The sequence below is a fragment of the Saccopteryx leptura genome, chromosome X, assembly GCF_036850995.1.
Source record: "Saccopteryx leptura isolate mSacLep1 chromosome X, mSacLep1_pri_phased_curated, whole genome shotgun sequence".
Classification (NCBI taxonomy): Eukaryota; Metazoa; Chordata; class Mammalia; order Chiroptera; family Emballonuridae; genus Saccopteryx; species Saccopteryx leptura.
In genome coordinates, this window is record NC_089516.1 from 74708562 (window position 1) to 74852740 (window position 144179).

The window sequence follows — 144179 nt, forward strand, 5'->3', positions numbered from 1 at the left end:
TTGAGTCTCAATTTCTTCTGTAAAATGAATGTAATAATATCCACCTCTCAAGGCTGTTCTATGGATCACATAAATTGAAGAACAGAAATACTCTGAACAGAGAATAGTTAGGAAACTATAACTATTGAACCTAAAAAAAGACGATGAAGCCACTGGAATATAGAGGGGGAAAACTGCCAAGGGAAAGTCAAGAAGTTAGGACAGGTGACTGACTCTATCCACTCATTTTGCAAGTTCCTTAATTTTGTTCATTTGACATAATTTGGACATTTGAAATTACAGTCTGATGTATATGGTCCCTCTCTGGACATCATCAACTGTTAGCTCATTTTCCTAGAGCTACAAATAACCATTTGTTTTCTCTATTCACCATTTAAACATCTCCGCAACATAGGATCCAAATTCCCTTTCTTCAGCTAGTTAATAAACAAACAATACAAAACAAAACGTAGCTAATTTATTTCTTACACGTATTTTCAATTCTTTTTCAGTTTTCAATTTTTTTCCTTCATTCTTGCATTTGCCAATCAGAAGCAGGATTCCCTATTTTAACAAAAAGCAAAGCTCAAAAAGAAACCCAATCCTGCTGTTTCTGAGTTTAGAGAAACCTGAAACTTTTTAAAACCTTCTGTGGCATTGCTCTGTCCTTTAGCAACTAACTCCTGCTACCAGTTTACATCAGAACAATCAGTACATCATAAACAGCAGTCCTAAAATGCACAAAGTTTTGAGAGCAGGGGCTTTCTTATTAGTTTCTTGATTCAATATACAATTTCCTCTTTCAAGGAATATCTGTCTTCTTATTTGCATACATTTCTGAGCGGGAAGTTATAAGCAGAGCTTTTAGTCTCCGTGGGAAAAAGTCCTTCATTCTAATGCAATGTAATTAAAAGCTCCTTTTTTCCTGTTTCTTTCTTCTGTCCCTCCTTTCGGGGAGGCAATAGTCAAAAAGAAATCTTTCAACAGATCTCGCGGTGCTATTCGAGATTACCTATTAAAAAAAATTAGAAATGATGCAAACAGGCCTTTGCCTTCCGGGATTTGGGGCTAGGACTGCAGAGCTCCGAGCCTAGTGAAAGCAACCAAGGCAGGAGGCGGCGCTCTGGCGAGTTCCCCTTTTACATTCCCCAACCCTTCTCTTCCAACTTCTGTTCAGCCCTTAGCTCAATTCCAGCCTTTGCTGCGCCGCTCTCCAGCCATTTGCAGGACCCAAACAACCGCAGCAGCTGTTGTCAGGATGGTGATCCGCGTGTATATTGCATCTTCCTCTGGCTCAACAGCGGTAAGGAGGGTGGGGAGTCCACCTTTGTTGTTTTCCTTCACACCAGTTTCTGCTGCGCCAGAACCGTTAAATTGCAGAAGTTCTTATGGAAGCTTCTTTTTCGGAAGACGCTCCTCCTCCCCTTTCTTCTTTTTCTTTCCTTTGTTGCATCGATTTCATTTTGGCCATGGAGTTTTGCTTTGTTTGCCTTGTGACGTTAGGGCCACATTTCTTCTTTGAAGGAAAAAGGAAGCTACTGAGTTTTGGTAGATGTGAGATGGTGGAATAGGGAGTTTAAGATTAGGGGAAGGCGTCAGGTAAAAATCACACACTGGTGAGTTTCAAGAGAGGGACATTTGACATATGGGCTCTAGTAACTGAGGTGAGGGTCAGTAATGCCCATCTTAAAGGATGTTAAACATGCTCTAACTGATAGCGACTGAGTGGAGGCCTACTGAGGCACTGGAGTTATTTCCAGAAAGTAATACCCTTATAGTCAGAGTTATTTTGCTAGCATGTAGGAGAGGGTGTTTCACTTCAGCATACAGAATCTGTTGGACCTAGACAGAATGGAAAGGGAAGTTGGGAACAATGATACCAAGTTGGGAGTTTAAAAAAAAAAATAAGGAAAAGGGACCTTTTACTTTCCCCTCATATTATCCCTTATTTTGACTTTTGCTTCTCTTCATAGATTTTACATTTAACAGTTTCTACCTTCTTAAAATACGTTGGGAAATGGAAAGTGAACTAAGGAGTGTGGCTTCTTGTGTAGTGGTAGACTGAAGTTGCTTCTTCTTCAAATAATAGGACATTCTCCCCTCAGTTTACATACATTTAATTTATAATCCCAAATTCTCAGTAGCTGTGGGTAGAAAAAGGATAAACTAGGTTGAAAGCTGATTGTATATCCATTATAAATGAAAGTGTCAGTTTTTCACAATTCAAGAGGAAAGCCAACAGTGGCAAGAGAGGATGTTTGGGTTCAGATGTAGGATGTAAAAACCTCCTCCCTCCTCAGAGCTTTAGAGCAGTAGTTTTTCCATGTTTTTGTTTGTTTATTTGCCCCCTAAGAGGTTTTGTAGTATAACTGAAGGTTGTGTGAAATCACAAGAACTTTGAACTTTAAACTTTGTCTTGTCTGGCCACCATTGTTTAGATAGTTTTGAAATAGAAAACTTTACATTTTTGAGCAAGGTTAGGTTGAAAAAAAATTATATTGTTTTTGAACCTTGCTTTATGAGTGTCTTGCATTATTTTCCATATATATTAATTCTGATATTTTAAAGGTTAGGTTGCTCAGTCTCAAGTCCAATACAATGATAGAAAGTTTTATAGACTGGCTTAATACTCTTAAACTCTTAATTAGATTGAACAAATCAGGATGTTAGTTTCATTTTAGGTGAAAGGAAATTTTAATATTACTATATATTCTTTCCTTTCTCACTCTTCTAGCCCTCTCCCAAAAGCAGATTCAAGAGAAACTTTCAGAGTTTCTGTTCATGTAGGAACCACTGTGTCTCTCTGTGTTAAGCCTTAAGTTTCTTAAAGCCTCAAAAATGATTGTTGTTTCTTATTATGTTCATTTTTAGACTCCATTGTTGAAGACTATGCAAATAAGAAATATCTATGCTACTTGTGTTTTGTTTCAATTTCATTCATTTATGGGTAATTAGAGATTTGTTTGTTGTTGCAGTAATACTTTTGATGAACCTGTTATCAAAGTTTTACCGCTATATTGCCAAAATAATTCCTTGTTTTATTATAACTTTATGGCATTTTAAAATAATATTAAAACAATAAAAAGTGAGTGTACTTCAGGAAGAGATCCTTTATAAATGGGGGTACTATAAATGAGGATACTTCAGTTTATAACACTAAAGGTTTTCCTTCAACATCGATGCCATGTTGTTTTTAAAACATGATTTAGAAATTCTGCAGCAAACATCACGAGAACCCAACAATTACAGAAAGTAAGATACTCCTGTTAAGTAACTTAAGTGTAGTTCACTGAAAAACATTTAAAATACAGTTTTTGGTTTTGTATTGGTAATCTCCGACTGTTTTCTGACTCTTCCTAGTAGTTTTCATAAAAATAACCAATAATAGATATGTTATTATGCAGGGTAGGCTCTATGAGAATTGCAAGACAATATTAACTTATTCTTTCCTTTTCTCAAGATGCCCTTTCCATCATAGCCTGATTAAAAAAAAAGTTTTTAAACTTGTACTCATCTCTGCCCCAATATGGAGGAACAACACTTACGTCTCAAAAGTTTAGGAATGAAAGCAAGTATATTGGGTTTTGTAATGGATTTCTTGATAGTAACGATAATAATGATAGTAGAAACAAGTGTATTAGATACTATCTCCTTTTTTCTTGACAATTTGTAGACTTATGAATCAAGCACTATGATTATCTCTATTTTTAAGATAAGAAAATACAGGCTCAGAAAGGTTAAACAGCTTTCTCATGTTCACAGAACTAGTAAGCCACAGAGCTTGGATTTAATGCAAGTTATATGAATACAAATAACATGTTTTTAAACACTAAACAATATATCCTCCCAGTGGTGTCTGAGGAGATAATTGTGGACATGAGGTGAGAGGTATGGAAAGGAATAAGTCCTGTAAGTGGAACATTTGACTGGATATATACATATAGGGTAATAGAAAAAATAAGTTAGTTTGAAAGGAACATAGTATGTCTACAGATGAATATCAATAAGTGGGGAAAGTGACTATTCATTCCAAGCCAGGGATATTGCAAAGACATGTACATTTCTAAGTGATCTTTTATAGGTAAAAGCATGAAAATTCAGGTATTAATACTGTTTCTTTTTATGGAAACCATTTAGCAGCAATGCAATTCCCAAATTGTCTGTCTATAGGAATTGATTTTTGCCTGTTTAGAACTGTTCATGCATGTCTTGATTGGCTATAACAGCAATATATACTGTGCTTTATTTTTTGAGATTGTTTTACCCTGTAAATTTGCATTCAATGGAAAAGAATAGTAAGCATAGAGCTTTTATAGCTTAATAACTTTTAACAGAAAAAACAATGGCGTTTTTTTTGTTTTTTGTATTTTTCTGAAGCTGGAAACAGGGAGAGACAGTCAGACAGACTCCCGCATGCGCCCGACTGGGATCCACCTGGCACGACCACCAGGGGTGAAGCTCTGCCCACCAGGGGGCGATGCTCTGCCCCTCCTGGGCGTCACTCTGCCTGGGGCAGAGGCTAAGGAGCCATCCCCAGTGCCCGTGCCATCTTTGCTCCAATGGAGCCTTGGCTGCGGGAGGGGAAGAGAGAGACAGAGAGGAAGGAGGGGGGGGTGTGTGGAGAAGCAAATGGGCGCTTCTCCTATGTGCCCTGGCCGGGAATTGAACCCGGGTCCCCTGCACGCCAGGCCGACACTATACCGCTGAGCCAACCGGCCAGGGCCAACAATGGCGTTTTAATAGCTTGGTTTTAATGGGTTTGGGAGTTTTTTTCTTTCCATATTTCTTTTCCTTAGATTTATAATGATCTCCATTTTGTGGTCTTTATGCACTCTAGGTGTGTTTGGGTAGAAAATTTAAAGCTGTAGTAGATAGATGATTTCTGAGAGTTTTATTTATAGAATAACTTTTGTAAAATGATCTCTTTTATGACTGCTAAAGCATATATTTTTGACTTCTAAAGCATATACATTGCTAAAGCATTTAGCAAATGAAGTATACTTTCTTTCCTATAGTAGTATTTAGTGCACATGTTATAAAACAAGTGAGTAAAATGAACATTTGTGATAGCAAATGAATGAACAACTAGATGCAGTATTTTTTTCATTCACATAATATGGCTATAGAGTAATGAGACATAGTTCTTCATCTATATAATTCTCAATTAGTTGCATCTTAGGTGACATAGTATTTTTGCTTATCTGTCTCTGTATTTACAAATTAAACATTGATTTGATGTATACAGTGGTCTTTGTCATAGCCTTTAAGGTTTCATTGAATGCTGTTTAAAGCTATTCATAAACTACTTAGAAGAGCAAAATCAGAAATTGTTCATCAGATGACTGTTTGGACATGCATTTGGATGTCCTGGAAAATGGGCAACTTTTACATGGCAAATGCAAGAGTTCAAGATCAGCACCTTCTGCTTGGTGCCCTCTATTTGGTGACTGATTTCCTAAATTTTACAGCAATGATAAAGCCTTTAGAATACTTTGGCCCAATTTATAGGGCCTTGGGAAACACAGTTATCAATGATGATAATTGTTGGGCATTTAGAAAGATACTTAAATTCAAATGGTTTTAGGAAAGAATGTATTGTGGAACTTAGTAAAAGAATCATAATGTGGTAGGAAAGGAGAATAAAGTAGATTTATCTCTAGCTCAAAGACTAGTTACTCTGTTAAGGAAGAGTTTTTCTCAATAAACCTTAAGTCAGTCCTTGCCTTGGGTTGGCCTGGAAAAAAATAAATGGAAACCCCACACATAAATTCAGGTCACATGTTCTAATTATATGTATTCATCTTTAAATTCTTTTCAAAAATATATATTGTGCAATCAAACATATACCTTTTACAGGAATATTTTCTGATTTAATTGAATTATCAACGGTGAATGTTTTATTTTATTTCTTACTAATAAAATTAAACAGATTGAGAATCTGTTGGTGACTATCAGACAATCTGTTTTCTTTCTTTTTTTTTTTTTTTTTTTTTTTTTTGCATTTTTCTGAAGCTGGAAACAGGGAGAGACAGTCAGACTCCCGCATGCACTCGACCGGGATCCACCTGGCACGCCCACCATGGGGCGATGCTCTGCCCATCCTGGGCGTCGCCATGTTGCGACCAGAGCCACTCTAGCGCCTGGGGCAGAGGCCACAGAGCCATCCCCAGCACCCGGGCCATCTTTGCTCCAATGGAGCCTTGGCTGCGGGAGGGGAAGAGAGAGACAGAGAGGAAGGTGCGGCAGAGGGGTGGAGAAGCAGATGGGCACTTCTCCTGTGTGCCCTGGCCGGGAATCGAACCCGTGTCCTCTGCATGCTAGGCCGACCTATCTGTTTTCTTTCACTTCTGTTTTGCAGTTTACCAGAAGAAATTTTAAACCTGGTACTTAATTACTTCCTCCAATCCATACCAAGATTAAACAAATTGTACATTTAAAGAAAAGGAGCAACTCATTTATGATGACAGGTTTTAGCAATATGAGAAGCAAAACTGACTTCATACATTTGGCCAGTAGGGAAGAATTCAAAACAAAGGTATTATTTTCTAGCCCAGTCCCTTACATTTTGGCTTCATTAGTTGGTCTGAAGTGTTATAGATTGCCAGACATCAGGCAAAAATTAAATATAAGTTTGAAAATATCATGACATTTCAAAGGTTGTATATTTAAAGTTATTCAGTGTCAGTGCTGCTAGGGCTTTTTTGTTTTATCACCTTTCCATTAACATGATTAATCAAGATTTAACTCTAATAATAGTAAAGATTAATATTTATTTATTCATCATATGCATCAGGGCATTGTGCCCTGTGCTTTACATACATTATCTCAATTACTTTTATCTTTATATTAACACTGTGAGGAAAGTGTTACTATTAGATTCTTGTCATGTTACTGGAGAGGGTATGTCTAAGACCCAAAAACATTAGGTACATTGCTTAATATCAAAGAGTTACAAATGGCAGAATTGGGATTAGAACTCAGATTGTTCTGATTCCAGAATTCACTCCTAAACACTGTTTTGTTTACACATCCCCTTTGTGTATGGGTATCAAACAGAGATTACATTAATAGTACATAAAAATCTTATCAAGTGATTAGGAATCTATAATTGTCATTTAAGATGATATGATTTTTGCAAAGAAAGAAAAAGACTGATGTTGATTAACCAAGCAACTGTGTCTGTATTCATAATCTGCCTGAGAATTAGGTGAGATTAGGGAAGGTAGGAAGTTTAGAAGCAACATTTCCATGTACAATTTATATATATATATATATGAGATTTTTAACTACTAATGGATATTCATTAATTAGTGAAATGAATGTAGCTGTGTAACTAATTTAAAATTCATTGCAAAATTGCTTTTCTGAGGAACTTGTAAAATTATAAAAATAATACTTCTCAATAAATTGGTCTATAATAATACCAAGAATAATTCCAGTATATATATATATGTGTGTGTGTGTGTGTGTGTGTGTGTGAATTGCTTAACCAAAGGCTCATTTTTCAATAGACTTTGTTTCACATATTGAATTTTTATATCTTTGAGTCTCTTCCAGAAAATTATCTTTTTTGAGGCTATAGACCAACTTATTGTAATTTATGGCTTTTCGTTTTTTTATGATTCTTTGAGTTCGGTCCCTTTGGCTTAGTTCTTTCTGGAAGTAAGACACTATCAAAAAGTTAGAGTGAGGGCAAACATTTTTGCTTAGGGAATTTCCAACAGTGAGTCAAGACAAAGAGAACTTCACCTTTTAAACTCCAGAGAATATTAATCTCAGTTAACAGTGCCAACATAAAATAAAAATTTTTTTGACCTCACCCAATGGTTGCGCAGTGGTTAGTGCAATGGAATGGGACACAGAGGACACAGTTTCGAAACCACAAGGTCATTGGCTTGCGTGTGGGCTCACCAGATTGAGCATGGGGTCTTAGGCTTGAGTGTGGGATCATAGACATGACTCTATGGTCACTGACTTGAGCCCAAGGTCACTGGCTTGAGCAAGGGGTCACTTGTTCTCCTGTAGCCCCCTGGTCAAGGCACATATGAGAAAGCAATCAGTGAACAACTAATGTGCTGCAATGAAGAATTGATGCTTCTCATGTCTTTCCCTTCCTGTCTGTCTGTTCTTATCTGTCCTCTCTGTCTCTCTTTCTCTTTGTCTCTGTCACAAAAAAACAAAGTTTTTAAATCTATTTCACCACTTGCTTTATCAAAGTGCAGTGTATTTTTCAATGTTAAAATTGTAACAGTAAATATATATTTAATAGTAGCAGTATGATATCAGAAATGATTCATTCCAGTGTGATACTATAAACTTAACTTAGAAAGAAGATGAGCATAAGTAATGACTTAATATGTTAAAAGTATGATATATCTATGGTCTCACTTTAATTTCTCATGCCAAGTAATTTGTCAGCTTTAGTTGTTAATAATAAGAGCTATTGCTCATTAAGCAGTTAAAAATATGCCAGAGATTGTGGTAGGAACTTTATATATATTATATCATTTCGTGTGGGAACTCAATGAATTCAGTACTCTTATTTTGCCAACTTTTAAGAAGAGAATACAAGTTCAAAGAACTACTAATGTCAGAAAGCTAGCAAAGCACCCCCAGTTTATCTGTTTCTGAAGACCATGATCCTAACCCCTATGTTATTTTTAACTACTAATTGATATTCATTAATTACTCAATTGAATGTAGCTGTGTAACTAATTTAAAATTCATTGAAAAATTGCTTTTCTGATGAACTTGTAAAATTATAAAATAATACTTCTCATTAATTTGTCTATAATAGTACCAAGAATAATTCCAGTGGCTTGTTACATCATGTAAAAAATTTATACAGAGTGAAATAAGTAAATCAGAAAAAAAACTAAGAACTGCATGATTCCATACATAGGTGGGACATAAAAATGAGACTAAGAGGCATGGACAAGAGTGTGGTGGTTGGGAGGGGAGGGAGAGGAGAGGGATGGAGGGGGGGAAGGGAGAGGCACAAAGAAAACTAGATAGAAAGTGACAGAGGACAATTTGACTTTGGGTGATGGGTATGCAACATAATTAAATGACAAGATAACCTGAATATGTTTTATTTGAACATATGTACCTTGATTTATTAATGTTACCCCATTAAAATTAATAAAAATTTATATAAAAAGGAATTTATAGCTCCTCAGAGCAGAAAATCAAAGTCATAATAGCTCAGTATATGTATGCTATACTGTATTAGTTATAATGCAGAACATGTACCTTTATTCCAATATAAGAAAATCACTTTGTATAAGGCAGTTTAAAAGTAGATAGACAAATTGTTTTTGGAAGGGCTCTTAAGCTTTTAGCTAGAGCACGTAGTAGCTTTAGGGTGATGTATACATTATCAGCTGCTGTTGCCTGTGTGATTTGAGTAGGTCACTAAACCTTTCTTTTCTGCTCATCACCCTTACAAACAGAATGTAAATGATATAAATGAAAATTTTAATAAAAGAAAGTTTCTACAAGTGTTTTTTGGAACTTTATTACTGAAAATTTTGGAATCTGATATTACACTTTCAGAAACTAAAACTAATTGGTCTTATGCATGAAATAATACTTGGAAATCAAAAGAAACCATGGTTGGGGTAAAAGTTTTTCAATGAATTCCTACTTTAAAAAAATCTTAAATAAAGATTTTAGTGAATTTTACTCAAATACTCTGAACATTGTTGAGAGGACAATTAGGGGTAGTGGTAGTGATATAGAGAGTTAGCCAGCTAACAAGACAACACCTTGTGAATTTTAATGGGAGTAAGTATGAAATGTGACAAGTTCCAAAATGAAGCCAATTTTATACCAGATTTTGAATTTATCTGATTTTTTAAAGTGAGAGAGAGAGAGAGACAGGAAAAGGCAGACAGGAAGGGAGAGATATAAGAAGCATCAACTGGTAGTTGTGGCACCTTAGTTTTAATTGATTGCTTTCTCATGTGCTTTGACTAGGGAGCTCCAACTGAGCCAGTGACCCTTTGCCCAAGCCAGCGATTTTGGGCTTCAAGCCAGCAACCTTTGGGCTCAAACCAGTGACCTTGGGATCATGTCAATGATCTCGTGCTCAAGCAGGCAACCTTACACTCAAGCTGGTGAGCATGCACTCACCCTATGGGCTCACACTCAAGCTGGTGACCTTGGGGTTTTGAACCAAGGACCTCAGTGTCCAAGGTCAATACACTCTATCCACTGTGCTACCACCAGTCAGGCTGCATAGCAATTTTTATTTCATATGATTGAAGATGAGCACTTACTCTATGCAATATTATATGTTAAAAAAAAGACAAAAGGTGTATATAACAGTATTAAATTTTAATTAAAATTTTTCTTCTGAACATTTTCTAAAGCTTTAGGGATTGTTTCTATCACAGTAAATTGTAAGTCACATACATAAAAAGAAGAGATTTTGAGGTCAGGTCAATATTTCTACCATTAATGTCCTAGCTTTTAACTTCTCATATAAATGCGTGTTGAAATTTAAGATACTTTGTAGCGATCTACTTTGGAATAGTACTGTTTCAAAATTCAACTAAGATATCAACAACAACTTATCTATCTTCTCCAACAGACCATGAACTTCTTACTGCTCAGAATACCCTTATACATAGTAAGTTTCTAAATAAATATTTGTCATGCATAAATGGATGACTTATTTAAATTCAAGTTGAAGCAAGTCATCCAAATAGAGATGTTCAGTTGCTAATGGGAAATATGTGGCTAGAACTTGGGAAAAATGGTAGCTGAAGAGTCGATTTGAGAGTCACTCACAAAGAGTTACCTAAAAACATAAAGTATGAGCTCACTTTGGAGGGAGGAATTATAGAGTGAGATGAGAAGAGGGATGTGAATAAGGACAGGGCCCTGGTGAATGTTTACATTTGAGATGATCTGAAAGAAGTAGGTGGGTAAGGAAAGAAGAGGATTCACTGAGACATCAGAGTGGCATTCTTTAATGGAAATGGGTAGGGGAATGTTTTCAAGGAAGGTGAACAATGTTGCTGATGCTATATAGAAATCATAAAAACTGACTTAAAAATGTCATTGAATTCAAAATAAGGAAATTACTAGCAATCTTGGAAATAGGAGTTTCAGTGAAATAATGAGGATAGCAACCTGATAGGAAGGTGTTAAGAAATGCAGTGTATAGTGAGCGACAGATGAGTATATAGACTAATATACTGCTCACAAAAATTAAGGGATATTTCAAAATGAATATGAAGTGATAAAAAAGCATTTACTTTTTTTAATTAAACAAGAATATCAAAAGCAAACGACAAGTCAAAGAAAGTTGTGTGATTATGCAAATGAGATGCAAAACCAACTTTTATTTCACTGGTGAAAATTCACTGTACAAAAGGCTGAAAATACTGGAGTATCTGCATGTTCCCTGATACCCTAATTTTTATAAGCAGTCTATTTGAGTAGCTTGGTAATAGCAAAGAAGAAGGAACATAGTTGAAAAGAAAATGAAATTATTATAGAGCTATTAAAAAACAACGCTGTCTGTTTATCTATTCATTTTAGAGAGGAGAGGGAGGGAGAGAGAGAGAGAGAGAGAGAGGAGAGACAGAGAGAGAGAAGGGGGGATGAGCTGGAAGCATCAACTCCCATATGTGCCTTGACCAGGCAAGCCCAGGGTTTCGAACCGGCAACCTCAGCATTTCCAGGTCGACGCTTTATCCACTGTGCCACCACAGGTCAGGCTGTCTGTTTATTTTGATATCAGTTTCTCTTGCTGAGCAAAAACTTTTTATTCTGATGTAATCCCATTCATTAATTTTTGCTTTCACTTCTCTTGCCTGTGGAGTCAAATTCATAAAATGCTCTTTAAAGCCCAGGTCCATGAGTTTGGTACCTATGTCTTCTTCTATGTACTTTATTGTTTCAGGTCTTATGTTTAGATCTTTGATCCATTTTGAGTTAATTTTAGTACAGGGGGACAAACTGTAGTCCAGCTTCATTCTTTTGCATGTGGCTGTCCAGTTTTCCCAGCACCATTTGTTGAAGAGGCTTTCTTTTCTCCATTGTGTGTTGTTGGCCCCTTTATCAAAAATTATTTGACTATATATATGTGGTTTTATTTCTGGGCTTTCTATTCTGTTCCATTGGTCTGAGTGTCTATTTTTCTGCCAATACCATGTTGTTTTGATTGTCGTGGCCCTATAATAGAGTTTGAAGTCAGGTATTGTAATGCCCCCAGCTTCATTCCTTTTCTTTAGGATTGCTTTGGCTATTCGGGGCTTTTTATAGTTCCATATAAATCTGATTATTTTTTGCTCCATTTCTTTAAAAAATGTCATTGGAATTTTGATGGGAATTGCATTAAATTTGTATATAGCTTTGGGTAATATGACCATCTTGATTATATTTGATGGGTATGCAACATAATTGAACGATAAGATAACCTGGACATGTTATCTTTAAATATATGTATCTTGATTTACTGATGTCACCCCATTAAAAATAAATACAATAATAAAAAAAAAAACAACGCAACTAAGTGAACTAGAATTATGCCTTGAAAAATCTGGTCAGTTTTCCCAGCATATATTTATCAGAACATTGTTCATTTTTTTTTAATTTCACTGTAGAATTAACTTTAAATCAATGACTAGTGGCTTCAATATTCTAAAACCAATATTTTGCAAATTATGACACAAAGAGAAGATGAATATTTGTGATTAGAAAACAATGAAACCAAATGGCCATCTTTATGATTTATATCTGAAAATGGCCAATGGATATCTTATCAAGACAAATACAAATTACTTAAGACAACATTGTCTTCAGAGCACAAGAGCCTTTTCTAATTTCAGTTAGAAATAAAATCCTATAAAGTATGTGTTGACCAATGTAGAAACATGTCTTTATCTTTAACAGTAAATTTAAATTTTCCATATAAGAGAATATGCCAGAAAGTTAAATTTCTTTTAGAAATTATAAAGAACAGCTGGACAATTTTATTTCTTACTTGTCAAATTTCAGTCAAGACCAGTTTGATGTTTTAGAAAATAGTGTTCTAACTTGCTATGAGATGGATTATTTTAGTCATAAAAAAGTACAACCAATATATATTTTTTAATTTAAACTTTTACATTCAGTCCCCTGCCCCTAACCTTTTTTTTATATTTTATTTATTTTTCTGAAGTGGGGTGGCAGAGAGACGGACTCCAGCATGTGCCTAACTGGGATCCACCCGGCTTGCCCACTAGGAGGTGATACTCTGCCCATCCAGGGCATTGCTCTGTTGCAACCAGAGACATTCCAGCACCTGAGGCGGAGGCCATGGAGCTATCCTCAGCGCCTGGGCCAACTTTGATCCAATGGAACCTTGGCTGTGGGAGGGGAAGAGAGAGATAGAGAGAAAGGAGGGTGGAAAGGGTGGAGAAGCAGATGGGCACTTCACCTGTGTCCCCTGGCTGGAATCAAACCTGGAACTTCCACATGCCGGGCTGATGCTCTACCATTGAGCCAACAGGCCAGGGCCACCTCTCCCCTAACCTTAATCCAGTTTCCAAGAGGATAGAACGAGTATAGGATTGGCAGTTCAATAGGCAGATAGCCTACTTAAGATTTCTGGGCTGACTTGGGATTTGTTGAATACAATTCAGGAAAAAGAAAAATACAGTGAAAGAGAAATGAAACAAATTAGAATTTTGGATTCTATATAAATTAAATTATTAAATTCTAGGCCCTGGCCAGGTAGCTCAGTTGGGTCAAGTGCTGTACTGATACACTCAAGTTGTGGGTTCGGTCTGTGGTCAGGGCACATACAAGAAACAACCAATGAATGCATATATAGGTGGAACAAGTCTATGTCTCTTTCTGTTTCTCTCAAATTAATCAATAAACTTTTAAATTAAATTATTAACTACTAGATCAGAGGGTGCTGTATTTCTAATTGAACAAGCATAATAGTATATATACACACATATACCATATAAACACTTGGCAGAAATGCTAAAAAATAGAGCCTTGCATGGGGTGGACAATTTGAATAAATTATGTAGACAAGCATTTCCAATTCTGAATCTATGGGCTGTGCTGGGTACTCTCTCTTTCTTTTAAACTTCAAATTTATTCATTCAGAAAATATTTTTTGCCATTCACTGGCCTAGAGGCTGGACTGAGGTCCTCAAAACCAAAAAAAGGGCCAGGATTAAATTATCAGCTACTTCACTGGTCCAGAATAAGGAAGGAAATTTGGGGATGTATGTTTGGGGGACTCAGCTATAATGTTGGCTAAAAAGGAAGCATATATGATGGGCTGAAAGGCAGAAGTACTTAGCGACTACTTGCATGCAAATTGATGATCAGTCTCACAGGAATCAATCTCCTGCCCCCCCCCCAACAAATTTTCCAAAGTACTTTGTCTACCCCTTTCAGTCATGCTGACAATGATTTCCTCCTTGAGTAACTAATCTGGAAACAGCAATATTTTATTACTTCAGTTCAACTTTTACTCAGTTTTCCTGCCATTTTCCTAAAGAAAGTTGTGGGAAGTAGATCGTAAACACAATTTGCTCTTTCTTCTTATATTTGAACATTTTGCACAATCATAATTATTATACAGTTCTGATTAGAGCCAAATGTAACAGTGATGACACCAAGTTAAAGATTTGTGGTTTCATTGCCTAACTATTTCTACTAGTTATCTTTGGATTCTGGGAAAAAAAAAAGCATGCTGAACCGCCTTTTTCATTGTCTGAAAAAATGCCTTTAAGACTTCTCTGTAATTCCTTTACCTTTGGGATCAACCTTGCTTGATGTTTTGTGTAAACTATGCTTTATAGAACCCTTAAGTGTCTTTATTAACTCCTTTATTTATAACATCCCAGCAATCTTATATATTTTTCTCCCTTCCTGCCCTCCTTAGCTTTTCTCATATCATCCAAGGATCTGTGCGTTCCCAATGGCATGGTTTCACTGCTTGGTTCAGAGTTCTCCATATCAGTGTGCTTTATTTATTTTAGGTTTAGTTCATGCCACAGTTAAACTTAATGACGATCTCTTGAGCTAGACTTTCCTGTGTGGCGGCTATTAGGTGTTTGCCTTTGGTCAAGCATATGGCAAAGAGGCTGAGTTCTGAAGTAATCTGTATTTCTCTTTCTGTTACACCATTAATTAGATAAAGATAAGTTTAGCTCTTCCTTTCCCCTTTCAATAGATGTCTAACTCTTCCCACCACGACACCACAAACATTTTAGATCTGTCAACAGTTGTTGCTTCATTACCAAGAATTTATAAACATCAAAATCTAGTTGGGTTCTGTTGTTCTGATGTATAATTTTTCTCTTACTTCCAAATTGTTATTCTTTTTTTTTTTTCCAAATTGTTATTCTTAAAATAGCATGATGGCTTTCAAATTTTCATATTGGTGCTTTATTAAACTAAAACAACTATGTTTAGATTGAGAGGGCATGGAAAAATTAATCTTTATTGTGATTAATGTCACTTGTTATTAAGAAACCTAGAGTATAATGCAGGAAGTCCCTCATCTATTGAAAAACAAAAACAAAAACAAAACAACTTTTGGTCATTTTCATTTCAGTCAGCATCAAACATACTGAAAATAAAATATCAGAAGCTTCTGGCTAGAAGGGATCACAGGAGGTCATTCAGTCCGTCCACCTAAGCACTGCCTGTGAACTGTCCCAGAAAGATTGTTATCAATTTTCTTTTAGTAAACTCTCCAAAGAAGGAAATAGACAACCTCCCTTGGTAATATGCTGCAGTACTACTTTCGATTACTTGTTGTCCTAGACTCTGGAACTAAGGTTGTGGAAATCTGGGTGACTAATGGAGGATCGTTTCTTACTTCTTTTTGTGTAGTGTAGAGGAATGTTGGATTTTTGAAACCATGGAAGCAAAGGAAGTAAGGCATGATATAATATGTAGAAATATATCAGTTATCAATTTAATATATATCTGCTAACTATCTGCTGATAAAATGTTCAACTCTGGACAAGGTCTTTGTCCTGAAAGAGCTTACAACCTGCCTTGATTTGGAAAGCTTGAAATAGGTCTGGTGATTTTTTTCTCTTTTGCTCCTTTTCTTTTTTAGGAAGCATGGTGGGTATTATTCATATTTATATATCGTACACACTGAGATCAAGCCATAAAGGAATATTCTCATATATGAGTTGTTTTGTGAGACTTGTGATTTATTGAATTTAATCTCAAAATCAGCATTTTTAACATTTTCAAATCAATAAATCCCTGAAGCCTAAGTATTTGGCAGTGTTTATTTATGATACATGATGATGTTTTAATGAAGCAAATCCTATAGTATTGCTGATATAAGACCTAATGTAATGCATTTAAAAGTTTCAATTTCCAGAAAAGTATTTTGTTGTGAAATTATGAATTGTACTGCTTGCTGTCGTGGAAAAAACACAGCTGGTTTAGAACTCTGAATGGAAGGCTGTGACTTTTAAATATTGTGTAATAGTAATTTGTTTGGACTCTTTTCCTTCATTAGTATACTAGTTAACCAGGGGGTCCTGGATTGGGGAACAAAGGTCTTAAGGTAATATGTTAATCTCTATGTTATTTCCCCTCTGTAAAATAGAAGAAATGACCTTATCTCTACTTCCAAAGAATCTTACTTAGATTTTTAAAAATGTGATTGAGAGCAGGTACTTTGGGTTACATTGAAAAAAAAAAAATTTTTTTTTCTCTCTCTTTTTTTTTTTTTTTTTTTCATTTTTCTGAAGCTGGAAATAGGGAGAGACAATCTGACAGACTCTCGCATGCGCCCGACCGGGATCCACCCGGCACGCCCACCAGGGGCGAGCTCTGCCCACCAGGGGGCGATGCTCTGCCCATCCTGGGCGTCGCCATGTTGCGACCAGAGCCACTCTAGCACCTGAGGCAGAGGCCACAGAGCCATCCCCAGCGCCCGGGCCATCTTTGCTCCAATGGAGCCTTGGCTGCGGGAGGGGAAGAGAGAGACAGAGAGGAAGGAGAGGGGGAGAGGTGGAGAAGCAGATGGGCGCTCCTCCTGTGTGGCCTGGCCGGGAATCGAACCCGGGTCCTCCGCACGCTAGGCCGACGCTCTACCGCTGAGCCAACCGGCCAGGGCCAAAAATTTTTTTTTTATCCGGAGTCCAAAATAACTTGTTGAAACTGTTAATGCAAAATGGCCTCTCTATTTTTTTTAAATAAAATAGGATTTTCTGTTTGTTTTTAGAAGTCCAAAATTTGTTTTCAAGAGAACTTCAGCTTCTTGTTTTGTTCGAAACCCTAGTATTGTCTCAGAATAGTATCCTACTTATTATTCTTTTTTTCATTGAAAATAATTCTTCTCTTAAGGAGAAATATTGTGGGCTCTTATGTTTGTGTTCTCTCTCTCTCTCTTTTTCTTCCTCCCTCTCTCTCCCCCTTCTTTTCTGTTTTTTTTTTTCTTTCTATGTCTTTGAAAGATTGCACTGTGATTTGCAGTTAGTTGAGTGTGATGTTTAATAACAAAGTTGTATCCTGAAGGAGACATATTTTATGAAAGAAGAAAAGTATTAAATATTATATAGGGCCTGCAACTCTGGAAAATAGGCTAATAATGCTACTTGTGACATTCACATTTCTAAATTAAAGTTGTCACATATAAAGAATTTTGTGTATTTATTACCGTGTTCTGGAAAGAGAATCAAATACTATTGAAAATGATCGCATTCTTTTCCTTGATAATCTTTCTCTTCTTAGATGATTTCCTCCCAACTTTCAATTTCTTTGGAATCTATTAATAACTCTTATACTTATTTGTATATTTAAAAATATACTCTTTTTGAGTATTTTTCAACTTTTTAGGGCAAATTTGTAGTTATCTTTAGACTCATGACCATCCTAAATTATAAATAAATTTTATAAAACCCTACTGTATATACCCCAGATATGACTATTTATAAGTATAATTTATAAAGCTGGAAGATAGTTTGAGGCACAGAGTATGTTTTAACCCCAAATCACATAGTTGGAAGAAGACTGAGACTAAATCAAGAATAACTATTAAGAGGTATCATTTCAGATCACAATTAATCTGTGAGATTAAGATGGTTTGTATGTACTAACTACATTTTGTATGTCAAGTTTATTTTGAGCAACCTGTATGATTTAACAACTGCATTTTCCTTAAACTCCATTTTTTGATAGTGCAATGAAAGGACTGCTGATCATTCTGTTTGTCAATTTTATCAACAGTCTTTTTTTTTTCCTTCTTTTTCCTCAACTTTGAGTTGGAATCATGGATTTAAAAAATAATTAGGGAAACTATATGGAGGGTGTTAATGTATATAGTTTCTGCTTGGATATAGCTGATTTAAAGCTGACTCAACTTCCATCTTTTAAAAGAAGATAATAGATCATATGACCTGATGAATGATGTGCAAAACTAAGTAATTCTGGTTTTCTCATAAGCCTGTACAAGTAGAGACTGTATTCCATTCAACATCCAGGACTATTTTTTAAGACTTTCAAGCCTGATGTAAATTGTGCCACCCCTAACACCAATTCTATTAATTTTATTTAATTAAGAGGAAGGACACACTATAATTCTAGTTGGACTATTTAACCAAATTATGGTTCAATATAAAGCAGGGGTCGGGAACCTTTTTGGCTGAGAGAGCCATGAACACCACATATTTTAAAATGTAATTCCCTGAGAGCCATACAATGACCCGTGTATGATAGGCATTATACAATGAAAATTTGGTGTTGTTCCAGAGGACAGCTGTGATTGGCTCTAGCCACACACAACCATGAGCATGAGCAGTAGGGAATGAATGGATTGTAATACATGAGAATGTTTTATATTCTTAATGTTATTATTATTTTTTTAAAAAAATTATTTATTTATTTATTCATTTTAGAGAGGAGAGGGAGAGACAGAGAGAGAGAGAGAGAGAGAGAGAGAGAGAGAGAAGAGGGGAGGAGCTGGAAGCATCAACTCTCATATGTGCCTTGACCAGGCAAGCCCAGGGTTTCGAGCTGGCGACCTCAGCATTTCCAGGTTGACGCTTTATCCACTGCACCACCACAGGTCAGGATATTATTATTTTTATTAAAGATTTGTCTGCAAGCCAGATGCAGCCATCAAAAGAGCCACATCTGGCTCGTGAGCCATAGGTTCCGACCCCTGATATAAAGTATACAAAAATAAAGTCAAAGCCTCAGAAAGAGGAATGTTGTACCTTAATCTAAGTGTGGCCAATAAATTATTTTTTTCTTCTGAAAAAAATGAAGTTTGTTTTTAAATTAGGCCTTTGTCATATTTTTATACATTTACATTTAGCTCAAGGTTCTTTTAAATATTCTTTGGTGAAACCTATGGATTTGTAAAAATTGGCTGAACTTTTGCTCCTATGAAAGTTTTTTTTATTATTTTTGTGTGTTTTTTTAAAATAAAGAATGGGTTATGTTGATAATGTTAAAATTGATACTAGGGATGACTTAGGAATCTCAGACTCCAGTTGCTAATATACATATCTCTGAGTAATATAGGCTAAACCCCAGTTGAATTAAATTGATACTTTATATTTCATTGGAAGAAAAATCAACAATTCTTATGTCTTTGAATGGTCTCTTTCTGCAATCTATTCCACCCAGAATCCCTATATTAAGTTTCCTAAATATACCTTAATCTCCATAAAACACCTTCAACTGAAGTGTCTTTTTTTAATTAAGTGAGGGGAGGAGGAGCAGAGAGACAAACACCCACATGTGCCCCAACCGGGATTCACCCAGAAAGCCCCCTATGGGGTGATCCTCTGCCTATCTGAGGACATTGTTCCTTTGCTTGACAACCAAGCTATTTTTAGCACCTGAGGAGAGGTTACCTAGCCATCCTTAGCTCTTGGGGCCAACTTGCTGGAAAAAAATTATGGCTGCAGGAGGAGAAGAGAGAGAGTGTGAGAGGGGAGGGGGAAGGTAGAAAAGCAGATGGTCACTTCTCCTGTGTGCCCTGTCAAGGAATTGAACGAGGACATCTGCATATACTGATGCTCTACCACTGAGAAAACTGGCCAGATCCCTAAGTGTCTTTTTATATAAAATCTAGAGAAACCTTATGTATATATTTTATTGTATAGTGAATTGAAAATTTCTATTTATATCTGTCTTCCCTACTAGACTGTGAACTCCTTGGGGTCAGGGACTTTGTATTGTTCATCTCCATTGTGTTCTCAAACTGTGTGGCACAGTGCCCAACCCCTAAAAAGTATGTAATTAATACATTTTGGAATTAGTGCATGCATGAATGCATGCATACATTAATAAAGCTCTTGATTTATCTCAAAGAATAATACCTATGAACTTAAGGATTTATTGTGCTAATTCTCTATTTTTTTCTATAACACATTAGTATAAACACACACAATTAGATATACATTTTCACTCATGTACAATATCATCTGTATGCCATCAGTGAGAAGCCCTGCACTAGAGGCACTCCTTGGTTCAGACATCTGGGATTACTACTAGCATGTGCCAGGTATATTTCAACCTCTATGCCTTTGTTCACAGCGTTTTCACCGCATGAGTTATTCTTCTCCTCCCATTCTACAGGCTTTGGTCTTACCCATTCTTTAACCCTCCTTTCTAATGAAGTCTTTTTTTTGGCTCCATAAATTAAGGAAGTTATCTCTCTACATCTAACCTCTTTTAGCATTTATTATCTATATGTTTTTTGAAGGCTGCTACTCATATTGTCAGTTGTCTTTTGTGACTATATTCCAATCACTTCATCAAACTCTCTAAAGATAGGTACTATATCACAGGTGTCTTCAATCTCTAGCTCATAAAAGATGTTCAGTAAATGCTTGTTGATAAATTTCTTTACTTTTCTCAACAATATTGTCTTAATAAAATAAGCAACATTATAGTAAGATTTTATGTTGAAGGAATTATATCTACTGGCAAAGTATAATTTTAGATCCATAGAATCTTCTAAGTGAACTGGAACTATAGCCCAATTTACCCAACATTTTATTCAATGCAAACATCTTTTTTAAATAACATTTTAAATTTGACATTCATTCTTCATTAATACGTGTAGTAATATTTCAAATAGATTATTTCATTGTAAGACAGCTGGTTAACTTTTACTGCTATTAATTATCACTCACTACTATTACTATTAAGTAAGTAAATACAACTTTTATTAATTCTAAAAATAGGTTGTTTCATTGTTAGACAACTTTAGATAGTAAAAATAATTTTCAATTAAGTCAAAATGTGGTTCATTCTAACCTCTATCCAGTGGTCTGGATTTTTGTATTTGTAAATGCTCTCTTTGATATCAGATAACTTCACCTGAGATAAGAACTTGGTCTTGTTCCATGCAGTTTCCTGAAAAAACTTTTTTGATATCTGTCTCCAGACTGAGCATTCCTAATTCTTTCAGACATTGTATATGATATATAAATTTGATACTTTTTACCATCCTGGCTGCCACCTTCTAATTTGAACCTCACTAATTATTTTTGAAGTGATTAATCTTGAAATCTTTAGTGATGGTCTTCAATGCAGTTTTGGAGGTGTGTGTGTGTGTATATATATATACACACACACACACATACATACATACATATATATGAGAAATTTAATAAAATTTTAATAAAAGCATATTCATATAAATGGTATGTTCAGATTATCCTTGTGTATATGGCACCTGGAATAAATATTGTGATAGAGATAAGAGCTGTGCTTCTGTTTTATAATTAAATGGAAAAGTGATTTTCAAATTTCCTGTTTTCTGTAAGGACAAACTGAGGAGGGTAGGTTGTGTGATCATTGGACAACTCTGGCTACATGCACTGGGTGAATTCATTGGGTGAATTTACACAGGTCACTTGTATACAATTGCAGTGAATTAATTATTGATGTTAGTGCCTATTGTGGTAGGCAGAATAATGGCCTACCGAAGATGCCCACATCTTAATCTCTGGAACCTGTAACTGTGTTACCTTATATGGCAAAAAGGACTTTGAAGTTGTGATTAAATTAAAGATCTTGATTTAGGAGCATATTTTAGATGATCCTGGAAGGACTTATGTCATCAAAAGTTTCCTTATAAATGAAAGATAGAGACAAGACAGTCAATGCCAGATTGATGCCATATCAAAATAATTTGAACAGATATTTCAGTGTTGAAAGTGGAAGAAAGTTCTAGGAGCCAAGAAATGTGGGCAGCTTCTAGAACCTGGAAAAAACAGCAAAACAGATTCTCCCCAAGAACCTCCAGAAAAGAATGTATCCCTGCCAATACCTTGATTTTAACCCAATGAGACATCTTGGATTTCTGAAACTCCAGAAACATAAGATAATAAATTTGTGAAATTTAAGCCACTTCATTTGTGGTAATTTGTAATTTGTTATAGAAATTAATGAATTTTTCTTGGCATAATACAGATAATTGACAATGAAGAGGTTCTAGAATGTTGTCAGTAATGCAGAGGCAGAATTAGATTTTTATATGGAACAATTGAGCACTTTTCCAAGGAGCTGCTCATTTTGCAAATGTCTAAATGGGACTATGATCAAAACTCTGGAATATCTAATCTGTCACTACAGGGATTATGCCTGCCTGCTTTTCTGAGAGAGACACATCACTCTAGGCACAGTCAGTAAAACACTTTCTGACTATATAATATAGGTATAAAAACAGTTTAGCAGAAGGAATCAAAAGCAGGTGCATTTTAAAGTCTAATCTCAAAGTTCTTCTGTCTCAAGAAAGATATTAAGCAAGTCTTTCTGCTTTTCTATGCCTAAAATCTTTGTGAATAAACAAATGTGTCAGATCTCCCATAATAAAGCCTGTAACATATTGTGAATATTTGTGTAATTAGTTCTTCTCAAAGCTTCATGAAGATGATAAGCAATGGTATCTTTAACTTCTATGGAGGTTGTTAAGCATCAGTGAATGACAGAAAACTGAAGTATAATGATATTAAATGACTAGCCCTGAAATTTTTTGAGAAGTAGTAGTAGAGTGAAAATTAAAATTTTGTTGGTTTCAATGAGTAATATTTTTAGATTTTACTGAATTTTACTATAATAAGGATATTTATTCTAGAGGATGATTTATGTCATTTATGCTAATAAATTTGAATCTAAAAGTATTTTTTTCATGTTGTCAAAACTTACTTCAAAGATAAAACTGAGTTTCAGAATGATGAAGGAACTTGACCAAGGTTACAGAATTAACTAGTGATATAACTGGGAGAAATATGCAATTTTACATAAATTGTTGATGTTAAAACTAATCTTTGTAATTGAAGTGGAGTCTCCAGAATTAATTTATCTACAGAAGTATAGATATTTTAGGGCAGGTGTGATGGGCTGAGATAGGAATAAGGGATTATCTGGTTTATCTAGATTTTTTTTCATTTGCAGTGCTAGAACTCACTAAGTAATTGCCAGTCATCCTGATCACTTAAAGGTATATGGGACTGGTTTTACTCTATATCTTGGTCTACTGATTGCTCTCTTAAAGCTAGAATTTAATGCAAACATTACTATGAAATTGTTTTGTTCTGTTGCAAATTGACTCTAATACTTCTTTATCTATATTTTCATTAGTATTGTATATTTTTCAGAAAACACTTCTATATGAAATCACGACATTGATAATCTGTTTTAACAATATGTGTGTATGTGTATGTGAGAGAGAATGAGTTATTTCCTTTGCAAGAATCCCAGAGTCAGACAGAAATCTAACAACCCACGGGAGCCTTATAACTGTGGGCAAGTCATCCTTGGTTTATTGGATGAAGCATGAATGTGCTTAGATTTGGTTTTGTTCCTGAGGTAGGCTGAATGATAAACCCCAAAGATATCTAGGTCCTAATCCTTAGAATCTCTGAATGTTACCTTATATGGCCAAATGGATTTTGCTGGTATGATTAAGTTTAGCATCTTGAGATGGGAAGATTATCTTGGATTATTGAGGTGAGCTCTAAATGTAAGTACAAGGGTCTTTATAAGAGAGCAGCAGAGGAAGATTTGTTTACAGAAAGGGACATAGGCAACATGATGATGGAAATAGGTTGGAGTTTTGCAAAGAAGAGGTCATGAGCCAAAAAATGCAGGTGGGCCTTAGAAACTAGAAGAAGAGGAAAGGAGAATGCCCCTAAGAGCCCTCATATGGAACCGGCACTGACACCATCTTGATTTCAACCCCATGAGACTAATTTCAAACTCATACCTCCAGAACTGTAAGTGAATAAATCGGTTGCTTTAAGCCTCTAAATTTGTGGTAATTCATTATTGTGACAGTGAGAAACTGAGAATTCCTGGCTCTGACATTGATAAGTAATGCATGCTCGGACAATTCACTTAACTCTGTCACTTCTTTTGTTTTTCATAAGTAAAGTAGAACTTAACATTGCCTATACTACAGATCTCTCAAGGCTTTCATGTGTAAATTTGTAAAGTACCTGAAATAAAAGTTTTGGGCTTTTCACAGTGATAATCATCGTGAAAAATGGAAGGCCAAAGACCAAGTGTTGAACAATTGATTGTTAGACCCCACATCAGTTAGAAATAGGAGCAAATTGTTCAGTTAGTTCATGGATTTAAAATTGCCACATTTTATTTTGATCTGAAGTAGATTGCCAGAGCCATTGCTAAAGGAATCAATTAGTTTCTCATTTAAGAGTTCCATTTTATCTTTCTACTTAAAGACAAATAAAATGTTCCCTTCTGTACATTTCCCACCAACATATACACTCACTTTTTTTGGGTCTATTTCCGAACAGAGATCCTGTTTCATTGCTTGCAAAACCCTTGGGGATCAAGTCTATGTGAAGAATGCACAAAAATTTTTGAAAAAACTATTAGATGGGACTTTTGATAGATTCCTACCCTGAAAGAAAGCAGTTACCTTATGTTTTTAAAATTTAATTTAGAAAAGACTTGTTTTTGTTTGCTGTCTTGATAAGTATCTAAAGGCACAATGATTTCATATGTTTTGAAACTTTAAGTAATGACAGTTACTTGCAAATACACTTTTAATCATGGAATTAATTTTTTTAAGTTTGCTTAAACTGTACTTGCTTTAACTAGTCTAAGGCGAGAGTGGGATGAGAGCTATGAATGATAAAATAATGCCCGGAACATTAACTCACATCATAACATATTTCACTCATTTCTTGGATTTATGCACCCTCTAGCAATTTACAGAATTTATTACAAAATAAACTGTGATCATGCGGCTTCCTGTTCTCTCATATATTTCACAAAGTAGGCAATTTTAGATGCCAAGGCTCTAGAAAAGACAATTACAGTGATTTCACATGAATATGTATAGACATTTTCTAATGGTAGATAATATTAAAGTGTTTATTATAAAAACAGTCCACTTTAACCTATAGTATATGTTAATCCATTTTACTTTGTTTATGTATTTTGGGTATATAATACTAAACTTTTTTCCAACAAAATGACATTAAGTGTGACACATGAGGTACAACTTGTGTGTTACATATAGGCCTTAGAGGTTTTAAGATGAGCTACTACTGAAGTTTGAGAGCCCTTAATGCTTTGTATGGAATGGTGGCCAATGATTTAATCAATCATACCTTCAATTTGAAACTTTCATAAAAACCACCAAATGACTGAGATTAGGGAGCTTCTAAGTTGATGAATATATTCACGTTTCAGGATGGTGGCGCACCCTAACTCTACAGAGACAGAGGCTCCTGAACTTGGAATCTTTCCAAACCACACCTTATGAATATGCTATTTATCTGGCTGCTCATTTGTATCTTTTATAATAAACTGTAATAGTAAATAGAGCACATTTCTGAGTTACATAGGTTGTTCTAGTAAATTATTAATCCTGAAAGGGGGGTTGTGGGAACCCTTGATTTTATACTTGGCCAGGCAGAATGTGGGTCACCTGGGAACTCGACTTGTGGCTGCCACTGGAATTGAGGGCAGTCTTGTGATTCCCCTAATTTGAGAAATCTGACCTAGCAGCAGGTAGGGTTGGAATTGCATTAATGGAAACCCAGTTGGTTTCAGTTAATTGGTTGTTGGTATAGAAATATGACATAGATGTCAGAAAAACTACGCAACCATGCTGGTCAATTTGTTTTGTGATTAAAAAGTGAATATTTTCATTGCCCTGGCCGGTTGGCTCAGTGGTAGAGCGTCGGCCTGGAGTGCAGAAGTCCCGGGTTCGATTCCCGGCCAGGGCACACAGGAGAAGCGCCCATCTGCTTCTCCACCCCTCCCCCTCTCCTTCCTCTCTGTCTCTCTCTTCCCCTCCCGCAGCTGAGGCTCCACTGGAGCAAAGATGGCTCGGGCGCTGGGGATGGCTCCTTGGCCTCTGCCCCAGGCGCTAGAGTGGCTCTGGTCGCAACAGAGTGATGCCCCGGAGGGGCAGAGCATCGCCCCCTGGTGGGCAGAGCTTCGCCCCTGGTGGGCGTGCCTGGTGGATCCCGGTCGGGCGCATGTGGGAGTCTGTCTGACTGTCTCTCCCCGTTTCCGGCTTCAGAAAAATACAGGAAAAAAAAGTGAATATTTTCATGTAAATTCCAAGAGTCATCTTTGGTTCTGGTTTTGTAAACTTTATTAGCTTCCATAGGTTATAGCCTTAATATCTTTAGGAGAATCATTGAGAGTCTTATAGTATGAAACTGAGTCAGCTAAAATTTAATGCTAAGCTGTTAGAAATCCCAAATGTAAAAGTGGCAACTTTAGATACAAGACTGCAGTAGCAATATTCTCTGGGAACTAGAAAATAAAATCACAATAGATAATGTACATGGTATTTAGCATAATACCTGGCATATAATAGATGTGAAATATATATGTACACATATTGTATATATGTTTATTTTTTCAAATGATTAAAGAAAACAATTTAAAGGATACAAACAAATATTTCATAAAGCATAGAGTCTCCATTTAGAGAAATGCAGAATGGGCATGGCAGGCAGGAAACTTTTGTAGGATAAAGAATAAAGAACAAGGAAGGAAAAACAATAGATAACTATCTAATTGGTTGGAGCAACATCATCAACCTTCTTTGGGTGAGAAGATGCAGAGTTGGCTTGGCATTTAGGGATTGGCCGACTAGATATACATGTGTTCATGGATATTTCAGGGACATGAAAATTATCTGAGTTTTCATTTGCTGATATGGCATCCTGATCAGGAGCTGCTCCTTCTTGGGCCAAGAGTTATTTCAAATACACACACACACCTCTTTATATTTCTAAGCCTCAGTAAAAGCAAGGATAATAATACCTACCTTATGTCACTTGGCTGCTATAAAGCTTAAATGCAACAACATGCTTAGCACAGTGCTTAAAATAAGAACTATTCAATATTATTTGTTATTATTGGTTTTGTTATTACAGGTATACACCTGAATAAATGATTGTCCCTAAGTCTTTTGTTAGATAGAGTAGCAGGTGTCCCCAAACTACGGGGCCTGTGGGCCGCAATGTGGCCCCCTGAGGCCATTTATCCAGCCCCCACTGCACTTCTGGAAGGGGCACCTCTTTCATTGGTGGTCAGTGAGAGGAGCACTGTATTTGGCAGCCCTCCAATGGTCTGAGGGACAGTGAACTGTCCCCCTGTGTAAAAAGTTTTGGGACCCCTGGAGTAGAGTATACAAGCCATTTAACTCCCTCTGAAACTCAGTTAACAAAATAAGGGTAATAAAAATTCATGTGTATTATAGAATCAGTGTGATGACTAAATAAGATGAAGCTCTCACTGTTGTACTTGGCACAAAGTAAGTATTCAATAAATAGTAGTGATAATGATAATGATTATGTCACCTTCCTTCTGGAAAATAAATATAGGTCAGCTGTCAGACCTTTACAGTTTAATTAATATTCTCCCAGAACTGTTTTTGTTTCTATTCTTAAATTCAGACTTTCAACATGCATGCCCATCTCTCTCCCTCCCTCCAACCCTCCCTCTCTCTTTCTCTCCACCATCTCCCCCATTTTTGCTCAGGATTTTGTATTCCAAGACAGCTATTTCTTCATGAAAGCACTCATTGCATGGATTGGCTTACTCTTTCAGGGTCCAGATGAATATTTCGATGAACACTTTTCATATTATGAAATAGAGATAGTTTTTTCCCCTTCTTTAGATATGAAAGGTCAAATCCTCAAATTGTTTATGAACTAAGGTCTGACCCCGCACTTATTTGACTCACTTCACTGACCTCACTATAATCTTGGCCCTGTCAGATCATGTCTTTGTTTAAAAATTGATATTTTTAGTCATCCTATATATTTGTATTAATTTTTATTTTAAAATTTTCTTTAAAATATTATTTATTTCAGTTGAGTTGAGTGCTTCACTTCCTATATCCTAGTCCAGTTTAAATACTAAGAGAACACCATAGAACTATAGATCCACTTGTGATAGTGAAATATAACTTTTCAGAGTACAAATATGGAAATCTACCATAAAAATAGTTAAATCTTTACTCTCTTTTGATTAATAAATACCAGAAAACTACCATTAATTTGGTAATTCTTTGAACTGAAATTGTATTTTAATTTATACAACAGTTTCTATACATTTTGGAAAATAATATGTTTTAGTGCAAGACTTATTCTTTCAGGATTTAGAAAAAACTCTGTGTATGCAGAGCTTTGTAGGCCTTTAATAATAGCTTTTCTTCCCTCCTCACTCCCTCTTCTCACAGATCTGAAAACACTTCTATTTTCCTTATTCTGTCTTTAGTTACTTTTGATGCATTTACAAAGTATATTTTTGAACAGTTCAGTACAGCTTTCCTTTTTCAGATTTTAATATCTCTAATGATCCTGTTCTTCCAATATTGTTCTGATTATTTAGCATCCAAATACAACCAGTACATGTGATTTTTTATTACACTGTTTTAAAATTTATAATTATGTCACAGCAAAATGTTTTTTTTTCCATTGAGTTTTTTTCTAGTAAAATGGAAATGCTGTCTTCTTTTGTGACAAGACACATGATATTTATAAATATTCCAATAGAAGTTATGGAAATTTCAAAGTTCTTAGATGAGATTTAACTGGAATTATTCATATTTTTCCCAATTAAGTCTTCATTCAAAATCATTAAGCATCTCTGGATCTTTGAAGAATTCAAATACTTGATTATGACTATAAGCTTGATAATAAAGTTTCACCAGGCATGTTTGAATATCATGAAAGATTATAATTCTGGGCTTTGGACTATGTCCTTTTCCCCATCCTTTTCTATTTTGGTGGCAGTGTTTTTGATCCATGCCAGTAGTTATTGCAGACATTTATGAGTTGTCAAATAATCATGAAACATCTGGGCTTTCACAGGCTGTAGTGTTGTGCAGTTAAAACTGAAGACTTTGGATTCAGGCTTCATGGGTTCAAATTCCATATAGTGCTTTAAACCAGTGGTCCCCAACCTTTTTTGGGCCATGGACCGATTTAATGTCAGAAAATATCTTTACGGACTGGCCTTTAGGGTGGGATGGATAAATGTATCACGTGATCGAGACAAGTATCAAGAGTGAGTCTTAGACGATGTAACAGAGGGAATCTGGTCATTTTTTAAAAATAAAACATCATTCAGACTTAAATATAAATAAAATTGAAATAATGTAAGTTATTTATTCTTTCTCGGTGGACCGGTACCAAATGGCCCACGGACCGGTACTAGTCCACAGCCCGGGGGTTGGTGGGGACCACTGTTTTAAACCACCATATACTAGTGGTTTTTTTGAGTAGATAATTTAACTTTCCTTCTCAGATACTCTATTAATTTATCTGTCAAATAAAGATAATGAGATCAACCTTACTGATTTCTTTTAAAGTTTAATATAAAATGTGATATGCTTTTCACTGTGACGCATAAGGGACACTCAATAAAATGTAATGTAGGGAGGATGATGGTGATGATGATAATGATGTTTAATTTTTGCAAAGAAAACTATATATTATGAGCTTAAGGATTTGGGATCTGTTATGCCCCACAGGGACCACTAACTACCAAGCTGTCTCAGAAAAGTAGTTGCCCTTATCTTTTGGGAAGTTTAATGGAGTCTCTAATTTTAAGAACCCAGAGTTTAACAAGATGGATAAAGAAAAAACAGGTTGTAAAATGTATCTTTTTAATGCTTGGGCTTGCTAGGTAGTTAGGTTTTTTTAAAAGGCTAACATGTGAGACTCAGAGACATGAACAAGAATGTGATGGCAACAGGGGTGGGGGGTGGGGGGAGGGAGGATGGGGCAAAGAAGGATAGAGGGGTTGGGGGAGGGGAGGGGCACAAGAAAACCAGATAGAAGGTGACAGAAGACAATTTAACTTTGGGGAAGGGGTACACAGCACAATCAAATGTCAAAATAATCTAGAGATGTTTTCTTTCAACATATGTACCCTGATTTATCAATGTCACTGCATTAAATTTAATAAATAAATTTAAAAAAGGCTAACATGAAAATAGGGAGAGTGAGAGAAATAGTGTTTCTAGCAAACAGTGAGTAGTAGTACTTCGCTGTTTCTCACATATGATTTACAGGATTCCCACCTGCAACTAGAAGAGGTTTTTAGATGCAGACTCCTGTGCCCATTTATTTTTCTCTTTAATTATATTTCATTCAAGTCACAGTAAGGTTTGAAAATCCATTAGTTTGGTGAAATCATGTAGATATAGGTTCAAATCCTTATTTAGCCACTTATTAACTGTATCCACGACTTAGATCCTTTTCATATGTCATTCCCAAAGCTACTCTTAGCTCCCTAGTCCATTCTTTTCTCTTGTTATTATACAATCTACACCAACAGCACAAACTCAATTAGGTAGTTGTATAACCAACCATCTTTCTCCCTGAGATGATTGAGGTATTATCAGTTGACTAAATCTTAATGAACTTGTACAATTTTCTAGCTGACAACTATTTTCTGTTTACTTCTAATGTCAATCATTGGTTTTGACATAGCTGCCTGTTCTCCTTCTTAATTTCTATGGAGTTTGAGTTATTACATTGACAAATTAGATACCAAGTGTTGTTTACTTTTTTATTAGTTTACATGCCTTACAACAAACTCAAGGGCAAATACTGGAATCTAAAACTACAGTTTGTGAAGCCTGGATACTTTATGATCACTCAATACTTTCTTACACCCCCATGTGATAATGCTCAATATCTTGTTCAATAAAAAACAGCATTACCCTGGCTGGTTGGCTCAGTGGTAGAGCATTGGCCCAGAAGCATGTGGATGTCCTAGGTTTGATTCCTAGTCGGGGCACACAGGAGAAGCATCCATCTGCTTCTCCATTGCTCCCCCTTTCACTTCTCTCTTTCTATCTCTCTCTCTTCCCCTTCTGCAGGCTTGGCTGGATTTGAGCAAGTTGGCCCCAGGCACTGAGGATGGCTCCATGGCTTCTGCCTCAGGCACTAGGAAGAGCTCCATTGCTGAGCAACGGAGCAACACCCCAGATGGGCAGAGCACTACCACCTAGTGGGCTTGCTGGGTGGATCCCAGTAGGAGCACATATGGGATTCTGTCTCTGCCTCCCTTCCCCTCAGCGAATAAAAAATAAATAAAAAGAGATAGCAGAAGTGCTGGGTATGGGCAAGATGGACTGAGAGGCTGCATGTAAAATGGAACTAAAAAATTAGCAATATTTTCATTATCAGAGATAAAAGGAAAGAGCTTTCCTGAGAGAGGCAACAGAAAGAGTAAAGACTGGTGAATGACAGAATGTTGTATGTTCTAGAAATAGTTTATTTTTCACAGTATGGTATGAGAACCATCTGCTTCAGAAATCTCATGAAATTATTGTGCATATTTCATTCATGGATATTGTAAATCTGTTGAATTAGGATCTTTTAGAATGTGATTCAAGACATTGCATTTTGAACAACAGGTACAGCATCCAAAAGTATGAAGTAGTTATATATAACTAAGGTTATGGAGCTCAACCACTATCTTTCTTAAAGGTCTGAAAACTACGTAGTTTTGAAATGCATACTTCCTTTCTGAGAGTGGCAGTGTTTGCATTAGTCTCAGTCCACGGAATGAATTGAGATATAATACATAGGAATCTAGAAGATAAAGAAAAAAAATTATCTGAAGTAAATGGTTTGTTGTGTGTGTGAGACAAAGAGAGGGAGGGAGAGGGAGAGAGAGAAGAGGAGAGGGGAGAGAGAAAGAAAATAGGATAATAGTGCAAAGAAGCCCTGATATGATTTGAAGTACCAGAGAATACGCAGTAAGAAAGTATATATATGCAGCCTGGATATTTGGGACCATGGTTATTAGATAGACTCAAATGAAGAGTATGGTAGTGAGAGAAAAGTTAAGTGATTTTATTGAATTAAATACTTATTTTATTATATTTACAAAGTTCTTTCACATATATTCTCGTATATCCATATCAATACTCATAATAACCTACAAGCACAAGTACTCATGCCCCTCTTTTGGACATTAAGAAGCTGGGGCCCAGAATAATTGTGACTTCTTATGATCACATATCTAGTGAGTAGAACAGTTTTTTTTTTCTGTATTTTTCTGAAGCCGGAAACAGGGAGAGACAGTCAGACAGACTCCCGCATGCGCCCGACCGGGATCCACCCGGCACGCCCACCAGGGGGCGACACTCTGCCGACCAGGGGGCGATGCTCTGCCCCTCCGGGCGTCGCTCTGTAGCGACCAGAGCTACTCTAGCGCCTGGGGCAGAGGCCGAGGAGCCATCCCCAGTGCCCAGGCCATCTTTGCTCCAGTGGAGCCTCGGCTGCGGGAGGGCTGCGGGAGGTGAAGAGAGAGACAGAGAGGAAAGAGAGGGGAAGGGGTGAAGAAGCAGATGGGCGCTTCTCCTGTGTGCCCTGGCCGGGAATCGAACCCGGGACTTCTGCACACCAGGCAGACGCTCTACCACTGAGCCAATCGGCCAGGGCCAAGAACAATTTTTAAATTAAATTTATTGAGGTAATATTGGTTTAATAACATTATAAATTTTAGGTGTACATTATAATTTAATATCTTTATACGCTATTATGTTCTTACCATTCAAATTCTACTTTCCTTCTGTAACCATATATTTGTCCCATTTTACCCAACTTGCCCTCTCCGTATGACCCTTCTCTGATAACTACCATTCTGTCGTCTGTATCCCTGAGTTTGTTTTTTTGTCTCTTTTGTTAGTTCATTTCTTACTTTTTTTAGTTTTATATTCCACATATGAGTGAAATCATATGGTTTTTGTCCTTTTCCATCTTATTTCACTTAGCCTAACACCATTAAGACCCATTCATGTTTTTGCAGGTGGCAATATTTTCCATGTCTTGATTATTGTTAAAAATGACGAAGCAAGCATAGGAGTACATATATCTTTTGAATAAGTGCTTTCATATTTTTACGGTAAATACACAGAAGAGGAATTGCTAGATCATACGAAATTTCAATAGTTAATTTTTTTCTATTCTTATTATTTTGAGAAACCTCCATACAGTTTTCAATACTGGTTGCACCAGTTTACAATCGCAACATTGTGTGAGGGCTCCCTCTTTCTCCACATTCTCTCTAACACTTGTTATTGGTTGCCTTTTTTTTTTTTTTTTTTTGGTATTTTTCTGAAGCTGGAAACGGGGAGAGACAGTCAGACAGACTCCCGCATGCGCCTGACTGGGATCCACCCGGCACGCTCACCAGGGGCGACGCTCTGCCCACCAGGGGGTGATGCTCTGCCCCTCCGGGGCATCGCTCTGTTGCGACCAGAGCCACTCCAGCACCTGGGGCAGAGGCCAAGGAGTCATTCCCAGCCCCCGGGGCATCTTTGCTCCAATGGAGCCTCGCTGTGGGAGGGGAAGGGAGAGACAGAGAGGAAGGGGGAGTGGAGAAGCAAATGGGCGCTTCTCCTATGTGCCCTGGTCGGGAATCGAACCCGGGTACCCCGCACGCCAGGCCGACACTCTACCGCTGAGCCAACCGGCCAGGGCCTATTGGTTGCCTTTTTGATAATAGTTATTCTAACATGTGTGAGGTAATATCTCATTGTGGTTTTGATTTGCATTTCTTTAATATTCCTGTTGGCCATTTGTATGTTTTCCTTGGGAAAATATCTATTTAGATCCTCAGCTCATTTTTTTTTAAAAATATTGAATTTATTGGGGTGACATTGGTTAATAAAATAATACAGGTTTCAAGGTTCACAATTCCACAGTACACCAACTGTATATTGACCATTTGCCCATATTTAAGTAAATTGTTTTCCTGTTGTTTTTGAGTTGTAGGAGTTCTTTATATATTTTGAATATTACCCCCTTATTGAAACTATAATTTGCAAATAGCTTCTGCTATTTGGTTCACTATTTTTTAAAAAAAATACTTTCAGTGGTTTCTTTTGCTTTGTATAAGCTTGTCAATTTGATGTAGTCCCATTTGTTTATTTTTGCTTTCCTTCTCCTTGTTTTTGGAGTTATATCCACAAAATACATTACTAAGATCAAGGTCCAGAAGCTTAGTGCTTACGTTTTTTTTTTTCTTATGTATTTTATTGTTTCAAGTCTTATTTTGAAGTCTATAATGCATTTTGAGTTAATTTTGGGGTATGGTGTAAGATAGTGGTCTAATTTCATTCTTTTGCATAAGGCTGTCCAGTTTTCCAAACACCATTCATTGAAGAAACTTTTCTTTCTGCATTGTATAATTTTGGCTTCTTTGTCATAAATCAGTTGCCCATAAATATATGGCTGTATTTCTGGGATCTCAATTCCGTTTCACTTGTCTATGTGTTTTTCTGCCTATGCCATACTATTTGTTTGTTTGTTTGTTTATTTGTCTTTTCTGACAGAGACAGAGAGAGACAGAGAGAAGGACAGATAAAGACAGACAGGCAGAAAGGGAGAGAGATAAGAAGCATCGATTCTTTGTTGTGGCTCCATAGTATCCTTAGTTGTTCATTGATTGCTTTCTCATATATGCCTTGACTAGGGTGCTACAGCAGAGCAGGTGACCCCTTGCTCAAGCCAGCGACCTTGAGCTCAAGCTGGTGAGCCTTACTCAAACCAGATGAGCCTGTGCTCAAGCTAATGACCTTGGGGTTTTGAACCTGGGTCCTCTGCATCTCAGTTTGATGCTCTATCCACTGTGCCACCACCTGGTCAGGCTGCCATATTGTTTTGATTACTATAGCCTTGTAGTATAATTTCAATTTGGGTTTGTGATACCTCTGGCTTTTTTTTTTTTTTTTTTTTTTGGACTGCTTGGGTATTTGAGGTCTTTTGTAGTTTCATACAAATTTGAAGATTTTATGATTCAAATATTTTATTTTATTAATGTGGCATATCATGTTCATTGATTTGCTTATTTTGAACTGTCTTTTCATTCCTGGAATGAATCCTACTTGATTGTGGTGTGAGATCTTTTAATCTGCTGTATTCGATTTGCTACTATGTTCTTGAGGATTTTTACATCTATGTTCATCAGAAATATTGGCTTGTAATTATTTTGTGATACCCCTTTTCTGTTTTTCATATAAAGGTAACACTGGCTTCATAAAATGAGTTAAGAAGTGTTCCCTTCTCTTCATTTTTTGGGAAAAATTTGAGAAGGATAAATATTAAATCTTCTTTGAATGTTTGGTAGACTTCACCAGTGAAGCCATTTGGTCCTGGATCTGTTTTTATTGGAATATTTTTTAATTACTTTTTCAATTTCCTTACTAGTGATTGGTTTGTACAGGTTTTTAAATTCTCTATGATTTGATCTTGGAGGTTGTCTGCCTCCAAGAATTCATCTATTTCCTATAGATTGTCTAGCTTGGTGGAACATAGCCTTTCATAGAATTCTTGTATAATTCTTTGTACCTTTATGGTATTTGTTGTAACTTCTCTTTCATTTCTGATTTTATTTATTTGAGTCTTCTCTCTTTTTTCCTTACTGAGTCTAGGGAAAGATTTGCCCGTTTTTTTTTTTTTTTTGTTTTTTTTTAATCTGGCTCTTTGTTTAATTAACTGTTTCTATTGACTAAAATATTTGTTAAGGTCCTAGCCAGTTGGCTCAGCGGTAGAACATTGCCCAGCATGTGGACATCCTGGGTTCAATTCCCAGTCAGGGCACATAGGAGTAGTGACCATCTGCTTCTTTACCTCTTCCCTTCCCATAGTCATGGTTCAAATGAGCAAGTTGGACCCAGGCACTGAGGATGGCTCTGTGGCCTCACTTCAGGTGCTAAAAGAACTTGGTTGCCAGGCAACTGAGCAGCAGTGCCAGATGGGCAAAATATCAGCCTCAGACGGGAGTTTCCAGGTGGATTCCAGTTGGGGCACATGCAGGAGTCTGTCTGTCTGCCTCCCTGCCTCTTACTTGATTAAAAAAAATTATTAAAACTCTCTTCTCTTTCTTCTTCCATCTAGATATCTGTCTTTGAACTCACTAATTATATCACCCATCTGGTCTGCTGTATTTTCAGTGCTTTCTAATGCATTCTTCATCTCACTTATTAAGTGTTTCAGGTACAAAACTTTTCTGTGTGTGTCTTTTTTTTAGAGTTTTCAATATCTTTGGTACAGTACTCTTTGTTCATTAGTTATATTTCTGAGCTCATTGAACTGTCCTTCTAAATTTTCTTGTATCTCATTGAGTTTATTCATGACTGCTGTCTAATATTCTCACCTAATTTTAAAATGTTAATCAACAGAGGCACATTTCCATAAACACTTAAACTGAAACTCATCTTTCATGAACATTGAGATACACTGTCTATATACAGCACACAACTTCATGCTTGTTGTCTTATTGTGTATTTTTCATCTTTCAATTTTTTACCTTCTCAAACTAGACAGGCAGATGGTAAAAAACCACTTGAATATATGAAGTCATCTTTGAACTTCAACCAATTTTGAATAGATCTTCTAGTAGCTCCTGTGTCAAGCATTTGGTTAACAACTTTAAGAAAGATTTTTTCCTGTTCACAAACATAAAACAGTTTAGGACTTGGAGAGAGGAAGATAAAACCCTGGGTAGAGTCAGAGATGCTAACAAAGCATTTTTACTTATTTTTTTCCTTTGTCTGTCTATTTTCTGGCTTGGTTCTTGATCCCAAAAGTTGATATACTGTACTTTCTTTGAATTCCTTTCCTTCTTATTTAGAATTTGATTAAAACAAGTTTTAGTTGAATGATGAAAAATCCGATAGTAACATTTTATAGTTCTTACAATGTCAATAAAATAAATCCAGTTAGTATTCTCATGAGAGAAGAACCATCAGAGTGATGCATTGGGGTTTAAATAAGGTCTTCTGAGACATTGGGATCAAGCCAGGGACCTTTGGGCTCAAGCCAGCAACTATGGGGTCATGCCTCATGTTCCATGCTTAAGCTGGCAACCCTGCACTAAAGCTGACGAGCCCATACTCAAGCTGGATGAGCCCATACTCAAGCCAACGACTACGTGGTTAGAACATAGGCCCTCAGCATCCCAGGTCTATGCTGTATCCACTGTGCCACTGCCTGGCCTGATAAGGCTGATCTGTATGTTTTAAAATTATGGACTTGTGATACGTTTCCTTCTTCTTCTTTTTTTTTTTTTTTGTATTTTTCCAAAGTGAGAAGCGGGTGTGGGGGGATGCAGACCGACAGGCTCCCGCATGCCCCTGACTGAGATCCACCCAGCATGCCCACCAGGGGGTGATGCTTGGCCCCTCTAGGGCAGTGGTTCCCAACCCCCCGGCCACGGACCGGTACCGGTCAGTGGGCCATTTGGTACTGGTCCACAGAGAAAGAATAAATAACTTATATTATTTCTGTTTTATTTATATTTAAGTCTGAACTATGTTTTATTTTTTAAAAATGACCAGATTCCCTCTGTTAAATCCATCTAAGACTCACTCTTTTTTTTTTTTTAATAATTTTATTTTTTTAATGGGGCAACATCAATAAATCAGGATACATATATTCAAAGATAACTAGTCCAGGTTATCTTGTTGTTCAATTATGTTGCATACCCATCACCCAAAGTCAGATTGTCCTCTGTCACCTTCTATCTAGTTTTCCTTGTGCCCCTCCCCCTTTCCCTCTCCTTTTGCCCCCTTTCCCCGTAACCACCACACTCTTATCAATGTCTCTTAGTTTCACTTTTATGTCCCACCTACGTATGGAATAATGCAGTTCCTGTTTTTTTCTGATTTACTTATTTCGCTTTGTATCATGTTATCAAGATCCCACCATTTTGCTGTAAATGATCCGATGTCATCATTTCTTATGGATGAGTAGTATTCCATAGTGTATATGTGCCACATCTTCTTTATCCAGTCATCTATTGACGGGCTTTTTGGTTGTTTCCATGTTGGAGAGGCTGTGGAGAAAAAGGAACCCTCATACACTGTTGGTGGGAATGTAAAGTAGTACAACCATTATGGAATAAAGTATGGTGGTTCCTCAAAAAACTGAAAATAGAACTACCTTATGACTCAGCAATCCCTCTACTGGGTATATACCCCAAAAACTCAGAAACATTGATACGTAAAGACACATGCAGCCCCATGTTCATTGCAGCATTGTTCACAGTGGCCAGGACATGGAAAGACTCACTCTTGACACTTGTCTCGGTCACGTGATACATTTATCCGTCCCACCCTAAAGGCTGGTCCGTGAAAATATTTTCTGATATTAAATTGGTCTGTGGCCCAAAAAAGGTTGGGGACCACTGCTCTAGGGTGCTGCTCCACTGCAGTTGGAGCTATTCTAGCTCCTGAGGTGGAGGCCATGGAGCTGTCCTCAGTGCCTGGGCCAGTTTTGCTCCAATGGCTGTGAGAGGGGAAGAGAGAGAGAGAAAGGAGAGGCGAAAGGGTGGAGAAGCAGATGGGTGCTTCTCCTGTGTGCCCTGGCCCGGAATCAAACCCAAGACTTCCACATGCTGAGCCAATGCTCTACCGCTAAGCCAACCAGCCAGGGCCAAGACGTTTCCTTCTTAATCGAAGAGATAATTCCTTTTATAACTCAAGTTTGATGTGTACTTCTTCCTCTTCACTTTTTCTCTCCTTTCTATAAATTATTTACTATGGCTTGTGAAGATATGCATTAATTGGTATACAGTAGCCTAACTTATATAGTCTACCAACTTCAGCTATGCTTTTTTTAAGAACAAATTTTTTATGACCGAGTTCTGGTTATTCATAAGGGGAGCTGCATGTACATTTAAAAATGCAGGATGCTTTGGCTATTCGGGGTTTTTTATAGTTCCATATAAATCTGATGATTTTTTGCTCTATTTCTTTAAAAAATGTCATTGGAATTTTGATGGGAATTGCATTAAATTTGTATATTGCGTTGGGTAATATGGCCATCTTGATTATATTTATTCTTCCTAAACAAGAACAAGGTATATTCTTCCATCTCATTATATCTTTTTCGATTTCCCTTAACAATGGTTTATAGTTTTCATTATATAAGTCCTTTACATTCTTTGTTATGTTTATTCCTAAGTATTTTATTTTTTTTTTGTTGCAATCATGAAGGGGATTATTCTTTTGAGTTCGTTCTCAAATGTTTCATTGTTGGCATATAGAAAGGCTATTGACTTCTGTATGTTAATTTTGTATCCTGCGACCTTACTGTATTGGCTTATTGTTTCTAGTAGTCTTTTTGTGGATTATTTAAAAAAAATAATTGAAATCATATATTACAAAAAAAATGCAGGATGTTTTTAAACCTTAATGTAAGCTTTTTTCCCCTCACTAAATGGTATCCACAAACACATGTGGCATTTTTTTATTTGTTCTAGTAGTTTTATTGGAATCAGGCAGGTATTGAACGTATCTTAATGTGTCCCTTCCCTTGGCTGATGGAAGAGCTAAAGACCTTTATTCTGTGCCCTGTTGCCCCAACTGAATAACCTGAAACCATGGTCATCTCCTTTCCAGACCAGATCATTCCATGCAAATAAGTTCTCAGCCTCAAAGGAAGGTTTGGTGAGGTCCCCACTCTGTGCTAGGCTAGATGACAGTATTACTTCAATATACCAGACATCTTGATAGGAAAAGGCAAAATAATTGCAACTGTGCTTTCAATGGAAAATTTTAACATTGCAAATAAATTACATCTGTGTTTGCATAAATAGTAATTTCAAAAAGTTGTCCAGCTTTCAATTTGGTCAAACTGATTACATAGTGGCGCAGTAAGAAAGACTGGTATTTCCAGACCTTCTCTAATCACACCTTCATCTACATGAACCCCATAGATCAAACTGACCAGATGTTATTATGAGAATTGTACTCTGAAGTGCTCAGCAGTTGTGTGTTTATTTAGGAAATGAGTGTATTCAGTACTGCCTCAAGGAAAATATATTTGATAACATACCATCTGGTAGAGAGTAGAAAAATACAGTTTTAACTTATACCATAAGTGCTAATGTAAATTTCTGATCTTAAAAAAAAAAAAGCCTACTGGATTTAAGTGAATACTACATAATTAAAGAAATTTCCGAAGACTTTATGAAGCAAGGAACACCTAGCTCGCTCCTTATTATCATGAACTAAGTTGGACAATATAATCTATATTATTATTGCTTGCTTTTTAATAGATTTTATGCAATATCATTTTGAATCCATTTTTAATTTTAGTTCTAGACTTTAACAAAAATAAATGCCTGAAAATGTATGGCCAAAATATGTTTAAGACGGAAATAACTACCTAAAGTTTTTTTAACTCTTAAAATAAATTTTATAATTTACTTTTATAGTTTTTCTTCTATTAGTTTAAAACCATTGATCTTTTCATTGTCTTTATTGGTTATCTTCCCCCTTTCAAATCTTAGAATGAAAGATTTCCTAATAATTTAGCCTGACCTGTGGTGGGACAGTGGATACAGCGTGACCTAGAATGCTGAGGTCACTGGTTCTAGTCCCTGGGCTTGCCTGGTCAAGGCACATATAAGAAGCAACTACTTATTACAAGTAGATCCTTCCTGATTCCCCTCTCTCTTTCTCTTTCTCTCTCTCCCCCCCTTCAAACATGATAAATAAAATTTAAAAAAAATTCCTAATAATTTAGAGACATTTTGGAATTATTTCTTTTTTACAGCATGCTTAATTAAACTTTCATTCATATAATGCAGTGGTAATGATCATGAATTCAAACTGTTTACTTTGAATTTCTGTTCCACTATTTTCTAAGTGTGTTTTCTTAGGCAAATTTAATTGCTCTAAGAACTGTTTGCTAATCTATTAACATGAGATAATGCATGTAAAGTGCTTAGGGTAATATTTAGCCTATGACATAAATATTTTAAAAATTGCAACTATCACAAGCATTTTACTATAGTGTGGCAGATTGAATTTAGTGTTCTACTAAATTCTAAACTTTTCTAAAACAAAAATAGTGTCTTTTCCTTTTATGCCTCCTGAAGAGGTAGGCTGTGAAACAAGAACTAATTTACAAGATTTGTGGCAGAGGAGATGTTAAATTTTACTGCTAGGATAGTTCATATACCTTAGACTGAAGCCTGACCAGGTGGTATCTCAGTGGTTAGAGTGCCGGACTGGCATGCGGAGGACCCAGGTTCAAAACCCAGGTCGTGGGCTTGAGCGTGGCCTCATCTGGCTTGAGTATGGTCTCACCAACTTGAGCAAGGGGTCACTGGCTTGAGTGTGAGATCATAGACATGACTCCATAGTCACTGGCTTGAACCCAAAGGTCACTGGCTTGAAGCCCAAGGTTTCTGGCTTGAGCCCATGGTCACTGGCTTGAGTAAGGGGCCACTTGCTCTGCTGTAGCCCCGTGGTCAAAGCACACATGAGAAAGCAATCACTAAACAACTAAGTACCTGCAACGAAGAATTGATGCTTCTCATCTCTCTCCCTTCCTGTCTCTCTGTCCCTATCTGTCCCTCTCTCTGACTCTCTGTCTCTGTCAAAAAAATTAAAATAAAAAAACTTAGACTGAAGAAAATAGATAAAAAGTTGTTTTTTGAAAATTTTAAGTACAGCGTAACACTAAATCTGTTTATTTTTTGACAAATTTTCTTTATTTTTACACCAAGAAAAATGGAACGTTACACATTCTGGAAAGTTGGGAATATTTCGTGATTTTTTTTCTCATTCTCCTACAAAATTAGTCACTGAAATATTTGTGTGTCTCAATTCTAATGTTAAAAATTTGCAGGATTCTATGATAAAGTATTAGTTACAAATATTTATCATGTGGATCTTTTAAGGGAGTCATAAAGTCTATGAAAACTGCATATCTACCAAATGACAAACAAACATTAGATGTTATTGCTTTGGTAGATTCTGCAGAGTTAATTAGTAACATTCACATTTTAGTAAGACCATGATAAGCATGGATTCAATACCTATTTACTGTAAATTACACTTAATTTTGTTATAGTCTGAATGAGTCAGTTTCTCAGAGCAATTAGATATATTTCAATAAATTGCCTATTGTTGTATCTCTAGGTGATGCCTTAGAATAATTCATCTTAATGAAGAGAATATATGTATATTATCGGCTCACCTTGGAATTGGCTTCACTTTTCATTATATGAATCCTCCTAGGATCCTATGCAGGTTTTGGCCACCTTTATACTAAGCAGTGAACACTTTTAAAAATCATAAGGTAAAATTAGTAATTTTTATAATTTTCCTGATAACTTATGCTTTCTTTTAATATTTATTAAAATAAAAACAAAACAAAATAATAAAGCAAATTTGCTACATAGCATTTTAGTAGTAATACCAGACATTAGAGTCCTTCTTTCCCCTACTTTACTTTCAGTAAGGAATTCTGTTATATAGTTGCCTGTCTCTTTTTCAAACTTCATTAGTATTAGTTTTATTTTAATTAATTATTTCCTGAATCAGGATCAAAACCCTTAAGGTAAAAGCATGTTTACAGAGAGTATAAATGCTTTGCAGCTTGTCTAGACTTTAAAATGAGGTAATGCTTTATTTTTTCTCTTTTAGCACACAAGTGATATGTGTTTTTACAGTGAGAAAAGTTAAGATGTAACAGTAATCACAGGAATTGATTTTACAACTAACAACCCACCTTATGAGGGATTTCTGAATAAATGGGTTATTCTTGGAGGTAGAAGAATTCAGTCTGACTTGATGAGTTTTGGAAAAATCCACAATTACTATTTTTAATTGACTTGCTGTACAACTTTACTTGCATAATTTTCTTTTCAACCAGGTGGTAAACTTATAGGCTTTCATCACCTAAAACTACATTTTATGTTCATATTGGCTTCCACTTCAGAAACCTTTAAGATAAGAGCTGAAATCTGAAGACAAGAGCTGAAATCTTATAACAGCCAAATGGACTTTTTTGTTTTAATAATATTTTTATTTTCAATTACAATTGACAAACAATTTTGTATCCTTTTTAATACTGAATGCCAATTGTAATTGAGAACTAAAAAATGTTATATTAGTTTTAGATGTACATCATGATTAGACATATATAAAATTGTAAATTAATCACCCTGACACGTCTAATGTCCATCTGATACCATACGTAATTGTTACAATATTATTGACTATATTCAGAATGGTAGATGTTGGTAGACAATTCTCTAATGGTATTTTTCACTAGTGTGCATCTTGTGAGCAGAGGCATTGACTGCCTTTTCCTGTATTATCTTTACAAGGATGTAAGCAACCTTGAAAGATGAGATAGTGTCCCCCTCTCAAGAAAAGGAAAGATTTGCTTACTGCACAGTAGAAAAGACTTGGGTTCCCTAACCTGGCCCTTGATGTCACCCTGCAGGAATTGAGAATCAAGGAACAGATACAAGAAAATGCTGATACTCTGGCTACTGCTGCTGAGTTGACCTAGAAGCCTCATGTTTTCTGCCACTTTCTTTAAAACTGGCAGATTTACTTGTTAGTTTGCAAGTAAGGTAAAAACATCAGATTTTTTTTTTACCATTCTTGATAGCAGTTTTCATTGCTCAACAAGCTGTTGTTCTTGATGGTCACAATCCAAATAACAACAGTAGCAATTAAATAGCACAGAAACTCACTGATTGCACAGAGAGCCAACAGAACTACATGATCCAAACCTCTTTTTATTTTAGCAACCTTATTTTACTAGTTAGTTATTCTTGGACCATTTGGTCCTTGTCTTATTTAACTAATTAGGGAATATATTACAGTTTCTGAGTTGCCAGTTTAGAACATATTTTATTGGCTTGCATCTGGGAGTACATTAATCGTGCTCTTTGGAATGTTCATCTGGAGCAAATTGTTCAGCTAGAGCTTCTGAGTAGTTATTTTTCCTGTGGAAAATGAATTTGTTTTGGACAGGATACAGAATTTGCTATGTGACCATTCTTCCTTTAAAGGATATTATTAGTTTCCCATGTAATGAAATGTTATCACCTCACCAACTATAGAGGAATAAAATCAGTATTACAGTTACGGTAGTCTGAAAAGGTAGTATTTTGTTTGTTTTTCTGTGTTTTCTGAAGATATGGGCAGCCCTTTAGGAGTAAAGATTATACTATGGACCTGCAATCACTGGTCCTGGTTATAGTTATTTTCCTAGAAGGGCCTAGAGAAGGTGACTAGGGACATGCATTTTTTAAAATTTTCTTCCTTTTTTTTATAGTGTGAAGGTAACTTGGACCAAGAATTATCTACCAACTGAGCCTGTACCATCTTGAAGAAGCGTTCATATAAACAATTTTTAGATTTTTAAACATTTAATAACAGACATTTCTTTGCAGATTCCTTAAAAAGCAAAGAAACAAAAATTGTGATCATAACATGTCTGTGTAAGGCCACTTGAAATCCTTTACTTTAAATAGCTTGTAATTGAAGGCTAGCTTAAAACTGGGTGGTTGTGTTTCTTTTCAATGTATAAAAAGGATAAAAGCATGTTTATCTGTCTCATTAAAGGACATTAATAAAGCATACTATTTAGTTAAAGTTTTCATTGTTTGGAAAGCTAACCCTGTGATCTAAAAATCTGACAATCATTTGAGGCAATTACCTAGTTAGATAAGTTGAACAAATATTTGATATCTCCTGTTATTATGCATTTGATAGAATAGTAATTTTAAGTGTCAATTAACTGAATTTAAGTTGAATTGGGGCATTCTGTAACATTTCAATGAGTTTTATCAACATATAAAAGGACTCTGTTTTTTTCCTGCATTTGATATTTTCCTTCCTGGTGGGTGTTAGGTTGAAATTCACTCTCTACTTGAGTGATGCCTTTAGCAGTATGTTAAACTTCCTTGAACCATTCCTTATGTTTTTTTCCCCATTTTTCTGTTGCCACCATATTGCCACTCTTGAATTAGAAAAAGCCATTGCCTTAAAATATTTTTATGGTACAGAGAGATAATTATGTTCTAGCAAAAAAGATTTTTATCAGGTTGATAATGCCATAAGATGTATGCAAAAAGCTTCCTTTCCCCCCCTTTTTTTTTCTGAAGCTGGAAACGGGGAGAGACAGTCAGACAGACTCCAGCATGCGCCCGACCGGGATCCACCCGGCGCGCCCACCAGGGGCGACGCTCTGCCCACCAGGGGGCGATGCTCTGCCGCGACCAGAGCCACTCTAGCGCCTGGGGCAGAGGCCAAGGAGCCATCTCCAGCACCCGGGCCATCTTTGCTCCAATGGAGCCTCAGCTGCGGGAGGGGAAGAGAGAGACAGAGAGGAAGGAGAGGGGGAGGGGTGGAGAAGCAGATGGGCGCTTCTCCTGTGTGCCCTGGCCGGGAATCGAACCCGGGACTTCTGCACGCCAGGCCGATGCTCTACCACTGAGCCAACCAGCCAGGGCGCTTCCTTTCCCTTTTAAAAAAGTAAATGAACTTGGAAAAGTCATTTTGTTTCCATTCAGACTCATAAGTATTTGCATATCTGAGAATGTGCATGAGTCTTTGTATATGTGGGTATTGAGTGATCTTTTTCATGGAATGATTTTGGGTTTTTTTTTTAATTAATTCAATGACTTTCTTACTCATTCTTTCACAATATTATTGGTCTTCCCCTTTTCACAGAATCAAATGGTAGACTTTCACAGTGAACATTAGCTGAGGGTTTGAGTATGAGGATTATAAGGACTTGACTTTGGAATTTTTTTTATACTGCTGCATTTTTATCTGAGAGTTAGGAGTGGTAATTATTTTGCATTTGGAGCATTTTAATAGATGCCAGGTAAAGTAGTCAATTTAAGAAAAAGAGCAATTTTATAATATGACAGGATGTTTTTAATGGAAATTGATTCTAGGGCTCAAGGAATGTATTGTTTTATAATATTTAACTGCCAGTAAAATTTGTTAGACTCTTACATTAGAACCATCTATTTATGGACTATTATCAGAATAAAATCACTTAGTTTGGTTGATACATTCTTGAGCACAACACTTCTGGAATTTTACTGTGATGCAATAAATAGTTATATTTTTCTAAGTTTTCTCAGAGAAATTTACGTTTGAGAGGTCCCTTAACCATTTGCTGGGTGTGCTGAACAGCCCAATATGCTTCTCAGAGTCCCATGGTGATTGATGCTCCATGGTATAATTCATTGTTTTTATTATTTTCAAGGCAGTGGTTCTCTCTCAATTATGCATAACTACAGTTCCTTATGCATATTAAAAATAGTAGCTACCATACCTTGAGAGCTTACTTATTTATTAATTTGCTACATATTTTTAGAATACATGTTATTATCAGATATGATAATAGGTACTGGATAAAGTGTTGAGAGAGATCTACAACGTTCTTGCCATGAGAAAGTTTATAATTTACAATCTAGTATACTTTGTGGCAAGCAGTGTGAGAAGCACATTACTTCTCTTATCTATTATTTTCTCTGCAATAATTCTATAAGTGGGTATTACTCTCAACTAATGACAAGGAATTTGGACTCAGATTAATCAACTCAGCCACACAGATAATAATTGGAGGATCTGATATTCAAACCTAAGTCAGTTGGGTTCTGTATTAGTTTTCTCTGTTGTGGAACAAATTATTATAAAATTAGTGTTTTAAAACAATACACATTTATTATATCACAGTGTCTGTGGGTCAGGAGTCCTGGCATAACTTACTTGGTCCTCTACAAGATTGCAACCAATGTGTCAACCAGCACGGTTTCTCTTCTAGAGGCTTCATTACAAAAGAATCCACTATTAAGCTATGTGGTTGTTAGAAGAACTTATTTCCTTGGAACTATAGTATTGAGGGCATCTTGCTTCTTTATAGCCAAAAATGGAGGGAGAGGGTTTAATATGATTCAGCTAGAAAGATAAAGCCTTAGCTTCATCAGTACGGCTCTTCTATTATCTTTGCGGTATTCTGTTGAAACAAGCAACAGGCTCTGTCCACACCTGGGGAGGGGGATATATAAAGGAGTGAACACCAGGAGGTGAGATTCATGAGAAACAACATGAGAATGTGTCTACCACAGGTTCCATAGGTTGTGGTCTTTCCATTATGTTATGATGCCTCTACTAAGAGCTCAATATACATGAATTGATTTTTGAAGTATTTTTTAAACTTATATAAAGCAATAATACCACTGGAAAAGTTTGGTAGAGGGATCCCATAATCTCATCATCCCATCACAGTTCACAAGACTTTGAGCAATGTGCTAAGCACTCACTCCTACTGTCTCTAAGCAGTCATAATAGTTGTTTTAAAATTTATGTTTAGTCTTTTAAAAATGCACAGTTCTCTTTACAGAATCATAGTAAATACATGATTCTAAACTCATTTTTACTCATTTTATCATATTATTTTTCATTGTTGCTACATAATCATATAGTGGTCAATTTCAATGTGCTCACTGCATCTTTAAATGACCACACCACTGTTTACTTGATCAAGTCCTAGTTGTTGTATATGCAGGTAATTTTCAATCCTCCACCACTAAAAAAGCAAATTGACAACAACAACAACAACCAAAAACATACTAAAACATCACATAACCTATTCACACACATAAATTTAACCCTTTTTATTATGTACTTAAACAGGGAATCAAAAAGTAGAATTACTTCCATTTTTTTACATGCAGGTTTTCATGGTCTGATTTTTACTTTGACTGAATTAACAGCCTTCAAAATTGTCAAAGGATATGATAATGCTAATTAAAATTTTATCATCATTGGAAATACAGTAACTTACTTGCTCTTAATCATGGGAGTTTGGTAGTATGAAGTAAAAGAAATGATCTTTTCTTTATGGCCATGGTCTAGAATCTCAGGGTGTTGTTCTACCCTGGAGCTCAAGTGGTGACAAAGATCCCCTCAGGGCTTTTTCTTAGTACAAAACAGTGTAACTTATATGGGTATTTTTGTTCATAGCATAGGACATTATCTCTCCTACAATGAAGCTGAAGCTATTAATATGAGGCATTTGGGAATTTTATATTTCCTTCTGTACAAGCACAGATTGGACTAATTTACTTATTAAGATGCAATACCCTGCTGTTCAGTATGTCCACTTTAGTACCACATTTCACAGTAGCCTTTCCTGCAGTGGAAGTAGAAAAAAAGAAAAAGGAAGAGCTAATGATATACATAGCAGACTGGCTCATATTTGTGACACAGGTTACTCTAATAAGAACAGATGAATTGCATATCACTTTCTTGTGATTCAAGAACTGATGGTTAGGAGTGGGTGGTTACAGCCTTTAAAAAAACATCTGTTGTGAGCTAGAGAATTTAGCTACCATATTTGGTTCTCATATGCCTGCCCTGTGACCTTACATCAGCCTCTTGGAGAATTTGTGTGTTTTTGCTTATCCTTACATGGAAACGTTGCCTGGGAAATATGTCTGACCAGAATTAGAAGGCCTGTCGTGTGTTTTAGGAAGTGTGGCTTTAGGATAAAGTTGTGGTTTGTGAAATTAAGTGAGCTTACTGCCAGAATATTTTTCATAGAGAGGTACTGAGTTGGAAAACATCTTTGCTGACTATAAAATCATCAGCATTTTATACCTCTTTATATATCAAGCAACTTTCCTTTCTCCTATTATGATAGAATTCTAAAGAAAATGAAAATCTGTATAGAAACTTATCATATTGAGTTGATAATAATTGTGATTACTGCAGATAGATGGAGGATGGAATGAAATTGTTTATTTAAGTGGAAACTTAATGTGAATATTTTAGGAACATAAGATCTACATATGTTAGACTAGCACTTGTCACAAATAATTAGTTTTGATATTTGATTATAAAAGTGTGATTTGTTTCAAGGAAAACTTTTGCTTTAAGGGTTCTCCCAAAACTGCCAGAGCAACCTAAAGTACCTGTTACCTTATTTCTCTCTTATCCTTCATTTCCTGTAGCCACCTACCGTGACAAGTCACTGACACTTTTATGGAAGCATTTTAAAATGTCCTTACCTTCACATGTTATTTTTCTAAATACATGAAAATTTGAAATGGAGAAGCAACATTTTTTTTTTGTCAAAAAGGGAATGGAACTTTTATGAATCATTGCTTCTTCATTGTAACTTTTCTTACAACCATTTAAAGTTCCAGGAGGCTTTTATTGCTTGTTGGCATATTTTTCTGTTTCATTAACACAGAACTTCAGAGGATGAAAGGATGGAAGGGTTCATCTGGGAATATCTGCCTTCTATATAAAACCTTTAAAATAAACAACAGTTTTTCTTGCTCTTACTTTAGGCCAAGATTTGGAATTAAAGAAGAAAGAGAATTATCAGCCATATTTTCACTCAAGGAGCAATTATTTGACAGTCTAATTAGCATTAGATAAAAGCTTCGTAGTGCATTACTTTGTAGTGTTTAAGAGGCGCTTTTTACTCTGACAAATATTGGGCAAATAAGTGCTTTGGAGAATGTTCCTAATCCACCTGAGGATTTGTTTATTTTTTTAAATTTTTTAATTAATTTTAATGGGGTGACATTGATAAATCAGAGTACATATGTTCAGAGAAAATATCTCTAGGTTATTCTGACATCTGATTATGCTTCATTCCCATCACCCGAAGTCCAGTTGTCTTCCGTCACCTTCTAACTGGTTTTCTTTGTGCCTCTCCCTTTCCCCAACCTCCTCCCTCTCCTCCCCACCCAACTCCATAACCCCCACACTCTTGTCCATGTCTCTGAGTCTCATTCTTATGTCCCACCTATGTATGGAATCATATAGTTCTTAGTTTTTTCTGATTTACTTATTTCACTCAGTATAATGTTATAAAGGTCCATCCATGTTGTTGTAAATGATCCAATGTCATCATTTCTTATGGTTGAGTAGTATTCCATAGTATATATGTACCAAAGTTTTTTAATCCACTCGTCCACTGACGGACACTTGGGCTGTTTCCAGATATTCGCTATTGTGAACAATGCTGCCATAAACATGGGGTTGCATATCTTCTTTCAAACAGTGCTATGGTGTTCTTGGGGTATATTCCTAAAAGTGGGATAGCTGGTTCAAAAGGCAGTTCGATTTTTAATTTCTTGAGGAATCTCCATGCTGTTTTCCACAGTGGCTGCACCAGTCTGCATTCCCACCAGCAGTGCAGGAGGGTTCCCTTTTCTCCACATCCTCGCCAGCATTTATTCTGTGTTGTTTTGTTGATGAGCGCCATTCTGACTGGTGTGAGGTGATATCTCATTGTGGTTTTAATTTGCATTTCTCTAATGATTAGTGATGTTGAGCATTTTTTCATATGCCTGTTGGCCATCTGTATGTCCTCTTTGGAGAAGTGTCTTTTCATTTCTTTTGCCCATTTTTTGATTGGGTTGTTTGTCTTCCTGGTATTGAGTTTTACAAGTTCTTTATAAATTTTGGTTATTAACCTCTTATCAGATGTATTGTCAAATATATTCTCCCATTGTGTAGTTTGTCTTTTTATTCTGTTCTTATTGTCTTTAGCTGTGCAGAAGCTTTTTAGTTTGATATAGTCCCATTTGTTTATCCTGTCTTTTATTTGATTGCCTGTGGAGATAAATTGGCAAATATATTGCTGTGATAGATGTCGGAGAGCTTACTGCCTATGTTTTCTTCTAAGACGTTTCTGCTTTCAAGGCTTACATTTAAGTCTTTTATCCATTTTGAGTTTATTTTTGTGAATGGTGTAAGTTGGTGGTCTAGTTTCATTTTTTTGCAGGTAGCTGTCCAGTTTTCCCAACACCATTTATTAAAGAGGCAGTCTTTACTCCATTGTATGCTCTTACCTCCTTTGTCAAATATCAGTTGTCCATAGAGCTGTGGGTTTATTTCTGGGTTCTCTGCTCTGTTCCTTTCATCTATATGCCTGTTCTTATGCCAGTACCAAGCTGTTTTGAGTACACTGGCCTTGTAGTATAACTTGATATCCGGAAGTGTAATACCTCCCACTTTATTCTTCCTTTTCAAGATTGCTGAGGCTATTCGTGTTCTCTTTTGGTTCCATATAAATTTTTGAAATATGTGTTCTTTATCTTTGAAGTAAGTCATTGGTACTTTAATCGGTATTGCATTGAATTTATAAATTGCTTTGGGTAATATAGACATTTTAATGATGTTTATTCTTCCTAACCATGAGCACAGTATATGCTTCCACTTGTTTGTATCTTCCCTGATTTCTTTTATCAATGTTTTATAATTTTCTGAGTACAAGTCTTTAATCTCACTGGTTAAATTTATTCCTAAGTACTTTATTTTTTTGGTTGCAATGGTAAAAGAGATTGCTTCCTTAATTTCACTTTCTGACAGTTCATTGTTAGTGTATAAAAATGCCTCTGATTTCTGAGTATTAATTTTATATCCTGCCACCTTGCTGAATTCATTTATCAGGTCTAGTATTTTTTTGATTGAGACTTTAGGGTTTTCTATATACAATATCATATCATCTGCAAATAATGATATTTTGACTTCTTCTTTTCCAATTTGTATCCCCTTGATCTCCTTTTCTTGTCTAATTGCTCTGGCTAGGACTTCCAGAACTATGTTGAATAGGAGTGGTGAAAGGGGGCACCCCTGCCTTGTTCCTGATCTTAAGGGGATTTTTTAATTTTTGCCCATTGAGTATGATGTTGGCTGTGGGTTTGTCCTAGATGGCCTTTATCATGTTGAGGTATGTTCCCTGTATTCCCACTTTGCTGAGAGTTTTGATCATGAATGGGTGCTGGATTTTATCAAATGCTTTTTCTGCATCTATTGAAATTATCATGTGGTTTTTCTCTTTCCTTTTGTTTATGTGATAAATCACATTGATTGATTTGCGAATATTGTACCAGCTTTGCCTTCCCAGAATAAATCCCACTTGATCACAGTGTATGATTTTTTTCATATATTGCTGGATCCAGTTTGCTAATACTTTGTTGAGGATTTTTGCATATAAGTTCATCAGGGATATTGGCCTATAATTTTCTTTCTTTGTGTTGTCTTTGCTTGGTTTTTGAATCAGAATACTGCTCGCCTCATAAAAGGAGCTTGGAAGTCTTCCTTCCTCTTGAATTTTTTGAAATAGCTTGAGAAGGATAGGAGTTATTTCTTCTTTGAATGTTTGGTAGAATTCACTTGTGAAGCCATCAGGCCCTGGACTTTTCTTTTTTTGGGAGTTTTTTGATAACTGTTTCAATCTCATTTGTTGTAATCGGTCTGTTTAGGTTTTCTGATTCTTCCAGATTAATTTTTGGAAGATTATATGTTTTAAGGAATTTGTCCATTTCATCTAGGTTGTCTAGTTTTTTGGCGTACAGTTCTTCATAGTATTTTCTTACAATATTTTGTATTTCTGTTGTGTCAGTTGTTATTTCTCCATTCTCATTTCTAATTTTATTTATTTGAGTCCTCTCTCTTTTTTTCTTGGTGAGTCTGGTTAAAGGTTCATCGATCTTGTTTACCTATTCAAAGAACCAGCTCCTGGTTTCATTGATCCTCTGTATTGTTTCTTTAGCCTCTATGTCATTTATTTCTGCTCTGGTCCTTATTATTTCCTTCCTTCTACTAGCTCTGGGCTTTCCTTGCTGTTATTTTTCTTGTTCTTTTAGATGCAGGGTCAAGTTTTTATTTGAGCTTTTTCTAGCTTCTAGAGGTATGCCTGTAATGCTATGAACTTGTCTCTCAGGACTGCTTTTGCTGTGACCCATAATTTTTTTTTCTTTTATTTTTTATATTTTTCTGAAGTTGGAAACAGGGAGGCAATCAGACAGACCTCACATTCGCCTCACCAGGATCCACCTGGCTCACCCACCAGGAAGCGACACTCTGCCCATCTGGGGCATCGCTCTGTTGCAACCAGAGCCATTCTAGCGCCGGAGACAGATGCCACAGAGTGATCCTCAGCGCCTGGGCCAACTCTGCTCCAATGGAGCCTTGGCTGCAGGAGGGGAAGAGAGAGACAAAGAGGAAGGAGAACGGGAGGGGTGGAGACGCAGATGGGCGCTTCTCCTGTGTGCCCTGGCCGGGATTCAAACCTGGGACTCCTGTAAACCAGGACAATGCTCTACCACTGAGCCATCCAGCTAGGGCCATGTCCCATAAATTTTGAGTTGATGTATACTCGTTATCGTTCGTTTCTAGGAATTTTTAAATTTCTTCTTTAATCTCATTTTTAACCCATTTGTTATTTAATAATATGCTATTTAGTTTCCAAGTGTTTGAGTATTTTTCAGTTTTTCTGTTGTGGTTGATTTCTAGTTTCATGCCATTGTAATCAGAGAAAATGCTCGATATTATTTCAATCTTCTTAAATTTGTTGAGACTACTTTTGTGCCCTAACATGTGGTCTATCCTAGAGAATGTACCATGAGCACTTGAAAAGAATGTATATTCTGCTGCTGTAGGGTGAAAGGTTCTGAAGATATCTATTAAATCGAGTTGCTCTAGTATGTCCTTTAAGTCTGTTGTTTCTTTGTTAATTTTCTTTCTTGAGGATCTATCTAGTGATGTTAGTGGGGTATTGAAATCTCCTACTATTATAGTATTGCCGTTGATCTCGCCCTTTAAATCCATCAAAGTCTGCTTTATATATTTAGGTGCTTCTGTACTAGGTGCGTAGATATTTATAATGGTTATATCTTCCTGTTGGATTGCTCCCTTTATCATTATGTAGTGACCTTCTTTATCTCTTACTATAGTCTTTGTTGTAAAGTCCATTTTATCTGATATAAGTATTGCTTCCCCAGCTTTTTTTTCATTTCCATTTGCATGAAATATTTTTTCCATCCTTTTTTCTTCAGTCTATGTGCATCTTTTGTTTTAAGGTGTGTCTCTTGTAGACAGCATATATATGGGTCCTGATTTCTTATCCATACAGCTACCCTATGTATTTTGATCGAATCATTTAATCCATTTACATTTAAGGTTACTATTGATATGTAATTGTTTATTGCCATTTTATTCTTCAAAACTGTATTCCTCTTTTGGTATATTCTTTTTCTCCTTTGATCTGTTTACAACAGGCCCCTTAGCATTTGTTGCAGCCTTGGTTTGGTTGTAAATACCTTGAGTTTTTTTTTTTTTTTTTTTGTCTGGAAAGCTTTTTATTTCTCCTTCAATTTTAAACAATAGCCTTGCTGGTTAAAGTAGTTCTGGTTGTAGGCTGTTGTTCTGCATTACTTTAAATATTTCTTGCCATTTCCTTCTGGCCTCAAGTGTTTCTGTTGAGAAGTCAGAAGTCATCCTTATGGGGCTCTTTTGTAGGTGATAGTCTTTTTTCTCTAGCAGCTTTTCATATTTTCTCTTTATCACTTTGTTTTGGTATTTTAATTATGATATGTCTTGGTGTTGATTTCTTTGGGTTTCTCTTTAATGAAGTTCTCTGTGCTTCTTGAACATGTGAGATGTTTTCCTGCCTTAATTGAGGGAAGTTTTCAGCTATGATATGTTTGAACAAAGTCTCTATCCCTTGTTCTTTCTCTTCTTCTTCAGGAGCCCCTATGATGCGGATGTTATTTCTCTTCATGTTGTCACAGAGCTCTCTTAGAGTTTCCTCATACTTTTTTTTTTGTATTTTTCCAAAGCTGGAAACGGGGAGAGACAGTAAGACAGACTCCCACATGCGCCCGACCGGGATCCACCCGGCATGCCCACCAGGTCTGACGCTCTGCCCACCAGGGGGCGATGCTCTGCCCCTCCGGGGCGTCGCTCTGTCGCAACCAGAGCCACTCTAGCACCTGGGGCAGAGGCCAAGGAGCCATCCCCAGCGCCTGGGCCATCTTTGCTCCAATGGAGCCTTGCTGCGGGAGGGGAAGGGAGAGACAGAGAGGAAGGAGAGGGGGAGGGGTGGAGAAGCAGATGGGCGCTTCTCCTGTGTGCCCTGGTCAGGAATCGAACCCAGGACCCCTGCACGCCAGGCCGACGCTCTACCACTGAGCCAACCGGCCAGGGTTCCTCAGACTTTTTGAGTCTCTTTTCTTTTTTCTGCTCTGCTTCTGTGCCTTCATTTATGTTGTCCTCTAACTTCCTGATTCGATTCTCAGCTTCATCCACCCTGCTTTTAATTTCTTCCATTGTGTTCTTCATTTCTGATATTGTATTTGTCATTTCTGACTGATTCTTTTTTATTATTTCAATGTCCTTTTTTATATTTGCTATCTCTTTATTTAGGTGTTTGTAATGACCATCTATTGTTGTTCTAATATCTTTCTGCATCCTAACAGTTGTTATTTTAAACTCTGCATCTGGCAGTTTGGTTATATCTGACTCATTCAGGTCCTTTTCTGGGGATTTCTCTTGATTCATTTGTGTTGCATTTCTCTGCTTTCTCATTTTTTTCTTTGTAAAAGAAGGTTTTGGCCACTGGAGTCCACTGGGTGTGGCCTCTGTGTTCCGTAGGTGCGGTCTGTCTGAAGTCACCTCCTCTGTTGGTGCTACCTAGAGTGTTCGGGTATGGGCATTGCTGGTGCCTGCTCACTGGGGCTGTTGCTATGGTTTCCACCTCTCCTTCATGGGAGTGGCTGTGATCACATGCTAGGGTGTACAAGTCTCCGTGTCCTTGCCCTTCGCCCTGCCCCTGTGGGTGGCATTATGCTGGCCCTGAGGGCAGGGGTGAGCACCTTTGCTCAGCTGCGGATCTCCACCTGATTCCAGGCTTTTGCCCCACCCTTGCAGGAGGAGCCCACTCGTGGGAAGGCTGCAAGCCTTGGCTCCACAGGCCAGACAGGACTGCATGCCCATGCTTAGTAGCGGGACTCCGCCTGTTCTGGGCTTTTGGCTCCACCCCTGTGGGAGGAGCCAACTCCCAAGTCAGGCCACAAACCTCAGTTCCGCCATCAGGGCAGAGCTCTGCTTCTGTGCCCTTGCTCAAGGGCAGGTCTCCACCCCTTCTGTGGCCCCTGCCCTTCCCCCACAGTCTGGATTGCAGGTGGCCCACAGCTGGGCCTGACCACTTGTGCACGTCCTCTCTTCCCCAGACAGGCAAGACTGAGCTCACACCTCAATTGTGGCCAGCCAGCTTCCACCCTTTCCGACAGGACCGTGCTTCCGTGTCCCGCCACCGCCCACCCTCGGGTGAGCCCTCAGCCGTGTGGGTGGGGACATTGCAGCTCAGACCCTAACACTCACTACTGTAGTCCTGACAGCTCCCTCCTTCTAAGCAACTCTGCTCTGAGTGCCGTGGGACAGCTTGTTTGGCTGGTGTCCTGCTTCCCTTTGCTGATATTGCTGTTTCCAGGGGAAATATTTGCTTCATATTTGGGGAGTGACTCGTCCCAGTGGTTAGGGTGGCTTTCTCTCAAAGTGTTTCTCCCTGTGCCTCCTAGATTACACTCTCTTCCTGCTACTCTGGTCCTCTCCTCTCTTCCCAGTCAGGCAAGACTGAGCTCTGGGTGAGTGGTTGTGAAAGAGGTTTTCTGTGCGGTCCCTTTAAGAAGAATCCTGGGTCTGAAAAATCAGTCTCTTTCTCACAAACAGTATCTTGTTTTGTTTCTAGCTAAATACTGTCCATACGCCTCTTCTAGGCTCTAGGGCTGCAGGCTGGGGCTTTGTTCCTGGGACTTAGGACCTTCCCCTCTCTGCTAAACTCACTTCCTGCCACGTGAATCTCTCCTGGCTGCTGTTCGCTCTGGGGAGCTGGGCAGCCTTCTATGTGTTTCTGCTTTTCCTACCAGTCTCAGTGTGCCTTCTTCAGTGTTCCTTGGTTGAAGAGTCCTCTTAGTTTAGTCCAAAGTTGGTTTTTCCAGATGATGGTTCTTAAAATTAGTTTGTAATCCACTTTAGTTCTGGGAGGTGGAAATTGGTATGTCTGCCTACTCCATCTCCATCTTGTCTCTCCGGATTTGTTTCTTTACCTGTGAATCTGGAATGAAAATAGTAAGAGCTGCTTCATAAAATTATTGTGAGAATTAAATAAACATGTAAAGAGCTTAGCATAATGCCTGGTACATAGGAAGCATTTAATAGATAACTAAGTGGCTTAATTATTATACTTTATATTCTACTTTAGAGTGAGATTACATTTGGTGCAATGCAGAGAGAGATCTAGTACCTATAAGATTCTGTAGTGCATTGTTAGCACACCCTAAGGTGTGATGTGTGTTCCTTTGTTTCCCCTTATGAGCCTAGCCCTAACACATCCACTTCCCTGCAACAGAAAGGGGCCAGCCTTTAAGACAGGGTCCCCCAAACTACAGCCTGTGGGCCACATGCAGCCCCCTGAAGCCATTTATCAGGACCCCGCTGCACTTCCAGAAGGGGCATCTCTTTCATTGGTGGTCATTGAGATGCATCCTGTGCTCCTTGAGTACTATATGTGGCGGTGCTGCAAAGCGCGGTGTCGCTCATGTACAGTACTACTTCCGGTGACATGGGATGCATGCGTCATGGCTCCGGAAGCACATCATATCACTTGTTAAAGGCTAGCAGTGACAAATATGGAACCGGACATTGACTATCTCATGAGCCAAAAGCAGGTCCATAGTTCCCATTGAAATACTGGTCAGTTTGTTGATTTAAATTTACTTGTTCTTTATTTTAATTATTGTATTTATTCTCTTTTTTTACTTTAAAATAAGATATGTGCAGTGTGCATAGGAATTTTTTCATAATTTTTTTTTATAGTCCGGCACTCCAATGGTCTGAAGGACAGTGAACTGGCCCCTGTGTAAAAAGTTTGGGGACCCCTGCTTTAAGAACTGGCTAGATAATACCTTAACTATGTTTAACCACTCATCTCCTGATGAGCACTTGGGCTGCTTCCAAATCTTGAATATATAATGCTGCAATGAATATATTCTTTCAAATTAGTGTTCTTCAGATATATTCCCAGAAGTGGATTTGCTGGGTTTTAAGGCAGTTCCATTCTTAATTTTATGAGGTAACTCTTGACTGTTTTCCACAGTGGCTGCACCAATCTGCATTCCTACTAATAGTGCATGAGGGTCCCCTTTACTTCACACACAAATCAACATTTGTTGTTTGTTGATTTATTGATGATAACCAATCTGACAGCTGTGAGGTAATATCTCATTGTGGTTTTAATTTACATTTCTCTGATGTTATTGATGTTGAGCATCTTTTCATGTTGGCCATTTGTATATGTTCTTTCGAGAAGTGTCTGTTAAGGTCTTTTGCCCATTTCTTAATTTTTTTTGGTGCTGAGTTTTATAAGATCCTTTTAAATTTTAGATATTAAGCAAATCTTACCTTTTGCAACAGCATAGATGTACCTACAGATTACTATGCTAAGTGAAATAAGCCAGGCAGAAAAAGACAAGTTCCATATGACTTCATTTATATTTAGAGTCTAATGAACAAAATAAACTAATGAAGTAAATAAAAGCAGACTCAGCCTGATCAGGAAGTGGTACACTGGAAAGTGCATCAGTCTATGATGTTGAGGACCCAACTTTGAAACCCCGAGGCCACTAGCTTGAGCAAGGGCTCACCAGGTTGTGAATGGGTTTGATATGACCCCATAGTCACTGGCTTGAGCCCAAGGTCACTGGCTTGAGCAAAGGGTCAATAGCTTGGATGGAGCCTCTAGTCAAGGCACATATGAGAAAGCAGTCAATGTACAACTAAGGAGCTGCAACGAAGAACTGATGCTTCTCATCTCTCTCCCTTCTTGTCTGTCCCTGTTTGTCACTCTATTTTTCTCACACACAAAAAAATAGAAACAGACTCATAGATATGGAAAATTGACTGACAGTTGTTAGAGTGGAAGGCAGTTAAGGGATTGGGTGAAAAAGGTGAAGAGATTAAGCAAAGGATTAAACCTCATTGACACAGACAACAGTATGGGGATTAGTAAAAGGAAAGGGGGTAGGACATAGAGAAGAGGGTAAAGGGGGGATAAATGGTGATGAAAGGAGACTTGACTTAGAGTAGTGAATATATAATACAGTATACAAATGATGTATTATAGAATTATACATCTGAAACCTATATAATTTTATTACCCAATGTCACCTTAATAAAGTCAATAGTTTTTTCTTTTTAATCAGTACTGGAAAAAAATAACTACCTAGATCTTACCACTTAAATTATCTGCTAGTATAGAATTTATAATCCTATAATTATAATTTATAAATTCCTTGAGACCATAAATAATACCTCTATTTTATTTTATTTTTATCAGGGTAAGAAAAATGGCCTTGAGGTCCAGTATGAACCTAGCAACTGCATTCTAGATTGAATAGTAGCCCCTAACATTACCTAAACAGGAGTTTTAAGACAAATCCTTTCTTAGCATCAGAGAATCTTACAGTTGAAATTGGGTATTCCAGTCACTTTTTGTTCACGATGATATGGAGCGTAATTAAATTGTGTATATACATACTCATTTGAGTGATAGTGGAAACAATAGCATAGTCTGATGAGTAGAATTTAGAATTAAAATATATAGGAGAACACATTAAAATGTTTGGTCTTGACTGAACAGGTAGTGGTGCAGTGGATAGAGCATTGGACTGGGATGCAAGGGACCCAAGTTAGAAACCCCAAGGTCACCGTCTTGAGCAGGGGCTCATCCGGCTTGAGTGTGGGGTCATAGACATGACCCCATGGTCACTGGCTTGAGCCTGAAGGTCAATAGCTAGAAGCCCTAGGTCGTTGGCTTGAGCCCAAGTTCACTGGTTTGAGCAAGGAATCACTCACTCTGATGTAGCCCCCTCCCCCAGTCAAGGCACATATGAGAAAGTAATCAGTGAACAACTAAGGAGCCACAATGATGGATTGATGCTTCCCATCTCTCTCCTTTCCTGCCTGTCTGTCCCTATCTGTCCCTCTCTTTGTCTCTCTCTCTGTCACAAAAAAGAAAGTGGTATTAGTCTTTATAAGAGATTATCAATCTTATATAAAAATTCCTTAAGAAAAAAAAATTCAGCTCAGTGGAGTGTTTTCCCTGGCAAATTGGCGTCCCAGGTTTGATTCCCAGTTAGGGCACACAGGAGAAGTGACTAACTGCTTTCTCTTCCTTTTCCTTTCCTTCAGGCAGTGGTTTGATCAGTTCGAGTGCAGCCCCTGCACTGAGGATAGCTCGATTGGAGTGCATCAGCCTCAGGCACTAAAAATAGCTTGGTACTGGAGCATCGGCCCAAGATGGGTTTGCTGGGTAGATCTTAGTCTGGGCACATGTGAGAGTTTGCTTCACTATCTCCTCTCCTCTTACCTAAAAAAAAAAAGAATGAAAATTCATACAAAATCCCCACATCATGAAGATGGACCAGGAAATGTAGTGGAAAAAACTTAACCTTTAAATTAGAAACATGTAGATTTGATAGAAACATCTATATTTGAATGCCAACACTGTCACCTACCAGCTTTGTGTCTTTGTGTAAATTACTTAACTTCTTTGAACCTCAGCATCCTAATCAATAATATGGTGGTAATAGAATCTATATTACAGGGTTTTTATAAATATTAAATGAAATAACATATGTAAAACACCTACATTTAGCTACACTTAAGTGGCCTTCTATAAATGATAGTGATAATTGGTATGAGTAATAAGAAGACAATATCTGTTTCTAAGTCTTGTCTGAACACAGTATGACTTGAAATTTCTGTGATTTTGGGAATAATTACTGAATACCTTCTGATACCAGAAAGCATCTATGGTGGATGAACCCAAAGCTTCTCTAAACCCAGAAACTAATGTTTGTGAAACTTTTGAACTTCAATCTTTCTATGCTTTGCTTAATGTAGCTGTTATGTCTCTACCATGGAATGTGCTCTCAGTGAGGTGCTCTGTTAGGCTTTGGAGATTTCTGAGGGCTTTATCTTCTAATCAATTTTGTTCTAGGATTTCCAAGTCGTATTTTAGAAAATAAAGACTTACTTTGCTAGTTGGGGAAAGAAAAGAGTCTGTGTGCAAACAGTAATCATTAACAATATCTTTCGGCACTCAAGTCTTGAGTAAATGGAATGTACACAGGTATATTGAAAATTCCACAGTAATTAGTACTTTAAGAGTGTCAAAAATATTTGATGTTGAAAAAGGTGGCTAAAGTATAATTAAAATCTAATTGAATGAGTTTTCTTCAATTCATTTTCGAGAACATATTAATATAACTTGGTGGACAACATATTTAATGCAGAGGACTTCTTTGAAGACATATTTCTGGATAACAGTTAATCTTTGAGAAGTACAACTCAGTCACACTCAAAAACTGATGTATATTACTTTTAAATAAGCCTTCATAGGTTTGCTGATTATAGCCACCAGAGTTTTCTCAAACTTTCCTGACTTTTATCAAACCTTCATAGAAAGTATTTTCAGATTTCCAGTATAATGCAAGTTTTCAAAAGAGTACTTTGCTTCCTTTAAATGGTTGGGCTTATTTTTTTCCAGCTTTATTGAGGTATAATTGACTTATTGACTTGCTTCTAAAACATTGAGTATGGAAAGGGTAAAAAATGGTTACTTTCTAATGGAGAAACCTGGAAGAGATTATCTTAATCAAGTAATCAAGATTACCACCACTATCAATAAGTCATGTTGATATTGTGTGCCCCCTATTATATTATATATGAAAGGCACATCTTTGCAATATGCTTCCCACAAATCCCTAGTTCCAATCTAATCATTGGAAAAAACATCAAACAAACCTGAATTAAGGGACATTCTACAAAATATCTGGCCAGTTCTTCTCCAAACTGTCAAAATCATGGGAAACAAAAAAGTCTGAAAAACTGTCCCAGACCAGAGGAGGCTAAGGAAACATTACTGAATGTAATATGGTATCTTGAAAGGGATATCTTGAAGGGATCTTGAAACTAAAAAGAGGACCTTAGTGGAAAAACTAGTGGAATTCAAATAGTCTGGACTTCAATTAATAGTGCTGTACCAACATTGGTTTCCACTGTGAGGTAAGATGTTAACAACAGGGAAAAAAGAGTGGCAGCTATCTGGGAATTCTCTGTATTATAGCTACAAATTTTCTGTAAATATAAAGTTATTCAAAAATTGAAGTTTCTTAAAATAAAAAAACCTAAAAATAAAACATTTTGGTGGTAATGAATTTAAAACAGTATATTTATCAATCAGTATTATATAATTTGTGTCCAGCCTGAAGATGAGCACTGTCAAGAAACAAGCAAAGGCATGGCCCATACCTTCAGATGATTTATAAACCAAAGAGATGAGAATTTGACATGTGAAGAGATTAGCAAACATTGGTATTGCAAGTATTTGATTAAGCTCTAAACTTAGTGATACAGATGGCAGGAAGTTAAAGAGTGAAGGCTGGAGTTGCCATCAAAAGGCTTCACAGAGGGATTGAACTTGGATGAATGGTTAGAATTGCATCCAGTAGTGAGGAGACTTGCAATTGAAAGGAACAGAAAAATCCCTGAGGTCTTGAGTAGAATAAACTCAGAGGAAAGTAAAGTCAACCTGATCTGATTTGGGAGAGGGAAGGGAATGAATATCCATGGAAAGGTAGCTAGAGCAGACAGAGCCTTTATGTGGAACTAAAGAAAGCTTTTGAGCCCTGGCAAAGTAGCTCTGTTGGTTAGAGCATCATTCCAATACACCAAGGTTATGGGTTCAATCCTTGGTCAGGGAACATACAAGAATCAACAAATTGTCCTGACCAGGTGGTGGCACAGTGGATAGAGTGTTGGACTGGGACGCAAAGGACCCAAGTTCGAAACCCCGAGGTTGCTGGCTTGAATGTGAGCTTATCTGGTTTGAGCAAGGCTCACCAGCTTGATTCCAAAGTTGCTGGTTTGAGCAGGGGTCACTGGCTTGGCTGGAGTCCCCTGCTCAAGGCACATATGAGAAAGCAATCAATGAACAACTAAGGTGCCACAATGAAGAGTTGATGCTTCTCATCTCTCTCCCTTCCTGTCTGTCTGTCCCTATCTGTCAATAAATTGTGTGTGTGTGTGTGTGTGTGTGTGTGTGTGTGTGTGTGTAACAGAAAGTTAAGCCTTTGGGATGGGATTTAAATTATCCACAGGGATCAAGTGTAACAGCAGTAGGATTGCAGTTTATGTTTTAATTTTGTGGCTTTTAGCCATTAGTTAGATCTATGTCTATCATTTATTAAGCTGTTAATACCTCTCTAGGCATGTACATCTGGTGAGACTATGTAGGGATGAAGTTCACTTGCAAGAAGTAAAAGTACAGGCATGCTCATATTCTGGATTAAAAAGGTTTTTCTTGACTAAGTGTATGTCAGTTCTGAATAACCTCATCTATAGGCTTTGTGTTATATGCAACTTTTTTCTGTCTATACTCTTTTCCAGAGTCAAAAATAACTTTAGTATTTTTGTCTGTTGCTGACTCAGTTGAAGCTTGTTTTTACTTTCATATGAGCAGTGAATTCATTGTATTCTGATCATTTTGTTTCTCAGAAAGGTTGTTGGACTTTTTTAAGTGATAAGTACACTGTTGGTTTAAAAATATTAAAAATGGGAAGGATCTGATGCCTTTGCATTTTCTTATCTGTTTCTTTTTAAATTAAAGCACAGAAACTTCTATCCTCTACACCCGTGATGGCAAACCTTTTTATAAAAACCCTGGGCGTAGTGGAGCAACCAAATGATGCCTCGATTGGCCCACCATGAAAGCTGGAACGCCCACTAGTGGGCGGGAGGGACCAGGTTGACCAGCACTGCAAAAGTAGGCGGTTTTTATAAAAAGGTCCACCATCACGGCAGTCTACACCAACTTTGCCCACTCACAACTATTAAGTGGCTGACCTTAATTTATTTATTTTTTTAAATGGCTTTCTCTGGACAAAGTGAAGACATAAGCTGCATTGTTCTCCATGTAGTTAATAAGAAACCAGAGGTCTCATCCATTTTTTTCTTCTGTATACATGCTACCTATATGCAAGCAAGATTACAAATTGGTGGGCTCAGGAATTTATTGAGGCCAATTTAGACTGATCAAGGGGAAAGAGACCATAATAACTAGGCATTCAAATCCATTAAGTAGAACTATTTGGAAAAGACCATAAGATATTTCAACTTTTATTGTTTTTCTGGTCAACTAATATCATATAGTTTATAAGGAATTCTTTCCTGTATGTTAGCCTCGCCTCATCTCCCCAGCTAGATTGAAAATTCCAGTATGTACTGCATATATTAGAAAAGAACAGGGCTTTGCAGTCAGATTTAGATTTGTAATTTGGTGCAGGCAATCAAAACCTGTCTTCTTGGGCAGGTTCCTTAACTTATGTGAGCCTCAGTTTTTTTGTTGTAAAGTGGGGATAGTCATACCATAACCTTTCAGAAATGTTGTGAAGATTTGAAAGGATATATGTAAATAGCCTCACAAAATATTTGCTACTCAGTAAGTATTCAATAAGAGTCTCTGTGTCTCCCATTATTTTGGGCAGAGCTTAATCCAATAGTAACATATACAGTGAGGCTTTGAAATGACCAGGGAGGCCATTTTTTCTGCTTTTTCATGTGAACTTCTGTTAGAGTTTATATAGGAACAACTATGGACACAATTCTAATGCAGATAAATAAAGTTTACTGTCTTCCTTACCTGTCTCACCAGGTAGTTTCTCCTTCCACTCCAAACATGTATACTGCCTGCCCTTTCTATGAAGACCAAAGTAGTAAATCAGTAATGATAGGGTTTCAGGCATCAGAGGATAGAATTTTAAGGTAGGATGGGACTCCCAGTGCTCCATATTTCACAGCCTTCTGGATCTGAAAGAATGGGAGAGGGATGAATATTTCTTCTGGCTTTAGAAAAAAGTACAAGCAGATAAAAGTGACAGAAAACAAAAGTCTGTATGAATTAAGTTATTTAGGACTATTTTATTTATTTAAGAAAAAACTTTTTTAACCCAGAAAGTGGGCATAAATATATTTTCTTTACTGTGACCATGTTAAGACATTGCTATTTTGGAAAAATTACCATTAATATACAATGTCTCTATTTCATACCAGGCTCTATCTTTATTGAGCTTACAAGAAAAAAAAAAAGAAATAAGAAGACGGGTTAACATCTTTTAGACATGGTTAGACTTGCAACTAAAAAGGACATAATAACAGTAATTATTCTTCTTTTGGCAGTAGTAAAATAGCAAATTTTAGATTGTGTTCTTTTGCTGCCACATCTTGGGACATCTGTCAAGAGAGAACTTCAGTGAGCTGTAGGTAGAGAGGTAGGGGGAAATCAAGAAAATACTTTTTGACCTGGAGTCAGAGCACATATAAGAATCAACCAATAGCCCTGGCCGGTTGGCTCAGCGGTAGAGCATCGGCCTAGCGTGCGGAGGACCCGGGTTCGATTCCTGGCCAGGGCACACAGGAGAAGCGCCCATTTGCTTCTCCACCCCTCCGCCGCGCTTTCCTCTCTGTCTCTCTCTTCCCCTCCCGCAGCCAAGGCTCCATTGGAGCAAAGATGGCCCGGGCACTGGGGATGGCTCTGTGGCCTCTGCCTCAGGTGCTAGAGTGGCTCTGGTCGCAACATGGCGACACCCAGGATGGGCAGAGCATCGCCCCCTGGTGGATAGAGCGTCGCCCCTGGTGGGCATGCTGGGTGGATCCCGGTCGGGCGCATGCGGGAGTCTGTCTGACTGTCTCTCCCTGTTTCCAGCTTCAGAAAAATGAAAAAAAAAAAAAAGAATCAACCAATAAGTGCATAAATAAGTGGAACAACACATTGATGTTTCTCTCTGACTCTCTCTTTCTCTCCCCCCTCTCTAAAAATTAATTAAAAAATATTAATAGTTATCATAACCCAGATTGTTTGTAGACTTGCTGATAAAGAGTTATGAATTATAATTTGAATTATAATTTCTACATGGTTGATTGTGATCAAAGCATTTTTGAAAATATTGCAGAACAGACAAGCTGAAAACAAGTATCTCTTGCTCTGTGCAGTAGTGCCGTTAGATTAAGCAATAGGAAACCAGTGGCATAAGGACTCATGACAGTACTCATTTAAAAATGCACAGAGATCTCTCTGGTTACTAAAGGACTGAATGGTGGTAACACTGCAGTTGTCCAGTGTCAAACAGACTGGAGATTTAGATTTGATTTTCCTTTTAGGTATATTCTGTAAGTAGATTAGCAAAAAACTGAAAACGCAGCTTTAACTACTATTCACTGCACCTTCACCCTCACTGTTAACTATTTAGATATGGGCTAGGCAAAGACAGGCTTGTTATTTTCCTATAAAGTGGGTAGCCTACTTTAGGGTAGCATTTGGAATAAACAATCAATTGGAGGGAATCTATATATCTGAATTTCTCTTTGAAGAAGTTGACTAAGTAACAAAATATAACCTGTAGAAAATGACAAAATTTATACCTATATAATTGTTTATTCATTAGTAACCTTAATTATGCAGAAAAATTTAGTCATAGAAATTGTGAGCATCTGGCCCTGGCTGATTGGCTCAGTGGTAGAGCATCAGCCCAGTGCATGGAAGTACTGAGTCTTATTCCTGGTCAAGGCACACAGGAGAAGTGCCCATCTACTTCTCCACCACCCCTCCCCCCTTTCTCTCTCGCTCTCTCTCTCACAACCATGGCTTGAACGGTTTAAGCAAAGATACACATGAAAGATCCCTTAGCAACACATGTTAAGTACTAAAGAATGATAGAAGTGTGTTCCAAACTTAGTATACAGACTTAGTTCTTATATCTTGTTATTTAGTTCCTGATCTAAACAGTGAACATCAAATATCAAGACTTGGAGTGACTCTGAGGATTTTAACACACTCAAGGAAAGATTCACTTCTGTCAACCACATAATGTTTGTTAAGACAGGTTGGAGAGTTGGGTTGTTTGTGAAGTCCTTCAAAAAGGGCTGAAACTAAGAAAGGCTTGTAGATACTCAGAAATCAAAGCTTCCCACCACACATACATTTGAGTTAACTGCATTTCAGTTTGCTTTTCTTTTGTGTGTGTGTGTGTGTGTGTGAGAGAGAGAGAGAGAGAGAGAGAGAAAGAGAGAGAAAGAGAGAGGGAGACAGGGACAGATAGGGACAAACAGACAGGAAGGGAGAGACATAAGAAGCATCAAGTCTTTGTTGCGGCACCTTAGTTCATTGATTGCTTTCTCGCATGTGCCTTGACTGGGGGGCTACAGCAGACTGAGTGATCCATTGCTCAAGCCAGTGACCTTGGGATCAAGCTAGTAAGATGTGTTCAAACCAGATGAGCCTGTGCTCAAGCCGGCGACCTCAGAGTTTTGAACCTGGGTCCTCTGATGCTCTATCCACTGTGCCACCGCCTGGTCAGGTGCATTTCAGGTTATTGATATGCATCAGCCAGCCTTACTTTTTTTTCATCATTAGATATGGAAAATTTTTTTTAAATTTTAAAAAATTATTTTTGCTAATAACAAAATAATAAAAAAGGAAAACCATATATTTTCTGTGAAACCACAAATCTTCTTCCATGTCTGAATTTATGCTGGTTCACAAAAATGAGTTTTGTTGAATCTGAAAATAACAACAGAAAACTGTTTCTTCAACAAGGGTTCCTTGTCCTTTGGGTCCTAGATTAAGAAGAAACAGCAAGATGTGCTTGGTTTTTTAGAAGCTAACAAAATAGGATTTGAAGAAAAAGATATTGCTGCCAATGAAGAAAATCGGAAGTGGATGAGAGAAAATGTACCTGAAAACAATCGACCAGCCACAGGGTATCCTCTCCCGCCACAGATTTTCAATGAAAGCCAGTACCGTGGGGTAAGAAATCAATTTAAATTCATCAAAAATTACCTATAAATGTATCAATATAGACCCTGGACATATAGCTTTACATTTATTCATTTTTATTCCAACCAGAGCAGTTGTATCATTATTTCTGGTATGTCCATGAATGAGTCTCTGAAAAGAGTCTCTGAAAATAATGTCTTATTTTTTGCTTGAAGCTAGTAATACTTTAATTTTCTTATCACTAATGAATTTTGTTAAAACTTTAATTTAGCTCATTGACCGTGTGTAAGGAATGAGGGAATTATTATTATTATTATTTGCATTTGTGACTGGTATGTTCAAATATGCAACTTTGAATAGTCTACATGAGGTATGTATTTTCCTTTATGCTTCATTCGCTGTATCTTTAAGTACTATTTATAACTTATGCACATATAGGCACAATGGCAATTACAAATATAAATGAAACACAGCATCTTCTCTTAAGTTGGTTATGAGTGGGCTGTGGGAAGAATCATACATGCCTGAAACTATGAGAGTGGTTTTGAACTCATGGTACAGAAAGCATATGTAAGATTATAAAACTTTTCACTAAAGAATTGTTTGTGGCCCTGGCCAGTTGGCTCAGCGGTAGAGCGTCGTCCTGGCATGCGGGGGACCCGGATTCGATTCCCGGCCAGGGCACATAGGAGAAGCGCCCATTTGCTTCTCCACCCCCCCTCCTTCCTTTCTGTCTTTCTCTTCCCCTCCCACAGCCAAGGCTCCATTGGAGCAAAAGATGGCCCCGGGCGCTGGGGATGGCTCCTTGGCCTCTGCCCCAGGCGCTAGAGTGGCTCTGGTCACGGCGGAGGGGCAGAGCATCGCCCCCTGATGGGCAGAGCGTTGTCCCTGGTGGGCGTGCCAAGTGGATCCTGGTCGGGCGCATGCGGGAGTCTGTCTGTCTCTCCCCGTTTCCAGCTTCAGAAAAATAAAAAAAAAAAAAAAAAAAAAAGAATTGTTTGTATTGCTATATCCTCAAAATTCACATTAATGAGGAACAGATGTTGTGATGCTGGTGGTTGAAGCCAGAAAGGTTCGCACTGAATTCGGGAAGAGGGTAGAGGAACTGCGGAGTTGGAAAGCGTAGGGCCATACCTGTTTATTGGAGGCTTGCAAAGACAGGTGAGAAAATAAACAAAGAAAAATCTACATTTTGCAGTGAAGGGGAGGCGATCAGGAAAACCTCACCTCACAGTGGCACGAGAGCAATCTGGGAGAATTGCCTTCCCGAGGGCAAGCACCCATAGCCTTACATAGACTATACACATGTGGTGCTGCCATGTGCTCACGCACTAATCAGGGAAAGTGCTTGCAGCTGGCAAACCAGTGAGCAAATCTAACACATCTGCTTTCCCACAGATGTTTTTAGAGCCAGCAATCCAAATCTTCTAGCTCAAAAGTTTATATGGGGCTGAGAGAGACAGTTTTTGGTAGAGATCTTTTCATGTACCAATTCAAAGCATCTCAGGGATAAGTATAACAAATTTGAGAAGTTCATCACCACAAAGGAATTTGTGAATTGAATTTGTCCATTCTGAGTGGGGGATTGAAATTTTCATCTGTTGGTGCAAACACAGCCAATGTGTAAAAACGTACTCTGCAGATAAGGAAAAGGCAATTATGCTATTATTTAGATAATGAAACCTTAGTTGCACTATATTTGAAATTTCTGAAAATTGGTGAATCGAAGAGTCTGGGAGAGTCCAATCTAAGCCAACACATATTGTCTTTTTTTAAAGCAGATATTTCAATTGTTTATATTTTGAGAACAAACTTATTGTAGGTTACAAGAATATGTTGGAGAAACAACATTTACCTAGTTTATTTCTCCTTTGGAAACCACACGGCAAGGGAATGGAGTATGTTATAGAAATAAGGCAAGTATCACTGAGAAATGGGAAGATGGAAAGTAACGGGCAGGAGATGAGACTCAACCAAACAAATCAACATTTCTTAGTGGAAAAGGAATCTAAATTCCAGCGAGTGCTTGCTGTGTTCTGGGACTGAGTTAGGAGTTTAATAACAATAAGAGTGAAGATTTATCTCTGTACAGACACTTAGAAGAGTATATTCCAACCATTCATACAAAACCTATGTAAGCTGTTATGCTACAAGTTTTATGTGTATCATGTCAATCAGTTCTCACATTAATCCCATGAAGTATTGTTATATTATTGGTGAAGAAATTGAGGTGTAGAAGAGTTTAATTGATTTCTGAAGTCAAACAATTATTAAGTGATACAGTTAGTATTTAAACTTAACTGTGCCTTACTCTGAAGCTCTTACTCTTTTTGTTAAATCACTGCATTGTTCATTTTCCTGTTTATTCAAAATTCCCATCTTCATTCTTTTCTTGTACCATTTTGTATTGTGGCAGGAGAGGCTATAACCTCAGCAAATTATATTTCCTAATCTACATTGCCAACTGGCTGCCTATTAGGTTTGGCTGATAATGAGAGATCCTGGTCAAAAGAGTAGACAACAGGAGGAAAGGAAAAGCCAAAATATCCCCCTCCTTTCCACTTGGAGGGCTCCTTAGAGTGGCTGAATTTCCGTTAGGGTACCAGCTCTACCAGGTACATCCGCTCCTGGGTCCTATAGTAACACCTTCGCCACTTTTTCTTTCTGCCTTGGATTTGGTAGCAGCCCCTTACCATTAGCTAATCTCTGGGTTGCCTCATCATCACCTGTTTGCATTTCAGCTTTTTAATCTATTGTCAGTAATTCTCTTTTTATAATTGATTTTAATTTATTATGTTTACATAGATTCTAGTGTTGCCCCAAATGCATCCCGCCTCCCTCTTATTCCCCTCAACATTTCCCTTGCCGCTCTCCCCATAACGCCCTCCCCCCTTCCCTTCAGCTTTATCCAATCCTACCATCCCCTTTCCCTCTGTCCTCTTTTCCTCTGGTCCCTTTGATCTCGCCTCTGTCTCAATTCCATTCCTCAGTTCTCATTGTTCATTGGATTCCTCAAATGAGTGAGCTCATATGATATTTTTCTTTTTCTGCCTGGCTTATTTAACTTAATAAGTTAAATAAGTTAAATAATATTTAACTTAATAAGTTAAATAATAGTTTCCAGGTCCATCCATGTTGTTGCAAAAGGTAAGATTTCCTTCTTTTTCATGGCCCCATAGTATTCCACTATATATATGTACCACTGCTTATTAATCCACTCATCCACTGATGGACACTTGGGCTGTTTCCAGATCTTTGCTATTGTAAACAATGCTGCCATAAACATGAGGGTGCATTTCTCCTTTTGAAATAGTGCTATGGGGTATATTCCTAAAAGTTCTTGGGGTATATTCCTAAAAGTAGGATAGCTGGGTCAAAAGGCAGTTTGATGTTTAATTTTTTGAAGAATCTCCATATTATTTTCCACAGAGGCTGCACCAGTCTGTATTCCCACCAGCAGTGCAGGAGGGTTCCCTTTTCTCCACATCCTCGCCAGCACTTATTCTGTGTTGTTTTGTTGATGAGCACCATTCTGACTGGTGTGAGGTGATATCTCATTGTGGTTTTAATTTGCATTTCTCTAATGATTACTGATGTTGAGCAGTTTTTTATATGCCTATTGGCCATCTGTATGTCCTCTTTGGAGAAGTGTCTATTCATTTCTTTTGCCCATTTTTTGATTGGATTGTTTATCTTCCTGGTGTTGTGTTTTACAAGTTCTTTATAAATTTTGGTTATTAACCCCTTATCAGACGTATTGTCGAATATGTTTTCCCATTGTGTAGTTTGTCTTTTTATTCTGTTCTTATTGTCTTTAGCTGTGCAAAAGCTTTTTAGTTTGATATAGTCCCATTTGTTTATCCTATCTTTTATTTCACTTGCCTATGGAGATAAATCGCAAATATATTGCTGCGAGAGATGTCAGAGAGCTTACTGCCTAAGTATTCTTCTAAGATGTTTATGATTTCACAGCTTACATTTAAGTATTTTATCCATTTTGAGTTTATTTTTGTGTATGGTGTAACCTGGTGGTCTAGTTTCATATTTTTGCATGTAGCTGTCCAATTTTCCCAACAGCATTTGTTAAAAGAGGCTGTCTTTACTCCACTGTATGCTCTTACCTCCTTTGTCAAATATCAGTTGTCCATAAAGGTATGGGTTTATTTCTGGGTTCTCTGCGCTGTTCCATTGATCTATATGCCTGTTCTTATGCCAGTACCTAGCTGCTTTGAGTACAATGGCCTTGCAGTATAACTTGATATCAGGAAGTGTGATACCTCCCTTTTTATTTTTATTTTTCAAGATTGCTGAGGCTATTTGTGTTCCTTTATGGTTCCATATAAATTTTTGGATTATGTGTTCTATATCTTTGAAGTATGTCATTGGTATTTTAATTGGTATTGCATTGAATTTATAAATTGCTTTGGGTAATATAGACATTTTGATGATGTTGATTCTTCCTAATCATGAGCATGGTATGTGCTTCCACTTGTTTGTATCTTTCTTGATTTCTTCTATCAATGTTTTATAACTTTTCAAGTACATGTCTTTAATCTCCTTGGTTAAATTTACTCCTAGGTACTTTATTTTTTTTTGTTGCAATAGTGAAGGGGACTGTTTCCTTAATTTATCTTTCTGACAGTTCATTGTTGGTGTATAAAAATGTCTCTGATTTCTGAGTATTCATTCTATATCCTGCCACGTTGTTGAATTCATTTATCAGGTCCAGTAATTTTTTGACTGAGACTTTAGGGTTTTCTATATACAGTATCATATCATCTGCAAATAATGATAGTTTTACTACTTCTTTTCCAATTTGGATGCCTTTTTTTTCTTCTTCTTGTCAGATTGCTGTTGCTAGGACATCCAGAACTATGTTAAAGAACAGTGGTGAAAGTGGGCACCCCCACCTTGTTCCTATTCTTTTTTTTTTTTTTTCACTTTTTTTTTTTTTTTCACTTTTCTGAAGCTGGAAACGGGGAGAGACAGTCAGACAGACTCCCGCATGCGCCCGACCGGGATCCACCCGGCACGCCCACCATGGGGCGACGCTCTGCCCATCAGGGGGCGATGCTCTGCCCATCCTGGGCGTCGCCATATTGCGACCAGAGCCACTCTAGCGCCTGGGGCAGAGGCCACAGAGCCATCCCCAGCGCCCGGGCCATCTTTGCTCCAATGGAGCCTTGGCTGCAGGAGGGGAAGAGAGAGACAGAGAGGAAAGTGCGGCGGAGGGGTGGAGAAGCAAATGGGCGCCTCTCCTGTGTGCCCTGGCCAGGAATCGAACCCGGGTCCTCCGCACGCTAGGCCGACGCTCTACCGCTGAGCCAACCGGCCAGGGCTTGTTCCTGATCTTAAGGGGATTGCTTTTAATTTTTGCCCATTGAGTATGATGTTGGCTGTGGGTTTGTCATAGATGGCCTTTATCATGTTGAGGTATGTTTCTTGTATTCTCACTTTGCTGAGAGTTTTATCTTGAATAGGTGCTAGATTTTATCAAACACTTTTACTGCATCTATTGAAATTATCATGTGGATTTTCTCCTTCCTTTTGTTTATTTGATGAATTACATTGATTGATTTGCAAATATTGTACCAGCCTTGCCTCCCCAGAATAAATCCCACTTGATCATGGTGTATGACTTTTTTCATATATTGCTGGATCCAGTTTGCTAATATTTTGTTGAGGATTTTAGCAGCTAAATTCATCAGGGATATTGGCCTATAATTTCCTTTCTTTGTGTTGTCTTTGCCTGGTTTTGGAATCAGAATTATGCTCACCCCATAAAATGAAAGTTGGAAGTCTTCCTTCTTCTTGTACTTTTGGAAATAGCTTGAGAACGATAGGAGTTAGTTCTTTGAATATTTGGTAGAATTCACTTGTGAAGCCATTGGGCCCAGGGCTTTTGTTTCCTGGGAATTTTTTGATAACTGTTTCAATCTCATTTGTTGTAATCTGTCTGTTTAGGTTTTCTGATTCTTCCAGATTGATTTTTAAAATATTATATGTTTCAAAAAATTTGTCCATTTCATGTAGGTTGTCTAATTTTTTGGCATGCAGTTCATCATAGTATTTTCTTACAATCCTTTGTATTTCTGTTGTGTCAGTTGTTATTTCTCCACACTCATTTCTAATTTTATTTATTTCAGTCCTCTCTCTTTTTTATTGGTGAGTCTGGTTAAAGGTTCATCAATCTTGTTTATCTTTTCAAAGAACCAGCTCCTAGTTCCATTAATCCTCTGTATTGTTTCTTTAGCCACTATGTCATTTATTTCCTCTCTGATTTTTATTATTTCTTTCCTTCTACTACCTCTGGCCTTTACTTGCTGTTCTTTTTCTAGTTCTTTTAGGTGCAAGGTTAAGTTATTTATTTGAGCTTTTTCTAGCTTCTTAAGGAATGCCTGTAATGCTATGAACTTCCCTCTCAGTACTGCTTTTGCTTTGTCCCATAAATTTTGAGTTGTATGCTCATTATCATTCATTTCTAAGAATTTTTTTTATTTCTTCTTTGATTTCATTGTTAACCCATTTGTTATTTAATATCATGCTATTTAGTTTACAAGTGTTTGAGTATTTTTCAGTTTTTCTTTTGTGGTTGATTTCTAGTTTCATGCCATTGTGATCAGAGAAAGTGCTTGATATGATTTCAATCTTCTTAAATTTGTTGAGACCACTTTTATGCCCTAACATGTGGTCTATCCTAAAGAATGTACCATGAGTACTTAAAAAGAATGTATATTCTGCTGCCTTAGGGTGAAAGTTTCTGAAGATATCTATTAAATCATGTTGATCTAGTGTATTCTTTAATTCTGCTGTTTCTTTGTTAATTTTCTTCCTTCAGGATCTATCTAGTGATGTTAGTGGGGTATTGAAATTTCCTACTATTATAGTATTGCTGTTGATCTCACCCTTTAAATCCATCAAAGTCTGCTTTATATATTTAGATGCTCCTATATTAGGTGCGTAGATATTAATAATGGTTATATCTTCTTGTTGGATTGCTCCCTTTATCATTATGTAGTGACCTTCTTTAGCTCTTACATTAGTCTTTGTTTTAGAGTTCATTTTGTCTAATATAAGTATTGCTACCCCAGATTTTTTTTTCATTTCCATTTGCATGAAATATTTTTTCCATCCTTTTACCTTCAGTTTTGTGCATCTTTTGTTTTAAGGTGTGTCTCTTGTAGACAGTATGTGTACAGGTCCTGTTTTCTTATCCATGCAGCTACTCTATGTCTTTTGATTGGAGCTTTTCATCCATTTACATTTAAGGTTATTATTGATATGTAGTTATTTATTGCCATTTTATTCTTTAAAGCTGTATTCCTCTTTTGCTTTATTCTTTTCCCCTTTTGTTCTGTTTACAACAGGCACCTTATCATTTATTGCAGCATTGGTTTAGTTGTAATGAATTCTTTGAGTTTTTTTTTTTTTTTTTTTTTTTTTTTTGGTCTGGGAAGCTTTTTATTTCTTCTTCAATTTTAAATGATAGACTTGCTGGATAATGTAGTCTTGGTTGTAGGCTATTGTTCTGCATTACTTTGACTATTTCTTGCCATTTCCTTCTGGCCTCAAGTGTTTCTGTTGAGAAGTTGGATGTCATCCTTATAGGGGCTTCTTTGTAGGTGATAGCCTTTTTTTTCCCTCTAGCAGCTTTTAATATTTTCTCTTTATCACTTAGCTTTGGTATTTTAATTATGATGTGTCTTGGTGTAGATTTCTTTGGGTTTCTATTTAATGGAATTCTTTGTGCTTTTTGAATTGTGTGACTTTTTCCTGCATCAATTTTGGGAAGTTTTCAGTTATGATTTGATTGAACAAAATCTCTCCCTTGTTCTTTTTCTTCTTCTTCAAGAACCCCTATGATGCGGATGTTATTTCAATTCATGTTGTCTCAGAGCTCTCAGAGTTTCCTTAGACTTTTTGAGTCTCTTTTCTTTTTGCTTCTCTGCTTCTGTGCCTTTGTTTATCTTGTCCTCTAACTCACTGATTCGATCCTCAGCTTCACCCATCCTGCTTTTAATTTCTCCCATTATGGTCTTCTTTTCTGATATTGTATTTGTCATTTCTGACTGATTCTTTTTATTATTTCAATGTTCTTTTTTATAATGACCATCTGTTGTTTTTCTAAGATCTTTGACCATCCTAACAATTGTTATTTTAAACTCTGCATCTGGTAAGTTGGTTATATCCGACTTGTTCAAGTCCTTTTCTGGGGATTTCTCTTCATTCATTTGGGTTGCATTTCTCTGCCTTCCCATTCTGTCTGTGTATAAGAAGAGTTTGGCCACTGGAGTCCAATCGATGTGGCCTCTGTGTTCCTTAGGTGTGGTCTGTCTGCAGGCCTGCCACCCTTTTTGCTGCTTCCTCGGTTGTTCGGGTATGGGCATTGCTGGTGTTGGTCCACTGCAGCTGTCACCGCGGTTTACGTGTCTCCTCCGTGGGCAGGGCTGTGTTCATGTGCCTGGGTCTACAAGCCTTGACCGGCCTCAGCCTTCACTCTGCCCAACTGCAAACCTCAGCACCCAGGGCAGGGGTGAGGACCTTTGCTCAGCTGCAGATCTCTGCCAGATCCTGGGCTTTCACCCCACCCCTGTGGGTAGAGCTGTGCTCAAGCATCAGACCACAAACCCCGGCTCTGTGGGCTGGAGGGGCTGCGCGCCCGTGCTCAGCCATGGGTATCTACCTGTTACTGGCTTTTACCTTTCCCCTATAGGCAGGATCGCAGGTGGGACAGCTCTTGCTCACCTGACATGCAGCCGGGTAGGACCACTTTTGTGGGTCCCCTCCGCCCCTGCTGGGTGAGAGTGAGCTCAAACCAGGTCACAGTTGTGGGATCCTGGCTTCTGTCCCTGCCGATGGGACTACACTTTTGCAGCCCACTGCTGCCCACCCTCCAGCGAACCTTCAGCAGTGTGGGTGAGGGCACTGCAGCTCAGACCCTAGCACTCAATACTGTATTCCTGAAGGATCACTTTTTCTAAGCTACTCTGCTCTGAGTGACATGAGAAAGCTTGTTTGGCTGGTGTCCTGCTTCCCTTTGCTGGTATTGCTTGTTCCAGGGGAAATATTCACTTTAGATTTTGGGGGTGACTCAGCCCAGGGGTTAGAGTGGCTGTCCCTCAGTGTGTTTCTGCCTGTGCCTCCTAGATTATGCTCTCTTCCTGCAACTTCAGTTCTCTCCTCTCTCCCTGTTCCCCAGAGCCCCGAGTAAGTGGTTGTGAAAGAGGTTTTCTGTGCGGTCCCTTTAAAAAGAATCCTGGGTCTGAGAAATCTGTCTCTTTCTCACAAACAGTATCCTGACTTGTTTCACAGCTAAAACTGTCCATACGCCTCTTCTAGGCTGTGGAGCTGCAGGCTGGGGCTTTGTTTCTAGGACCCAGGACCCTCCCCTCTCTGCTAAACTCACTTCCTGCCATGCAAGTCTCTCTGGGCTGCCAGGAGCTGGGCAGCCCTCTCCACGTTTCTGCTTTTTCAACCAGTCTCAGTGTGGCTTCTTCAGTGTTCTTTGGTTGAAGAGTCCTCTTGGTTTAGTCCAAAGTTTGTTTTTCCAGATGATGGTTCTTAAAATTAAGTTGTAATCCACTTTGATTCTGGGAGGTGGAAGTTGGTATGTCCGCCTACTCCATCGCCATCTTGTCTCCCCTCAGTAATTGTTAATATTAAATTTCCTATTTAAACTACCTCAAGGTTTCTCAAGCTTGGCACTACTGACCTCTTGGATTAGACAATTCTTCTTTGTTGTGGGCGCTGCCTTGCACATTGTAGGATGTTAACAGCATCCTTGGCTTCTATCCTTCAATGCCAGAACCATCCTCACAGTTGTGAAAAAACAAAGCATGTCTCCAGACTCTGCCACTTGTCCCTATTGGAAAAATTCCCTCTTGTTGAGATACAGTGAACTGTGGTGGTTTAGGTTTTTTTAAATTTTATTTTAAGACTGGAATATGACTGAAATAACTATTCTACCTACTTATGTGAAACTCTGATATAAATAAAAGATACAAAATTTTTAAAGTAAACTTTCTTTTGAATGAGTTTATGCTATCTACATGAAAACTAAAATGCATTTCTATGAAATTATAAATAATATGATACCAATAGCCTGACCAGGCACTGGCACAGTGAATAGAATGTTGGACTGGGACGTGTAGTACCCAGGTTCGAAACTCGAGGTTGCCAGCTTGAGCCCAGGCTCATCTGGTTGGAGCAAGGCTCACCAGCTTGAGCCCAAGGTCACTAGCTGTAGCAAGGGGTCACTCAATCTTCTGTAGCCCCTCAGTCAAGGCACATATGAGAAAGCAATCAATGAACAACTAAGGATCTGCAATGAAGAATTGATGCTTCTCATCTCTCTTCCTTCCTGTGTGTCCCTATATGTTCCTCTCTCTGACTCTCTCTGTCTCTGTCACACAAAAAAATGTGATACCAATATATGGTAGAATACATTCTGGATTAATGTTATTAGAATAGTGGAGATGAAAATAAATTATCTTTAATTTTCCTGAAGAAAATTTCTGTATAAGAAGCAGACTTTGTGACAGTCTGTTTGGTTTACTCTTATATTCTTAGCTCCAATAAAATGGATTCGAATGTAGTAGGTGCTCAACACATACTTGCTGAGTAAGTTGTTTAATCTGGCTTAATGAGAAACGAATGTTCTTTTCTCTCAGAATTGCAAGCAAAAAAGATAGGTGTTTGATACATTGAAGGCTAACAAAAGGTAATATACTTTGAATCTAAAACACTTGAAACAATGACAGGATTTTTTTATCAAATTTCAATATAACTGAAGACCTATTTTCTTTCACACAAATTTAAAGAAAATGTGGTGTTTTTGTTGCTTTGTTGTTATTAACAAATGCCCCTTGTATGACTGCTGGATTGTTTTAAGTAGTACTTTTGAGTGTGGATATGATCTATCTTTCTATCTATCATCTATCTATATTTTACCTTGAGTAACATATAAGTCATGTGTCTCAGTATGGAATTGGTATCTAGATCCAGTTAGTTTCTCTTTTGAACAGGGGTCCCCAAACTTTTTACACAGGGGGCCAGTTCACTGTCCCTCAGACCATTGGAGGGCCACCACATACAGTGCTCCTCTCACTGACCACCAATGAAAGAGGTGACCCTTCCGGAAGTACGGCAGGGGGCCGGATAAATGGCCTCAGGAGGTGCATGTGGCCTGCGGGCCGTATTTTGGGGACTCCTGCTTTTGAATAATGAGCTCAAAGAAGTCCGCTCATATATGCCTGTTATTTAGTATTTATTACTTTGTCAACATCTAGGGTATATAAAAAGATGCCTGTGTTAATGCTTGTGGAGATTGCAGTGGCTCTAACAATTCTGACTGTTAAAAGAATCCCTAAATAAGGGAAATACTTAAGTTTCTTAGGGTGGGCGCAAATTTGGGGCCACCAATGGCTTGAGAGACTATAAACTTGATACCTCCAGATTCTCCAGGTGCCAGAAATTACACATTCTAGAAAAAACAAACAGACCTGTAACACTGTGATCTGTTGGTGAGGCGATCTCAGGAGAAGCCAGCAAGTTATGAATGCTTTCTACCTCTAATTAAACCAGATAAAATGCCGGGCTTATCTGTCTGTTTTAAATCGAACAACCCAAGGCCAGGTGTAGACAATGGCTGTGTTTTCAGAGTAGGTTGGTTATGTCACAAATTCAGGCGATTCTATTTGTTTCCTTTGGAGTATACTTGGTAGCTTTGAGGATGACAGTGGGAAAAGAGTACAACCAAATTTCATCACATGAGGCTTTCTTGTATCTCCAGATAGAAACCTTTCAGTAGTCTGTTTGCTCTTCTGGTCATATTTCATGAAAATCACATTTTTTTTTCTTCGAAATACAGCAGATTCAGTATTCTTATGGCTTTGAACATATCTAGCTAATATCAGATAGGTTCTGAGATCACCTCTTCCTTAATAAATAATGAACGAAAAATAATGGAAAACTGTAACAATGAACTCCTACCAGAATAACCTCTTACTAGCAAATAGTTGGCTGCTTTGGGCTGTGGAGAAAGCTACTTGTTCAGAGACAGATTTCAATTCTGTGTGATATAACATAAAATATTTTTCAGTTTCTGCCCCACAGAATGGCATATCTTCTAACCCACATGAAATGAGATTCAATAAGTCTTGCCTCTTTACTATCTTTTCCAGAATTCTAACATTAATGGAGTTAGGTAAATTGATGCCACCAAAGAGTTTGAGTAGTCAAGCCATTTTGAATAAATGTCTTCTTTTTTTTCCTTTGGTTGCATATTGCTAATTCTTCTTGCTTTTTTTTTTTTTTTCACCAAGGACTATGATGCCTTCTTTGAAGCCAGAGAAAATAATGCAGTGTATGCTTTTCTAGGACTGACAGCTCCACCTGGTTCAAAGGTATGATTTTTGTTCTTTATAGGCCATTTTATTGCTGCTGAGCTTTTCACTCAGTATGATTTCCACTTTTAGTAAGTACTTAGGTTAAGTCAGAGGCCATACCACATAGCTGAAAGGAAATGTCTCTGCTCTGCTTGCACTTAATCCCTAGCAGGGAAGTAAGAAGTGTATAATCATATACGTTAGTATGTGAGTAAGAGGTAGGTAAAGTGAATTCTCTCCATCAGTCTGCTCAAGGAAGCAAATTTCTCATTGACCCATTCACAAATAAGTGGTAAGTATTTTAAAGACTCCGTTATTTCAGCTATCATTAGTGGTTCTATATGGATGTAAAACCTTTTATTCCATAGTAATTTTGGCACCATCTTCTGTCTTTGTGTGAAGCAAATGTTAGAGTCATCAATTCAAATTACTGAGAGCATTTGAATCTCAAAACTGGTTACTAAATTGCTACCTAATTTGAGGCTTTTTCTCTGCCAAAAACAAATTATTTTTTCAAGCAGCAGTCTTCCCATTGAGACCATATAAATAAAAGAATTAAGAATGAAATTACCTATTTAATGAAATATCTCAAAGTTATGGACTTGAAAAACACTTTTGCATTTTACCATAGGTTTTCTCCACACTGGCTCCCTTGATCCAAATGTATGTCCCCTGTTCCATCAGTTTATATTTTGCTATTAGGAACTTTTTTTTTCTGAGCTTTATATTTTATTTAATTGAATGACAGACCTGTTATTTTAATTTCATCTACTTTTAAATGCTTCTGAGTATATTGCTATTTTTTCCCATTTTAAATAGATTCCTTGAACTCCAGCTCCGTCTCCAACTTTGAGAGTTTGCGCTCTATTTGTGTTTTCACTAGAAATGATTTACTAACATTGTGATCTGATTTACTGTGGAATTCTTTTTCCTTGTCAGACTTTGTTAAAATTGCTTATTTTAGGCTTTGTGTAATTTAAGTAATAAGAAATGCTCGATAAGGTATTTTTGTTTGAAAAAGTTAGTAAAACCCAAGTTAAGTCATTGATTTCAGTACATATTTTAGGAAGTATGAAAGGAAGGCTACTTTGTTTTATGTGACAATGACTCCTTCTCCTTTAATTAAAAGTAGAAGTCATTCATTCAGTCGTTCATTCAACAAGTATTTATTGAATGTCAAGCACTGACTGACATTGATAATGGGGCAAACACAGAGAATAATTTCATAGTTCCTACTTTCAAAGTGTTTATAACCTAATGAGGGACATATATACAAATAATTATATAACATGTGTTTACAAATAATTATAATTTAAGACATATTATGCTAAATTCCATACAATTGGTGTGAATAAAATGCTATATTTATCCAGGGGAAATAATCATGCATTAATAGTAAGGAGTCTGGGGAAGGGTTTGCAGGGGATGTGACAGAGCTCTTGAGGGTTCCAAAACCCTGATGTGACAGTAAAGCATCTATTACAGAGGCAGCAATAGAAACCACTGCATTGGGACATACTTGCACGTGGTGTTAGAGTAGTCCCCCCTTATTTATGGTGGATACATTTGAAGACCCTCAGTGGATGCCTGAAGCCATGGATAGTATTGAAAGTTATATATACTATGATTTTTTCTATACATACATACCCATGATAAAGTTTGGTTTATAAGTTAGGAACAGTAAGGGAGTATCAACAAAAAGTAATTCTTTCTGAATAATTATAATGATATACTGTGATAAAAGTTATGTGAATGTGGTCTCTATCTCTCTACAAATTTATTGTACTGTACTTAATTTTTCACTTAAAGAAAGCACTTTATGATTTCTTTTCTACATATTCGAACTGCCAGCATCACTGCTCTTTGCACTTTGGGGCTATTATTATGTAAAATAAAGGTGTTTTGAACACAAGCACTGCAACACTACAGCAGCTGATCTGATAACCAGCACAGCTACTGAATACCAAATGCATAAACAGTGTAGATATGCTGCACAAAGGATGATTCACGTCTCAAGTAGGACAGTCTTTTCTAGGGACCACTTTCTGCTTTTGACTATTAGTAACTTATGCTCATGTAGTCCAACAAAAATCCACTTGCATGTCTGCTTTGTGATATTTAAATCTGTTTGTTTGTTTGTTTTCATTTCAGGAAGCAGAAGCACAGGCGAAGCAGCAAGCATGAACTTTCAACATTCTGCCTTAAGCATTCCAGAAAGGAGTCTCCATTGTTTTTTTATATTATAACAGAGCTATCTAGGCTTCAAAAGAAATAGGTTTAGTGTTGAAATAATAGATTAGTTGGTGTTTTCGCATGCAAACAGTCGAAATGAGTACATAATTAAATGTGAATGTTATAATGAGGAGAATGTGAGATGGACGTAAAATTTTAAGATGTCATGGAATAGTTTTGTTAACTGCCAAGGCATTTTATCTACTAAAATGATTTTATAAAGCAAACACTTGTATACTTCGTTGGTAATATTATTGCAGTTAAGTATATCTATAGGTCTACACTGAGGAAGATAAATAGGAGAGAGAGAAAGACTGTCCTTTGTTCCCAAATTGCCTCATTAATTTTAGTGAACAAAAACATGTATCTTTTTGATGTGACATTATTGTGACTAAAAAGTAGTAGCAGGTAATTTTTATGGTATGGCATACATGGTAATTTCCTATGGTAATTATAACATTCCCATTCTGCTGTAGTTGAAGCTTCTATTTACTGAAACACAGGTTTTCTAAGTTTCTAAATGTAGCTTTTAATTACATATTTCAATGGTTAGAACAGATGATTTCACACACACACAAATAGATGCATTTAGTTGACAAGTTTCTTGCTTAACCACACAGCTATGATGCAATCATATTTTGAAGTTGCTTTTCCCAGTGAAATATGCATACCTATGTTATTGAAGTGGATGGTCAGTAGGTTTAACGTGGCAACCTTTTGTAAAGAGCTCAGACTTTCAATTAACTGTTATACAATAGGTGAACATTCATTCCCCAATTTTTGTTTTTTTTTATTTTTTTACTAAAAATATTTTAGTGGTTTCCCCCTTTTAAAAAAAATTGTGATCACACATGCCACTATCTCTCAAATATTTTGTCTTTTTATTTAGCATGGTCACATATGGTATAAATATACTGCTTAGAAAAATTAGGGGATATTTCAAAATGAATCCGAAGCAATAAAAAAGAAGCATTTGATTTTTTTTTTTATTAAACAAGAACATCAGAAAAGCACACAACAAGTCAAAGGAAGTTGTTCTATCATGCAAATGAGATGCAAAACCAACTTTTATTTCATTGGTGAAAATGCACTATACAAAAGGCAGAAAGTATTGAAGTATCTTCACGTTCCCTGATCCCCTAATTTTTGTGAGCAGTGTACATTAATCTAAGTATATAAAATATTTTTATACCTCTATTCTAGTAAATAGTACAAGTACAATATAAAAGGTCCATTTTTAAAATGTTAATTCTAAAACTTCTAAAAAGACAAGAAACAACATGGCCTAATACTTTATTAATAAAACACTTTTTAAAATTACATTATCATGTCATTTGTCATATTCAAGTCTGTGCTCTTTGCTAAAATCAACTTATAATGAAGACATGACTTTTTTTTACTGAGATTCAAACTTGATGTGATGTTTTAAAATAAACTCAGTACTTTTAGAAATATAATTTCTGTGTTCCTTTTTTTAAAAAATAATAATTTCTGTGTTCCTGGAGTTTCTATATAGTTTAACGGTGATTTTAGATGAGTAATGCATATGTTTTTAGAGAGTGGAGAAGGTTAAAAGAGATAACAAAGAAAAAAATGTCATTGCAATTTCTAAATGTCTTTTTTAGGGTCTTGAATTTTGCAATACACACTGGAGTCAAACAAAGAACTAGTCCATTGTTTTGTGTACAAAAATATGCTCTGGAGAACTCTAGAGAAAACAGGGTGCTTTGTAATGGATCCTGGAAAATGTTTAAAAAATTAGTCAATATTTTTTCCTGAGCTTTATTAAATGCGGATGATGCTACTTGCAATAGAGTATGTGGACATTTTTACTTTTATTTTTGTATAAAATAAATTAGCACTGTCAAAACCAGTCTTCAAAAATAGATTAACTTGTTGAGATGTTTCTATCTAGTAGGCTTACCTTACAATGAACATATATGTATATTTAAAGTAAAAGATTGGATTGAGTCTTCCTAAAATTGAAATCTTTTCTTTTGTCAGCTGAGAACTGTATGTCTGGTTAATATAAGAAAAGGAAGTTAAACTGTTCTCAAGTTAAATTTGTTCTCAATCTCTTCACCTTTTACTTTGTTTCGTAACGCCCCCCCCCCCAACCTCTGGCAACCATCAGTCTGTTCTCTGTATCTATGAGTCTGTTTTTATTTTGTTTGTTCATTTATATTGTTCTCTATATTCCATATATAAGTGAAATCCTATGGTGTTTGTCTTTCTGTCACTGACTGACTTACTTCACTTAGCAAAATACCCTCTAAGAGGGTTGGGTGATTGGGTGAAAGAAGTGAAGGGATTAAAAAGTAGAAATTGGTAGTTACAAAATAGTCATGGGGATGAAAAGTACAGTATAGGGGATGTAGTCAATAATATTACAATAACTATGTATGGTGTAGGTGGGTACAGGAAATATTAAGAAGATCACTTTGTAAAGTGTTCCACTATCCTGTGCACTTGAAAACAGTACAAAATAATATTGGAAATAAGCTATAACCGAAAAATAAAAATGTTTAAAAAGAATGAGAAATCAACCCACCGTACTAAAGAAAATGTTTGCAACTTACATATTTGATAAAAGATTGTATTTTAAATATAAAAAGAACTCTCAATGAGAAAACCAAACAACTCAATAAAAATGAAAAACATATTTGAGCAGACACTTCACCCACAAATAAATGTGGGTGGCAAATAAGCACCTAAAAAGATGTTCTATATCATTATTCATTTGAAAAATGTACACTCATTAGAATGTTTACAAAGGGCTGATTATGTCAAATGTTGGTAAGGGTGTTGAGGATTTGGAACTCTTCTTAACTGCTAGTGGGAATGTAAAGTGGTATAGTCATTTTGGGGAACTGTTCGGCAGGTTCTTAAAGTTAAACATACATCTATTGTATGACCCAGTCATTCCAGTTCTAGGAATTCCACAAAAGAAATGAAATTAAATGTCCATACAATGACTTGCATATGAATGTTCCAAACAGCTTTATTTGTAATAAAGACTAGAAACAATCTAAAAGTTCACCAATAGGCCAGTGGATAAACAAATGGTGGTGTATTAATATAATGGAATACTATTCATCAGTAAAAAGTAATAAAATCTTATCTATACAAGATACAATGTGGCCAAATCTCAAAATAATTATTCCTAATGAAAGAAGCCAGAAAAGGGACACTAAGTATTGTATGGTTCCATTTACATAAAGTTTTAAGTATACCTTTACTGTATCCAGTATTCTAAAATACAGATTTTAGATAGAAACACCTGAGAAATCTCCTTTCTATCCCTCCTTTTTACTCAAATGTGATCACAATAGGTTTGCAAACTATGCACTTTCCCTCTAAAGTGAGACATAACACCTAGGAAAGGTCATTTCTATTATTGAGAGGGAAAAGGTCACTGGATCAGGAAAAACATAACTCTTGATCAGTGATGCATTCACAGAAAGATTTTGATCAAATGAAAAAAATGTGAAAATTAATAAAATTTAATTAAAATGGAGTTAGGAAGCTAGAAGACAGAACTCTCACACATGGGTCACTCAAAACACATTACTGACCTCAACAGGAGGATACTTACCTTACTTCTCCAACATGAAATGATACTATTTAACCTTAAGAGGAGGAAGAAAACATTCCTCCTTGCCCAGTATCAACTCACCCAATGGGAGACTGCCATAAGTCACCCAATGAAAGGTCACTATACATACTTTGAATTTTCAGTTTTCTCCAATAGACTTATTTTCTTTTGATTGAGTTTATTGGGGTGACACTGGTAAACAAAGTTATACAGATTTCAGGTGCAGAATTCAGCAACATATTATCTGTATGCTGTATTTTGTGTTCACAACTCCAAGTCAGGTCGTCTCCTTTCATCATCATTTATCTTCTCTCTACCCTCTTCTACCTTCCCCCAGGCATCATCACACTGTTCACACTGTTGTCCCTGTTCATCCATGAGTCTCTCTCTCTCTCTCTCTCTCTCTCTCTCTCTTGTTATTGTTTCTTCAATCTCAATTCCATAGAGTATTTATCTGGACTTGCATATGGTTCATTATTGGAACACATGCTCTGAACCGCAATTCTTTGTTGTTCCTGAAGAAACCCGTTTTACTGGAGAAATATCTGGCTGTCTGCTTAAAATCAACACTTGTCAAGCGATGGTAGGACGATATAGACCTACAGGTGCGTGTTAAAAGGCAAGATAATGCAAAACTGATACATTTAGGAAACTAAATCATGTAATTAAAGTTAATGGGAGAGAGAGGTAAATATAACCAAAAGGTGGGAAAAGTATGATCTATAGAAGTTCATTTCAGACAATGATTATACAATTTATTTTATTTATTTATTTATTTATTTATTTATTTATTTATTTATTTATTTATTTATGTATTTTTTCTGAAGCTGGAAACGGGGAGAGACAGACAGACTCCCGCATGCGCCCGACCGGGATCCACCCGGCACGCCCACCAGGGGCGATGCTCTGCCCACCAGGGGGGATGCTCTGCCCCTCTGAGGCATCGCTCTGTTACGACCAGAGCCACTCTAGCACCTGGGGCAGTGGCCAAGGAGCCATCCCTAGCGCCCAGGCCATCTTTGCTCCAATGGAGCCTTGGCTGCGGGAGGGGAAGAGAGAGACAGAGAGGAAGGAGAGGGAGAGGGGTGGAGAAGCAGATGGGCGCTTCTCCTGTGTGCCCTGGCTGGGAATCGAACCTGGGACCTCTTGCACGCCAGGCCGACGCTCTACCACTGAGCCAACCGGCCAGGGCCTGATTATACAATTTAGATTTCAACACTTTGCAGAAATTAGTGTGTCATCTGGAACTATTCATTTAAAGTTCAAATACCTTTGCCTCAATTTTAGAATTCTGGGAGAGCTCTCAGGAATGTGCATATTTATAAAGTTCTGATGAGTCTGAAGAATGTGGTTTTCTACACCATATTGTGAAAAACCTTCGGTATGGACTACATAAACTTAAACTTATGTCTCGAAAGATCCCTTTAATGTTATGGTTTCCAACTATAGCTGGACATTAGAATATTAAAGATAGGATCCAGACATTATGGTTTTTAAAGTTTCCTAAGTGATTCCACAATTCAGTCAAGATTGAAAAACTCTGATTTAGCAGTGATGAGGGGGGCAGATATTAAAATAGTGAAACTGGAAGTAGGAAGTTAAGATATTGCAAAAGTATAAGCAAAAGAGATGACATGAGCAAAGGCAGTAGCTGGAGAGCTGGAAGGTGTTTATTAACTGTGATATTAAGACTAACTAGTTCATGTAAGATTTAGTGATTGATTGCATATGGAGGTGAGACAGCAGACCATATTAAAGATATGTCCAGGTTTCTGAGTCGGGGTTTGAGTGCATGGGATTGCTATTCAATAAGATAGGAACCACAAAACTAAAGACAGATTTGTAAGTAGACTACCATTTTACAGCAGAGGTGAAGGTCAAAGGAGAGGTGACCTCAAATATTGCTATTCTTTACTATTGCTTCCCAAAATTTAGTGTACAAAAAATACCACCAGGGAAGTTTGTTCACAACACTGTTCTCACCCATTTATATTTAGGAGGGCTTAGAATGAGACCCAGTTATCTGATTTTTCCTTTTATTTTTGAAATAGCTCCAATACATACAGATAGTAAAACTTTTCACATATACTGAGAAACATGGAAAAATAAAACTGAAAGTAAATTGAAAATTACACTGAAAGTCTACTTCATGCCTACAAGTACACAGCTACTAGTGATTTAAGAATAAATATTAAACTCTATTTCTTTTTACACAATTTTATAAAATATTCATAGTGTAATAGATAAATGGTTTTAATGTATAACTGAAATGGTATAGCCCCACCTCTTAATGAACACAATTTAATCTAGGTAACAATTAATGAAACAGTTTATTGTTCTAATTAAAAGTATCCGATGTATATGGAATTATAAGAAGATTCATGTCAGTAAACATCTTTTATGTCATTACTTTTCATTCATTTCATCTTCAGGAATTTTAGAATCTCTTTGTTTTCTTTTGCTTTGTGAAACATTTCAGAATCCTAAAAGGAATTAAAATTATTTTGCAATATCAATGCTGATAATTCCTATTATGAAGTCATTAAACTCAAGTGTCTAGGTAAGTTTGCTAATTATCTTACCTGGGATTTTGCAAACATCATCCAGCTGTTAGGTAAAAAAAAATTCTGCAGTGTATCAGTAAGTTCATAATATAACATATGATGAAAAATACTGCATGAGTATTCCAAAACAATGTGATAGTTTTTTTTTGTGAAAATCTTTTTCTACTAAAGTAAAAATTGCTTTGTCTTCTGTGATATATTATATAAACGGAGAAACCTGACCATCACACTTTATAAATATATTATTTCTCCATTATATGGAAATAAAATAAAAATTAAATTTACTCTAACTCCTCAATATTCTTGGCTGTTGAATATCAGAGGTGGTACAGCCCTAGATGTAAAAAACCTTCATCCTCATTTCTTGAAGTTTTTTCAAACTGACAGAAATATCTATGAGTTCATATTTTATTTTGTAAGCATCTGAAATTCCAATAACTTCTTCCTGTGTCTGTTTCACCTAGGTAAAAATGTTAAGCGATAAAAAATGTTAATCTAGTGATCCAAAGTGTTATGTTTCATTTTTATTTTCCCTGTTCATTAGGCTTTGGGGAAAAAAAGCTTTAAATGATGTGATACTTTTTTGAGGAGCAAAATTTAAGTACTTTCATATATATACACACACATATATATCACATACATATAGATATATAATATATAAATATGTTTAATATGTATATGAATAATTATAACAAGGTGTAAATAGGGGCTACAAATCTCCAGTGGTTTATTAATGTTTACTGGATTGAGTTCATACAGCACATGAAGTGGTATCAACATTCTTCTAATGGTTGAAACAGGCTTTGAACTTATCACTGTGTTAATTTATGCCAATATTTAATGTAGCTCTGTGTAGGAATGGACATAATAGGTTTTTAAATTTGAGGAAAACATACTACATATTCTAAACCATAATCAGAGACTATGCCTACATATATAAGTAAAATACATGGGATTAAAAAAATAAATACATAAGATTTATAAATATGTTAGTGGATAAAAGTGTTCTCTTTTTTGCTGTTTTATTTTTTCATTTTTTTATTATTAATTTTAATGGGGTGACATTGATAAATCAAAATACATATGTTCAGAGAAAATATCTCCAGGTTATTTTGACATTTGATAATGTTGCGTACCCATCACCCAAAGTCACATTGTCTTCTGTCACCTTCTATCTGGTTTTCTTTGTGCCCCTCTCCTCCCCCCTCTTTGCTCTTGCTATGTTTTTTAATATGAAATATTAGATGTTTATTTTTTTAATAGACTGCATTTTCCCCTATTGTCTTTTTTCCTGAAGCACATCTTATTACCTAAGTAAAATTGTCAGTTGGTTATCTTTTAAACATATTTTGAAATATAATTTTTTATTAATAATTATAATATAAATATTAAGGTTTGAGGTTTCCACATTTTTAAATGACAATCTTGGGCAACTTAATGTCATAAAACCTGTAATACTAGAATGAGAAAACCTATATATGAAGCAATTTGACAAGTACAAACCCCAGTTTATTCAATTGTATTCAAGTGGGATTTCTGCGAATGTGCATGTCACTAGGCTTTCTGTTTGATGACTTGAAAATATAATCCAGTCAAGCTAAGAAGCCCTTGCCTATACCCAACAGAGAGCTGAGAAATTTATGAAATTCCAAAATGAAACATTTCCACTTTCTGAGTCTCATAAGTTCTTAAAATTGCAGAAGCATGATGCATGTGACTTAAGTAAAACTTTTTAGTGGTCTTTCAAAACCTCTTTGGAAGAAGCTATTTAGAAAAGAAGAGGTAATTATACCAGTGCTCATTTAATTGTGGTTCATAAGAACAGTAGTATCAGCCTTACCCGCTCTAAAGCTACTGAATCAGATTCTCTGGGAGTGGGTTTCAGGATTGTTTTAACAAATCCTCCAGGTGATTTTTATGTTAGTTTGAGAGACAGACTAACAGTTGAGTGAGTCTTCTGCTATATCCTTTGTGCTCTACTGATTCTAAATAATTCCCTCTTATAGACTTTTAGTACCATATTCAATAACATAAATCACAATGTTAAAAAAAAACGAGTCAAATGGTACAGTTTTCTTTTTCAAACTGCTTCTTGTTATTTCATAGTACCCAGGTGGAATCTCTGATCTGCCTGACGAGACTATATGCAAAAGTGATGCACTCTTTCTAGGCTGGTATCAATTCTGATTCCTCCCTACATATCACTGTATGTGACACACAGCAGGCTCGTGATGTTTGTCAATCACTTATAATCAATTCCAAATACTTCAATTTTCATGCTTCTCCCAAAACTTTGCAAAATGAGGTCCTTAACCATATATAAAGATCCTTTTATAACTGATCTGTCTATGTGTTAACCACTTGCCTCATTTAACAATTGAGTAATTGAAGTACGGCTAGTCCAAATTATAAGTGCAAAATACATACTGGAATTTCAAGATGATACAAAAAAGAATACATAAAATCTATATTTTTATAATGAATATATGCTACAATGATAACATTTTGTATGTTTTGTAATAAATAAAATATATTAAGTTAATTTCATCTATTTTTAAATGGTTACTAGACAATTTGAAATGACAGGTGGCTGGCATATATTGCTGTTGAGAAGCACTGTTCTCTGATACTTTCTATATCCTTGTCAAAATAACTCATCTAAGCTCTAATTAAGAAATATTTGATCTATGCTAATAACATCTTCTCCTTAAAAATTAACCATCAGTTTGTCTTAGGGGTGTTACCCTGTCTTCTGATGGTTTTGGCCAATTTTCCTCTCCCAGGAAGCAGGGCTCCTTATCTCTTCCATCTCCCATCCTGAACAGGAGCCTTCCTCACTTTCGTTTGAAACATCCACAAAATTATTGGAAACTGTTATGATGGTTGAATTCGGGACAAAGAAACTTTCCAAATCAAGCAGTCCCCACAGAAACCTCCCTGATTAATCAGTCACTCCCAAGAGCACAAACTGTGTGAAGGCATTAACCATATTCTCACTCCCCCCCCACGTTCCACCTCTGAAAACCTAGAGAAGAGGGAGCTGAAGAAGGAAAGAAAGGAAGAGAACTAGAATGTTTTAGCACAATCCTTTAGTCACCAATGAGAATATCTTAACTCTTGTCTCTTTTACACGCTAAGGCTCTTTTCTTCCCACTCACCTCCCTAGACCCTGATATGTTGGAATAGTAGACTTTAATGGAGTCATTGTTTCCACTCTCAGGCTACTTTGCAGAAGTAAATCGAAGTTACCGGAATTAGCCATTTCACCGTTGTTTATGGCTCAGGTATCTTATAGGAAATCTCAAGCTTGGCACCGCGCTTCTTTAGGGCCGCTGCTAAGGGCTGGTGGCCACTGCTCTCAGGATTGGCTGGGAACTAGTGCCCCTGTGGCACAAGTAAGAACCCATTTGGGGAACACTGGGGCCTGGTGACAAGGAAGCAGTTGCCTCCACCCGTGCGGGAAGAGAAGCTGAATCCCCATGGATCGTAAAACACCAGTCAAAACATTTTTTCTCCCCTCATCTGCAAGTCATCTGGGAGGAGGGACAGGGAGAACAAATGGTCTCTGCATTACTGCTGCCTGGTTTTCCATCTCCCCCATAGCTAATGGTGGTGAGCACAAGCTTCCTTCTGTGCTTGGCAACCACAACTGTAAATGAAGGGCCCAGACACTTGATGGAGAAAATCACCAAAATACAATGTAATGAGTGAAAAAAAGAGAAATTAATCTGTATAATTATGTTAAACAGTGCCATCCTTATACATTTAATTAAAAAAGACCACGTTGCCTAATTTGATAGGGATAGAACAAATGGTTTTGATGCTTACCTGGACGGAGCTGGACAGCCATAACAACTTTGATACATTTTCTCTAAACCCAAGGAGGTGCCTTTCCCGCTCTAGTACCCCACCGTTTTGTCTTTTTATTCATTTTTTATCTAGAGAGAAAGAGAGAGAGAGAGAGAGAGAGAGAGAGAGAGAGACAGGAAGAGAGAAACATGAGAAGCATAGTATCTCTCCTTTTTTGAGGATGTGGTTTTCAGGGCACCCTTCCAACCTGCAAGTTGACCTTTTGGTTTGCATAACTCTGGGTGCAATAGTCCCTGACTCTCCTAGCACTTCCCCTCTTCCCTGTGTAAAAAAAAAATGACCTGGTTCTTTAATGTCAGCTTCCTCTTCAATAAACTTACAGTTCATTATCATAGCATTTAACTCTCTATTGAGATTTTTAAGTTTTAACCTTTCCAGCAGTTGAAGATAGGAATAACATTTACAGGATTTGGGGAGGGGTTGTATAAAATGGCAATGGAAATTAAGATCAAAGTTTCAAAAAACCATAGCACCAGCTTTTTTGAGTTAGGGAAATTTGGATTCCATGGCTCTACAGCTTAATATTTATGGATCATGGGAAAATTACTTATTTCTGAATGTAATTTTTTCTATTGTTAACTTGTCAGTTTCTCTATTGATGCTTACCTGACAGCATCATCATGAGTAAGATTAAATGAATTAAGTGTTGGGTGTTTGGTCTGACATGTACAGGTAGTTTAGAAAATAATAATAATAATAATTGATGATAATGTGTCAGACTCTGCATGCTGCTTTGCAACAAACATATCAATATGAGTAAGAAAAAAACATTTACAATCAAGAAACTCACAGAGTGATAACTAATAAGACAAAGTAAATGAAATGTAGAGAAATATTAACTAGAATAGGTGAGTCAAGACATGTATCCCTGAAGAATTGAGAGCTATGCAGAAACCTGAAAAACTTACACTCTGCCAAAAAAATAATAATAAAGGAATTTTAGGTAGAAGGAACATGGTAATTGAAGCTTTGGAAGCAAGTGTAGGAATTGAAGCTGAAAAAGTAAAAAGGAAAAACACATGGACCTTCAGATTTCATGTTAAATTTTTATTTTTTTCTTCATTTGAGTCTATTTCCAGCTTTGTAGAAATGTTCAAAATCATAACTTGCAGATTTGTCGTTAAGATTACAGAAACACAAATGTTGCCTTAGAGCACCTTTCACTTATAAAAGCACTGAATAAATTATTCTTATTATCAATCAATGGATGGTTAGGAGCCATTGAAAGATTTAAGAGGTTTGTGTCAAAGGTGGATCAATCTAATATGTCTAGTGGATTTGACAGGGTACAAGATTGGAAGAAGCCACAGCAATCCAAGAACAAAAAGAGTAGAGAAAGGCAGAGATATTTAGGACAGGACTGCTAGAATTTGGATCAACTGGATATAGCAGTGATGGAGGCAAAAGACATAAGATATGACTAATGAAGGAGTCTAGGTTAGGAACAATTTGATATGTTCATTTTCTTTTAATACTCCTTTGTGATGGCAGTAATAGAAAACTTATTTTTTTACAATTGTTTTCACTATCCTTCTGAGAACTGGTGTGGAACTGAAACATGTTTCCTTATTTTGCTGTGAGCCATTCCCTTGGCTTCAAGCTAAATTAATATACTATTTTTTATAAGAGGATATCTTTAACAACCCAAAAGAAATTGATTGGTATGGCACACAAAGTTAAAATGAACCTATTCTGTGGGATGTTTGTGATAATTACTTTGAAATTATTTATAAAAAAATATATATTGATAATGTAGCCAGTATCAGTTACTTAGAAATTTTGTTTATGCTTCTCAATCTACTTTTGCAGTTTGTATCTGGGTTTAAAATTATTATAACAAATGTGACAGACACTTGTGAGACTGGGAATATGCTTTCTAAAGAAGGTAGCATGATTTTTGTCCTTTTGTGTACATGAATTATTTATTTTTAATTGTGCAAATACTACATGAATACATGTTCCTTGTAGAAGAATTTAAATCATATAGAAATATAGTAAGTAAAAAGTAATATTACCCCTTCACCTTTTACCTGCCATCCACTTTCTAAAGGAACCTGCTATTAACAGTTTTTATTTACACCTTTTTCCACAAACACAATTATGTATATTAAGTCAATTAAAAGGAGAAAGAGCCAGTTATAGAAGGTAAGTTAAGCATACAGTCTTTGAAGCCAAGCTGTCTGGGTTCAAACCCACACTCTATATCACTTACAACTGTGTGATATTGGGCATCATATCTAACTTTTTTGCACCTCAGTTTCCTCACAGGTAAAATGACAGTTATACTATCTGCTTCATAGAGATGTTATGAAGATTAAATTAGTACATGAGAAATATTTAGAAAAGTGCCTGGCACGTAGTACATGGTTAATACATGATGCAATCAAACTGTACATGTTGGTCTGCAACTCACATTCCACTAGTGCACATGAAGGCAATACAATGTAGTGATAAGAGCAAAAGTTCTGACCTGACCAGGTGATGGCGCAGTGGATAGAGTGTCGAACTTGGATGCAGAGCACCCAGGTTCAAGACCCCGAGGTTGCCAGCTTGAGTGTGGGCTCATCTGGTTTGAGCAAAGCTCACCAGCTTGGACCCAAGGTCGCTGGCTTGAGCAAGGGGTTAATCGGTCTGCTGAAGGCCCACGGTCAAGGCACGTATGAGAAAGCAATCAATGAACAACTAAGGTGTCGCAACGAAAAACAGGTGATTGATGCCTCTCATCTCTCTCCCTTCCTGTCTGTCTGTCCCTGTCTATCCCTCTCTCAGACTCTCTCTCTGTCTCTGTAAAAAAATAAATAAATAAAAAATATATATTTATATATATCTCCTAAAAAAGAGCATAGGTTCTGAAATTCAATTGACTTGTGTGCATCTTAGTTTCACCATTTGCTAGCACTGTGACCTTTAACAAGTATAGAATCTTCCTCTGTCATTGTTTCTTTTGTTAAATGGAGATAGTAGCTTCTGTTTTAGATTAAATGATAGGTATAGAACATTTATATCAACTGTTTTGTAGTAATTACTTAATCGATGCTTATCACTCCATTATTAGAAATCCTTAGTTTAGTATTTAATGTAATAGATGTATCAACATTTATCTAACCATTATCTTGTTGGTGACTGTTTAAGTGATTTTAAGTTATGTTACAAATTATGCTGGTTTCCACACTGCTTTTTGTCTACTTAAAAATTTTAAAATAACTTGTCTCTATCTTTGCTTGAATGAAGAAAGCCATTGCTGTTAACATTTCCCACTGTCATTGTCATTTGAATCTTGAATAAATACTTTCAAGATCCTCTTTTGGTTTGTAATCATCATCATCATACCATATGTGTGATCAGCCCACATCGTTTTCTTGTTAGTTTAGTTCAGTCGTAGGGCATGAATGGAAAGCAGAACCATTTAGTTTTGTGTGGTTGAAGTTATCTTTCTGAGGTATAACCAAAAACTGTGAAACAAAGAAGCCAAAAAATACTTTTTCTGTGTTTGGAGTGTTGGAATCTCAGAAGACTGAATCTTAGGTATCTTGATATTCGGAAAAGGTAAATTTAAATTCTTACATATTTTTGATAGTATTGTTTGATTTTCTTCCAAAAGACTTTAAATATGAACAAGTAGGTTTCCTGGAAACAGTTATAGTAGACACTATAGAACTATAAAAGAAAGATTGTGTGTTGAATCAAGTCTGCTTTTTCATTTCATACCTTTATAGAGTTTAAAGGGAAAATTGAGAGTCTTAAAATTGCATTATAAGTGCTTTGAGAAATATGATTTAAGTCCAAAAGAAAAGAATGTAAGGAAGAGGAGGAGGGGGAGAAATAGAGAGGAGAGAGGAGAAAAACAGAGAGAGAGAGAATGACAGACAGAGAAACAGACACACACACAGAGAGAAATTAGGAGAGGAAAGAAAAGGAAAGACAAAAGAAAAGAATGGGAGTGAATTTGACAAAATTATTTCCATTTATTTATTTATTTATCATTTTAACTGTTTTTAAGATCATAATTCAGTGGGTTTAAGTACATTCACGTCGTTGTGCAACCATTACCACTGTGATCCCAGAACTTTTTTATCTTGTAAAATTGAAACTCTGTGTTCACTAAACACTAACTCCCTATACTCACCTTCCCCAGCCTTTAGGAACCTCTTTTCTACTTTCTTTCTATACGAATTTCTATTTCAATTGAGATTATTAAAAAAATAAGTGACTACATTTGTACTTCAAATTTGAAATTGTTCATTACTCCAAACTATATATAACTATTCATTCCTTGTACATATTCTAAGGCATGATTTTTTTTTAAATGTGTGACATAAATGACATTCATTAAAACAGTTTACTTAAGACTAGGTGCTTGAAAGTAGGTTTGATGATTTTTAAGTTGACTTTTTGAAGATAAAAGGTTAGGTGCTTTAACTAATAGATTTAAATTAAATTACTTATGACAGCAAAATATATATGTATATACATATAGGTAACTATGCATTTGTATAAATTTGCATTTTTTAAAACACTTGCATATATATTATATAATATCCTGATAATAGCCTTATGAATAAAACAGGGGAGCATTATCTTATTATTAATAAGAAAACTGATGTTCAGGAATGGTAAATAAATTACCTAATGTTAAACAGTTAATGGCAGAATTGAAAATATAGTCCCCTTGTTCTTGGTTCTAGTCACTATCTGCTTCCTTAAATTTTAATTTGACATTTTAATATATGTTGTGTTAATGAGTTATTTTATAATTGCAGGAATACACTGCACTCTTCTGTTTAGAAAATTTGCACAATAAAATGCTTGGAGAAGCCTTTCTTATTGAACTCCTATACAAAGAACAGAAATATACAAAATTTTGTAAACCACTTACATGTAAGAAGACTTCAAATGATGAAAAGGAAACTTGGAAAAAGCAGCTTTTAGATATAGAAGACAACTTACTTTCCCCTGATAAAATAGAAAATCGACATAAGGTTAAGAAAGAAAGTTTAACTGAGCAAATTAATGATACTAATAAAGTAAAACCTATGGATGAGATAACTGTAGCAAAATGTAAAAGTGCATCCTTTCCAGGAAATGTGTTTGTTGAATGGTCCATTCCAAAAAGAGAACAACATGATGAAAGACAACTGGATTTATACCAGTCTTGGTCATATACAAGTATTTGCCAGAATTATCCTGATCTACATATTGGAGGAGACCACGTGGGGAAAATGATTGACTCAGACTGCTTTGTGGAACACATACGTGATGATGCTTTTAAGGGTCCCCTTTTACTTTCAGTAGATATACCATTGGGCCATTCTCCTGTCATTGAGCCTCTAGAGACACTATCTGCCTCAAAACTTCTGAATGGCAATGAAATTCGTGAAAAAAGCATGTTGTTTCATAAGCAGCCCCTCTCTAATTCAATGCTTAATAGTTATGTGGAAAAAAAGGTGGATGAACTCTATAAACAATTTTTGGAAGAAAATCTCACTAAATGTCTCTCCATAACCAACCTTATGGCTTCCAAGTTTTTAATGAATAATGTAAATCAGATTAGCCTTCAAATATCCCAAGAGCAGAACATAGAGGCATCGGAAGCCCGGGAAGTTCTCCTACATTCTTTCTCAAAATGTAATCTCTGTCACATTTCCCATGGAAACAGTTCTGAATTGAGCACTCCTAACCTGCAAATATCAAATCAGAGAAGTAGGGAATTTGTATCACATCTACTATAGGAACCAATTATAGGCTCATTGGACTGACTCAAGAGATTGGAGTAACAAAAGTTTTCACAGGTTTATTGTGTCACATCAAGCTTCTTATGGGGTTATTAAATTTTTTGAGAAATTATGTGACCAATGGTACAACTGCATTCTTTTAGGAAAAATATTAATAATTAAGTTGTATGGCCATATTTTCTAATTACTTTGACATCATTAATGATTGCCACATTCATGTTTGTAAATTTTGTATATACTCATTTATTTAATTGCTACTGGCACCCCAAATGGATTACCTCATTCTCACTCAACAGCTTTATTTACCACAAAAGTGGTACAAAACTGAGATGAGAAGATAGATTACTGTTTTCAGCTTCTGAAAGGACCACTAGAAATGACATCATACAGAAGCATTTATTTCACCATAAAAATGTTTTAAAACTTATGAGTAATTATAATGCTTAAATATTCTTTCTTTTATTTTCAACATTTTTTTACACTGACAATCAGAATAACCTAAGGGAAATTTTTCAAACTAAAGTTGGGTTTAAATTATATTTTAAAAAAAATATGGAAGAAAGGCTTAAAATATATGGAGTTTGACATTGAAATTTGCGACTGAAACCTGGTACTTTTAAAATTTCCTAAGGCAAACATCAGCTTTTATATATCATTATGTTATGCCTCTTTGTTTTAAGGGCTAAACATACGGTAAAGAAAACAAAGTAAATAGAGAACTGCCTTCTAAAAGTGAAATGGTTCCCTTGGCAACTTTTGACAACTTCACAGATTTTCCTCAATCAAGATCCTGGTTAAGGATAAAAGTCAGAAGGATGTTATAACAATTTTAGAATCTAAATTAAATAACAAAACATACCTAATTAGTTTTGGAATAATTATGATTATATTTGTATTAATTACTGTCATGCATTAGTGATCACATATTGCCCTTCAATTTTCTTTTTAGTCTTTGATTAATTTTTATAGAATGAATTAATCCAGTGCCCTCACAACTTTTTTAATTGATCACACAATTCTTAATTTATTTTCATCCTCTTTACATTTCTATGATCTAATAGTAAATTTCCATGATTTAACTTCTGTTTTATTTTAATCACTCCTTTCCCCAATATTTCTTCTCATAACCTTACAACTGAATATTCATCATTCAGACATCTAATTATGCAGAAACAAAGGATAAAGCTTTTGGTAAAATTGACTTAGTGTCTTGTAGATACTGAAAAACTTTTGTGTGTACATTTTCTTATATACTGCTAAATTTGTACACTTTAATATGAATTACCAAAATAATAAAATATTGATATTATTCTTTATCTTTTCTAAAATGAATTAAATGTTGGGCAGAATTTTTGGTGAGAAGTTTCTTAGGTACAGTGTTATGTATTAATACTTTATAAAAGATATATTTATAAATATTAAGATTACATAATATTAAATAAAAGGCCATAGTATTTAGGTAGTATCAAATTTAGAAATATATGTATTTATTGTTGGAATCCATGGGAGTCCGAAAGACCAGAGTAACAGGCTTTATTGAAAGGAAGAAAGGAACCCTGCCGGGCACTTCTCCCGTGGAGAAGAGCACCAGTTACAGACTAGGGGCGAGTTATATAGTGTTTGGGAGAGCCTGAGGGGATACTGAGGCAAAAGTCCTGGTATGTCCGGAATGCTCTTCCTTGGGGGGCTCACCAGCTTCCTGGTTTTCCTCTGTCTCAGGGGTGATAGTCCAGTAAGGGTGAGGTCTGATAGATAAGCGGAACATCAAGAGGGCAATTTAGAATTCACGTATCTATCATATATACTCTTAGGTTTCAACTTTCCCTTTTGTTTATGTCATCAAATGATTATTATTTAAAGGTACTCACCTAAAAAATTAATGCAATATTTAAATAAGAAAAGATGATACAATTGTTATTATTTTTATCTTGACCTCCTATTTGTTGCCTTTAATGTTTGAATGAAATTTGCATATGAAGTTGGGATTTAACATATTTTGGTCTTAGGTAGTAACTCTTCATTCTGTCTTTCATCATGGGTTTCAATTTTATGACTGTACTGTTCTCTTTTAATATGTTATTAACAATGTGTGAGATGATGAATTTCTTTCTGTCTCACTATTTTAGAATTTGAAAGTATTAGGTTTGTGCTACTATAAAAATGAAGAATGTTAATGTTTCAACAATTTGGAAAAATCATCCTATTTCTGATCAGGGAAGAAGTTAAAGAGGTTAAGAATGATGCCTAATACAGTCTTACTTCTTATCTGTACTGGTCACTCTAATTTATATCTCATCTTTGGATTTCAGGTCACTATTGTAAGTTTGAGAGTAGGTTTGACCCAGTCTTAGGTAATGTTTTGTCAGGAATGTCAGGGAATCCATGTTTTCCTTCCCTTTGCATTTACAATACAATGCCAAGGGCCATCCTGGTTTTATGCCAATCAAACAGTACAGAGATTATTCACAAAATTTCTTTGCACACCTTAACCCAAATTAATAAAATGTTCTTTAAGCCTCTTAAAATATTAATATTGATTCTGTAGCTTTTGGTACTTTACAACACCTGCAAGTGAGGTGGTGCAGTGACTCCTCAGGGCTCCTCAGTTTATATATATATATATATATATATATATATATATATATATATATATATATATATATATATATAATATTCAAAATATATATATATATTTATATATATTATATATATATATTTATCTTCAAAAAATGGATTTAACTTCAGGCAACCTGAAAAATATAGCATTACTAAGTAACATGCAAGTGGATGAAAGGTGGAAGGGTGGCTTGGTAAAGATTAGTATGTACAATAAACTGAAATAATTGTTCAGTTAAGTGGATAATTGTTTTCAGTCAATACAGGAAGAAAATAAATTGACAGATCAATAACAACAGATATTCATTAACTCAAATGAAAACACAGATAACATTTTATGACTAGTCATTTGCATGAAAAACTGGCCAAACCATTATGTATCTGTGATAATCCATGATAAATGAAACAATATTTAAAAGAAAAACAAAACAAAACAAAAAAACAGAAATGATGGCAAAGAATGTTCTCATAATGTTAAAATAAAGATAACTGTTGTTTGGAAAAATGTTTACTAGAAATCTGGAACTTTGATCTGCAATCATGTTTTATTCTTTTCTTCCAAGATCTAGTAAATATATATTAAAATGTTCTTATTGTCTTATATTTATTATATGTAAATGTATAGCATCATATATCACACTTTTATGAAATAGCCTTTAAATATATAATTATATTTAAGAACATCTATAAATTGATGAATATCAAATTACAGAATATTGAAATCAATTTCAAATACTGAATCATTGTTACAGGCAGCTAATTCTTTGAATTGTTTTGCTATTTCTATTTAAAGATGAGAAATTTGTAGATTACAGAATTTCAATGTAGTTCTGCATTTTACTTCCTCAAATTAATAGAGGCACTTTATCATAAGACCAAAATTGTCATAAGACCTTGGTTTTATTTGACAGCGACTGAAGGTCATACATAAGTTCAACTGTAAAGTGGACCCATATATACCAAATAGAATTTGAGTAGAACTGAAAAAATTTAAGGAACAGCTTGGGATTCTGACTTGTGTGGTTCTGTTCCTCTTCTTTAAGGGTTCATCTCCACTTTGGGGACACCATTTATTGTAGAGCATCCTTGTATTCTTTTCATTAGGTGAGCTTAAGAAATGATATCTAAGGGTTGAAATGATATGAGACCAACTTGAACCTGGAGCAGACCTTCAAGGCCAATTCAAGATCAAAATGAATTTTCAGAGCTTTCTATCCTCTAGATAAACATATCCTCAGGATACTCCAGGTACTAGAAGAAACTGATGGGGTATTCATTAAACAAATATTTATTCAGCACTTTGATAGGCCATAGAGATAAATGATGAACAAAATTGATAAAAATTACTGCTTTTCACTACTACAGTCGAGTTAATTTAGAATCAAAGAACAAAATTAAGTCATCACAATCTAATTTTAAAGTCATGAAAGTTATGAGCATGTAGCTCTACATAACCTATGTTGATAGTTCTGCCTGCTTGTTCTTAATTTAATCTGAGTCTTGCATTTTGGTTGCTATACCAGCATACCTCTACTGAGTATTAAACATATTAAAATATTTTCATGCCAATTGGTATGAAGTTGCTACCTCCAACTCTCTAAGCCTCCCACGATGGGTACCCTAGCCACTTTGACGTTTCCTTTTGGACCTTTTTATCTCCTTATGATTCAGCAACTGAACAGACAAAAGGTCTTCAGTGCCCAGCTCCAATACTACGTGACATTTTTTATACATATGAGTTGTTAAATATTTTGACAGACACTACTGTTTGTAACTACTACCTATGTAATGCTTGTAATAAATCCCTTCTGATAACTTAAAAAGGTCATTTAAAACTAAAATAAGTGAGGAGAATCCATACATGCTGTTAATGTTTACTGCTGGGAAGGGACATTTTGAATCCTACAGGGATGTATTATCTGGAAAAAAAGATTCTTAAAAGTTTATTGAATTTTTTGGTAACATTGATTAATAAAAATTATATAGGTTTCATGTGTATAATTCTATAAATACATCATCTGTATATTGTATTATGTGGTCACCATCCAAAGTGAAATCTCTTCCCATTTATCTCCCTTTTGTTCTCTTCTACATCCCCCTCTTCCTTCTATTGTCTATGTCTATGAGTTTTTTGTTTTTTTTCTTAGTCCCTTCATTCTTTCCAACCATCCCCCATTTCAGCAAATATCAAGACTTTAGGGACTAATTTTCCATGCTTCTGATCACTTTTACCATTCAGAAAATAAAATAAAAGGTCTGACCAGATATTCCCTATCTTGCAGTAGCTTTTAAAACACTAAAAATTGAATATGAAACACCAATACATAATATAAAAGCTTTAACAGGGGTCCCCAAACTTTTTACACAGGGGGCCAGTTCACTGTCGCTCAGACCATTGGAGGGCCGCCACATACAGTGCTCCTCTCACTGACCACCAATGAAAGAGGTGCCCCTTCTGGAAGTGCGGCAGGTGGCCGAATAAATGGCCTCAGGGGGCCGTAGTTTGGGAACGCCTGCATTTTCCTTCTACACCTTAATGTATTGTATTGTGTAAGTATGCTCACTTCCTCTCAACTCCACCCTTCAGCTGTGAAAACTTTACTTGGATGCTCAAGTTTTAAGGCAATATCAAACTTGTTTTGAGATGTATTTTGCTGATTTTGATCAAAGTGCTTCTCTTGACCCAGCTTTCTATCGCTGCATCCTCAGGAACTTCTGCTCCATAGTTGGAAAATTTACATGTATGTTCAGCTTCTTATATGAATGTTCCAGTCATCCCCTTGTTGTCACTGAGGCTGGGTGTTTCTTCAGAGTCAAGAGATGGGTTCTGTACTCACTGGTTCCCTATTGGTCCTTCCAACCCAAGAGCTAGCCATTGTCTTAGAGAAATCTTTTGCTTTTTTGAGTCACATGCCATGACTCTATACCACTCTCATATGCCTTGGCTACTTCCTTTTCTCATAGAAGACTAATACATGACTCAAAGTCTTTCTACCAAAAATAATGTTACTTTTATTCCTCAATGGCTATTCTACCTTAACCATGGTCATCACCCCAAAATGCTCTATCTACATTGAATATCTTATTTTCTCACTTAAGTCTCCTGTCTTCCAAGATAGCTTATTCAACCATGCTCACCACAGCTGATCTTTAACTTCTTGCCCTTTAATACCTCTAACTTTCTCATTTCTAAAGAACCTTCTCTTATTTTCACTTTGTTCCCCATCCATTTTTGATTTCATGAACCATTATTTCAATAGCTATTATGCTAAATAGGTACTAAGTATGGAAAAGTGATTAGTTGTATTTTCTTCTCTTACATTCCTTTGTTTAGAGGCTTTCTTATGCTAGTTCTGTAAAGTCTCTATTTCTTGTTATTTGCAGCTACTCAAGTGTCTGTACGGTTTGCTTAGCAGTTGGATAAGCAAAATTTCAGCAAATATTTCCTTACCTAGAAAAATAGTGTTCTAATTTTGCCAAGGCACTGTCTGTCTTTATCAATGCCTGCCTTGAACAATTAGCCACAGAGTGGACAATTCTTTCTTAGCCCTCATTACTTACTTATGTAGAAGCTCAAAATTATGAATCACTCAGGAGAGAGAACCTAGAGCTTTCTCAGGTTAATCATGAGCATGTACAGTTGGGGGCACATACATGGAATTTTAGATTCCCAAGAATATTTTGCAGCTATTCACAAACCCTTATAAAAATCTCATCTGCAGGATTGTTTTTTCTTTTGAGTATTTTGGACACTTTGTTTTTTTTTGTTTTTTGTTTGTTTGTTTGTTTGTTTTTTGCCGCAGTTACTATTACTGTATCAGAAAACTGCAGTGTTCAACAATTGCCACTAACACATTTAAAAAATAATAAGTGCTGTGGATAGGCCCTATACCACTGAATTTTATGTCACAACAAATTTTTTAAAAAGCATGAGATAGTATTTTCTAGGAGATGTTATTCAGGTCCAATAATGGCAATTCTTTTGAAGGGCCCATTTTGGGGTTCAAACTCATTTTGACTTCTCTAGTAGTGGCAAGGCTTCTTATTTTTAACTATATTATATTTACAATGTTATTAGATTTCAAGGTGACTGAGAAGCTGGGGAAAGTGGTATAAGAATAGGGTAAGATAAAAAGCCCACAGAGCTCATTACTTTTACCAAGATTAAGCTAAATTTCTTGAGTAAATGCTTCTCAGATTATTGTAAACCTTTGGTAATCTCCAAAATTTTGAAAAAAAAATTATTTTCACAATTTTTTTACAATGTTGTTTTTCTTCCTTCTCTTCCCTCCCTCCCTCCCTCCCTCCCTCCCTCCCTCCCTCCCTCCCTCCCTCCCTCCCTCCCTCCCTCCCTCCGTTCCTCCCTCCTTTCCTTCCTTCCTTTGATGGTCTTTATTATAGTATTCTGGAAGTGTTCCCAATATGTAGAATTTAGAGATTCAGAAACCATTTCTTTTTGCACCTGGGCCTGAGTCATTTTATTATTGCCTCCTGGTTTCTGTTGAAATGGTTGATCCATACTAATCTATCTATTTATGTATTTATTTGTTTGTTTATTTATTTATTTTTGAGAGAGAGAGAGAGAGAGAGAGAGAGAGAGAGAAGGACAGACAGACAGGAAGGGAGAGAGATGATAAATTTCACCTCATAGTTACAGCACTTATTTTCTCATATGTAACTTATACGGGGAGCTCCAGCCAAGCTAGTGACTCCTTGTTCAAACCAGCGACTTTGGGCTTCAATTCAGCAACCTTTGGGCTCAAGCCGGACACCATGATCCCATGCTCGAGCTGGCGACCCCACTCAGAAGTTGGTGAGCCCACACTCAAGCTGGATGAGCCTGTGCTCAAGGTGGTGACCTCAGGGTTACAAACCTGGGACTTGAGCATCCCCGGTCGATGCTCTATCCAATGTGCCACCACCTGGTCAGGCATCCATACTAATCTCTTTATCAAATGCTCACTTGACCACAGTTTCAATATTTATTTTCCCTAAATCTTTTATCACATCCATTCATTTCAATGTTGTTATAGGCATAGTATATATATATATATATATATATATATATATATATATATATATATATATATGATTTAGCCATCTATTTTTCCCACTTAACGTATTCCACACTTACCTATATTTATACTATTTTCAAACTTATTTTTGAATGATTACATAGTATTATGTTGAGTTTATGAGAAATAGTTTCCTGATCAGGGATTTCTCTTTTTCTGGTCATTTAAGTTTGCTTATGATTTTACTATGCAGTGTTTATCAAATTTATTTTAAATTATAATAAAGAATAAAAACATTTATTTGAGTCAAAAGAACTGCATCCCAGAAGACACAGATTCAAGTAGCAATATAAATTGTGCTCTAGTGTGACAAAAAAGAATTCATATTTATAAAGAATTTTCCCATCCACAATTCTTATTTTGGTCCATTTCATGTAAATAAGGTTTCCAAATTGCATGCTTCTGATTGATGTAAATCATTCAGTTTTGATTGGTCAGTATAGATTACAATTAAGATATAATTTGTCATTCTCATTAGATGGTCCGTTGGTTGAAAGGAGAAACCAAGGCTTTCCTTCAGTAGTTAAGTCAGATGGTATAAACAAGCAAAGCATAGTGTGGGATGTTGAACATTCAATTTGAGGTTCTTCTGGGTATACAGAATATGTAGTGAGAAGCCCCTGTCAACAAATGACCACTAGACTCTTAATATTTAAAAAATGTGGGCACCTGGTTGGCCATAGGGAACCCATCTCAATGATAAATTCCCTTATAGTGTATAACTTGTCTAAACTACCACAAGTCTTTACTCTGCTCCAGGTACATCATTAATTAATATTTAATGGTTCTTTTTTGTGTGACAGAGACAGACAGAGAGAGGGACAGATAGGGACAGACAGACAGGAGGGGAGAGAGGTGAGAAGCATTAATTCTTCATTGCAGCTCCTTAATCTCCTTAGTTGCTCATTGATTGCTTTCTCAAATGTGTCTTGACCAGGGGGCTACAGCAGACCGAATGACCCCTTGGTCAAACCAGTGATCTTGGGCTCAAGCTGGTGAGCCTTGCTCAAACCAGATGAGCCCATGCTCAAGCTGGCGGCCTTGAGGTTTTGAACCTGGGTCCTCCACATCCCAGTCTTATGCTGTATCCACTGTGCAACCACTTGGTCAGGCAATATTTAATGGTTTTTAACACATATTATCATATTGAAGTAAATAAAAAATTGAACATATTTATGGTGCTAACACTAATGTATCATATTTACTACAAACTCATAAAAGTTACTGGGTGTTGTTGATTTGAAAATTTAAATTAGTTTAGTAAGAAGAAAATTACAAGGCATATTTTAAAGTACACAAACATTTAATGTTACAGGCAACCTTAAAACAGATACCACATAGAATTTTAAAAAAAGGACTGGGATAGTCATTGCTATTAAATTTTGTTCTGAGCATTCTGGCAGCCAAAAGATAAAGAGAAACATATTGGGTTACTAATTATTTTATTTGTTAATCTAGTTTTAAACATATGGTTTAAATGCATATTCACATAATTTTGAGATTATAATTTTTGTTTCCATGTGTTCAATTGAAAATACACAAATATACTACCCAATATATTTTTATTCCTCTCCTGATCTGTATGGACTTAAATTTTCTGCTTCAAATTTTACAGATTGACTTATTTGATTATACCTTAAAGATATATGTTATGTTCTCTTTATCTCTCTCTCTTAGATTGGACACATTATTAGAAAATCTGGATGCATTCTGCAGTTCAGGAAATATAGTAAAAAAAAAAAAAAATCACTCTTCTATTTTACCCACTAGTGTCATCTAGTGGAAAAAAGTGGAAACTGTGGGTTTATACTCTGTTTAGGAGCTATTACTATGAATGATCTTTTTATCTTCTTTGCAATTTATACATGATTAATGCATATTACCTTTTCAATAGAGAGAAATAAATCACAATTAATAATTTTTGTAAAGATTAATATATGCACGTATTAACTAGCTTTATTTCTATTAGGGTTTCAATCAATCATCACGTTGAAATTTTGTGATTTATAGTATTATCAGTTTTTTATAACAAATTTTCTCACTGTTCCTATAAATAGGTAAGGGTTATATGCTTTAAATTATGCAATAAAAGCCTGACCTGTGGTGGCTCAGTGGATAAAGTGTCTATCTGGAACGCTGAGGTCGACAGTTCAAAACCCTGAACTTGTCTGGTCAAGGCATATATAGGAGTTGATGCTTCCTGCTCCTCCCCCTTTCTCTCTCTCTCTCTCTCTTTCTCTCTCATTATTTGTCCTCTCTAAAATGAGTAAATAAAAATATTTTTAAAAATAAAAAAAGAAAAAAATTATGCAATAAACCTGCCAATGTATTGAGTATTTACAATGCATTATCTCATTTAATCCTGTAAGGGAATACTATTATACCCTCTATTGTATACATGAAACTGAGGATTTTGGATCCTAAATGAATTTTTCAAGGTCTCTAAGGTAGACAGAGATCAAATGCTGGAATCTAAATCTTCCTGGATACAATATAAATACTCTTAACCACTGGCCTATGCCCATGATGCTGGTTATGGTGTGAGTTTACAAAGACAGAATAAGAATTAATGCAAGCCTTTATGGGGGTGGAGATGTAGACTGAAAAAAAAATTTTTTTTTGTATTTTTCTGAAGCTGGAAACGGGGAGAGACAATCAGACAGACACCCGCATGCGCCCGACCTGGATCCACCCGGCACGCCCACCAGGGGCGACGCTCTGCCCACCAGGGGGCAATGCTCTGCCCCTCCGGGGCATCGCTCTGTCGCGACCAGAGCCACTCTAGCGCCTGGGGCAGAGGCCAAGGAGCCATCCCCAGCGCCCGGGCCATCTTTGCTCCAATGGAGCCTTGGCTGCGGGAGGGGAAAGAGAGACAGAAAGGAAGGAGGGGGGAGGTGGAGAAGCAAATGGGTGCTTCTCCTATGTGCCCTGGCTGGGAATCGAACCCGGGTCCCCTGCACGCCAGGCCGACACTCTACCGCTGAGCCAATCAGCCAAGGCAGACTGAAAAATTAAATCCAAAGTTTTCATTTGTTTCATGGAAATGTTTGGCCAAAAATTAAGAGAAACTTCCAATCTCGTTTCCAGGCTCCTACTTAATAAACGTGTTAGTTTTGAAAGATAGCAAGTAAAACATTCAAAATATTAGTAGACAGTCATTGGTCACGAGTTGTTTTAGCAAAATTCTCTAATTTCCTGCTCAAGGCAACTTGACATAATCAGTGTTTTCTCGCTTGGTTTCTTAGCCCACTAATGCTGAGGTTTCTCATCTTGACTGTTTCACTCACTGGTTTGTGGGCTCATTCAATCTTTGTAGTGATAGACAGAAAGTTTCCCACAGTTAAGGATTTTCAACACAATCTGGTCACTGCTTTTCTCCTTTGAGGTAATCCACCTTTGTTTGTAATAGCCAAAAATATTCAATAACATCTGATTTGAACTCTTTATTTTTACATTGAGGAACATAAATGTGAACTTTCTCTATTCTTTAACAGGTATTTGGCAAGCAAACAAAAATTCTCATACTGTAAAATGTAAAGGTAAAGATAATTCATGTTTCATTCTAGTCCCTTGTTATATTTTAAATGTTGTCTCACAACAATGCAAATTATTAAAACTTCCTTTACCTTGCCAAACTAATGTCAGTTTTCCAAATCTATATATTCATGAATAAAAGATGCATTATCATAAGGAAAATGACCACAGTCTCCACATGTTTCTGTCAGATTATCTGTGCATCTTTGAACACCACAAACTGATTACATTTGGTTTTAGTAGTAGCAACAGTTAATTTATTTTGAAATATTGAGCAATATTAAAGCAGGATATAAGAATATCTTGTTTAGTAAAAGAAGACATTTTAAAAAAAATAGAAAATGTTTTCTTTTGATCATACTATTCTTTTTGTAACACCAAAATATTTCTTTATTTCTACAGAATAATGCAATGAGAACACAACTGAAATTTTTGCTAAACTACTTAGGGAACATAGAACTTTAAAATGGACTTTAGTCATATGCTAAGAAGTATATTTAAAGGATAGATATGGTATAGATTGTATTCCCTGTTTTTACTATAAATAAAATTTGATACTGGAATTCTTCATAACTGTAGGCATTAGTAAGTTAATTATTGGTACAAGGTTTTTCTAATACTAGAGTTTTTATTGGATGACAATTATATCTATGATAAAAATGTCTGATTTCATGTGATACTAATAATAGTCATCTATCATTTATGTTATTATTTATGAATACCCACTATTTCCTTTTCTTAAAATATATTTCCCCTTAAGTGTGAAGTGGGGAGACAGTAACAGACTCCTTCATGTGCCCCAATCAGGATCCACCTGGCAAGCCTTCTACCAGGGGATGTTCTGCCCATCTGAGACCATAGCTCTGCTGCTCGGCAACTGAACCATTTTAGCACCTGAGGCAAGGCCATGGAACCATCCTCAGCAGTCAGGGCCAACTTGCTCCAAGTAGAGGCATGGCTGCAGGAGGGGAAGAAAAAGACAGAGATAAAAAGAAGAGAGAGGGGGAAGGGTGGAGAAGCAGATGGGTGCTTCTCCTGTGTGCCTTGACAGGGAATCAAACACAGGATGTCCACATGCCAGGCTGACACTCTACCACTGAGCCAACTGGCCAGGGCTTGCTCACTATTTCTTTGATATACTGTGGGTGGAGCACAGAGCACATTCTTAGCAACTGTGGCTGATGCAATGCTGTGAGAATACTCCAGCTCCCAGAACCCTCCTCGGCATACCCAGGAAGAGAGCTCACCCTCTATAAGGAAGTGACTTAGCGCCAACCACCCAGCTCCCTGATCTTTTCAGCCATTGGCTATGAAGGACACACTGTAACATCCTATAGGCTAAAACTGTGTATATAAGCTAGCTTACTTCCTGAAAAAAGTGGATCTGCGTCACTGAACCTGGTCCCCGGAGTCAGGTGTTTGCCTCTCTGTCATCCTCACCCCTGGCAGGACTTTTCCACAACTGGTGCCCAACGTGGGACAAGGACCTAACTGGCATCCAAGGGATGGGTCAGTGACCCTCTGCAATGGGAAACCTTCTCCCCCACTCTCGAGCCCTACAGGCTCAAACTCTGTACGCCCTATTGCAGAGTAGGCGAGTTGAAGTTTGTGAAAAGGATCCATGTATTTACTGGGAGATTCTCTCTGGTCTCAATCCCTGGATTGAGGACATGCCCCTCTGGGACCAGGATACTTGGGCCTGAGCTCTTCGATGCATTCTTTTGGCCGAGGTGCATGGGGGACAAACCTTCCCTCTAGGCCTCACTCCTGCTTTATTGGCAATACATGCCTGCTTGACTGGTGCTCCTGCTGGGGGCCCTCCACTGGTCCCTAAGGTCCTACAGGCTACTCCTCTTTCAGAGGAGCCCCTACCTACCTATTCGCCCCCCTCCACTGAGGACGAAAGTAGTTTAGCCTCCGAGTTTGCAGCTGAGCGTGCAGAAATGGAACCAACCAAATTACTAACTGTGCTATCAGCTCTGCCACCAGAAAAAGCAGAAGTCGCTACTTCAGCATTCCCTGCCAGGGCTCAGTGCCTCACCCCAGCCTCTCAGATGCCATTTTCTACCCTAGCTTTAACTCCAACACGTGTTCCTGCTGCAGACCCATGGACCAGCCTATATGCCCCCATGTGTCAGCAAAGAGATATTTCCCATGCAGCATTAGGACTATAGCCCCCTAACATTTTTCCAGTCAATATTAACCCTACCGCTGCACGACTGCTAGCATGGTATCCACATGACCAAAAAACAGTCGTTACTCTCAGAAAAGCTATCCAGGAAGATGGCCTTCATTCCCCCTATGTTCAGCAATTACTTGAAAATATCAGTGTTGATTTAAATTGTCCCATGATTGGAAAATGTTAGCCCAAGCAGTCCTTACCATGGGAGACTTAATTCAATGGATAGCTTTATACAATAAGCAATATGAAATAATAGGTGAAAGAAATCAAAGGGCTGGTATTAACGTCCCCCTGAAAGCTCTCAAAGGAGAAGAGCAATTTGTCTCCCCTGCCGTACAGGCTACAGGACCCCCTCAGTATTTTGATCAAGTGCGCCTATGTGCCACTAGAGCATTTACTCAAACTAATGCTCATGGAAGGTCCTTGAAGCTTTCCAAATTGCTTTAGGATCCCAATGAACCTTTTTCAGATTTTCTAGGAAGGGTACAAGAAGCTGTAAAGCCTCAAGTTATGCACACTGATGCAGCTGATGCTCTAACTAAAGAATTGGTGTGGGAAGGCGCCAATGGAGAGTGTAGACAGGCAATAGGGCCAATTAGAGCTGTGCCCCTAGATGATTGGGTCCTTGCCTGCCGAGATGCGGGCAGCAACTCAGTGGCAGCCCTTGCTACCACTCTTGCAGCCCAGTTAAGTGTCTCCCATCAGGGAAGCCAACTGACACAAGGAGTGTGGACAAGTCCTGCCGGGGGTGAGAATGACGGAGATGCAAAGACCCGACTCCTGGGACCAGGTTCAGTGAAGCAGATCCACTTTATTCAGGAAGTGGAATCTTATATACATGGGTTATAAACATGAGTTCAGCCAATAGGATGTTACAACATGTTCCTCAAAGCCAATGGCTGAAAAGATCAGGGAGCTGCATGGTTAGCACTAAGTCACTTCCTTATAGTGGGTGAGCTTCCTTCCTGGGTATGCCCAGGAGGCTTCTGGGAGCTGGAGTATTCTCACAGCATTGCATCAGCCACAGCTGCTAGGAATGTGCTCTGCACTCCACCCACATCGGAGCCTGCTATTGAATGCAAGGGCACAGGACATTTTGCACGGCAGGAAAGGAAAGAATGATAAAAAGCCACCTTCTGTGTGCCCCCATTGTAGAAAGGGATTTCACGGGAAGCGAGATTGTCGCTCAACCACCTCCACAGATGAAAAGCCTCTAGAGCCTTTAAAAGGGAATCGGGGCAGCTCTCAGCCCTTCCCATAAGAGAGCAACTCCACACAGGAGTCTATTTGGACCTTACTCTTAACCCAGAATAAGTCCTTTCTAACCCTGCGAGTAGAGAGCCATCCCATCCTTGGGCTCATAGATTCTGGTGCTGATGTTTCTGTAATCAGAGAGGAAGATAAAAAGGAAGGCTGGGCCACATGGCCTGGACCTTTAGTACAAGGAGTTAGTGGAGTACGACCTGTCCAACAAGACATCCGGCCACTCCATTGGACAGATCCTGACGGGGTTACTACAGTTTTCAGTCCTTTATTTATGACTGAATTGCCACATACACTTTGGGGATGGGATGTGCTGTCTTTACTTCGTGTCTCTATTACCAGCCAGCCCCTCCCCCAATTCTAAAAGCCACTGCTCAATTAAAAACTCTGGAACCGCCTGACCAGGTGGTGGCGCAGTGGATAGAGTGTCGGACTGGGATGCGGAAGGACCCAGGTTCGAGACCCCAAGGTCGCCAGCTTGAGTGTGGGCTCATCTGGCTTGAGCAAAGAGCTCACCAGCTTGGACCCAAGGTCGCTGGCTCCAGCAGGGGTTACTCGGTCTGCTGAAGGCTCACGGTCAAGGCACATGTGAGAAAGCAATCAATGAACAACTAAGAAGTCACAACGCGCAACGAGAAACTGATGATTGATGCTTCTCATCTCTCTCCGTTCCTGTCTGTCTGTCCCTGTCTATCTCTGCCTCTGTAAAAAAAAACAAAAAAAACAAAAAAACAAAACAAAACTCTGGAACCCATCAAACTTACATGGGATACCAACCAACCAATTTGGGTTGAGCAGTGGCCATTAACAGCCTCTAAATTAAAAGAGTTACACAAACTAGTTCAGCAACAATTAGAAGCCAAACATATTGAACCTTCCACTAGTCTTCATAATTTGGCTGTTTTTGTAATTCAGAAAAAGGCATCTGGAAAATGGAGATTCCTTCATGATTTAAGGGCTATTAACAAGCACATGGCAAAGATGGGCACTTTACAACCAGGCTTGCCACATCCTTCTGTGGTGCCATGGGCTGCCCATATTAAAATTCTAGACATCAAAGGTTGTTTTTTCTCAATCCCCCTCCATCCGGAGGACAGGCCTTATTTTGCTTTTACTGTGCCTTCAGTTAATCATGCCCTTCCAGCTCAAAGGTATCAATGGGCAGTCCTACCACAAGGCATGAAAAATAGCCCCACCATTTGCCAGTACTATGTAAGCATGGCAATGCAACCATTACAGGAACGGTGCCTCATCTATCATTATATGGATGACATATTAATAGCTCATGTCGATCCTACGATCTTAGAGAATGTTACCAGCAGCTCTTAAATAATCTGAATGCCATTGGGCTTTCCGTAGCACCAGAGGAAGTACAGACCTTGCCACCCTTTACTTTCTTAGGGTACCACATAGAGGAAGAAATAACACCTATTTCCCCTATGCTCGCAATCCTTCAACAATGCTCTTTACATGAATTACAAGAGCTATATGGCCAAATAAACTGGATACGTGGATACCTATCTATTTCTACTGCCAAATTAGACCCCCTATTCTCCCTCCTTGAGGGCAACATAGAGCCTACTAGCATCCGCTGTCTAACTACAGCAGCAAAACAGGTTATAGAGAATATTAACACTGCTATTGGCTCTGTGTTGACAGCTAGATTAGAACCTGATCAGCCAATCTCAGCTATTGTCCTAGCCACAAAAGACACTCCTACCGGTGTCCTGTTTCAAAACAAATCCCTTTATTGGGTACATTTAGCATATAGTCAGCTATCTAAAATCACCCCCAGCAAGACTGCAATCTGCATTCTTGGCTGGAAGCTACAGCAAGCTTGTGTCACCTTGTATGGCCAAGAGCCTGATGTACTTATTCTACCAATTCCTCTCAACCATATTCAATTTCTCTTAGCCAATGATTTAGAAATGCAGACACTCTTAGCTAACTATACTGGACAAGTAAACAATCACCTCCTCAACGATCGACTCTACAGCCCCTACAAAGAGTCCCCCTATAAACCACCCCTCATTTGTATCCAGCATCTACCCCTCTTCCACATAGCATGCTTGCGTTTATAGATGCCAGCAGGTCCTATTGTGGAAGTGTTCAAAGCACAAACAAAGGCACTAAATTCCACAGATTTAGTTATGAAGAATCTGTACAAGTAGGTGAACTACTTACTAGCCATTTACTATGTGCTATGCCTTTGGCAACATGGCCCCGTTAACATTTTTTTCAGATAGTGCTTATGCAGTACAAACAGTCAAAGGCCCTACCCATTCCACCTTCTGGCCCAAGCAGACATTGCTAGACAGGGCTCTCAGCCAGCTTAAAGAACTGTTAGAGGAGTGTCAACACCCTTGGTATATTCAGCATCTTCGCTCCCATTCTGGCTTCCCTGGCCCCCTAGTGGCAGGCAACAGACAAATTGATCGTCTAGTTTTAACAGTCTCCCCTATTGAGCAAGCCAGACAACTTCATACCTGGTTTCATATGTCTGCCCATTCCCTCAAATCTCTCTTTCCCCATCTCACTCACGCAACCTGCAAACACCTTGTTTGTGTATGTAAACAGTGCAGCCCCTTACTACCCTTAAGCCCCCTACAACCACAGAGTGTCAATGCTCGAGGCTTACAGCCTAATACTGTGTGGCAAATAGACATCACTCATGTCCCCCAATTTGGCAAACTCCACTACATACACGTAGCAGTAGACACCTTCTCCGGAGCTGTCTCGGCCATGGCCCTAGCAGGAGAAAAAACTACACATGCAATTCGTGCACTTCACTGGCCATGCTTTGCCTTGGTGTACCTTGAGAAATTAAAACTGACAATTTTTAATTGTCCTGTTATACCAGCAGCCAATTTAAAGCCTTTTGTTCCCAATGGCAAATCACACACTGCCTTGGCATTCCTTATAATCCCCAAGGACAAGCTGTTGTAGAACGGCAACACAGAGACATTAGTTTCAAATTCAAAAAGAAAGGGGGGATATGCCCCGGGCCTCACCCAGAGAAGTGCTCCTCAGTGCTGTATTCACTCTCAGTTATTTAACTTTTGATTTTGAAGGAGTAACTCCCGCTTATAAACATTGGGGAGGCCTTCATAGCCAACCGACCCTGTTGCTGTTAATACGCTGGAAGGACCCAGTCACAGCTCAGTGGCAGGGACTGCACCCCATCCTAATGCAAGGAAGAGGTTATGCTTGTGTTTTTCCAGAAAATAGCCCACGTCCAATTTGGATCCCAGGAAGGAATGTACGGCCATTCCTGGTGTCCCAAGATGACCCCACCGACGATGCCTCCAACACCTGTGAACCTTCGGGTTCAGGGCATGGCCAGTCTCAGCCTTGATGAACAGCTGCTTGGAGGAGGTCCTCAGCACTCCAGGAGGAGATCTCATAACCAACATGCTCATAACATAACCTGGGGAGATATGAAGGCACTAGCTGAACAGGCTCAAAGATTAGCCCCTGATGGACCCCCAGATCTAGGCACTCTGTTTCTCCTCATGTGTGCCATTATCACAGCAAACTCCCAGGCATGAGGAGATCCTCACATCTAGGTGGCTGTTCCCCACCCTGGCATAATTATGCCTGTTGAAGTTAGTAGCCCACAGTTTCTAGCAGTATACTCCAGTAACTGCTCGCTTAGTCTCCCTTGTGACAATAGTGGCCAGAATTCCAACAGTGGAATGGCACTATATGGGGTAACCTCAGTGACCCAATGCTCTGAATAATAACACTGTCCCCTTGGAGGGATGGATCCTCCTTCAAAATCATACTATGGGGGACTTTGCTAAAAATGGTACTACCGACCAAGGCTCAGTACTTGGCCTACAAGCACTCCTCCCCCTAGCTACCAACAGCTGGGCCTGCCCCACTAACCTTGCCTTCCCAGGGTTGCTTCTTTGCCCATTCCTGTATGATGAACAGCTAAGAACACTCCCAAGGGAAGAAATTCCCTGGAGAGACTGCCGCATTGCCTCTAGCCTGGATGTGCAGACCATCAACCTTGGAGTTTGGCATCAGAAGCTGAGAGACCGAATGCAACCATATGCAGTACACACCCCATGGCAAGCCATCCATTCCATGTTTGGATGCTGGGACCTTTGTGGGAAGGGGGTGTGCATGGATCTACATCCATTTTTTACAATCAAAATGGAACTGTGTTTAACGGCACCTAGAAGGTCCCTATAACACAATGGGAGGGAAATGACATCCCAACCCCTAGGAGGAATCCCCTGTTTAAGACCCCCGTTCTATTTCCTAACTAGTCAAACATTTCAGAAGCTTGCCTCATTGTTTAATCCAGGTAATCTATTAGCATATAGTATAATAGGTATTATAGTTGTTTTAGTTCAATTAAGGTTCCGTTGCATAATGCATAGCATTCAGAAGCTACAACAACAGCAAGCTGTCATTCATCAAGTCCAATTGGCCTTAATTAAAAGAGAAGGGGGAGATGTGGGTGGAGCGCAGAGTGCCTTCCTAGCAGCTGTGGCTGATGCAATGCTGTGAGAATACTCCAGCTCCCAGAACCCTCCTGGGCATACCCAGGAAGGGAGCTCGCCCACTATAAGGCAGTGACTTAGCACCAACCATGCAGCTCCCTGATCTTTTCAGCCATTGGCTATGAAGGACACAGTGTAACACTGTATAGGCTGAACCTGTGTATATAAGCTAGCTTACTTCCTGAATAAAGTGCATCTGCATCACTGAACCTGGTCCCCGGAGTCAGGTCTTTGCATCTCCATTGTCCTCACCCCCGGCAGGACTTGTCCACAATATATAATACTTTGCATCCATTGTCTTCACAACAATTCCATTAGGTGGGTGGTTACTGCTATTATGCTTATTTTATAGTGGGGTAACTGAGGCTTCTGGTGGTTAGCAAACTTCTCCCAAACCATACAACTAGTAAATGATAAAATTAATACTCCAATCTAGATCTGTCTGCTCCAAAGGTTGTTCTCTTAACCATTATACCACATGAAATGCTTAACTTTTCAGGCTATGCAGTCTTGGAGGGAAAATGCTAGCTATATTTACTCAGAGTCTCTCACTCCCATCTTCAATTTTTGTTCTTAGGAGAAAAATTCTTACCCAAGTACTCTTCTAATGTTGTGGGCAGACGTGATTCTTAGCATTGCTCAGTGGCAATTAGAGATTTGATGCTGCCCAAGATAGGGTTCCCATGGTAAAAAGGGAAATTAATTCAATGTAAAAATAATTAAAACATTTGCAAACCACTGAATCTATGCCAGAAATTATAGTGATTAATTTTACTATTGTAATAAAAGAGATAAAAACAAAATGCTTTGACATTTCTAAGAAGGGACCCATTACTTCTGCCTATAAAATTTAAGAGGAATCTGAACAGAGGAAGTGATATTTTGAATCTGTCTCAATTATTGACAAGGAGAAAAGAGAAGACATTTGTTAGTGGGACAAAGATGAATCAATATATATATATATAGACATGAACACAGATGGTAACTTTGAAGAATAATGAGTAGTTTGATGTGATTGTACCATAAGATTCATTGTTACAGAAAGAAAGTTTCATAATATGAAGGTGAAGATGTAGTAGTTTTGGGCCAAATAATGATGTTTTAAATGCTGCATTAAGGCATTTGGACATTAACCCATAAGTATTAGGGAATCTGTTGAACTTTCCTATTCTTTTCTTTCTTTTTTTTAACAGAAGAATAAATAAATCTGAATTTTATTTAAGAAATAAAAAATACTCAACTTCAAGATTAAAGATGAATTGGAGAGGGTATGCATGTATGCAAAATCCAACTGTTGCCAAGACTCCAATAAAGAGTGTATGAGAGTCTGAAATAAAATGGTAACAGTGGCTAAAAATAAGGAACATTTTGAAGATACATTCAGCAAGATTAAGACTGTGAAAGTGGCAAAAGAGATAGAGTAATTAAAGATTATTTCAAGCAATGTCCTAAATGACTGATAGGTACAGGTCCATTAGAATAAGACAAACCAAGAGCCCACATTATTACTGAACTCTCTATGAAATATCAATCATATTTGAAGATGAAAAAGGAAACCAGTTGAGTTAATTACAGTTAACCTATATTCACAGATGTTACTGTAGTAACTGAGGAGGACTTCTAGATCTAAACTTGGTCAAAGAAAATGTAACTTTCTATACATTTATTATATACAGATACAATAAGGACTACAATGTATAATTATTCTCTCTCCTCTTTTGAGACTGTATTCTTAGAGAAGATTTGGGTTTACAGAAAAATTGAATAGAAGGCACAGAAATTACCCATACACCTCTTGTCCTCACATATGTTCAACCTCCCCTACTATTATCACTTCTCAAAAAAATATATATTTGTTACAATTAATGAACCTACTTTGACACAATGTTATAACTGAAGTACATAGTTCACATTAAGGTTCCTTCTTGGTGTTGTTCATTCTATGAGTTTTTACATATATAAAGTGACATATATCCTCCATTATAGTATCATGTGAAATAGTCTCACTACCCTAAAATTTTTCTGCTTCACCAAGTCATTTTTTCCTTGTCCTTAACCACTGGCAACTACTATTTTTTGCTATCCTTGTACTTGTCTCTTTTCCAAAATGTCATATAGTTGGAATCATACAGAATGTAGCCTTTATATATTCTTTCATTTAAAACTGTGCATTTTATATTCCTTTATGTTTCCTCATGGCTTTATTGATTTTTTTTCTAGCACTGAATAATATTCTATAGTCTCTATGCAAAACAATTGTTTTCTAAAATCCACTCACCTATTGATAGACATCCTGGTTGCTTCCAAGTTTCTCAATTATGAACAAAGATACTTTTGACACCAATGTACAGATTTTTGTGTGAACATAAATTTCAACTCCTTAGGATAAATACAAGGAACATGATTGCTGTATGGTATGGTAAGAATGTATTTAGTTTAAAAAAAAACCTCCAAATTGTCTTTCAAAGCAGCTGTACTAGTTTCCATTCCCACTAGCAATGAAAGAGCATTCTTGTCCCACATTCTCACTAATATTTTTTTTTACCCCAATGTTTTGAATTTTGGCCATTCTAATATATATGTAGTGGTATTTCATTGTTCCTTTAATTTGCATTTCCCTGATAGTTTATGATGTGAAGCAACTATTTATATGCTTATTTGTCATCATTATATATTTCTTGGTGAAGGCTGTGTTTAAGTCTCTTGCTCAGTTTGTTAATTGGTTGTTCATTTTCTTATTGTTGAGTTTTACATGTTCTTTGTATATTTTGGACAATAGTTCTTTATAAGAGATATATTTTTCAAATGTTTTATCCCAGTCTTGGACATGCTATAAATATCACACTACTTACTTCAAAAAAATTAAAGTTTATTTTGAGGTCTTATCTTAACCAGTTGATGTTTCAATCTCAGTCTATGTTCCCTCACTCTCAGCCAGTACTATAGTTGGTATAGGTTTCTTGTCTGGATGGATGACCCATAATTTTAAATTTTATCCTCAAGAGGCCTGAGTCCTTACTTCATAGGCTGATATCATAAAAGAGAGATAGACAGATAGAGAGAAAGAGAGAGATGGAGGGAGGGAGGGAGAGAGAGAGAGAGAGAGAGAGAGAGAGAGAATATGCATAGAAATCTTCTTAAGTAGGAGGTACAGAATTGGTATTTATGTTGCAACTAATGGGCCAAACAACTAACAAGGTTAGCTAATTTTCAAGGGGTTAAGAAATAGACTCTCCTCTTAAATGGAGTTAAAAATTTAGAAAGAACAGGGTAATGATTTTCAGGCATTTTTACAATCAGCTTATTATATGTATCAAGTTGATAACCAGATATACTATTTAAAACATTGCCAACTGGGAAAATTTACATTTACTTCTGTTCTTTAGGGACACTCATATATACGGTTGGTAGATGCAGCAGCAGGTTATTTTTAGTTTACAACATACTGAGCCTATTCAACTGTGAACCAAGTGTGACCAGGCAGTGGCGTAGTGGATAGACCGTTGGCCTGGGATGCTGAAAACCCAGGTTAAAAACCCCGAGATTGCTGGCTTGAGCACGGGCTCATCTGGTTTGAGTAATGGCTCACCAGCTTGAGTGCAAGGTTGTGTGGGTTATGGTCATTGGCTTGAGCAAGAGGTCACTGGCTCGGCTGGGGCCCTCAGGTCAAGGCAGATATGAGAAAGCAATCAATGAACAACTAAGATGCCACAACGAAGAATTGATGCTTCTGATCTCTCTCCCTTCCAACCTGTCTGTCCCTCTCCCTCCTTCTTTCTCTCAAAAAAAATAGTGAACCAAGCACTGAAATATTTTCCCTTTTATTTCTATAACTGGTCATAAGGAACCCCATAGAAGGGAGAGGTATCAGTGCAACAGGGATAAGTGATATGAGGTCTGGACCTTCTATTTGTGTAACTTACTTGGGAATTTAGGACCAGTCTCTTGTATGAGGGATTGCGATTGACTAGTTCAATCTGATAATAACTAGCTAATGATGGTCAACTTTAGTGACATAGACACTTGATATCCCTTAGTTTTATGCTCAGTCTCTACTAAGGTTTAGTAGTACTTCTAAGTTTGCTTCTCAAACAGTAAGTAGCACTCTGCTGCAGAAGGTGCAGCCTTGTCCCATAACCCCTGGTGTCTGTTCTATAAATCTAATTGGGGCCAGAGAATCCACATAGCATTTCTATCCACTGCAGATATTTCTAACACCATCATATCTGCTGGGTTATTTGACCGGAGCAACAGGAAATATTTTACCTGGATCTTTTCCAGAACCTTCTGTGAGGAAAGAACTAACATTAAGACCCAATATTACCTGCTTCCTTGATAGCTAAAACCAGAGGGCCTCAGATGGCCTAAATGCAAAATTTTCTTCTTTATTCTCCTCTGTGGATAAGGTCTCACAGTCAGAACGCCCTCCTTATTAATAGTGCTAGGCACTGTTCCCACTTTTCACACTAAGTAGTGTTTCAGTTCCTTATCAGCTTATGAAATTATTCAAACAAGCTAATTCTATCTTTTCACGGGAACCAGGGGGCATTTCACCCTCTTGATATTATAAAGCCTGCCTTTCTACAAGATTTTTTTATATTTTATTTATTTATTCATTTTAGAGAGGAGAGAGGGAGAGAGAGAGAAACACACACACACACACACACACACAGAGAGAGAGAGAGAGAGAGAGAGAGAGAGAGAGAGAGAGAGAGAGAGAGAGAAAGAAGGGGGAGGAACAGGAAGGTCTACTCCCACATGTGCCTTGACCAGGGAAGCCAGGGTTTTGAACCAGCAACCCCAGCATTCCAGGTTGACACTTTATCCACTGTGCTACCACAGGTCAGGCTAGCCTACCTTTCTTATCTCTGTCTTGTTCACTTTATTCCAGATGGCATCCTCCATTTGGTCTTATGAGATACCGGATTTCCCCCATGTATATGATGCTCCCATGTATAAGATACACCTTAATTTCGAGGCCTGAAATGTGAAAAGAGGACAACAAGCATAAAAAAATGGGAAATGTAAGTAAAAAAAACAAACAAACAAATTACAACCATTGTATAAGACACATCCAGTTTTTAGACCCCACATTTTCCAAAAAAGGGTGAATCTTATACATGGAGAATATGGTATGTGGTCCTCTGTTCCTATGGGCTCTGAGTATATATGACTAATAAATTGCTGTAATCTTATCTATTCAATTGTTGCTTGTTGTGTTTTTGACCATCATTGTAACCTTATGATGTTGGTCACTAATGGAATGATTAAGAGTCACTTAAAATTCCCTCTCTTCCTGCTCAAGGTCTTACTCAAAACAATGTCTTTTGAATCTCTTGATTCAAAAGTGTATAAAAATGGTATTTCCAAGTGTTATATAGTATGTCCTCCAACATTCAAGGATGGATACCAATGCTATATTGTTTTTACTTTAGAAAGAAATCCAATAGAAAGTTTCTTTTAGATGTTGAGTTTCCAGCTTAATTATTACCCAGGGACTGAGGATATAACCACAAAGATAAGTCCATGGAACCTTTAGATCCACTGTCAAATGGATTTAGGCCCAAACTCCATGTATAATCTTGACCTCTTTAAGCCTTCATACTACTCAGAGAACAATGACAGCATTTCAGGTCCCTGGTATCAGTTTCAGATTTTACACAATATCTGATAGATTTTTTTTCCTTGAAATATCTTTGTATAATATTACCATGCTTCTGTTCACTTCAAAGCAATTTGCTTGTCTATTTTTTATTTAACTCTTGTTAAAAATATATAGCTGAATTTAGCAGTTTCAATATGAGAGTATCTGTTATTTAATAATGAATTTATCCCATTTACCTTATCTATCATTACAATTATATTTAGACTTATTCCTGTATCTTATTTTGAGTTTTCTGATATGCCAGTTTCTAGGTCCTCCCTCCCCCCTAAATTTCTTGATCTTTCTTTGGTTGACAATCTTTGTTAAGTTGACTGGTTTTTTTTTGTTTTTTTCTCTCCATTATTTCAATTACTACTCTTTTTTTAAGTCAGAGTAGGGGAGATACAGAGACAGACTCCTGTATGCATCCTGGCTGGGATCCATCTGGCAATCCCTGTCTAGGGCCCATGCACTGCACATCTGAGGCTGCTTGCCAACAAAGCTATTTTTAGCCCCTGAAGTAGGGCCTGGAGGAAGCCATCCTCAGCGCCCAGGGCCCACATGCTCAAATCAGTTTAGTCATGGCTTTGGGAGGGAAAGATAGAGAGAAAAATGGGAGGGGGGAAGCAGACAGCAGTCTCTCTTGTGTGCCCTGACTGGGAATAGGAGCTGGACTTCCACACGCCAGGTTGACGTTGTATAGCTGAGTCAACCATCCAGGGCCTCAGTTACTACTTTTTAACTGATGTCTGTAAAACATTCATTTTCTGTTTATGAATTATATCTTAGGTAGATCTTACTGCTTCTCTGACACTTTCTGGAATTAACTGTCTAATTTTAGGTATCTAAAACTCAATCTAGTCAATTTTACAAGGGTGGGTAAAAGTAGGTTAAATTACTAGCTGGTATTACCTAAATGATAACTAAGAATATGAAATAAAAAATAATAAGATGACAAATAATACAAATAAATAATGTAATAATTAGTAAATAAATAATAATACAAGAATAAATTCTGTTTTGCTTACTCACAATTGTAAACCTATTTTTATCCACCACTGTATTTCTTTCTTTTTTAAAAAATTATTTTTATTTATTCATTTTAGAGAAGAAAGACAGAGAGAGAGAGAAAGAGAGAAGGAGGGAGGAGCAGGAAGCATCAACTCCCATATGTGCCTTGACTGGGCAAGCCCAGGGTTTTGAACTGGCGACTTCAGCATTCCAGGTCTACACTTGATCCTCTGCGCCACCACAGGTCAGGCGTTTCTTTCTTTATTGAATTTATTGGGATGACATTGGTTTACAAAATCATACAGCTTTCAAGTGTACAACTCAACAAAACATTGGCACTCTGTATTGTGTGCTCGTCACCTCTAGCAAAGTCTCTTTCCATCTCAATTTTCCCCACTTTTCCCAGCCTCCTTTCTCTTCACTCTCATTTCCTTCTGGCTATCACCACACTGTAATTGTATCTAAATGTATTATATCTATCTATCTATCTATCTATCTATCTATCTATCTATCTATCTATCCATCTATCTATCATCTATCATCTACCTATCTATCTATAAGGTTTTTTGGTTAATCTCTTCACCTTCTTTTACCCAGCCCCCAATCCCCATCTCTGCTCACAGCTGCCATTCTGTTCCATGTATCTATGCCTGTTTCTATTTTGTTCATTAGTTTATTGTGTTCATTAGATTCCACATATAAGTGAGATAATATGTTTTCCTTTCTCTAATTGGCTTATTTCACTAAACATAATAATCTGTATTTTTATATCTATTTCTCTCTTTGCTGCCCTATAGCTTGGTCTGACTTATGATGAGAAGCTTGCAGTGAGAAGTGGTGATAGACAGAAGGCTATGTGTGGATGGCTTGATTCCTATTTCCTTACCATGTTCTCTATGCCTTCCTTCCCTAATTAATCTGCCTGCCTGTAGCTCAAGAAGGATGGCTGGGGATTGTAGGAGAGGTGAGGGGAAGAAAATGTATGTTATTATATAAATACTTCTCTCTTTGTCACCTCATGTCCTCATGATGTGTCATGTGATCAAATTTAAACTTTTTCTCAAATGTATATTTCCTTTCGTGAATACTTACAAAAGTCCATTCTCATTGGGGATTTTCCAGTGCCTGTCCGTTCTCTTGTTTGGGATATGCTCCTCTAGCTGACTACATATCTCCTTTCTCTACTGTTTTGTTTCTAGCAGTGACACCTTATCTTATTTTCTTAGGTGAGAGTAATTTCTCCTGATAAGAGTAACTCTTGGTATAACTAACCAGCTCTGCAAAAGTCCAGGCTGAGATTTTGTGATACTGATCTCTTTAATAAAGGGGACAGTATCAATAAAAAAGTGAGGTGTTGGCTTTACACTCTAAACTTTAGAATAATGATTCTGATTGTGTGTGTGTGTGTGTGTGTGTGTGTGTGTTAGAGCATGCATCAAAGTTGGAGAGAAACTTCAAACTACACATTCTCTCAAGGATACCTTATATGTCCACTGCCACCACCTTGTTTGCAAATGACTGCTCTGGTGAGTCACACATTTTAATAGGATATGCCATAGTCTTGACCAATTAGGTGCAGAAAAAAAAGATTTAGTGTGTGTGTAGATACACTCAGACTTCTCCAAGAAGTGAAGAGATTGAAAGCTCTTTTTTTCCTTGTGTGTTATCTCTGTTTTGAATGTCTTATCCTTTATTCTTTCCTTCCCTCTTTCCTTCCTTCATATCCAGCTCGATAATATTACAACTGTTTGCCAGTATTGGATCTCTTTATTCTCTGATTTATTCTGAAATATTTCCTTGCTTTTCTGTGTTTACAGTGGGGATGATTCCCTGAGGTTGTGTTTCTCAGGCTCCTGTGTCAGCTGACTTCCTGGACACATCTCATTCCAGGTACTGATGAGAGTTTGGAGAGAGAGAAAGAAGAAGCCAGAGTATTTCTCTTCCTCTTATCTTTCTTGGTGGTATCTATGGCAGCAACTGTCCATGTCTCTAGTTCCCACTGAACATGTCTGCTAATCTAGTTTATGTCAGGTGACTGACTGGCCATTGAGAAAATCTCCATTTTCTTTCTTTGTCCCATCAGCCTAAGAGTACCAGCAGCTCCTAATTGTTGCTAATTTTTTTAACCTATAAAGTTTATGTTTTCATTGGCATGTCTATTTCAGCTTGTCATCATCTCCTAATGGGCCTTGTCTTTATCCATGACACTCATTTAAGATGCAATCACATTTAATTTTTTTTTCCTGGAATTTGCTATGCTTTCTTTGGTCATTTATGTCTCTATTTTGCTTTTCCAGTAAAACTTACTCCCACTTGTTATACTATCTCCAACTTTTCTTCTTTTGGATTTCAGCTCTTTTTTTTTTTTTGAGCAAGTTTCCCCTGTCTTCTTCCTTCTCTTAGTCTGGGTTCAGTACTTTGATTCTGTACTTCCTCAGTGAGTAATTACACTACATTAGAATTGGATTATTATGGCCTTGGCCGGTTGGCTCAGTGGTAGAGCATAGGCCTGGCGTGCGGAAGTCCCGGGTTCGATTCCCGGCCAGGGCACACAGGAGAGGCGCCCATCTGCTTCTCCACCCCTCCCCCTCTCCTTCCTCTCTGTCTCTCTCTTCCCCTCCCGCAGCCTAGGCTCCATTGGAGCAAAAGATGGCCCGGGCACTGGGAATGGCTCCTTAGCCTCTGCCCCAGGCACTAGAATGGCTCTGGTCGCGACAGAGCGATGCCCCGGATGGGCAGAGCATCGCCCCCTGGTGGGCATGCCGGGTGGATCCCGGTTGGGCGCATGCGGGAGTCTGTCTGACTGCCTCCCCGTTTCCAGCTTCAGAAAAATATAAAAAAAAAAAAAGAATTGGATTATTAAATTTGTATCTCTTATTATTCTGTACCACAATGGCCATATCAACATTGAAAGTATTTAGCAATGTATGTTTAGAGGCTATCAGGAGACAAAATTCAACAGCTAACTGTTGGTTATATACTTATTGTTAAATTAACCCCACTTATTATATTCTAATGATCTTACTAGTTTGTGTTCCTGTTTCTCTCACTAAAGCACAAGCTCCTTGATTTCAGGGAATCAGTATTACTTCTTAAGTCTATAACATCTAGTTCTATACATGCATAGAATAGCAGGTGCATATGTAGTCCATAGCAAACATTTAAAAGATTTTGAACTTAACACTAACCCTCATTTTTGAAGAGGAAAAGAACAGAAGTTCATAGAAGTTAAATAAACTGTCCAATATCATAGAAGTAGAATCTAATGTGTGGCGGGGGAGCTTAAGTCTAAAAACTCCAGGTCTCCTGACCTATTTCTCTTCTATATTTACCAAGTCCTTGCCTTATTGATCTTTTATCTTATACTATGTCATTTTTTTCCTTTTTATTGAATTTATTGGGATGACACTGGTTCACAAAATTATACAGGTTTATAGTACACAATTCCAAACCACATCTCTGCACTCTGTATTGTGAGCTTACCACTATAAGTCAAACCTCCCATCATCATCATTTATCTTCAGTATACCCTCTTCTACTTCCCTCTACTCTCCCTTCCCACAGTAATCACCACAGTGTTGTCCATGTCCGTGAGTTTTTCCCATATTGTTTTTTGATTAATCTCTCCACCCCCTCCAGTGTCCTCCCCACAGTTGTCAGCCTGCTTTCTGTTTTTGAGTTTGTCTCTCTTTTACTTGTTAGCTTATTTTGTTCATTATCTTCTACATATGAGTGAAACCATATGTTACTTATCATTCTCTGCCAGGCTTATTTCACTCAGCATTATGTTATCCAGGTCCATCCATGCTGTTGCAAAGGATAAGTTTGCCTTCTTTTGTTTTTATGGCTAAGTAGTATTACATTGTGTAAATGTATCACTACATTTTATCTATTCATCTACTGATGGGTACTAGGGCTGCTTCCAAATTGTAGCTAATGTAAATAATATTTCAATGAACATAGGGATGCATATATTCTTTCAAATTATTGTTTTGAGTTTCTTCAAGTATATTTCCAAAAGTGGAATTGCTGAGTCATAAGACAGTTTCATCCTAAAATTTTTGAAGTAACTTCATGCTGATTTCCACAGTGGCTGCAGCAATCTTCATTCCCACCAACAGTGCATGAGGGTCCCCTTTTCTCCCCATCTTCACCAGCACGTGTTTGTGAATTTATTGATGATAGTTATTCTAACTGTCTTGAAGAGATATCTCATTGTGTTTTTTTTAAATTTGCACCCCTCTGATGCTTAGTGAAATTGAGCATCTTTTTATATGTCTATTGGCTGTTTGTCCTCTTTAGAGAAGTGTCTATTCAAGTTACTTTTTCATTTTTAAAATTGAATTGTTTGAGTTTTCATGTTGAGTTTTATAAGTTCTTTATAAATTTTATGTATTAACCCCTTATCAGATATATCATTGACTAGTATATTATCTTATTCAGTGAGTTTTATTTTTATTTTGTTGATGGTTTCCTTCACTAAACAAACAATTTATAGTTTGATGTAGTTTCATTTGTTATATTTATTTTTTGTTCCCTTTGTCCAAGGAGATATATCAGAAAAAAAAAATTGCTATAAGAATGTTTAAGATTTTACTGTTTATGTTTTAATCTAGGATTTTTATGGTTTTGAGTCTAACATTTAAATCTTTAGACCACCTTGAGTTTATTTTTGTGTATGATGTAAGAAGGAAGTTTATTTTAATTTTTTTGTATGTTATTTGTCTGTTATTCCCAACACCATATATCGAATAGACAGTCTTTATACCATTTTATGTTTTTTTTATCTCTTCTGTCATATATTAATTTACTATAAAGATGTGAGTTCATTTCTGGGTTTTCTGTTCTGTTCCATTGATGTATATGTCTGTTTTTATGCCAGTACCACACTGTTTTGATTACTATGATTTTGTAGTATAGTTTGATATCAGGTAGCATGATTTCTCTGACTTTGTTTTGCTTTCTCAAGGTTGCTTGAACTATTCAAAATCTTCAGTCGTTCCAAATACATTTTGGGAATTTTTATTTATTTATTTTAGCTCTGTGAAATGTGTCATTGGTATCTTGATAGGTATTGTGTTGAATCTGTACATTGCTTTAGGTAATATGGATGTTTTAATAATATTAATTCTTTCTATGAGTGAACATGGTATATACTTCCACCTTCCATTTATTTGTGTTTTCTTTACTTTTTTCCTTCTTTTATAACATTGACTTTTTACAAAATTTTAATATATTACTTTTAGAGAGACAGAGAAGAAGAAAAAGAGAAATAGAAAGAGAGTGATTTTTTTGTCCCCCTTATTTATGCATTTATTGGTTTGTTATTGTTTCCTGTATGTGCCCCGATGAGGGATTGAACCCTCAATCTTGTCATATCAGAATGATGCTCTAACCAACTTAGCTACCTGATCAGGGCTTCAGTTTCTCTCTTCAGAGTTTTATAATTTCTTGAGTACAGGTCTCTTACATCCTTGCTTAAATTTATTCTGAAGTATTTTATTATTTTTGGAGCAAGTGTGCATGTGATTGTTTTCTTAGTTCACCTTTCTTGGTGTATAAAATACAACTGATTTCTGAATATTTATTTTATATCTGGCTACTTCACTGAATGTGTGGTATCTTTAGAGTTCTATATATACACTATCATGCCATTTGTAAATATTGACAGTTCTAGTCTTTTCTCTTCAATTTGGATGCCTTTTATTTCTTCTTGTCTGATTGTTTTGACTAGGAATCCCAGTGCTATGTTGAATGAAAGTGTTGAAAGCAGATATTGTTTTGTTCACAATCTTAAAGGAAACACTTGTAATATTTACCCATTGAGTAAGTTAGTGTGTGTCATTTGGGCCTTAATTTTTTTTTAATAAATTTTTATTAATGGTAATGGGGTGACATTAATAAATCAGGGTACATATATTCAAAGAAAACATGTCTAGGTTATTTTGTCATTAAATTATGTTGCAAACCCCTCGCCCAAAGTCAGACTGTCCTCTGCCACCCTCTATCTAGTTCTCTGTGCCCCTCCCCCTCCCCCTAACTCTCTCCCTCCCTCCCTCCCATGTCCTCCCTCCCCCCACCCTTGGTAACCACCACACTCTTGTCCATGTCTCTTAGTCTCATTTTTATGTTCCACCAATGTATGGAATCATGTAGTTCTTGTTTTTTTCTGATTTACTTATGTCACTCCTTATAATGTTATCAAGATCCCACCATTTTGCTGTAAATGATCTGATGTCATCATTTCTTATGGCTGAGTAGTATTCCATAGTGTATATGTGCCACATCTTCTTTATCCAGTCTTCTATTGAAGGGCTTTTTGGTTGTTTCCATGTCTTGGCCACTGTGAACAGTGCTGCAATGAACATGGGGCTACATGTGTCTTCACGTATCAATGTTTCTGAGGTTTTGGGGTATATACCCAGTAGAGGGATTGCTGGGTCATAAGGTAGTTCTATTTTCAGTTTTTTGAGGAACCACCATACTTTCCTCCATAATGGTTGTACTACTTTACAGTCCCACCAACAGTGGATGAGGGTTCCTTTTTCTCCACAGCCTCTCCAACATTTGCTATTACCCGTCTTGTTGATAATAGCTAATCTAACAGGAGTGAGGTGGTATCTCATTGTAGTTTTGATTTGCATTTCTCTAATAACTAATGAAGCTGAGCATCTTTTCATATATCTGTTGGCCATTTGTATCTCTTCCTGGGAGAAGTGTCTGTTCATGTCCTCTTCCCATTTTTTTATTGGATTGTTTGTTTGTTTGTTGTTGAGTTTTATGAGTTCTTTGTAAATTTTGGATATTAGGCCCTTATCTGAGCTGTTGTTTGAAAATATCATTTCCCATTTAGTTGGCTGTCTGTTTATTTTTATATCAGTTTCTCTTGCTGAGCAAAAACTTTTTATTCTGATGTAGTCCATTTGGGCCTTTATTATGTTGAGGTATATTTCTTCTGTTCTCACTTTGCTGAGATATTTTATCATAAGTGGGTGTTAAATTTTATCAAATGCTTTTTTCTGCATTTATTGATATTATGTGGTTTTTGTACTCAATTTGTTTATGTGGTGTATCATTTTTTTAAATTTATTTTTATTGCACCAATCTTGCATCACTAGAAAAAAATCCCACTTGATAATGATGTATGAACTTTTTAATGTATTGCTGGTACCAGTTTGCTAATATTTTGTTGAAGATTTCAGCATCAATGTTTAACAGAAATATTATTGTCATATATTTCTTTATAGTGTTTTTACCTGGTTTTGGAATTAAGATAATGTTGGCTTCATAAAATGAGCACAGGAGTCTTCACACCTTTTGAAATTCTTGGAACAGTTTGAGAATAAAAGTTGTTAGCTCTTTTTTGAATGTTTGATATACTTTATCTGTGAAGTCATCCAGTCCAGGACTATTGTTTTGGGAGGAGTTTTTTAATCATTGCTTCAATTTCATTAGTTATATTCTCTCTATTAAGATTCTCTGATTCAGTTTTGAAAGATTGAATGTTTGTAGAAATTTGTCTATATCATTCAGATATTCCAATTTGTTGGCATATAGTTGTTCGTAATATTTTCTTACAATCCGTTGTATTTCTTTGGTGCCACTTGTTATTTCTTCTGTTTAATTTATTATTTTATTTACTTGAGTCTTCACTCATTTTCTTTTTCTTGATGAGTCTGGTTAAAAGTTTTTCAATCTTCTTTATCTTTTCAAAGAACCAGCTCTTGGTTTCATTGATCTTTATTTTTTAGACTCTATTTTATTTATTTCTGCTCTGCTCTTTATTATTTCTTTTCATCTATTCACTTTGGGGTTTGTTTGTTATTTTTATTAAAGTTCCTTTATGTATAAAGTTGAGATTGTTTACTTGAAATTTTTCTTCTTTTTTTGTGATAAGCCTGTAATCCTATAGATTTTTTCTTAGGACTGCTTTTGCTGTGTTCCACAGATTTTAGATTGTATTGTTCTCATTTTTATTAATTTCAAGGTATCTTTCTATTTCTTCTTTGCTCTCCTTTGTAACCCATTCATTGTTTAGTAACATATTATTAGCCTCCGTGTCTTTGTGTATTTTTAATTTTTTCTTGTGATCGATTTCTAGTTTTACACCATTATAATCAGATAAGATGCTTTATATTATTTTCATTATCTTATATTCCTTGAGACTTGCATTTTGTCTTAACATGTGGTATCTCTTAGAAAATGTCCCATGTGCACTTGAAAAGAATGTATATTCTGTTGCTTTGGGGTAATATGCTCTGAAGAGATCAATTAAATCCATCTGATTCCATGTGACATTTAAGGTTTTCATTTCCTTGTTGATTTTCTGTCTGGAAGACTTATTCATTACTGTCAACAAGGTGTTAAAATTTACTATGACTCTATTACTGTCAATCACTTCTTTTATATCCAATAAGATTTGCTTTATATATTTAGTTGTTCCTATGTTGGGTTCATAAGAGTTTACAAAGATTTATCTTCCTGTTGGATTGTTCCCCTTATTATTATATAGGATCCTTCTTTGTCTCTTACTATAACCTTTGTTTTAAAGTCTATTTTGTCAAATATAACTATTCCTACCACAGACTTTTTTTTTCCTTTTCATTTTCATGATACATTTTTTCCCATCTCTTTCTTTTTGTAATCAGAAAAATAGCTTGCAGTTCTGGCTGCCTGTTACCATGAAAATCAATTACACGAGACAAGGGCTGATAAGTTTATTTAAGTGCTGGCCACCTGAGAAGTTGGGAAGACTATGTCTTCAAAAACCCATTTTACTCTTTTGATGCAATCAAGGTTTTTTATAAGGAGGGAGATGGAGGAGGTATAAACAAAAAATAGACAAAGAAATCTAAAGGAAGAGTTTGAGAGTTCTTTACTGAGGGCACTCAGCACAGTTTGTTCAGATAACTGGTTGAAGGTCAGCAAATATTCTGAACTTGGCACATCAGAATGTTGGAGCCCACCTCCCTGGGTGCCACAAGAACTAAAAATAGCAAGTAAGTTATAAAGTAGGGTTTTATTCTATGTAACAGCTGCCCAAAGATTGCCACAGTCGAGTTGTCCCACTTACCCTGAGCAAGAACCAGAAGTGTAAACCTCAGCATGGTGGGAGTGAAAAGAATGGAGGACCGAGGTGGAGTATGTTTCTTCTTTCTTTCTTTCTTTCTTTCTTTCTTTCTTTCTTTCTTTCTTTCTTTCTTTCTTTCTTTCTTTCTTTCTTTCTTTCTATTACAGAGACAGAGAGTGAGTCAGAGAGAGGGATAGACAGGGACAGACAGACAGGAATGGAGAGAGATGAGAAGCATCAATCATTAGTTTTTCATTGCATGTTGCAACACCTTAGTTGTTCATTGATTGCTTTCTCATATGTGCCCTGACTGCAGGCCCTCAGCAGACCGAGCAACCCCTTGCTGGAGCTAGCGACCTTGGGTTCAAGTTGGTGGGCTTTTGCTCAAACCAGATGAGCCCGCGCTCAAGCTGGTGACCTCGGGATCTCAAACCTGGGTCCTCTGCGTCCCAGTCTGACGCTCTATCCACTGCGCCACCAGCTGGTCAGGCATGTTTATTCCTCTTGATTGAATGTTAACCCTCACTATGCATCAGTCAGAGGGGAACAGGCATTCTCAGTTCAATGAGAACTTCGCGAGAGGAAAAAGCACAAGAGCAGTCACATGCTTTTGATTTGTTACAAAAAAAACACAACCTTGATTACTAACACAACCTTGATTACTAAACTGGTGATATTGAATCATGGTTATAAGAACAATCAGCTAGATTTAACATTATACAGAAATTATTTTATGTTTACTTTGTTAGTACATTTTTATTTAGCTCTATTTTATAGCTAGCCAAACTAATATCAGTAACATAATAAATTTATTCCCTGTTAAATTTTTTTGTGTGTATCTTTTATTCTGACATGGGTCTCTCGTAGACAGTATATATATGGATCTTGTATTCTTATCCATTCTGCAGCACTATGTAATTATTGATAGGTACATGGATAATTATTATACCTGCTATGCTGATGAAAGAAACCAGAAAAAGAAAGTACAGTGGGTCCTTGGGTTATGACAGCATTCTTTTCCTACAACAGTGATGTAACCCAAATTTTGTTGTAAATTGAAACTTGCCCTAGTCTAAGTCACTTACCTATCCTAACACAGTTGTAAAATCATAATCTAGAACAGGGGTCCCCAAACTTTTTACACAAGGGGCCAGTTCACTGTCCCTCAGACCCTTGGAGGGCCAGACTATAAAAAAACTATGAACAAATCCCTATGCGCACTGCACATATCTTATTTTAAAGTAAAAAAAAAAAACCAAAATGGGAACAAATACAATATTTAAAATAAATAACAAGTAAATTTAAATCAACAAACTGACCAGTATTTCAATGGGAAATATGGGCCTGCTTTTGGCTAATGAGATGGTCAATGTGCTCCTCTCACTGACCACCAATGAAAGAGGTGCCCCTTCCGGAAGTGCAGTGGGGCTGGATAAATGGCCTCAGGGGGCGGCATGTGGCCTGAGGGCCACAGTTTGGGGACCCCTGATCTAGAACATAAGAATACAACTAAGCCACAGAGAAAGGAAAAAGACATACATATACTGTACTGTACACTATACTGTAGTTACTGGAAAATATGACAAAAAATGAGTGTAAAAAATTCCTTACCTTTATCTCTGTGGTCGGCTTGCACACTGGAAGGGGCATTGCATGGTGGGAGTGACCTATTGGGAAGAGGAAGCTGGAGAGGCAGGAGAACCTGCAGAAGGTGCTGGAGATACTGGTTCAGGTGAATCAAAATTGCCTAAGTAGCATGCAGGAGATGCTGGAGATGATTCTACTGTACTACAGGTGTTCTTGAGAAGCAGCTGATATAGAGGGTACAGGATCTGTTTCAGACCTCTCTACCTTCTTAAAGGATTGTTCTAGGCTAGTCTGGAAGGTTGGTGACTTCTTCTCTTCAACAATCTGCCTATAGCATTACAAGGCATCCATAACAGCTCTGTAGACTTTACTAAATGTGTCATCACTGTATGATGCTAACGGTGTAAACCAAAACACTCATGTCTCAATTTTTTAAAGTTTTTATGGGAGTGAGCATTGTAAACTTGAAATGTTGTATGTTGAGACCCTTGTAACCCGGGGATCCCCTCTATATGCTATATGCCTTAAATTTATATGCAGTTCAAGAACAGGTAAAGGCTAATTTTTATTAAATAAAATTAATACAGTAGGTGTCTCTGTGTTAAGGTGGATATAGGCTAAAAAGAAATACAAGACAAAGTTCTATATCTTTCTTTATAATGTAGTTATAAAGGTGTATATAAATTGCCAAAACTCATCAAAGTGAATGTTTAAGAACTGCACATTTTATTATCTATAAATTACATATCAATAAAAAAAATGAAGAATAAACATGTATTTTTCCATGGGTAACCTTCCATAAATCTTTTAATCATCTTATATGCTTTTTACATGATAAATTAGACCTAGATAATGAGGTACACCAATGTTGAATATTCCATGCTTAATGTGATTACTCCAGAATTTGATCTAATGAAAACCTGGAACATAATTCCCAAGAATTGTGGTTACTGTCAAATTAGTAGTCTGTGGTCTAAAATTAAAGTGAATAGCTAAATGGTAAGTACAGGATGATTGTAAATGAAATTCAAGTGAAGAAGTTTACAAGGAAATTAAATTTTAAGTTGTCAAGTTTATTAGTTATGCCTCACTCTTTTAAAATTAAATTTACTTTCAAGATTTCTTGCTGACATATCAAAAGGATATGCACTGGTGAGTCTGTGTCTCCAAATTATTCCTTTTTGTTGAAAAATAGATTATTGACTTATCATTAGTTCTTTGGTTAGATGTTGTTTAGACAGCTAAAAAATGGGTCATTGACTTAACTAATAACTGAAGGGTCTCGTATTTTAATTACCAATATTCTCTGTGAATAGTCAAACATGTTAACATTCATGCATCTTGTTTTGTAAAATACTTATTTACTTATTTTGATCTCCTTCTTTCCTTTGTTCTTTCCTCCCCCCTTCTTCTCACTGTCCTTATCTCCCTCCCTCTCTTCCCTCTCTTTCTGTGTATATAGTTTTTTGTCTTATTTTCTTTTTTTTCTACAGAGACAGAGAGAGAGTCAGAGAGAGGGATAGACAGGGACAGACAGACAGGAATGGAGAGATGAAAAGCATCAATTATTAGTTTTTTGTTGCGCATTGCAACACCTTAATTGTTCATTGATTGCCTTCTCATACGTGCCTTGACCGCAGGCCTTCAGCAGACCAAGTAACCCCTTGCTCGAGCCAGTGACCTTGGGCTTAAGCTGGTGAGCTTTTGCTCAAATCAGATGAGCCTGCGCTCAAGTTAGTGACCTCGCAGTCTCGAACCTAGGTCTTCTGTATCCCAGTCCGACACTCTATCCACTGCACCACCGCCCGGTCAGGCTTGTCTTCTTTTATCTAAAAGTAATAATGGTTATTATTAAGCAAGAAATTACCATGAAAATGTTTTGCTACTTTTACTGTATAATTTTACTATATTCTGAGCATGTAAAAAAATTTCTTAGAATCACAAATATTTTTAATAATTACAATTATCCAAGTGTGCATTATTTTAGAATATACTCATCACCACTGCCCACAGAATTTTTCATTGAATATCTATTGCTAGCATTGTTATACTTAAGGTCTTTACCCTGAGAAAATGATGATCTATTATGGTCTATAATTAGTAGCAGAAAATACAAAATATATTTTTAAATTTATTCATTTTTAGAGAGTGAGGGGATTGAGAGAAAGAGTGAGAGAGAGAGAGAGAGAGAGAAAGGGGAGGAGCAGAAGCATCAATTCCCATAGGTGCCTTGACCAGGCAAGCCAGAGGTTTCAAAATGGCGACCTAAGTGTTCTAGGTTGACACTTTGCTCACTGCGCCACCACAGGTCAGGTGAAAATACAAAATATTTATAAGGAAAAGATAATATAAATAGAAGATTTTGTAATAATACAAAACAAATACAAAGATGTAGGTTTAAAATGCGACAGCAGTCAGAGAACATTCACCACCTTTTTTAACATGCCAGTGTGTGTGTGTGTGTGTGTGTGTGTGTGTGTGTGTGTGTGTATGCATCCATATAATCTATTAACTTTATGGACAGTGTAATGTGGCTGCTTATCATTGAAAATTCAGAGGAAGGAATCATATGAAGAGTACATAAATCCTTTTCTTTTTTTTTTTTTTTAGCAAGAGAGATAAAGACAGAGACAGAGAGAGGGACAGACAGATGAGAAGGGAGAGAGATGAGAAGCATCAGTTCTTTGTTGCAGCAACTTAGTTGTTCATTGATTGTTTTTTCATGTGTACCATGACCGGGGATCTACAGAAGATCTGGTTACCCCTTGCTCAAGCCAGCGAACTTGGGCTCAAGCCAGCAACCTCTGGGCTCAAGGCAGTGACCATGGAATCATGTCTATGATCCCACAGTCAGGCTGGTCCCACAGTCAGGCTGGTGAGCCCATGCTCAAGCCAGTTACCTTGAGGTTTCAAACTTGAGTCCTCTGCATCCCAGGCCAACATTCTATCCACTGTGTCACCACCAGGGGGCGACACTCTGCCCACCAGGGGGCGATGCTCTGCCCCTCCGGGGCGTCACTCTGTCACGACCAGAGCCACTCTAGTGCCTGGGGCAGAGGCCAAGGAGCCATCCCCAGCGCCCGGGCCATCTTTGCTCCAATGGAGCCTCGGCTGCGGGAGGGGAAGAGAGAGACAGAGAGGAAGGAGAGGGGGAGGGGTGAAGAAGCAGATGGGCGCTTCTCCTGTGTGCCCTGGCTGGGAATCGAACCCGGGACTTCTGCACGCCAGGCCGACGCTCTACCATTGAGCCAACCGGCCAGGGCTGATTTTTCCTTCTTTTTTTTAGATGATTAGCTTTGTTCTCTTTTCAAAGTTAATAATGTACTACTCTTACTTTAATTACACTTTTCCCTGATTTTTATAGACAAAATAAAAATGTAAATATCAAACATTTGATGGTATTCAATGGTATTCAATTTAGTAATCTATGTACCAAGATGTGCTCTAAATATATGATAAAGAAAAACAGCAGAAAATATGTAACCAGGCTTTGAATTCATGCCTTATTTTAGAATAATAAAAATAAAAAAGGCATAATGGGACAAAGAGATATGTAACTACTCTGAAGTTCAGCTTCTCTAGTGAAATCTTACTGAGTTTACTAGCAACTAATACATATTGATCACAGTGAAACCTAAGCAGTTTGATTAACAAATAAAATAGGCATGATTTGCATGAGGTGGAAGTGGTAGTAAAAGTTACTTGCCCTTTTTAAGAAGCTGTATTGAAAGATATAAGGAAAATAGAAATTGCGGTAAAAATAGTACTAGTACCCTGCTCTTAACTGCTAGGCCACTAACTTAGAATAAAGAAAAGGATTTTCCCCTGGAGTTTTTAAGATCAGCTGACTTAATTTTTTCAATCATTTCCGTCTGTGTGTGAAAACCAGGAGCTCTATGTCCAGAGTTCCCTATCGCCCAGTTCAGCTTGAATTTGCCATCTTGGGAAATTAGTTGGGATTCCTGTATGCAGAGACCTTAATAGTCTCTGTAGGTTTGAATCATTTTCCATGCCCACTGGGAATTAGAGTGGCCTTGTGGTAAAACAATAGATTTCTAAGTAGCCACAATTTAGTTTCCAGTGTTTTCTCTCCATTGAGAGTTGGGACTGGGAATAAAACACTTTTCCATGTCAATCAATCAATTTGTCCCAGCTTCCTCCCTTTGCTGGCTCCAGGCTTTAATCTCATTCTGGAGCATAAGAACCTGTCATTTCTTTTCAGGGACTCCAGGGAGCTTTTGTAGCTACCACTGATCCATTTAGTGCTAGGCAGCAAATGTAAAGGTCAGGGACAGCAAACCGAGTTTGTGAGCAGATGCAGCTGGAAGGGAGATTAAGTGCTTTAGCAAGCACAACTGGCAGAGCTTGTGTCGGCCTCTGGGCTGGGGCTTCTTCTTCCTCTGCTGCTTTGGCAGCTCTGTTCTCAACTTCTACGAATATTTGGGATAACATGTGTTACTCTTGGGACCTGAGGGCAGACAATGACAGCTGGGGCAACAGAACCCTGAATAATGGTTCAATATGTCTACTCACACACTCTTCTTCTCCCCGGATTACCAGAATGCACAGGTCCCTTTCAAGATCACTGTTTAGATTACATTAGTCTCTCTGACAAAAAGTAAGGGACACATTTGCCAAGGCTCTTCTAGAAAGTCACCTAACAGTAGGAACTCTCAAGGGATTTTTTTTAAGACTTAAAAAAAGGCATTGTAATGATGCTGGTTTAGGCCAGGTAGGTTTGCAGTGGATTCAGGGAGACCACAGAACTGCAGAGTTGAAAGGTGTTGGGTCATTCCCGTTTACTGGATTCCCACAGAGGCAGGTGAGTGAAGAGGCAGAGGAAAATCACTTCTCTCAGCAGCAGACAAGCAAACAGGGAAAAATTGCCCTTTGCAGCAGCAAGTGAAAAATCAGAAAAACCACTCCCTGGGGAAAGTACTTGTAGCCTTTTATAGGCTACACCCACATGTGACTTTCTGCCATGTGCTCACACACTAATCAAGAGCTTGTGGCCAGAAAACAAGCAAGCAAGCCTAACCACAGCTGTTTTCCCTACAATCTACCCCTCACAATCCATGGGACAGGTTTCTTCCACGATGGGCGCTGTATGAGAAGTGAGGTGCATTACATCCATATTTCACAGAAACAGTAGAGACTACAGCAACAGATGACTAAATCACAAGCTATACTAAAAATGATAATCAAGGCAGTGCACCAGCCTTCTGTTAAAGATGCCCCCCATTCTTGGAGTGGATCCCTGGTTTGGTGCTCCACCTCTTGAGTCTCCTCCACCAGGGCATGCAATGTCTGGCTTACATAGTCCACCAAGGCTTTTGCCAGCACTAAGCTATGGACAAAAAGAGAGACTTGTTAGCAGTATCAAGAGAGGTACTTTGCCTTCTGGTAGAATACATGCCAAATTTTTGTCCACAGACAACACAGTAGCAGGTACCAGAGGCTGCCCCAGGTGGGTGTACCAACCTTATTGGCCTGTACACCAGGATTTTCTGGTTTGATGTGCAGCAAAATGGGATAATTTATTTTAAGTTATAAAGAAATTATAAAGGTGCTATTCACGATGAAGTCTCCCTGAGCACTCAAAAGACAATACTCTTCTACTTTAGGCAGCCAGCTACTGGTTTCCCAGGGAGTTAACTGGAAGCCCACTTCCACTCCCTACCTCACAGTGCCAACAAGACCACCCATCAAAGGTGGGGGAACCTGTACAGTCCAGGACCATGTCCATTGAAGTCATTGGCCGTTGGAGAGGGATTTTGGGGCAGTCAGGAGCACACTGTCCTGCCGCCCAAAGCCCATCTTGAGTACAGTGTCTTTGGTGCACATCAGCAAGCAGATAAGAACAGCTTCCCAGTGCAAGAAGAGGTACCACCCACCCCACCGTCATGTCTCTCTCACTCAAAATCCAGAGTACTGTCCACTGTATGAGAAGTGAGGTGATTTTCCCTGATTTTTATAGACATTGAATTTATAAACAAGAGTGGGGCACAAGCCCCTTCGCTGGAAACGCATGTCCGTCCAGCGAAGGGGCTTGTGTCCCACTCTTGTTTAGTCACTGCTTCAAAAACACATCATACACTTAATGATACCAGCAGCTTGTGGATGGTAAGGAATGTGATACTTCTAGGTCTTGAGCCTATTGCTTCACTACGGAACCAGTGAAATGAATACCATTATTGCTTTTAAGAACCAGTAGCCACCGCAATCCAGAGCCTGTATGACTGTCCTCAATGGTTTGGTGCTAAAAGCACAGCATTGTTGCAAGTATGCACCCAACTTGGCCAAAGTGGAGGTTAAGGCCAACACCTGCTGCTCATTAGAAGGGTACCAGTGGATTGCCATTTACACACAAACCCTCTGGTCCCCATTCATCTCCATTAGATGGGTCCCTCCACCTTCCTTCTATTCAAACTGGGACAACGGGTGTTGGGGATCCTCTTTGCCCTCAGTTGCCTCCAATATGTAATCTTGCAGCTGTGTGGCACAGACACTGACTGTTTTCTTGGCAGCTACCAGGGCTGCTCCTTTCCCTGCTTCTTCATCGGCTGGAACATCTGTTTCATTTTAAGCTGCTGCCAAAGCTCTGAAAGCACTTTATTAGATTTTCCATCTAATTTTTCCCTATCTGCCCTGGCTGTAATCAAATCCCCCCACATCTGTGTTTGGGAAACCTTTAGAGGCCCATTTTCCTTGTTAGCCAGAGGGGCAGCATGGGCGGTAGCCTGCATACCCTTATGGTGCTGCACTTCTTCTACCTCCTTTAATTCTGCTACTGTCCATATAACAGCATGTGAGTGGAGCAGAGAGCGCATTCTTAGCAGCTGTGGCTGATGCAATGCTGTGAGAATACTCCAGCTTCCAGAACCCTCCTGGGCATACCCAGGAAGGAAGCTCGCCCGCTATAAGGAAGTGACTTAGCGCCAACCACACAGCTCCCTGATCATTTCAGCCATTGGCTTTGAGGAACACGATGTAACATTCTATTAGCTGAACCCATGTATATAAGCTAATTTACTTCCTGAATAAAGTGGATCTGTGTCACTGAACCTGGTCCCGGAGTTGAGTCTTTGCATCTTTGTCGTCCTCACCCCCAGCAGGACTTGTCCACAACAGCACTGATGGGCTGACCTGCATGGGGGCCCAATATAGCCACCAATGACCCAAAAAGGGTGGAATGGGTGTTCCTGAGAATAAGGTCCCTCATCCCTATCATAAATACTTCCTTATCTGGCCCATGGGACCTCAGGTTGAAGGTAGCATTTTTCATACCCAGTTCCTGGAGGACCTGCTGCAACTCAGTATATGACTACCATTTACTCATTGCCCATGGTAAGTCTTTGACATTCAACCAAACCATACAAATGGCAGCCATCACCCATTCTAATAGGGTATGATTTCCTGGGTTATCATGGCACTTCTGAAGATGCTGTCTCAAGGGGGAGTATGTGGTAATGACAGCTAATTTCTCCATCTCTACTCCAAAGAGCATGATCCATCCACCCTGATGTCCTGCAGCAACCAAGTTGACAGAGATTTGGTGAGTTTCTGCCTGAATTTTGCCCCTAACTCCATCAACTCTGTCTTGGTATATGGCCAGACCACAGAGTGCTCAACTACCTGTGGAGGGGGCTGTGCCTGATCCTGACACACTTCCCTACTGCTGGATTTTTACCTTCTGGGTGACCACCAGTCAAGCTCTGAGTCTTCCAAAGGCAGTTTTAGCCCCAAATCTCCTCTTCCTTATAGGAGTCAGAAACATCTACTCCCACCAACTCAGAGCCACTTTGCTGGCCCACATGTAGCTCCTTCTCCAGCAAGCATTTAGCACCCACCAGCACCAGCCACTGTTGGTCTCAGCTGCCAGCTTCCATTGGAGCACCTGGACTTACAGCTTCTCATCCAGCAACTGTTCCAGCTCCTGGCACTGCTGGTCCTCAGCCTCCAGCTTTCACTGGAGCTCTTAGACTTGGGAAGCCTCTCACACAGGGCTTTCAGTTTCTGCTTGCAGGATTTTCAACAATACCCACCCCTGGCCCCCAACAGAGTGACCACAGGGACCCACATGCTGAAGAACAGCCATCCCTCTATTCCGCCCTCCAAGGATGTTGGCAACTGTATACGAGTCTGAACAGAATGCTTCCATCTACACTAGGTGTAATGCATGTTCACACTGGATTCCAGCAGACCACAGAAGAACCAGAGCTGAAAGGCATTGGGCCATTACCATTTATTGGATTCTTCCAGAAGTGGGAAAGTGAACAGGCAAGGGAAAATAACTTCTTGAGGTGGGGAGAAAGAAAACAGAGGAAAATCATCCCTTGCAGAAGCATTTGAGCCATCAGAAAAACTGCTCTTGGGGGGAAAGTACCCATAGCCTTATATAGGCTACACACACACACAGACACGTGGCTTTTGCTATGTGCTCATGCACTAATCATGCAAAGTACTCGCAGCCAGAAAACAAGCAAGCAAGCCTAACCACTGTGTTTTCACTACGAGCACCCTTTTCTTAATAGAACAGAGAATATTTGCCTCCTGCTCTCAGCCAAAAGGACTATTTTCTTTCTTTTGTAAGTGAAGCCCCAATGCAGTGATTAGGTTTAAGTGTTGGTGGTCTCCCAGCTGATAGAGACAGGAATAGGTTCAGCACTAGAACTGAGACTAGAAAGGGTCTCCATTGTTCAAGGATTGAGAAGACCAGGATTTAAAATTTTAAAATGGACAACAGAGAAACCTTAGTGGATTGATTCTATATACTAACTGATCTGTGTTTTCAGACAAACTCTTCTTCCTACAGGAAGTCTGTACTAGTTGTCAAGTACTGAGAAAGTGTGATAAGTCCATTTATATTCTTTAAAAGATATGTTTCCCCCCATTACTTAGAATTTAAAGGAAAAAACAAACTATGAATAAATACACCCCAAAAAATAAAGAGCTGTTACACTTTAACTATTTTGCCTTTACAGACATGCTGAATTGCTAGTTTTATGGCTCTTCTAAGGAGATTTGTTCTGTTATTAATTTTATGTTCTTTAATCATTTATTTCTTTTGACTTAGTAATATTAAAATTAGGAGAATCTTTTAACACTTTGCAATGTTTATGATTCAATGAGCATTTTGTAGGTTCAGAACAAAAACCATACTAATAAAATATAAAATAACCTGTAGAATTTTATTTTAAAACTATTTGATTCTAAAAATAAATCATGTTTAGCATTTCAAAGTTTTAAGTTACTTCATCAATGTAACACATGTAGCAATGACATGTAGCAATCTATGAAATCCACAGATTCATACCATGATAGGTTGTCAAAGCTGGAAAAACTGTTATTAGAGATAATTCTCATC

General features: G+C 37.3%; 2 protein-coding genes and 2 non-coding genes across 4 annotated transcripts; 3 read left to right on the plus strand and 1 right to left on the minus strand.

The window, feature by feature from the left end:
* The first annotated feature begins 1024 nt into the window (after nt 1-1024).
* Nucleotides 1025-84774, plus strand: SH3BGRL (SH3 domain binding glutamate rich protein like). Its single transcript, XM_066356412.1, has 4 exons — nt 1025-1282; nt 67782-67967; nt 80261-80341; nt 82475-84774. The coding sequence occupies exons 1-4, from the start codon at nt 1238-1240 to the stop codon at nt 82505-82507; spliced, it is 345 nt and encodes a 114-aa protein (XP_066212509.1). The 5' UTR covers nt 1025-1237; the 3' UTR covers nt 82508-84774.
* TRNAS-GGA (transfer RNA serine (anticodon GGA)) lies at nt 26123-26198 on the plus strand. Its single transcript has one exon. It is a non-coding gene; the product is annotated as a tRNA-Ser (tRNA).
* TRNAT-GGU (transfer RNA threonine (anticodon GGU)) lies at nt 32825-32900 on the minus strand. Its single transcript has one exon. It is a non-coding gene; the product is annotated as a tRNA-Thr (tRNA).
* Nucleotides 84775-95994: 11220 nt separating the features above from the next.
* Nucleotides 95995-98313, plus strand: LOC136386112 (TLR adapter interacting with SLC15A4 on the lysosome-like). Its single transcript, XM_066357475.1, has 2 exons — nt 95995-96130; nt 97345-98313. Exon 2 carries the CDS (start codon nt 97387-97389, stop codon nt 98311-98313), a length of 927 nt encoding a protein of 308 aa, XP_066213572.1. The 5' UTR covers nt 95995-96130; nt 97345-97386.
* Nucleotides 98314-144179: the final 45866 nt, after the last annotated feature.

Bases quoted from the DNA above. Each gene is read 5' to 3' on its own strand.
- SH3BGRL (XM_066356412.1), top strand. From the start codon at position 1,238: ATGGTGATCCGCGTGTATATTGCATCTTCCTCTGGCTCAACAGCG. The intron at 1,283-67,781 runs GTAAGGAGGGTG...TTTGGGTCCTAG, and splicing joins CTTCCTCTGGCTCAACAGCG to ATTAAGAAGAAACAGCAAGA. The intron at 80,342-82,474 runs GTATGATTTTTG...TTTTCATTTCAG, and splicing joins CAGCTCCACCTGGTTCAAAG to GAAGCAGAAGCACAGGCGAA.
- LOC136386112 (XM_066357475.1), top strand. From the start codon at position 97,387: ATGCTTGGAGAAGCCTTTCTTATTGAACTCCTATACAAAGAACAGAAA.